The sequence below is a fragment of the Chrysemys picta genome, chromosome 22 (assembly GCF_011386835.1).
Source record: "Chrysemys picta bellii isolate R12L10 chromosome 22, ASM1138683v2, whole genome shotgun sequence".
NCBI classification, from domain to species: Eukaryota; Metazoa; Chordata; order Testudines; family Emydidae; genus Chrysemys; species Chrysemys picta.
In genome coordinates, this window is record NC_088812.1 from 18,840,276 (window position 1) to 18,980,844 (window position 140,569).

Sequence of the window (140,569 nt, forward strand, 5' to 3'; positions counted from 1 at the left end):
AACGGGCCCAGCGCTGGCGATCCCTGGTAGAGGCCTGCGGCACGGCCATGGGGAACGGGCCCAGCAGTGGTGATCCCTGGACGGGCCTGCGGCACAGCCATGGGGAACGGGCCCAGCGCTGGCAATCCCTGGCAGGGGCCCACGGCATGGCCATGGGGAACAGGCCCAGCGCTGGTGATCCCTGGCAAGGGCCCGTGGCACGGCCATGGGGAATGGGCCGAGCGCTGGTGATCCCTGGCAGGGGCCCGTGGCACGGCCATGGGGAATGGGCCGAGCGCTGGTGATCCCCATCTATGGCAGCTGGGCTGGGATCGCGGCCTCTGTGCGCCTGCGGCGATCTACAGCAGCAGAGAGAGCTGATGGCAGCCAGTTAAGTCCGGGGGCTTTGCACATCTTTCCCCGCAGCAAAGGGCCACTGGGCACGTGCATGTGAGAATAGGGCAGGTCACACGCATGAGGCGGTTTAATTACACACACAGAACAGGTCCTGTGCCACCTGCAGGGGAACACATGCCCAGGCACACACAAACCCCTCTCACCCCTAGGCCACCCGTCTGGGGAAGCGTCTCATCCAACGGCCCAGGTACGAGGGCTCCAGACCGTTCATCGGACTCTCAGGGACGGTGATGAGGGGACACCCATGGCTGGCCCAGCCAACATGGAGCCAGACCCCCAAGGAGCAATGACAAAGGGCCCAGGGGAGTCAGTGTGTGATTCTGGCTTGGGGGTGGGCAGCTCAGACTCAGACCCATCCTGCCAGAGACCCCAGGGCTGGGCTTGTCTTTACACCGCAGCTCGTCCTGCCAACAGGGGCTCTTGGCACAGCCAGGCGCAGCAGCAGGCAGCGCTTTGCACAGGGCAGGTCCAAGTGCAATGAGACACCAGCTGGCCTAGGGATCAAGGCACTGGCCTAGCATGCAGGACACCTGGGGTCCGTTCCCAGTTCTGCCACAGACATCGTGTGTGCCCTTGGGCAAGTCCCCTGGGCTCGCTGCACCTTGGTTCTCACCCACACAGCGAGGCGAGAGGCCCAGGCCCACAAATGGATGTTGGTGCCTCAGTTCTGACTGTGAACGCCCCTGGGTGCCTATGTTCTTGGCTCTGGGCCCATGCTCTCCGCCTCCCTCGAGCTGTCTGGGTGCCTAGCTCCTGCCCAAGCCCCAGCGTGATCCACAAACGGGCACAGCCAGCATTGCCGGCCTGAGCCAGCGTGCGTACTCTGAGCTCGCCCAACTCCACGCACAGCGGCTGGCCAAGGTGGCTGGAGCCCCCCCCTACGCATGAGCTGGAACTGGCATCGTTCTGGGCTTTAGATCAGCTTTTGACCCAGTCCCTTGTGCTGCTCTCCGAAGCAAACTCGGGCAGTGGCCCGGCTGGCCTCACTGCAGGGACACTGCAGGACAGTCCTTGCACCTGCTGCAGGGAGCTTTGGGGCCCGCATTGTAGTGCTGTGGCCAGGACTTGTATGAAACAGGGTATGTGTGTGTGTGTGTGTGTGGGGGGGGGGGATGGGACACAGAGGAGAATCAATCAGGTTGTAGACACCGCCAGAGAGGTGCCATCCTGTGGAGGCCTGGTTCGAACTGGGCTTTTCAGAGCCCAACCAACAAAAGGGCTTTTGCTATAACAAGGCTTGGTTCAAACTGATGCAGGCTTTCTGTCTGGCCCAGCGACCGGCGGGACCTTCTGCCCAAGGAGGCCCAACCCGTGCATAAGGTTGGAAAGACTCCGGCCTACGAGGGCCCCATAAGTCTGATGGGGGACCTCTGGGAGCGCTCAGCGTGGGTGTGGGCACTTTGATTGTTTGCATAGGGTTTCTCTGGAGTGCTTTTATGTAAGAATTAATGTGCTTGCTTAGAAGCACTGAATGGTCATTTGTAACTGCTGGCAGTTCGCTGCTCGTAGCTCCTGGAGAGAACACAACACACAGCTGCTGGCCCTTGGCTGGGGATATCACAGAGTAAGGTTGGGAGCTGCACATCTGTAAAACCACGGTCAGGAGGAAGAGAACTGCAAACGACATCTTGAGAGGGTTCCCTCGAGGGGGAATGCAGATGCAGTTATCCTGAAACTATGAGAGTGGGCACACAACTGGTTAAAAGCCTAATACCTAGGGGGGTCCTGTGGGGTCTGTCCTGGGTCCAGAACTAATCAATATTTTCATTAATGACTTGGCTAAAGGAAGGGAGAAGATGCATATGAAATCTGCAGATGCCACCAAGCTGGGAGGAGTTGCAAGCACTTGGAGGGCAGGATTAGAATTCAAAATGACCTCAATAAATTGGAGACAGTCTGAAATGAACAAGATGAAATTCAATAGACGAGTGCAGAGTATACTCCTGGGGGAATTCTGGGCCAAAACATTAAAAATTCTGCACGCAATATTTTAAAATTCTGCATATTTGATTTGTCAAAATAACAATATAATCATGCCAGTTTCAATTATTTTGGTCATTTATTTCAAAATACCTGTCAGCAAGTATGTCCGTAACAATACAGACCAAAAAGAAAAAGATTCTGGTAAAAGCCTTTACCATTCAGTCAGGCACATCTGCCCCTGTCCCCATGTGTCCCTGCAGCCCGTCTCCCCTGTCCCTAGGCTCAACGCTTTCACCCCACTAGCTTCTGAGCCTGCACTCCAGTCTATCCCCCCCACTAGCCATTCTGAACCCAGCTGTGATTCCCCAGCAGCCCCGTGTACCCTACTCTGTCCAAACCTGGCTCCGCGGGCAGGGTGCTGTGAAGAACTTCTACTCCTGGCCTGGGGGAATTCTGCAGCACTGGGCATGCACAGAATTTTTTTCCCTCCACAGAAAATACAGTCTGCCCGCGAAGTACTGCAGTTCCACATTTTTCTCACCGGAGGCCACTATAGTTCCTGCTGCTGGCTGTTCTGGCACCAGTGACCTCTAGTGGGCGAAAGGTGGAACTGCAGCACTTCTAAGGCAGAAATGTCTTTTCGTGAATGATGCACGTCTGCAGTGGTGCAGAATTTCCCCAGGAGCAAAAGTACTTCACTTAGGAAGGAAGACTCTTGGTGGTGATACCGCTGCAATGGGCCTGCAGGTTAGCGTGGATCACACGTTGAATAGGAGTCAGCACCACGATGCTGTTGTGAAAGAGCCAATGTCGTTCTGGGGCGTATTAACAGAAGTGTTGTACGTAAGACACGGGAGGGGACTGTCCCGCTCTGCTCGGATGGGTGAGGCTTCGGTTGGAGTCGTGTGTCCAGTTCTGGGTGCTGCACTTCAGAAAATATGCAAACAGGATAGTCCAGAGCACAGTAAGAAAAAGGATGGAAGGTTTCGAAAGGAAAGATCTAGATTCCCTTCAGGGCCGGCTCCAGGCACCAGTTTACCAAGCAGGTGCTTGGGGCGGCCACTTCGGAGAGGGGAGGCACGTCCAGTTGTTTGGCGGCAATTCGGCAGACGGTCCCTCACTCCTGCTCAGAGCGAAGGACCTCCCGCCGAATTTTTTTGTTTTGTTTGGCTGCTTGGGGTGGCCAAAACCCTGGAGCCGGCCCGGATTCCCTTGGTCCTGCCTCAGCTGGGCGCTGCTCTAGCTGGCAGCTCAAGGCCCTTCCAGCCCTACATTTGTAGGAGATCTAAGCTTTAGCCTAGTGCACACACCGGTGCTGTAGGAGACCCCCTCAGCCTGATGGGAAGGGATTTGAACAGGGATGTCCCACTGCCCAGGTGACTGCACTGAGTGACTGGGCTGTAGAGTGGGGAGGAGATTGAGAGCACCCTGAATACCCCATAGCCCAGGGGCTAGGACCCTCACCTGGGTGATGGGGAGAAGGAATGGGATTGGCGTCCCTGTCAGAGCGGGGAATTGAACCAGGGTCTCCCACACCCAGGGTGAATGTGCAAAGCCCTGGGGCTGAGGGTTAAAAGCTGGAGTGATGCATGTGCTGCTGCTGTTCATGCAAGACCCGGCTTGGGGCTGGACTCCAGGAGAGGGGCTCTGGGCAGTGGCCAGCAGAGAGAGGTGCCCCCTGCAGGCTGGATCTGGGCACCTGAGAGGACCCCCCTGCCCTCGCTGGTCTCTGCTATTGGCTGGCTTAGCTGACTGGCGGGCTGACGTTTGGGGAGCTTGTTCTTAGGTTCCTCTTCCCCCACGTGGATTGTTCAGGGAGCCGGGGCTGCTGAGTGGCTGGTGCACATGGCGTCACAGGTCCCACACTCTCCAGCCTGGGGAGTAGCACATGCAGCCGCACACATAAGTCCCATCCTGTTCAGCAGGGGGCAGGAGCACACACCAGTCCCATGTGCTCCAGCAGGGGGCACTGGTGCATATGCACACACAGGTCCCATCCTGACCAGCAGGGGGCAGGAGCACACAGGCACACACACACAGGTCCCATCCTTTCTCCCTCTCTCCAGTGCACGCCATGCTGCTCGCACCCACTAATCGCGACCGAGGGTGACCAAGGCGCAGCCATCAATGACCAGGCGAGGAAGGGTCTTTAGAACACATTTAATAATAAAATAACAATAGAGAGTGAGCGCCTCCCTGAGGCAGGAAGCTGGATACCCCCCAACCAATTAGTGACATCAGCTCCCCCACCCCCTGCTCACTTTCCCTTGAGCGGAGGGGGGGGGGGGAATTACCTGTTTTTCACCAAAAATTTCCAACCCTTCACCCCCCTTCTCTCAAACCAACAGCAAATCAACACAGAACAAAGAGGGGAAAGTGTCCGCCGTGGGGAGAGCCCCAGTCCCAAGGACTGTCCCCCCAGTACACAGCGCCAAGGGGCACCAGGGCTCTGGCCTCCTGAGCTGGGATCTGACCCCATGGGGGGCTGTTTGGAACAGCCAATATAAAGTGGAAGGATAAATACCAAGAAGAGGACACCCTCCCCCGCCCCAGCTGGGCAGGGGCTGCTGGCTGTAGTGCAATTTCGACTCTCGGCTGCTGCACGTGCCCTGGGAGTGGCCGTGGGCCACGCTCCAGTGAGAAGCCAGCAGCTGCAAGAGCCCCACCCCCAGCACCCTCCGCCCTCAGTCCCCTGCCCATGGTCTGCAGGAGAGAGGAATGAAGACTCGGCCCCCACTTAGTCAGCTCTCGGGCCCTGGGGCACCAAGGGCCCGGCTTGGACCCCCGAACGGCCGCGGGAGCACGAGTCACAGCTCAAGCTTCAGTCTCATCTGAGCCCCTCCGGCCCTGGGGGAGGTAGGGTCAGGAGCCAGGGCTCTGGCTCAGCCTGGCAGAGCGAGGGGTTCCCAGCCCTGAGAAGGGTGCGCTGCCCGGGATCCCAATGACGGGGTGGGGGCTCCGGGCGAGGGTCTAGCTGCACGGTAGCTCCCGGCCCGGTCTTTTCAGCAGCCTGGCTGTCCTATTTGCTGGCATCTGGGCTGGTCCACTAGGGCAACAGCTGCCCTGTCCACACAGTGCCCCCTCAGACATCCCTCCCCCGAGAACGGCGAGGGCCAGTTCAATAGCAAGTGCCGTCTGGGAGCGAGACCAGGTACCCAGCTAGGCACCAGCGCGTGGGGCAGCCTGCCCAGGGGGCAATGGGGCAGAGCCCGCAGAGAAGGCTGCTCTAGCACCCCCTCTCCATGGCGGAGTCTGCTCAGACTGCGGGTAGCTGCACAGGAACGCCAGGCAAAACCCAGCGCTCTCCATGGGGGTCCTGCCAGGCTGCGCCCAATGCAGCCTGGCCATCCCTGAGGGCCAGCGTTGGAGGGCAGCGCAGGGCCAGCTCGGGGCCACCCCCGGATTTCAGACAGGAGACATAACATAATAACTTAGAGACACTGCGAGCGGGGCTGGAGGGGAGGGGGTATGGGGCGGGGGAGGGGGCTGGCCCTACAGCGTGGGGTCAGTGCAAAGCGGGGAGCACCTGGGCCAGACCTCCAACCACACGAGAAAATTCCTGATCATAATTAAGAAGATTAATACTGACGTCGAAGGGTTTATTGCACTTGGAGAGACTTTAAATTAGAGCCCAGAATCCTGGCCGTAGCCCCGGGGCCGCCCTGCCCCACCTGCCGGGCTGCGAGCTCAGGGCTGGCGCAGGCGCAGTTGGCGGGCCATGGCTTCGGCTTCCTATGCTGCAATCTTTGGCATTGCTGAGTGTGGCCCCGAGAACCTCTGGCTGGAAGTGTCCATCATGTCCTCGGGGGAGCTGCCTCAGACAGGAAGTGGGCTGGGGAAGGCAGGAAGTCCCACCCAGCTCCATGGCAGTGGCTGCATGGGGCGATTGTGCTTGTCCGGCCTAGCTCCGGCATGTCTGAGAGGACGGGCAGCTTGTAAACTGTCCAGTTCAGACTTCACGACCCTGTGCCAACACCGGCCGGCCGGACAGCGGGACGGCACTTCACGCTGTGCCGCGGGAGGAGTCCACGGCTCCGCAGAGCCCAGCAGGGCCTCCTAGCAGCCTTCAAGTATTGCCCATGGTTGAAGAGCGCAGCCCTCAGCATCTGACCTGCTGAGGCGCCCGCAGAGGGCAGTGGGCGGCTGCCAGGGTCTGGTGCCGAGGGGAGGCAGAGATGCCACCCCCATGGGCACAGAGCAGGCAGGGCGTTCTCCAGTTGCTGCTGAAGTCCTGGGAGCTCAACTCATGGCCCCCCATGGTGGGGCTTCCTTGGGTCTGTCTCTGCCCCACTGGCAAGCTTGCTGGGAGCAGCCCGTCCTTGCTGTGCCAGGCTGCGCCGCCCCTCCCCGATGCCGCTCTGAGGCAGCCACGCCGGCAAAAGCAAACAAGACAGACAGACAGACAGAGCCCAGACGCGTAGAGCAGCCGGGCGGCCCTGGCCCCGCTATGCCTCTGAGGCCGCCTGTGGCTTGAGCTGAGCCTTCTCCATGGCCGTGCCGTAGGGCAGGGAGCGTTTGAAAAACCCCAGCTGCAGAGACAAGAGGCAGAGAGGCAGGGCAGTGAGCGCACAAGGCAGCACTGGTGTGACGGAGCAGGGAGCCGGGCAGATTTGACCTGGGACTGCTGCAGGGGGGTTGCATTGGGGATGGGGGACTTCCCTTGAAGGAAGCTACCTGAGCTGTAACCTGAGCCAGGAGGGGGGTTGGGAGAAATAACACCTTCTGCCCGGGAGACTGAACAAAGGAGAGGAGGAGCTGGGGGGAGGGGGAAGAGAGGAGCTGCTGGAGGAGTTTTGGTTTGGTTTCAGTTTGGGCTGGGTGGTGCAACGCAGGGAACCCCAAGCTGGGGGCTAAGCTCCCTAAACCCCCCAGAAGGACTTGATTGAGGAGTTCTGGTTGTACCTACACGCTCTGCTTGGGACTGTGTTCCTGTCATCTAATAAACCTTCTGTTTTACTGGCTGGCTGAGAGTCACGGTGAATCGCAGGAAGAGAGGGGTGCAGGGCCCTGACTCCCCCACATTCCGTGACAACTGGCATCAGCAGCGCTCCCCAATGGCCCGGAGAGCGCCTGCCCCGTCTCCCAGGCCCCCTGCTCCAGCCACTCGACCCCACTTCCCCCCCAGAGCTGGGCATAGAACCCAGGAGTCCTGACTCCCAGCCCTCCCCCCAACCACTGATCCCCAAGCTACAGAGCTGTAACTCCAGTCCTGAGTGGAGTTATTTCTGGGAGACCCTCGCCTGCCCTGTCCGTGCTGGCATCGCCCCACCCTGGCACTGCCCCTCTAGCCCAGCCTGTGGAGACCTCTCACCTCACAGAGGGCAGGCCCCACACCAGATGCTGGTGGATGTTCACAGGGGTTGAGACCCCAGCCGGCTGGCTCAGGACCTGCATGGTGCTGGTGCCTGCTCCCTGCCTTGGGAGGGACGGATGCCCATGGGCAGTGAGAAGTGCCTGCTCCCCAACTGCATGCCCGGGGAAGCTGGCACTGATGGCCCATGTTGCAGTGAGCCTTGCTGAGCGGAGGGACGCCTGCCGGCCCCGGTGCAGCGTGCCTGTGGGGGACAGCCAGGCCTGTGCTCCCAGGGCTGGTTCTGGAGGCTGCCGGGCACCCCCCCACCCCAGCCCAGGCGCTCTCCAGCTCCAGCCCCGCCGCTCCCGGCCCCGTGCACTCACCTTGTACAGCACGTAGATGAGCAGTGCCAGCAGCAGCAGCCCCAGCAGGATGGCCAGGATGATGATCCAGAGCGGGACCCCGTGGCTGCTCTCCGGTTTCACCCACTGAATCGCCGTGGACACCTGCCAACGCTGTGAGAGTGAGACAGCCGCCGGGGGCTGGGCTCCCCACCCCCTCCTGCTCCCCCCCTGCCTGCAGCAGCCTGCTCTCCTGACCCCCTGGGCTCCCAGAGCTGAGCAGTCAGGCCCAGAGAGCTGACCGGCCTAGAGCGGCAGGGTAAGGAGCTCTCTCACACACACTCAGCCGGTCACTGGGCCGGGGGGGGGGGGGGGGGGGCGGGGGAGGGGGTCCTGCCACAGGCTCCTCTCACCTGGGACTGGGCTGGGCTTTGACTCTGCCCCAGGCGCCCCCTGTGTGTCCCCCTCAGCCCCACCTGCTCTGCATGGCCCACGGGCAGCCACTGACCTTTAAGGCCTCGCTGGGGTAATCCTGGGGCTGGATCTTGTAGGGCATCCTGTGGACCTGGTACACGGCCTCGCACTGCAGGGCCTGGGGCTGGTTCTCTTTCTGCAGGGAAACCCAGAAGGGCAGGTTGGCAACATACAGCAACAGCATCTGGAGAGTAGCGGGCGCCACGGCGCGGCTGGGCGAGGGCCGCGGGGAGAGGGCGGGCGCCACGGCGCGGCTGGGCGAGGGCTGGCTCAGGACAGCGCTGGTCACTGCCAGCAATCAGCCCTTGGAGCTCACGCATGGCCCAGATGTTGGGACAATTTGCTTCTGTCGGCCTCAGGTCCAGTAAGCCCCGTGGGAGCTGGTAACACAGAGATCAGCTAACAGCCCTGGAGGGGCTTTGCAAGATGCAGCTACCTCTGGGGTGGGGAGATGACCCACCCCACAGGGCAGGGCACGGCATGGAGAAGAATCCTGCAGATAGCTGGAACCACAGGGCATTTGGAGCAGCCCCAGCGGCCAGGCCAGCAGGGCTGGTGCCCTGAGTCTCCACCAGAATGGCCCCGGTTTTACATCTTTCCCCCACTACCCTTTGAGCAGCACAGTCAGCCCCCAACCCCCTGGCACCCAACCTGCTCCCGCAGCACCCACCCTGGGGGCACGCACACTGCAGCATAGCCCCCCCTCATGCTGCATTGGGGTCAGCACTGAGTAAGGGGAGAGCAGACCCCAGTGCTTCCTGCACACCCTGGGTGCTCTTTGCCGGTCTCCCAGCTCAGCACTGACCAGGACTGACCCTGCTTGGCTGGAAAGGCCCGACAGGCACCAAGGGCAGCACGCAACAGCTCCAGCTCAGCTCTAAGCTCCCAGCCTTGGGGCTGCCACAACGGCAGGGCTGGCGCCGCACCGGAAAGAGCTGCGACGGGTGACTCCAGACGCAGTCACAGCGAAGGGATCCCGGCTCCAGTTAGGAGAAGGGAAAGGACGAGCTGACCAGGCTGCAGTCAGGGGACTGTGGGCTCTGTCCTGGGCAAACAGATGTGAATTTGTGGCTGCAACGGGCAATGGAGCTGGGAGAGTGCAGGGGTTGGGATGGTCACCAGGTGGTGATATCACCTCACATCTGGACACAGGCTGGCAGAAAGGAGCCCAGCTGGCGCTTGCTGTGGGGCTGGGCAGGCCAGGGCATTGCTGGGGATTGCTGGGCTGGGCAGGCAGGTGCATTGCTGGGAGCCTGGGAGAGGGCTGGGCAGACAGGTGCATTGCTGGGGGACTGGGCGGGTGCTGGGCAGACAGGTGCATTGCTGGGGGCCTGGGCGGGGGCTGAGCAGACAGGTGCATTGCTGGGGGACTGGGCGGGTGCTGGGCAGACAGGTGCATTGCTGGGGGCCTGGGCGGGGGCTGAGCAGACAGGTGCATTGCTGGGGGACTGGGCGGGTGCTGGGCAGACAGGTGCATTGCTGGGGGACTGGGGCGGGGCTGGGCAGGCAGGTGCATTGCTGGGGGCCTGGGCGGGGGCTGAGCAGACAGGTGCATTGCTGGGGGACTGGGCGGGTGCTGGGCAGACAGGTGCATTGCTGGGGGCCTGGGCGGGGGGCTGAGCAGACAGGTATATTGCTGGGGGGCTGGGCAGACTGGTGCATTGCTGGGGGCCTGGGCGGGGGCTGGGCAGGCAGGTGCATTGCTGGGGGCCTGGGCGGGGGCTGGGCAGGCAGGTGCATTGCTGGGGGCCTGGGCGGGGGCTGAGCAGGCAGGTGCATTGCTGGGGGACTGGGCGGGTGCTGGGCAGACAGGTGTATTGCTGGGGGCCTGGGCGAGGGGCTGAGCAGACAGGTATATTGCTGGGGGGCTGGGCAGACCGGTGCATTGCTGGGGGCCTGGGCGGGGGCTGGGCAGGCAGGTGCATTGCTGGGGGCCTGGGCGGGGGGCTGAGCAGACAGGTACATTGCTGGGGGGCTGGGCAGACCGGTGCTTTGCTGGGGGCCTGGGCGGGGGCTGAGCAGACAGGTGCATTGCTGGGGGACTGGGCGGGTGCTGGGCAGACAGGTGCATTGCTGGGGGGCTGGGCGGGGGCTGAGCAGACAGGTACATTGCTGGGGGGCTGGGCAGACCGGTGCATTGCTGGGGGCCTGGGCGGGGGCTGGGCAGGCAGGTGCATTGCTGGGGGCCTGGGCGGGGGGCTGAGCAGACAGGTACATTGCTGGGGGGCTGGGCAGACCGGTGCTTTGCTGGGGGCCTGGGCGGGGGCTGGGCAGGCAGGTACATTGCTGGGGGGCTGGGCAGACCGGTGCATTGCTGGGGGGCTGGGCGGGGGCTGAGCAGACAGGTACATTGCTGGGGGTCTGGGCAGACCGGTGCATTGCTGGGGGACTGGGCGGGTGCTGGGCAGACAGGTGCATTGCTGGGGGACTGGGCGGGGGCTGGGCAGACAGGTGCATTGCTGGGGGCCTGGGCGGGGGCTGAGCAGACAGGTGCATTGCTGGGGGACTGGGCGGGGGCTGGGCAGGCAGGTGCATTGCTGGGGGCCTGGGCGGGGGCTGAGCAGACAGGTGCATTGCTGGGGGCCTGGGCGGGGGGGCTGAGCAGACAGGTATATTGCTGGGGGGCTGGGCAGACTGGTGCATTGCTGGGGGCCTCGGCGGGGGCTGGGCAGGCAGGTGCATTGCTGGGGGCCTGGGCGGGGGCTGGGCAGGCAGGTGCATTGCTGGGGGCCTGGGCGGGGGCTGGGCAGGCAGGTGCATTGCTGGGGGCCTGGGCGGGGGCTGAGCAGGCAGGTGCATTGCTGGGGGGACTGGGCGGGTGCTGGGCAGACAGGTGTATTGCTGGGGGCCTGGGCGAGGGGCTGAGCAGACAGGTGCATTGCTGGGGGGCTGGGCGGGGTCTGGGCAGACCGGTACATTGCTGGGGGGCTGGGCAGACCGGTGCATTGCTGGGGGCCTGGGCGGGGGCTGGGCAGGCAGGTACATTGCTGGGGGGCTGGGCAGACCGGTGCTTTGCTGGGGGCCTGGGCGGGGGCTGGGCAGGCAGGTACATTGCTGGGGGGCTGGGCGGGGGGCTGAGCAGACAGGTACATTGCTGGGGGGCTGGGCAGACCGGTGCTTTGCTGGGGGCCTGGGCGGGGGCTGGGCAGGCAGGTACATTGCTGGGGGCTGGGCAGACCGGTGCATTGCTGGGGGGCTGGGCGGGGGCTGAGCAGACAGGTACATTGCTGGGGGTCTGGGCAGACCGGTGCATTGCTGGGGGACTGGGCGGGTGCTGGGCAGACAGGTGCATTGCTGGGGACTGGGCGGGGGCTGGGCAGACAGGTGCATTGCTGGGGGCCTGGGCGGGGGCTGAGCAGACAGGTGCATTGCTGGGGGACTGGGCGGGGGCTGGGCAGGCAGGTGCATTGCTGGGGGCCTGGGGCGGGGGCTGAGCAGACAGGTGCATTGCTGGGGGACTGGGCGGGTGCTGGGCAGACAGGTGCATTGCTGGGGGCCTGGGCGGGGGGCTGAGCAGACAGGTGCATTGCTGGGGGGCAGGGCGCAGACCGGTGCATTGCTGGGGGCCTGGGCGGGGGCTGGGCAGGCAGGTGCATTGCTGGGGGCCTGGGCGGGGGCTGGGCAGGCAGGTGCATTGCTGGGCCTGGGCGGGGGCTGGGCAGGCAGGTGCATTGCTGAGGGCCTGGGCGGGGGCTGGGCAGGCAGGTGCATTGCTGGGGGGCTGGGCGGGGGCTGGGCAGGCAGGTGCATTGCTGGGGGCCTGGGCGGGGGCTGAGTAGACAGGTACATTGCTGGGGGACTGGGCAGGCAGGTGCATTGCTGGGGGGCTGGGCGGGGGCTGAGCAGACAGGTACATTGCTGGGGGTCTGGGCAGACCGGTGCTTTGCTGGGGGCCTGGGTGGGGGCTGGGCAGGCAGTACATTGCTGGGGGGCTGGGCAGACCGGTGCTTTGCTGGGGGCCTGGGTGGGGGCTGAGCAGGCAGGTGCATTGCTGGGGGGCTGGGCGGGGGCCTGAGCAGACAGGTACATTCTGGGGGGCTGGGCAGACCGGTGCTTTGCTGGGGGCCTTGCGGGGGCTGGGCAGGCAGGTACATTGCTGGGGGGCTGGGCAGACCGGTGCTTTGCTGGGGGCCTGGGCGGGGGCTGGGCAGGCAGGTACATTGCTGGGGGGCTGGGCGGGGGCTGAGCAGACAGGTACATTGCTGGGGGGCTGGGCGGGGCTGGGCAGTCAGGTGCATTGCTGGGGGGCTGGGCGGGGGCTGGGCAGACAGGTACATTGCTGGGGGGCTGGGCAGACCGGTGCTTTGCTAGGGGCCTTGGTGGGGGCTGAGCAGGCAGGTGCATTGCTGGGGATTACTCGGGGGCTGGGCAGGCTGGTGCCATGTGCCCACCCGCACATTGCTGCAATCCGGGTCACGGCTCCCCTGGGGGGTGGGGGAGAATCCTAGAGAGACCCCAGGGCAGGGCTGAGCCAATGGGAGCTGCAACGTGGGGCCTCCGTGCAGACAGGCAGATGGCGGAGCCCACCTGCCCAGAGCAGGGAAAGGGGAGCCCCACCCCCTGCCTGCCAAACACTGGCAGACGGGGAGCCACGCAGACACCCAGAGCTGGAGAGGACTGACGTGCTAAAAAGGGCTGGCAGCCCTGGGGGACAGAGCGACGCAGGAGGCCCCTGCTGACAGGAAAGCTGAGGCCCCAGACCAGGCCCGCATGGGGAGCATGTGTGGGGCCTCCCAGACATGGCTGCCCTGGGGGCAGGGAGCTGGGGGATGGAGGTGGGAGGGGGCAGAGCAGCACTCACCTGCTGGAAAGTTTTGGCCCATATCCGGAAGTAAAGCCAAAGGCTGACCCGCTGCTGCCTCTGCAGCGTCCCCACCTGGCAGGTCAGCTGGAAGCACTCGGCCTCGGGGCACTTCTGTCGGGAGAGACCATTGGACAGAGGGTCAGTGACACAGCAGGGGTTGGGGCCCAGCAGAATAGAAGTGACCATCTCCAACATTAGACCTTGGGACACCGGCGGCCACTGGGAAGCAGCCCTAGGAATGGGGGCTGGGCAGAGACAGCCCAGCCCAATGACTGGGGTTGGCCTCGGCATTCTGAAAGGCAGAGCGACCATTGCTGGCGCCAGACTCTGCATGGAAAAGGAGGCTGGTAGCAGTGGCAGAACCAGAATGCAGCCAACCTCTGGGGTGGGACAGCACACAGCAGTGCTGCGTGGGAATGGGAGAAGTATCTGAATCCAGGTGCAATGGCAGGGGGCTGGGTGCACCAAACGCTCCTGAATTAGAACAGGTCAAGGACACGGGTAACACTCTGCCCATGCGTGCCAGGCCCGTAGGCCCTGGGGAGTGGGTGTTGATTGATGACTCTCAACTCCCAGGGCCGAGCAGAGACTAACTCTTGTGCACTGTGCCCTCAGCAGTCACAGGGCACCCTAGGCGCAGCTGCACGCGGAGATCAGCGACCCCTGGCCTGGGGTGTGCAGACTTCAGAGAGCACTGACCAGGGTGTGGGGGCTCCCGGAGGCCCCACTGCTCCGTGCCACGTCCCATCTCTGTAGGTAATGCTGCTCCGGGCTGGGAGAGGTGGTGGGATTCTTCTCCAGCTGCGAACACATTCCAAGGAGAGTCAGTCACCTTAGCATGGCCCCCCACGTGCCCTGTGTAAGGGAGGGGCAGGGCGGGGATGCCAGGCCTGCAAGGCCAGTGTTAAATCCCACCCCCACTAGTAAAGGCAAGCACTTCTGACCTGCCCCACAGCTGCCAACCCCTCTGACTGCAATCCAGCTGTGACCCTTGCAAGAGAGATGCCAGCCCTTGCCCAGGCTGCAGGCACTAACTGACGGCCTTGTAGCTGGAGACCAGACCAGGTCACCTGTACGTTAGTTTTGCTCAAAATAGTTATTAGTCTTATAAGAATGTTTTTAGTGTCTAGACTCTATGAAATGCTTGTATGTTGCTGCATGTATTACTTCTGGGGGAATTCTGCGCCATTGCACATGCGCAGAATTCATGTGCCGCGCAGATTTTTTTTCTCAGCATAAAATACATTTTGCTGAGAAGTGCTGCAGTTACACCTTTCGCCCATCAGGGCCCGCTGTGGCACGAGAACAGAGCAGCTGCTCCCGGGCAGGAGCAGCCCCAGCTGCAGATAGGGAAGAGAAGAGGCTGCATTCCTCCAGCGCCCTGTGCCTTATGGGGCCAGGCCAGGAGGCATGGGTTATGGGGGGATGGACAATGTGTGGCACATGGGGCTGCTGGGTGGGGCCCTCAGACTGGGATTTAGATGGGCTAGTGGGGGGGGGGGGAGACTGGAGCAGGGGCTGAATGGGAGTGGGGGTGGCTGAGTGAGGGCGCAGGGACACATGTGGACAAAGGGTGCAGGGACACATGGGGGACAAACGGTGCAGGGACACATGGGGGAAGGGGTCAGCCAGTGTCTGCATGGGAAGGCTCCCTAACAATCCCCCTTACCCCCAGAAAAAAACCCTATTCCATACTTTTCCTACCCACACCTAACAACCCTCCAAGTTCACACCCAGGCTCCTTCCCAGGAATTACTTCCATCCCCCTCAGCTCCTCTATTACCCCGACTCCCCCCAGCCTTTGCACTGCTTCTGAGTAGGGCAGGAAATACAGTTCTGTATTGTAGTTTAAATGAATTATTACTCAAAGTTCTGTATTAATATGCCTAGTAAGGCAACTATTTGTCAAAAAATATATTTGTTGTCTGTATTGTTACAGACAGACTTGCTGACAGGTATTTTGGAATAAATTACCAAAATATTGGAACTAATCTGATTATACTATGTTATTTTGACAAATAAAATTTGCAGAATTTTAAAATATTGTGTGCAGAACTTTAATTTTTTTGGCGCAGAATTGCCCCAGGAGTAATGTATTCATCTCACTGATAATGTCTGGGTCCCATGGTATAAGGTAAGATTTCAGTGTCTGCTCTGTAATGTAAAAGTGTTTGCTTTGAAACTGCCAATAGACACCAGACAAACCACTGGGGTACGTCAGAGACAAAAGACTTTGCACCTCCACCCAGGAAGAGGAGACATGCACCTGGACTCATCCCATCATCTTGAACTCTGGGGGAAGGGAATAAACATTCCTGACAAGAAGAAAAAGCATCTTTTTGGCCGTTTGAACTCTGAAGGGCCAGAGACTCTAAACTGGGGCCAGAGATCACCAGGGGATTCAAAGACACTTGGAAAAGACAGATCACTACAATTCTATCACTCTTAGGACTGAGATGGTAACTCATGGGGTGTGTACGTTTTGCTTGCTTTAACCTGTAAATAACTCTCATTGCTTTTTCCTAATTAATAAACCTTTAGACAGCTAAGTAAAGAACTGGCTACAGCTGTTGTCTTTGGAGGAGGAGCTAGAGCACCAGTTGATCTGGAGTAAGTGACTGGTCTCTGGGGCTGGATGCAACCTGAATGTGGTGTGATTTTGGGTGTGTGTGAGATCATTAAGTCCAGTGGCAAGACAGACTGGAGTGTTTCAGGGGACGGTCTGTGACTCCATGGTAAGGCTGGTACAGCGATCCAGGAATTCACAGTTGTTATTGGCTTGGTGAAATCGAATTACAGAACATACCACCCGCTTGGGGCGTCTGCCCTGCTGACAGTCTGCCCTGACTTGGCACTCACTGTCATGAGCCGCTCCAGGCGAAGCGACAACGGCAACAGGAGCCAGGAAGGGGCATGGGACTGCATCCCCCCTCACAGAAACACGACACAATTCAACTCCATCGGTCATTGCCAGGGCCGGATCTGACTTTTTTGCCTAGCCGCCCCCCCCCCTCACCCCCCCCCGGCACCGTGGCAGGGGAGGGCACTGAGCCCGGCCGGGGGCCCGCAATCCCCGACCAGCCGGAGCACCGGGGGGGAGGGCGGCGAGCCCGGCCGGGGCTCTCCGCTCTCCCTGGCGGCCAGAGCGCCAGGAGCAGGATGGAGAGCCCCCGGTGACCAGAGCGCTGGGAGGAGGGCGGTGAGCCCGGCTGGGGCTCTCCGCTCTCCCTGGCGGCCAGAGTGCTGGGAGCAGGGCGGCGAGCCCGGCTGGGGCTCTCCACTCTCCCGGCGGCCAGAGTGCTGGGAGCAGGGCGGCGAGCCCGGCTGGGGCTCTCCGCTCTCCCCGGCGGCCAGAGCGCCGGGAGCAGGACGGAGAGCCCCCGGCGACCAGAGCGCCGGGAGGAGGGCAGTGAGCCCAGCTGGGGCTCTCCGCTCTCCCCGGCGGCCAGAGCGCTGGGGGGAGGGCGGCGAGCCCGGCTGGGGCTCTCCGCAGTCCCTGGCGGCCAGAGCGCCGGGGGGAGAGTGGAGAGCCCCCGGTGGCCAGAGCGCCGGGAGGAGGGTGGCGAGCCCGGCCGGGGCTCTCCGCTGGCTGCCGGGGGGAGGGCGGTGAGCCCGCCGCGGCTCTCCGCTCTCCCCGACCGGCCGGAGCGCTGGGCGGAGGGCGGCGAGCCCGGCCGGGGCCCCGCCGCGCAGCCCCCTCCAGGCGCCGCTCTAAGCACATGCTTGGTGGGCTGGTGCCTGGAGCCGGCCCTGGTCATTGCTAGAGCAGGGGCTGCGGGTCGGGTCTAGGGCATTAGCAGGTTTCCCAGCAGTTCTCACCTCCTCTGTGCTTGCCCCTCCCAACTCACTAATTTTTGTGATTCCTGAAACAAACTCCAACCCCCACCCAACTGCCAGCCCCTGGAAACCCCGACTCAGCACGTGGCTGACCCAACCCTGTGAATGTCACCCTGGGCCCACGGGACCCTGTGCAGACAGGGTGGTGAGGGAACTGTGGAGAGCCCCAGCCCATCGCAGCACACAAAGGCTCGCCCTGCCCAGGGCCAGCCCTCTGTCCCAGTTACCTGCAGCTTCAATGGGTTGATGGGCTGGCTGGAGGTGCAGTTGGCCGGCACCGAGTAGCGGGTCACGTACATCACCGGTTTCCCCTGGAAGCTCATAGGGCAGCTCAGCTCCAGGACCCCGTGGCTGATGGTGCTGGGACCCTCATTCACCAGCTGCAAGGGGGGAGAGGGAGGGTCTGTGCCCCAGTCTGCAGCGTCCCACGGGGTGCCGGGCTCACCGGGAATGGGGCAGCCCATCTGGCTGTGCAGTGGCCTCGGTGCCCATGACCCCCCAGGCAAGAGGAGAGGAGAAAGCAGGGAGTGGGACATTCCAGCTGGCCTGGACGGAGTGCCCCGGTGGAGTGTGCATCCCCCCAAACATCCCCTCTCAGTATGGGCCCCCAGGGCCTCCCGATCAGGCAGCCCCTCTCCTCCCATCCTGGCCCCACAGAACCCCCCTCTCCAAGCTGTCCTGACCCCCTGGCCCCCCGGTATCCCCCAGTAGAGGGGCTGGAAGATTGGACTGCTCCTACCCAGCCTGCAGGGGGGATGGCGCTGCTCCCTGCCCCGATGCTGCCAGCCAGGGGAGCTGTGCTGTGCATGACACCCACCTCATACACATGCTGCACCTCGGGGCCCACGTCCTGCTCCTTCTCCGGACTCCTGCCAGGCTTCCAGCCCGAGACGGGGAAGGACACGGCCTCAGCTTGGAGACCCTGCAGGCAGGCGCAGATGGTCACTGGCTGCTGGCCCTGGGGATCAGTCCCCACAGCCTCTGCAGCCAGCCTCTGCAGCGAGGGGCCACTGGCGATCTGCGCTGAGAGCTGCTGAGCTCGTGTCATGCAGGGGCCACAGAACAGCCACAGCTGGGCCATGGCTTCCCTGCCGGCCTGGGCGGGATGTGAATTAGTGACTGGGGGGAGGGGGCCGTTTTCTGGAGGGGCACTGGGGGACTACAAAGGAGCAGCTAGCAGGACCAGCTGAGTGCTGGGCCCCCCCCGCCCAAGGCCAGGCCCCCTTGGCTCAGGGCTGTGGCACTGCAGGGCCTTCAGGGAGGCTGGGGCTTGGGCGCACTCACCCGTGGGAGGAGACCCTGGCAGAGGCCTCGACGCGCAGCGGGAACGCCACCACCTCGCTGCGGGAGTTGTTTCGTTCTTGCTGTGGAGAGAGCAGAGTGCGTCACAGAGCAGCCCGGCTCCCTAATGCCTCCCGCATGGCTCCCTGCATGGGATGGCCTGCTCCCATGCACGGCCCACTCCCTGCTCCCCTCCATGGTCAGAGCCCCGGCACCTCTGGCCTGGCGGTCAGAGCCCCGGCACCTCTGGACTTGCCACATCAGTTAAGAATGTAAAAAAATTGCTTGAGCCTCAGCACCTCTTTCATTGCAAATTAAGCACTGGGTGCATCTGGGCTCCTGCGTGGGAGTGGCCCAGCCTGGGATCCTCCCTGAGGGAGCAATGGGGCTATGGGAGTGGGGAGCCCTGACCCCACCCCATAGCTGGGGGGGGGGGGGGGGGCAGGTCCCAGAGTGCGTGTGGGGGAAGGGAGGGTATGGGGATGCCTGGCATTACCTCCGGATCTGGAACTCGAACTGGATGGTCTTCTTGTCACAAAGATGGGGGACGGTGAAGCGCAGGCCCCCCCCAGAGCTGAGGGACAGAGGAGGGTTAATGGCTCTATTCTCCCAGCTCCCTGGAAGGACCTAGCTCCCCATCCGTCCCCAATGTGCCCCCTGCCCCGTCACAGCCCAGCTCCCTGCCCTCCCCTCTCCCCCAATGTGCTCCCTGCCCCCTGCCAGCCCAGCTCCCTGCCCTCCTCTCTCCCCCGATGTGCCCCCTGCCCCGTGACAGCCCAGCTCCCTGCCCTCCTCTCTCCTCCCATGTGCCCCCTGCCCCATGACAGCCCAGCTCCCTGCCCTCCCCTCTCCCCCGATGTGCCCCCTGCCCCGTGACAGCCCAGCTCCCTGCCCGCCCCCTCTCCCCTGATGTGCCCCCTGCCAGCCCAGCTCCCTGCCCTCCCCTCTCCCCCGATGTGCCCCCTGCCCTGTGACAGCCCAGCTCCCTGCCCGCCCCTCTCCCCCTGATGTACCCCCTGCCAGCCCAGCTCCCTGCCCTCCTCTCTCCCCCGATGTGCCCGCTGCCCCGTGACAGCCCAGCTCTCTGCCCTCCTCCCTCCCCCGATGTGCCCCCTGCCCCGTGACAGCCCAGCTCCCTGCCCTCCCCTCTCCCCCGATGTGCCCCCTGCCCCGTGACAGCCCAGCTCCCTGCCCTCCTCTCTCCTCCGATGTGCCCCCTGCCCCATGACAGCCCAGCTCCCTGCCCACCCCTGATGTGCCCCCAGCCCCTGCGCACATCATATGGGGGAGCTGGGCTCTCAGCAACTCCAACACATGCAGGGAAAACCCGGGGAAATGACACCCCTGCTGGCCTTGGCTAGGACTGTGATGAGTCGCCCTCCTGGGGTGGTTGGCAACTCCCAGCAGCAGATTTACTGGGGACAAAGGGAAATCCCAGTCCCATTCCCTACCTGCCCCAGCCCCCTGCTGCCCTGGCACCCCACCGTCCCAGCCCCACTCCCCAGCTCCCCCAGTCACCCACCCACCCTCACACCCAACCACACCCAGGGGCCTCCCCAGGCCTGGCACCCCAACACCTACCCCTCCCCAATGCCCCCGGGAAATGGCCAGACGCCTCAGTGCCATGGCACCCAGCAGTCCTGCCCGGCCTCTCAGCAGAGCAGGTCTCGGTTAGGTGGCCACTCCCGGGGCAGAGGGCACTGCCCAGTGAGGGCCGCACTGGCCAGCTCTCCAGGGTGCTCCAGGTATGGGACAGCTACTCACACTGGTGCCCGACTTCATGGGGTTGCCGAGGTCACAGATCACCATGCGGGTCCAGTTCACCGACTCGTAAGCACAGTTCAGGTTGGTAAAGTTCTGTCGGGGAGAGGAAGGAAGCTGGGATCAGAGCAGGGCTGCAGGGGGAGGGGGTCTGCACGGGAGGGGGACTGGAGGGGAAAGGAGATACTGGGCCCTCTGCCCGTACCACCCTGCTGTGGGGAGCGGGGGCACCCCTGAGCTCCCCTGCAGGAGTCCCATCCCCAGGGGTCCCCTTACAGCAGGCAGCACACGCCTGGCCACCCTGTTCCGGGGACTCAGACCAGCACCACGGGGCCCATGCCAAGGAGCCGCAGCCCCGAGCCAGGGACTTGGGCCCCACGGCACTGCGAGGGAGCAGCCAGGAGCAATGTCCCTGGAGCCTGCATCACTCCCAGAGCAGAGGGCCTTGCCCAGCTGTGAGCCAGGTGGTTCGCGGGGTGCTCCGATCCCCAGGCGTCTCTGCCACCTACCCCATGGTTGCGGATCACCCCGGAGTAGTCGGCCTCAGTGGGCAGGATGACGTAGAGCTCGGCTTCGTAGGCGCCACCCTCCCCACGGTTGCGGGCATTGAAGGTCAGGTTCAGGGCGTTCTTGTCCCCCAGGTACACCACGCTGTGCTCCCTGCAGGGCACAACGGGCATGAGAACCAGCGGGCACATCCCGGCCTTGGCGCTGCCCACAACCGGAGACACGGCCCCCTCCCGCCCCGGCATGGCATGGCCAGGACTCGCCTGCTGGTCACAGCCAGACGAGGGGCTCCGGTCAGTCTACCTGCTGCCTGCACAGCGCCGCCCAGCCAGAGCCCCCATTCACTAGCTAGTGGGGGGGTGGCCCTGCTGGTCTCACGGCTGTGCCAGCGCTGCTTGTGCTCCGCCCAGCTCTGCTTACACTCAGTGCCAGGCTAAGGGCTTCCATATGCGGGTGCAGCTGCTTTGCGTTAGGCCATGTGTGTGGGGGAGGGGGAGTCACGTCGCCCACAGCAGCTGGGGTACTGCAACGGGCTTACTCCAGGCCGGGCTCAGAGCTCTGCGAGGGAGGGGCTGGCATCAGCTCCTGCCCTCCTCTCACCACATCTGGGCCTTGCCAGGAGGAGGGGGGAGCACCACACCAGACCCAGCCGCCTCAGGCCCATGGGGCCGGGAGAAACTGGAGCAGGTCCAGAGCAAAGGGGGACTCTCTGGGCAGCATCCCCGGGTTCCCATCCCACACCAAACAGAGGGGATCCCCAACCCACCCCACTGACCTGGGGCCTCCGGGGACTGCCCAGCCCCACCCCCAGGGGGCAGCTCTCCTCTCACACCCCATGATCCAGAGAGCAGGGCACCATCAGCCGCTGGGTGCCCTGGGCAGCAGAGAGGGGAGAGGAAGGGAGGTGAAAGGAAAGGAAGCTGGTGGGGAGGGCTGGCACCCTGCTGTAGGGTACCTGAGCCATGCCCCCCAGACACCGCTCCTGCGCTGTCCCAGCCAGATCTGGGCAGGCCTGCCCCAAAGCCCAAGGGAGCGGGTGCCCTGAGGAACAGTCCCACCTTGTGGTGGGGAAAGAGACTCCCCAGGGCCTCTGCCACATGCAAGCACCCAGAAAAGATGGAGCTGCAGCCCGGAAACCCAGCTCGGGGGAGCATCATCTCTCATGGCCCCCCTCCCTGCACTGCCCCCAGCGCTAGCTGACCCTCCCTCGCCCTAACTGTGCTCCCGCCCTGCCCCGCCCCACTCACGCACAGTGCCCCGCTCTCATCCACCTGGGCGGCTGGCCTTGATCCTCGCTCCCAGCCCTCTGCACCCTCAGACTGAGGGGGGTTGTAGGCCCGGGCTTCCCAGCGCATCCTCAGCGCTGGTCCCAGCATGGACCCTTCGCTGAGCCTTGGGCAGGGTGCTGGAGGCTAGGGATGTAACCCAGGAGTCCTAGCTCCCAGCCTGCAGGCTGGGGGAGGGTGTGTGTGACTCAAGTTGTTTGGGGGGGGGACCTTTAACTTGTGCTCCGCCGCTATCAGCAGGCACCAGTCGTCTCTGCTAGCCAGCACCGCTAAACCACACCCCCCCAGTGCAGGGCTGCTCCCCGTGGCCAGGCTGCTGCTCACAGCTCACCCCACGCTCTGAGCTGGTCACTGCAGATGCCCCCCCGGCATCGCCCCTGCCCGAGGCGCCTCCCGCCAGCCTTACCCAAAGACGTTGAGCTGCAGGTCGGGGACGCAGATATTGTCCTCGCCACAGTCCAGCTGGATCTGGGCCTGGGGGTCAGAGAGAAGGGGTGAGGGTCTGTGTGAGCAGCCCTCCAACCTGTGCCCCTTGGTCATGGGGTACGCCCCCTCCATGCCCCAGGCCTGCCCCCCCCCCCCCGGGCGGCACAGGGTGAACCCCAGAGCCTGGTGCAGACCACGGAGCTGCCCAGCTTAGCACTCAAAGCCCTGCCCCCGCGCTCTGCCCCTCAGTCCCTGGGGCACGAAGGGAGAGGGGTGGGCACAGCACAGCCAGCCAGGGCCCCCACAGAGAGCTGGGGGACCACAAAGCCAAGACCCCTGGTGCACACACATGTTGCCCTCCTGGGCCCCATCACTTCCACTGATGCATCGGCCCCTGATTGGGGGTGGGGATGGCAGCGCTGGGGGCAGGGGGGGTTGTCCATTTCTGCCTGCCCTACCCCCAAGGCCAGTCGGAGACAGAACAGGGCAGGGAGCAGCTGGGTGCTGGTTTGCGGGCTCCAAAGAGGAGTGCTAAGGAGCCTGCGGCCTGGGGAGAGGCACCTTCTCACGGTGAGATTGGCTCCAGGGGACCTCCCAGGGGCACAGCAGGCAGAAAAGCCCCTGGGAAATGGCCCTGGGGGCCCTGATTTGATCCCTCCCTCCCAGGGCCTGGCCCTGCTGACAAAGCCGGGCTGGCAACCCCCCTGCCTTTGAGATCCAAGCTGGGGCTCCCCTACCCCTGGCCAGGCCCTGCCACCAGAGCAGAGCCAGGAGCCTGCCAGCCTCCCGCAGGGAGCCCTCAGCGCCCGCCACAGAGGAGCCCGGGCAGTGCGGCGCCAGCCCCCTGGGAGGCAGCAGCAGCCCCCCCGCACCTTGCGCTCGATGTAGTTCTTGGTGAGGTAGTTGAGGATGGGCTGCAGCCCGTGGGCGTCTGCCGGGGCCTGCGGGTCCAGGCCGAAGCTCAGCGCCACGTGGATGGAGGACAGCTTGTCACGGAACTCTGACTCGTTCTGGGGAGAGAAGAGAGTGCTCAGGGGCAGCACGGACGCGGCTCTCGGCCCAGGACTGGTGCTGGCCGGGACCCCCGGGGCACCCCACTGCCATGGCAGCCTGGCCAGCGCAGACCTTCCGTGGCCGCAAGAGCCTGGGGCACTGGGCAGCGTGGGCTGGGGAGCCAGAGAGAACCACAGGTCTGGCAGCCTCCCCAACGAGCCCCCTGTACCCTCCTCGCAGGCGAGGGCTGGCTCTGCGCCCCCTGGGGATCAGGTGGGTCACCCCAGTGCAGGGCTGCGGCTCTCGGCTGGGCTGGCCCCACTTACCCGGAGGTAGATTTTCATCTCCTTGCACTCCTCTAGGGCTCCGTTGTGCACCTGGATGGTCTGCGCCAGGTGGGGCTGGCGGGATTGCAGGAACAGCGCCCTCTTGATGGCCCCCTTCTGCTTCAGGTGGTCCAGGTGCAGCTCAACAGTGAACCCTGTCGGGGGGAGGAGAGGCCAGGGTGAGTGGAAAGCCCAGGGGCCAGGGCAGTGCTGCAGTCACGGCTCCAGGCCTCGGCAGCACCCCACTAACTCCCCCCTCGCTTCACAGAGGCACCAGCTGGCCTCAGAAGGGAGCCCTTCATCCACCACTGACATGCAGCCAGCTCTGGGGCGGGGCTCAGCAGCTGTTTAACAGCGCACAGCAACCTTACAAAGCAGTTTAGGAAGTAAAGCTGAATCCTGTGTCCCACTGGAATTAAGGGGAATTTAGAGACAGAAAGAAATTACCCAAGTTTTGAACTGAACGAGGACACAGGTCACCAAACAGGCCACCCCGACCCGGGAAAACGGGTCAGAGCATCTTTAATACCCACGAATAGCCAGGACCTGTGTTACATCTCATCTGAAATACAGCAGTGTCCCCAAGTGCCACACTGGGGTACTGGGGTCAGCATCAACTGTGTAGGGAGAGCGCCCCCTGCTGAGCCCCCACCCCACTCCCTGCAGCACAGCGCCCCATCACCGTGCTGGGGTACGGGTTCAGAAATCAATCAGATAATAAATGACTGACAGTGAGTTACCAGCACTTCATGAACAGCGACAAACTGAGCTCCAACCCCCCAGGGAAAGTGGGTTCATGACTTGCCCCAAGGGAGCAGAATAGCTGAGTGTAGGATCAGTGCCTCAACCATGAAGCCACCTTCCCTTAGGGGGACAAGCGCCCCCTACTGACTCACCCACAGCAGTATGTGCTTCCCCCTGGGTTCCCACCCAAGACCTGACCTTGCTTCGCTCACCTACCCCACAGTAGGATGGATACGCCCCCATTGGCTCCCCAGTGCCCCAGGACAGTGAGACTCCCCAGACCAGGGGATTCTGGGAAGATCGGGGACAGCACCGGGCTCCTGGCTGCTCTGACCGGCGCTCGAGCTCGCTACTCACCGATGGAGTCGGGCACGTGCTTCCCCGAGGCATTGAGGCAGAAGCTCAGGTTTATGCTGCCGAGATGGGAGAGAGAGAGACATGCAATGGGCCTGGGGCAGGCCAACACCTGGCAGAGCCTGCCAGAGCTCTGCCAGACCCAGCGCAGGGGCAGGGCTGACCCACCGTGGGGGCAATGGCGTGGGAGCCCTGCACGGACCCGGCAACCCGTTGTCAGTGCAGATGGTCAGTGGCGTAGGAGTCCTGACCCCAAGTCCCACACTCTGCCCTCCCCTTAGTTACCCACCCCTCTGGGAAGGTGGGGGGAGAGAGATGCCCTCCCCACGGTGCAACAGGGAAACTGAGGCACAGAGCAGGGAACTGATCCGGCCAGAGTCACTGGCAGGGCTGGGAAGGGGGGGGGGGGGGGAGAGGGAGGGGGCCTGGACTACGCTATGACCACAGACCTAGGCTGCCCCGGCGCCCTGAACCCAGACCCCAGGATCTTCAGTTACCCCAGAGCCAGTGACAGCTCCAGGGCTGCGGCCTCCCAGTGGGCCCCACCTGCTTCCAAATAGCTCTTAGATTCCAGCCCCCCATGGAGTTACCGACCTATCCCTATCTCGCACCCTACCCTGTGCAGCTGTGAGCCGGCTACTACCAGCAAGCCCCGCGGGGGTTAATAGTTAACACAGAAGGCAAGCAAACCCCGGGAGGTGGGAGCAAGATCATAATCAGAGTGAGCGGATTCTTCAGGTCAAATCCTTCCCAGGGTGCGGGGGTGGGGGGCTGCTACAACCCAGAAGGGTATCAGGAGCAGCACCTGACCGGCCCCTTGAGGCATTCCTGCCGCCCTACCCCTTGTAATGCCGATCCCCCCTGAACCCTCCCCACCCACAGTGCCGATCCCCCTCCCCACCTTCTTCCCCCATCTGCCCCCAACCCAGAGCCTGAAGCTGCCGCCCCCAAGCCGGGACAGCCAGCCACCCAGCTCCCTCCAGCCGGCTGCAAGTGCCTCACAATCGCTCATTCATGGAAGGGGAGGGCAGGCGGCCAGCAGCCCCTGTTGCTGAGCAACGGATAAATAGCTTGCTATAAACAAACCCCCAGCAGGCCCCAGGGGACATTAACCCCCCATGCCCCCCACAGCCCCCTGGAGTGAGATCCACGAGCCGCAGGGGGCAATTCACACACACCACATCCAGCTACATGGGGTTACACCCAGCTGTCTATTGGGGGGGGTCCCCCAGAGCTGAGTTCCTTGGCAGTGTTTCAGTAAGCCCAGCTCCAGCAGTTGAGTTCATAAAAAAGGCTAAAAGCAGACGCTATTCGCCCACCACCCGCATAGCCCCTCTGACGGGGCTGGGGCCGTCTGCCTTGCCGGAGTCTCGTGCACGGTACGCACAGGGAATGCGCCCCCCGCCCCCCCCAAGCTGCAGTGCAGCCACCTCTGGGCTGGGAGGCAGCAGACATGGCTGTGCAGGATAAGAAGAGAAGGAGAACTTAACAGCCGGTCACCTCAGCCAGGACTCACAGCCAGGCAAGCCTATGGAAGCGGTGCCTGTCTGGAGGGAGGCCCTGAGTCCCGCCTGGGGCTCTCAGGCCCTGAGTCCCGCCCGGCGCTCTCCGCCCCCCGCCGGCAGGGCAGACTCGAAGGGGGCGCGTTACCTACCAGGCCACGTGGGTGTCGGTGCCCTCCAGTGTGCAGGATCGCTCTTCAGGGTTGAACATGGTGGGGAAGATGTTGAGGGAGGCACTGGCGTAGACGATGGGGCGGCCTCTGTGTAGGGCAGCAGGCGCCAGGAACGACAGGGAAGATGGTCACATGCTACATTCACAGCCTGGAGGGACCGAAGCAGGGTCGGGACCTGGGCTGACCCTGAAGGGGTGGCGGGAAATGGGGCCAGAGAGCATGGACGCTGCCTTTTCTGCCTGCAGAGGGGCTGGCTCCCTGGCTGGCTTCAATCAGCCCTGTGCTTCTCCGGGGCTGGGCCATTCACACCAGAGAGGATCTGGCTCCAGATTGCTCCAGTTGGGCCAGGAATCCCCCGGAGCAGCCGCTTCCCCTCCCCACCATGCCCAAAGCTGGGGATGCCCATGGCTCAGGCTGCCTCCCATGCCATCCCCCAATGTTACTGACACTCTAGCAAAGGGGTTCCAAACTGGCTGGAGAGGACCGCCGCTTGGGTAACCTCCAGCCGGGGGCAGGGGCAGAAGTTCAGGTGGGCACAGGGCCCTGGTGTGCAGAAACACCATGGTGGGCTGGGGCAGCGGTGCCTTTAGATTCCCACAGCCCGTGGCTGAGGGCAGGCCTGGCATTGCTGACCCACACGGTGTGGGCTCCCGGAACCAGCCCCCAAATCCCCAGGAAAGCCCACAGAGAGGAACAGCACCTACCGGTACACCACGGCCGTGTCCACTCCGAATGCGCCCACAATCAGGTCTGCAGGGCAAACACACACACAGATCAGCTGGAGCTCGCGGCAGGACAGCACCCCCAGGAGCCAGAACCCACAGAGAAGGGGAAGCAGCATACGGGCAGGGGCTCCATCAGCGCTGTGCGTCCCCTGTGCCGGGGGAGCAAGGAGGAGCTCACTGCTAGGGGGACGGTAGATGTGCGCCAGAGGGGAGCTAACAGGGAGCTCGCTGCCAAGGGGATGGGGGTCTGCTCCAGGGGGAGTGAGCAGGGAGCTCGCTGCCAAGGGGATGGGGCGGGGTCTGCTCCAGGGGGAGTGAGCAGGGAGCTCGCTGCCAAGGGGACGGGGCGGGGTCTGCTCCAGGGGGGGTGAGCAGGGAGCTCGCTGCCAGGGGGACGGGGTGGGGCCTGCTCCAGGGGGAGTGAGCAGGGAGTTCGCTGCTAGGGGGACGGGGCGGGGTCTGCTCCAGGGGGAGCGAGCAGGGAGCTCGCTGCCAGGGGGACGGGGTGGGGTCTGCTCCAGGGGGAGTGAGCAGGGAGCTCACGGCCAGGGGGGCGGGGTCTGCTCCAGGGGGAACGAGCAGGGAGTTCGCTGCTAGGGGGACGGGGCGGGGTCTGCTCCAGGGGGAGCGAGCAGGGAGCTTGCTGCCAGGGGGACGGGGTGGGGTCTGCTCCAGGGGGAGTGAGCAGGGAGCTCACGGCCAGGGGGGCGGGGTCTGCTCCAGGGGGAACGAGCAGGGAGCTCGCTGCCAGGGGGACGGGGTGGGGTCTGCTCCAGGGGGAGTGAGCAGGGAGCTCACGGCCAGGGGGGTGGGGTCTGCTCCAGGGGAAGTGAGCAGGGAGCTCACGGCCAGGGGGGTGGGGTCTGCTCCAGGGGAAGTGAGCAGGGAGCTCGCTGCCGGGGGGACGGGGTGGGGTCTGCTCCAGGGGGAGTGAGCAGGGAGCTCGCTGCCGGGGGGACGGGGTGGGGTCTGCTCCAGGGGGAGTGAGCAGGGAGCTCGCGGCCAGGGGGGCGGGGTCTGCTCCAGGGGGAACGAGCAGGGAGCTCGCTGCCGGGGGGACGGGGTGGGGTCTGCTCCAGGGGGAGTGAGCAGGGAGCTCACGGCCAGGGGGGTGGGGTCTGCTCCAGGGGAAGTGAGCAGGGAGCTCGCGGGCAGGGGGGGCGGGGTCTGCTCCAGGGGGAGCGAGCAGGGAGCTCGCTGCCGGGGGGGACAGGGTGGGGTCTGCTCCAGGGGGAGTGAGCAGGGAGCTCACGGCCAGGGGGGCGGGGTCTGCTCCAGGGGGAACGAGCAGGGAGTTCGCTGCTAGGGGGACGGGGCGGGGTCTGCTCCAGGGGGAGCGAGCAGGGAGCTTGCTGCCAGGGGGACGACGGGGTGGGGTCTGCTCCAGGGGGAAGTGAGCAGGGAGCTCACGGCCAGGGGGGCGGGGTCTGCTCCAGGGGGAACGAGCAGGGAGCTCGCTGCCAGGGGGACGGGGTGGGGTCTGCTCCAGGGGGAGTGAGCAGGGAGCTCACGGCCAGGGGGGTGGGGTCTGCTCCAGGGGAAGTGAGCAGGGAGCTCACGGCCAGGGGGGGTGGGGTCTGCTCCAGGGGAAGTGAGCAGGGAGCTCGCTGCCGGGGGGGACGGGGTGGGGTCTGCTCCAGGGGGAGTGAGCAGGGAGCTCGCTGCCGGGGGGGACGGGGTGGGGTCTGCTCCAGGGGGAGTGAGCAGGGAGCTCGCGGCCAGGGGGGCGGGGTCTGCTCCAGGGGGAACGAGCAGGGAGCTCGCTGCCCGGGGGGACGGGGTGGGGTCTGCTCCAGGGGGAGTGAGCAGGGAGCTCACGGCCAGGGGGGTGGGGTCTGCTCCAGGGGAAGTGAGCAGGGAGCTCGCGGGCAGGGGGGGCGGGGTCTGCTCCAGGGGGAGCGAGCAGGGAGCTCACGGCCAGGGGGGTGGGGTCTGCTCCAGGGGGAACGAGCAGGGAGCTCGCTGCCGGGGGGACGGGGTGGGGTCTGCTCCAGGGGGAGTGAGCAGGGAGCTCACGGCCAGGGGGGTGGGGTCTGCTCCAGGGGAAGTGAGCAGGGAGCTCGTCCAGGGGGAGCGAGCAGGGAGCTCACGGCCAGGGGGGTGGGGTCTGCTCCAGGGGGAACGAGCAGGGAGCTCGCTGCCGGGGGGACGGGGTGGGGTCTGCTCCAGGGGGAGTGAGCAGGGAGCTCACGGCCAGGGGGGTGGGGTCTGCTCCAGGGGAAGTGAGCAGGGAGCTCGCGGGCAGGGGGGCGGGGGTCTGCTCCAGGGGGAGCGAGCAGGGAGCTCGCTGCCGGGGGGACAGGGTGGGGTCTGCTCCAGGGGGAGTGAGCAGGGAGCTCGCGGCCAGGGGGGCGGGGTCTGCTCCAGGGGGAACGAGCAGGGAGCTCGCTGCCGGGGGGATGGGAGTAAGGGGGCAGGCGAGTGGCAGGTTATCCCACAGCACTCAGCACCATTCCAACTGGCATTAAGTTATCCCGCAGCACCTCAGCATGGCCCAGGGACCCACCCAGGCTGCGATAGCCCAGTGGATGTCGAGTGGATTCTCTCCCCTGGGGAGAGTCGGCCATCGCATCCCAGCAGGAGGCGCTAGAAGCAGCACTCGTCCCAGATGCTCACTGAGTGCTAGAACTGGGGGAGGGGAGGGTGCAGGAGGTAAGAATGGGGAGCCCAGAGGCACCCAGGGATGGAGAGACAGACGAACAGCGCCTCCTCTTGGAGACAGGGAGCAGTGCAGCCTCCAAGCAGCCAGCTCAGGTACTGGGCACGATCTGTGCTCAGAGCCATGATGCTGGCCGCGTCTCCCGGGGACCAGGTGGCTGACACCCCACCCCCCGTGGGGACTTGGAGGGCCAGGCAGTCACAGGGGGCGGTGCCAAGTCTCCCCTGCACCAGCCCTCACCTGGGTAGCCGTTTCCGTCCAGGTCCTTGGCTCCGCGGAGGGCGAACCCAAAGAAGTCGGGCGAGCTGCTGGGTGGCCAGTGCCCCTTCAGGACCTGGGAGGGCTGGGCGTTCACCCCACCTGCCTGGCCATTGTACACGTACACCATGCCCTGCTGCTCGTCCCCGCCGAAGGGCGCCCCAATGCCAACATCTGGGGGGAGGCAAACAACAAGGTCAACAGAGGAGCGTGAGGCACCCTGGAAGAGCCGGACCCCGCTCCCATCCGTCGCCCCCAGCACAGGCAGCAGGGAAACGGGCCTGGGGGTTCATGGCTGGGGAAGACAGCCTGCAACCAGGAGCCAAGCTCATCCGTGGAGCCGTCCCTTTCAATGCTGGGCAGCGAGGGCTGCAGGGACTCACCCTTCCCCTGGTTTCTATCTCACACTCCTGCCCTCCCTGCCCAGCCCTAGGTGGGCGAGGGCCGCTGGGTCTCCACAGGGCGCTGAGGCTGCCATGGAAGAGAACAAGGCTGAGACCCGTCAAACTCTTTTCACCCGGGGGACCCCAAATGGCTGGCTGGGGAGGGACTTCCGGTCACCACAGACCAGATCTAGCTCCCAGGCTGGCCCACAGGTGGGGGGCAGCTCAGGGGCCCGGCGGGGGCAGTGGAACAGCTCAGTGTGTGATAAGCAGCTTTTCAACCCTGGAAGTACAGGGCTGGAAGGGACCTCACTAGGTCTCCTAGTCCAGTGCCCGGCACTCACGGAAGGTCTGCGTAAGAACTAGACCACCCCTGACAACTGCTTGTCTAAGGCAGCCCAGGAATCCCCTGTACTCAGAGCAACAGCACCTGGAGGCCAGCCCCTGCCACGCCCCGGCTCAGGCCAGCAGCGTCTCCTTTCCAGGCTAGTGGGCATCAGGCACCCGGATTCCTGTACATTCGTAGCCTAGCAGAGCAGGCCAGCCACGCCAAGCAGGACCAGCTGCTGCCCAGCCAGGTGCCCACTCCCATCCCATCCCTCACACGGGGCGAGCAGCCCCTTTAGGGCCTAATGAAATGAACCCCCAGCATCAGCTGCAACGTGTGGCTGATGCTCCAACACCAGCGGAGACCTGCAAAGGATTCTGAGGTTAGCAGGACTGTGACCCCCCAAGCAGCTGCTGACCCCTACCCCAAGAGGCTTAGCATTCAGGCCCCTGTGTCTGCAATTTTCCCTGAGCTATTTTTGCCTCTGGTAGCTACTGACGGGGTTGAAATAACAGGAGAGTTGGTAATTCCACCCTGCAGGGGGGACGTCATCCCAGAACCCAGACCCTGCACGCTCTGGCTCCAGCACCAGGCCCCTGACATGTGGCAGGGAGGGGTCAAACTAAACCGGCGTACACGCCTAGCTTAAATCCTACATCGGCTGCAGCCAGCAGGGGGCGACAATCATACACACGCGTGCGCTAACCGTTATAGCCATCCTGATCCAGGTCTCCCAGCGGGGCGATGGTGCTCCCAAATCGGCCGAACTCCTGGTGCCCGGTCAGCACCATGGAGGCATTGGGCTCCATGCCGTGGGGCTGCTGCAGGTAGATGTAGACTCTGCCCACCTCCTGAACCCGCCCGTCCTCTGTCTTCTCCATGAACAGCGGGGCGCCCACCAGCAGGTCGTCCAGGCTGAGTGGAGGGGAGAGAGAGAGACCGACCAGGGCTTAGAATCTGGGCTCATGCTAGAACAGTCGACAGGGCTCCCAAGCCGGTGGGTAACTCGCCCTTCCACCACATGTTCAGCAGGGGGCGACATTCACAGCACATGGATGCTTGGTGGCGGTGCTCCAGCAGCCAGCAGCCTGCTCATCCACAGCCCTGTTCCTGGCCCTGGGCAGAAAGGAGCCTGGGGTGTCCATGGGTGTTTGGAGAGTGAGCTCGCCTCGCACTCACCCCACAGTGGGGGCTCCTGCCCCAAAGACTGAGCCTGGCTCCCAGGGCTGGCTTTAGGCTGATTCCCCTGATTCCCTGGAATCGGGCCCCATGCCTAAGAGGGCCCCGCGCTTAAGGCACCTTTTACATTTTTTTACTCATCTGGCGGCGGTCCGGGTCTTCGGCGGCACTTCGGCAGTGGGGGGTCCTTCAGCGCCATGGAAGACCCGGAGCGAGTGAAGGACCCCTGCCGCCGAAGCGCCACCGAAGCCCCAGAATGCTGCCGGGTATTTGAATCGGGACCCAGTTCCTAAATCCGGCCCTGCTGGCTCCCCCTCTGGGCCTTGCAACCTGCTGGAGGGGCAGCCAGGCCAGACCCAAATGATGCGGCGACCCCGCATGCTGGAGCAGGGAGCCAGGCCCAACCCCATGCCACTGTGGGGTGCACTCACTCGCCAATAATCCCTCCCCGACACCGGGCCCACGAGCCACCTACAACCACCCTCCCTCCCGCCCCAACGCACTACGTGTTCAGGAGCGACGGGGCCATGACTAGAACCCAGGAGTCCTGACGCTCCATGAGACTCCTGCTCCAAGCCACTGTACCCCACTCCCTCCCAGAGCTGGGACCAGAACCCTGGAGCCCTGATTTCCCAGTGCCCACTTGGGCAAAGTGTCATTTGCCCCGGGCTTGCCACCTACATGCTGGAGAACCCGAACAGCTGTTTGCTATAAAGCCTCTCACCCTGAAAGCTGGGAAGAAAGCTTTTTTTAAAAAAACATCTGTGTCATGTTAACTCTGAAACCTAAGGATGGCCACTTAATGTGAGTTTTTAAAGCTTTTCCACAGCCAGTTAATACCCGCAGAAGAGGACAGAGAGGGCAGCTGCATGGCAACAGCTGCACGTGCGTTTCATGCTGGCATGTGTGGGCAGAGCGTGTTGTGGTGGGAGCTCAGACATTGTCTCTGCCAGCCCAGCCCCTGCTGGAGGTACCATGAGGTTGCCCTGCCTGAGCCCTGAGAAGGTAGCTGGATTGGGGCCACAGGCACCTGCCCGTGGCAGATGAAACACCTCCAGCCATGGGAACCAGGCCCCTTTATGGGGCTGGGGCACAGAGCAGGGTCACCTGGCCCCACAGGGTATGTCTACACCACAATTAAACACCCATGGCTGGCCTGTGCCAGCTGGCTCAGGCTAAGGGGCTGTTTCATTGCGGGTTAGACCCTGGGGTTCGGGCTGGAGCCTGGGCTCTAGGGCCCTGCGAGGTGGGAGGGTCACAGAGCTAGTGAAACAGCCCCTTAGCCTGAGACAGCGGCAGGGGCGGTTATCGGACTGCAGTGCAGACACACCAACAGTCATTGCCAGGGGTGAACCGAGGGTGCAGCCCAGCGGGAAGATGTCTGCATCCAACCCCCCGTCACACGCGGTGCTAACCAGGTCCCTGCTGGCAGGTTAGAACCTAGGCAGAATTGGCCACACAGCCCCGGCTGAGCTCCCTGCTCCCCCCCGGGGCTGGGGAGAAGCCGACCCCCTGGCTCCAATGCTGCCATCCGGCTCTATCCCCTTCACCTAGTGAGACCCAGGGGCGAGGATCCTCTGGGGCTCAAATAGCCTTTAAGTGTGTACACTCAGAGGGTGTGTGCATAGGTATGTGCGGGAGGGCAGGGTGGGGTGTGTGTGTACACATGCAGGAGGATGAGTTGTGTGTGTGGGGGGGTGCACACACAGGGGGATGAATGGGGGGGGTGTGCGCACGAGCGGGGTGTGTGTGTTTGAATCAGATCTGGGCCTGCTGGGGGAGGCGCCAGGAGCCAAGGGCTGCGGTCAGCCACTTCCTCAGTGGGGAGAGGAGTTCCCACTCCCACCCACCCACACCCCAGGCCCCACTTCCGCCCCCACCCCCACACCCCCGGAGCCCAGCTCCCACCCACCCACACCCTAGCTCCTGCTCCTGCCCACACACCCCCGGCCCCCGCTCCCGCCCACACACACCCCGGCCTCCGCTCCCACACAGCTCCCAGGCCCTGCTCCCGCCCACACACACCCCGGCCTCCGCTCCCACACAGCTCCCAGGCCCTGCTCCCGCCCACACACACCCAGGCCCCCGCTCCCACACAGCTCCCGGGCCCCGCTCCCGCTCACACACACCCTGGCCCCCGCTCCCACACAGCCCCCAGGCCCCCACTCCCACACAGCCCCCGGGCCCCCACTCCCGCCCACACCCCCCAGACCCTGCTCCCACACAGCCCCCCGGGCCCCCACCCACACACCCCTCCAGGCCCCGCTCTCGCCCAGGCCCCGCTCCATTAGACCCGCAGCAGCCACGGCAGTGACTGTATGGCCATGGTGGGGGCGGGGGAGAGGATGTCTCTCACCTGGCCATATCTTGCAATGAAGCGAAAGGGTTTTGGACGTGGAGGGGTTTCTCCCAGTGTGTGACCCAGAACGTGGGGGCAGGGGAGAACTGGGCTCAGGGATGCTGTTCTGTCCCATCCCCTACTATAGGGGATGCTGCTGGGTCAGCGGGCTCCGAGCCCTGCCCACCCCCAACCCCTCCACGCACTACACAGGCCCCCATGTGCCTCCCCTCCCCCACACACTGCTATGCCTTCGATGCCAGACCCCCACCCCCTCAACACAGCCTAGACCTTCCCTGCTTGACCCAACTGCCCCCCTTCCGTCGAACCCCCAATAACGGCACCGACACACCCGGCTAGCAGGACCCTGCACTCACCCATCACTGTTCACGTCAGCAGCAGCCACCGCGTAGCCGAAGTAGGCTGCCATCTGGGGGGGAGAAAGGGAGCGCCGGGTTCAGCAATTAGGCTGCAGATTCCTGATGGATTCTCCCCCCACCCCCGCCACAAGTGGGGAAACCTCCCAGGGCGGGGCCCACATGAGAGGCTGGGGGCCAGGAACTCCCTCCAGTTGGGCCTAGCCATGGGCTGGTCCCGGCTCTGCAGCAGGCCGGGTGAAACAGGGGCTCCGGGCTGACTCCCCGTGGTGAGCAGGGGGCTGGGGCAGGGAGCTGGTGCGTCCGATCCTTGACCTGAGACAGGGACGCTGCCAGGAGGACAAAGGGATTTTCAAAACTTCCCTTTCTAATCCCCCACTCCCCTCAAGGGGACAAAGCCCCCCCCCAATGTTGGCACAGACACCCCGAGCCTGCGGGGACCCAACGCCGCACGGCGCCAGCTCCCCATCTCATCCCCAGCTGCTAAGGGCCATGCGAAGGGCCAGTATCGCTGCCCTGGGCTCTGCCCCTTTGCAGCCAGGGATGCAGCCAAAGACACCCCTCTACGAGGCAGCCACTGCTGCTGGGGCCGTGGGGCCACCAGCCCGGGGAGAGTGCTCGCGAGACGATCTTTCTATTAACACGCCACCCACGTGCCAAGACAGCGACAGGCCCCTCGCCTACTGGCTCAGGTGGCATGTCTGCTGTTTCTCGGGCACTGGCACAAATGCTGGGGAAGGGGCTTTTTCCCCATGCTGCAGGAGATTATTCACCCTCCTCCCCTTGCTGACAGGGTTATTTCCAACACGGGAAGCACTTCTAGCACCCCCATGGTGCTATCCAGGGGCCCTCTGGGTCAGTGACACCCAGTCTGGGTAAGGGCCGTGCCCCTCCCCCTGAAAAGAGCTAGCAGTTCCCACCCAGCGAGGGACCTAGTGGGCATCACCCACTGCCCATGGGGCTCGTTCGATCCCTCGGGGTGGCCTTGTTCCAAAGCTCTGCTCAGACATCAGAAGAGCCCCTGCCAAGCACACGGACCTGGCCTATGTGGCTGGCGCATCCTGCTCACCTGCTCTCCAGAGAAGTTATACAGGGACTTCATGTCTGATCCATTCAGGACAGTGACCTGGCAAGAGAAAACCCAGGTCACAGCTCGGCTGCCGAGACCCCATCCCAAGCCCTCAGTGCAGAACTGCTCTGACCGGGACTCACTCCCGTCCCAGCCCCCAGGTGGTTTCTATTCGCCTCCTCTGGACAGTTCTGGCCCAGACAGCCCCTGCTCACTCCACTGCTCTGCTGACCCAGAGCCCAGCCGGGGGATCTCACCTGGTGTTTGCAACTTCGTCAGGTAGAAAATCCAACTCCCACTTCTCTGGCGCCTCCCCTCTGAGGGGCTCTACGGGCGATGCCCACAGCAGCTAAGCGCCCTCCCCACGTTATAGATGGGAAACCACATCAGAGAGAAGTCCTGAGCCCTCATCCCCACCCCCCCAACCACTAGACCCCACTCCCCCCAGAGCAGAGAGCAGAATCCAGGGGTCCTGAGTCCTAGCGCGCACCCCCCCACACACACACACTCTAACCACTAGACCCCACTCCCCCCAGAGCAGAGAGCAGAATCCAGGGTGCTAAGTCCCATTTCTCCTCTAAAACCTCCAGTCATCTTTAAGCGGTGGGAGTTTGGGATCCTTGGCAGGACTCGGGCAGTCACTCTGCCGCACAGCAGGATTCCTGGGCAGGTCACAGGAAGGGCCTGTGATGTTGACAGAGCGGGCGATGAGGTCACATGCATGGGGGTGACCACAAAGCCCTGGGTGGGCTGGGCCGCTACTTCCTCCACGCCATCTCCACCCTCCGTTTCTTCACGCCCGGTCTCGGCTCAGGCTTCGCTCCATCACAGTATGGGGCAGATGTTAGGGCTTGGGCTGGCACCCAGGCTCTAGGACCCAGTGAGGTAGGAAGGCTCAGCATCTACCCCACAATTAAAGAGCCCCTTAGTCTGAGTCAGCTGGCCCGGCCGCCGCGGGTGTTTAATCGCAGTGTAGACGTGCCCTCAGCCCTGCCCGGGGCAGTGTGTTAGTTACTATGGAAACGACCAAATCAGCAGGATTGTGGGGCTTAGCAAGGTCCATGCTTGGGGGTAGGGGAGCTTGTACTGTGGACCCCGCCCCGCCATCCTGCAAGCAACTGCTGATGACATGAGCACCGCACCCCCCGCCCTGCAGACACCCCTGGGGTGTGAGCTCCCAGGGCAGGTGGAGGGAGGGCCCAGTCTAGCAGAGATGTCGTTGGAAAAGAAGAGACCCAGAGCATTTGGGTGCAGCCAGGCACAGAGACGGGGGACTCCCCTGGCCCCCAGGGGAGGAACCCCCCACCCTACTGCCCCAGCTCGGGATCTTACGTAGCCGTAGGTCAGGTTTCCCTTGGGAACGCCAGCCACAAAGTCTGCAAAGGAGCAAAGAGATACGGGTCCGTTAGCTCCAGGCGGGTCCCTGGGGGCAGCTCAGCCTGTGGGATGCTGGGGTGGGATGGACGACACAGACAAAGCCAGGCCAGCACCCCAGGCAGGTGTGACCCTGGGCTGTCCAACGCCACATCCCACGGTAAAGCAGTTCACCCACATGGGGAGTGAGGTGGGGGGGAGAATTCTAGAGCCCAAACTCCAGGGGGCTGAAGCCCCAGCCCAGCCAGGGTTCAGATCTGCAGAGTCCATCGATCCATCCACCACCTTGCACCCACTGATGGCTCACTCACTGTCTCAGTGCGGGAGGACTGGCAGATCGAACCAGAGCCCTGGACCCCAACCCCCCAAGTACCCCCAGCTCAGCTGTCCGGCTATTGCTCACGTAACCTGGGGCGAGCACGTCATAGCGGCTGGCCCACCAGGGTAACAGCCTATCCGGCTGCTCTGAGGGCAGGGCGCTGGAGGTGCTGGGTTCGAACCCCACCCAGGGCGGCATGTCACGCTCATTTCTGCCTTTTACGCTGGGCCCAGCCAGGCCCCACGGTGGGAGCCAGCCTGCCCTGTGCAGCTTCCTAGCCCGGCTGGCCAGACCCAGGAGCGTCAGCTCAGCCTCCTCCATAGCAACTGCGTCTTCAGAGCACCTGGGCTCCAACCAACACTTGTTCTGCCCCAGGACTGACCCTGCCATGTCTACGGGGGCAGAACTTGGGGGGGCCTTCAGCATTTACTCTCCCTTCCCCCCCTCCAGAGAGCCCAGAACGGCAGTACCTTCGGTAGAATCCCCGCTGAACTCACCGACGGCCACAGAATACCCTGCATGGGGAGAGGAGCAGAGGGGTTTGGCTCCCGCACCACTCAGCCCCTGGCCCTTCTGTCCCCATTGTTTTGCTTAGGCCCTATATCAACACTGGGCAAGAGGAGCTGGCTTCTCAGTGACAGGCTGATGGATTAAAAGGGAACCACACAGAAACACTCCTCAGCTGCTTTGCTCTGCACCGGAGAGGGGTTAGTTCCTTGACGGGGCCCTGGGTGACGGGGTTGGGGGCTCCGTGACCTTGGCAAGCCTCAGTCCCTCTCCATGCCTCACTCACCCATCTGCGCCAAGGCACAGGCCAAGTCTGCACTAGAGGAGCTCCCTGGAGCCGTTCTCTTAGTTACTGTCTATAAAGCACCAGGGAGCAGCAGGGGGCTGGGAGGCAGGGACTGGTAGCTAGTGGTTGGATCAGGGCAGGGCTGGGAGTCAGGACTCCTGGGTTCAATTGCCAGTTCTGGGCGGGGAGTAGGATCTAGTGGTTGGAGCTGTGGGAAGTGCTGGGAGGCAGGACTCCTGGGTTCTATTCCTGACTTTGTTGCGTGTCCTTGGGAGTAGTACAGCTTCCATTTCCCCAGCTATAAACAGGAACGCCCCCAGCCCCCCCATGAGGAATACCCCTGCCCCATCTCCCCCAGCCCACGGCAGGTGTCACCATGCACCCCTGCAGGGGGGGGGCACTCGGCGAGCGAGACCGGCTTTGGGCACGTCTCTCCGTTTGGTCCTGGGGAGCAGCACAGCCAGGTGCAATGCCTATGCCCAAGCCTGGGGAGCAGGGACCGCCCTGGGCAAGGCCCAGTTCCCCCTGTCTTCCCTGGGCGAGACTGCCCATGAACCTGCAGTGAGGAGCCTCGGTCTGCTGGGAGCTGGGCCAAGACCCCCGGCTCGCTTCCCACAGGCACCTAGAAGGGGTAACCCGCCAAATACTGGGGGCCCTCTCTCTACATTCAGCTATCCCCCTCCCCCACCCAGAGGGTACCTTCCCCCATCAGCCGGGGCACTCACCCAGATAGCTGTCGTCATAGTTGGGGGCGGCCTGGCGTGTCTGCAGCTGCCCCTGGGTGTCCAGGATTAAATACCCGGGGTAATAGGCCTCCTTGATCTGCTCCTGCGTGGCTGAGATCACCTGGCCTGGGGGGAGATGGGGCGGGCGGCTGAGAGTCCAGCACTGGGGGAACAGGGGAAGGAGTGGTACCCCAGGGAGGGGTAGAACAGGGAGAAGATGGGAAGGGCAGTAGCGGGGAGGGGAGGGGGGTAGAGGAAAGATGGTGGGGGAGGGGAAAGACTGTAGGGAGGGCAGTAGCCGCTGGTGGGGGAAGGGGAAAGGCGGTGGGGGAGGGCAGTAGCAAGGGGAGGGAGGAAGGGAAAGACGGTGGGGTAGGGCAGTGACTGGGGGTGGGGGGAAGATGGTGTGGGAGGGCAGTAGCTGGGGGTGGGGGCACTCACCTTGCCAGAAATAGCTTCCAGGGCCTCCCAGCAACACTCGCCCCGTCTGCAGAGCAAAGAGCCAGTCAGAGCCACAAGGCAAGATCCTGCCTGGGAGTTGGGGGCGGGGGACAGATTATCCCCAGTGGGGTGTCGCCGGGTTCACCCCTCCCCCACCAAACCCCTACTGCTCCCCCCTTGGCCACAAGGGAGGCAGCTGGGATGAGCAGGTTCAGTGTCCCCCAACCCCAGAGCTGGGGAGGGAGGGCTCCCACAGAGGGGTAGCAGAGTGGGGCAGGGCTGGTGTCTGCAGGCCCAGCTGCGACGGGCAGAGAGGGGCCCTGTGCTGCCCCCTAAGGAGTCGGGGAGACACGGGAAGGGCTGCTGCTCTCTGTGTCCCCTTGGGCATGAGTGACAGCACCGTAGACCTGCCCTGGCACCGGGGGGTGGGGGGAGAAGCAGGCAGAGACCCGCCCAGCTGGCCCAACAGGGCGATGCCCCGCTTGTGGGGCACGGGGGATGCGACCGGGATGGGCCGGAGGTATTGGGGGGGGCTCCTCACAAGGCCCCACTCCCAGCATCCAGCAGCTCCCAACACGCAAGGTGTTGCACATAAGAACATGCTCCCTCTAGGGGGCACCCACAGATAGGATAAGGGACCTGCAACTGCTACCAGCTAGGGGAGTGCTCCCGTAGGAGGTGCCTGTTTGTGGGTCTGGGCTCGAGGCGCAGCTCTGTGGGGCGGGAGGTATGAGAGCCTACAGTCCGGGACCCAGCCCCGCTCAGGGGGGTCTGACTGCGGGAGGCCCCGGTGAGGAACCCAGCTCTCCCCCATACACATGCTGGGGACAGCAGGCAGGGGGCACTCTGCTGCTACCAGAGCTCAGGGGCGCAGCTGCATGGCATCAGGGCCTCTCACCTTGGTGAACTCAGCGCTAAAGCCACCCTGGCAGTAACCCTGACCCGCCACCGAGTTCAGATCTGCAGAGAGAAACACCAGTGAGGGGGGAGCAGTGGGACGGAGGCCAGGGACTCTGGGGGGAGGGGAGTGGGACTGGGAGGGGGTAGGGGGCTCTGATCCTGGACACCAGCACCCTGGGGTGGGACTCTGGGCTCCCAGCCCCCTGCACCAGCCACTAGGCTCTTCTCCCTGCCTTCCCAGGTAACGCTGTCCCCACCCACTCTAACCCCATCCTCTGGGAACATGTGCCCAGCCCAGCGCTGGGGCTGTGAGGGAGGCCTGGAGCCTGGGATGGAAAGATTTCCTGGTTACCCCTCAAAGCAGGGGTTATCTGCTGCTGGGGGAGCCAAGGAGTTTGGGGTCTCCTGCCCACTGCCCCCCAGCCCAGCCCCAGGAGGGGGCATTAAGGGACTCTCCCCCCGTTCCCTGAGCCGGTACCTGAGCGGCAGGGCGAATATTCCACGAACTTGGTGAAGTTGCTGACAGACAGGTAGCAGGTGCCAACGGGGTCTCGGCCAGATTCTTCCTTGAGGGTGCGCCAGCTGTACAGGGGGGCGCAGGCCTGGGCAGGGACAAAGCAAGCAGCAGTTGGGGACAGGGGAGACCGAGCGACCGAGGCATAGAAGGCCCCGTTACCTGATGGTGTCCACCCACCTACTAACTACCCCAGCACAGCGTGGGGCCAGGCGGGAACCCCCCTGCCCAATAGCCAGGCAGAAAATCAGCCCCAGCCCACCCCTGGGGGGCACTACCCAGCCGGGGTCCCTCCGGGCCATTCTCACCAGGATGGAGCTGCCATGGGACCGCACTGTCGCTCCGAACCATTGCAGAGATTTGAACTCCACCGGCGTCTGCCCGTCCGTGCCATTCCCGCTGAAGTCGTGTTGGCGGGACCCTGTGGGGAGGAGCGTGGTCACTGCCGGGCCCCATGACTGGCACCAGCTGCTGCCCCCGCCGGGGGCCTAGGACACAAGGCTGAGCTGCCAGCTCGGCCCCGCAGAGGGCAGCGCTGACCGAACACGCCAGCCAGCTCATGGGTGCAAACTCTGTGTGGGACAGCACGGCCCCGAGGCCCCAGGGGCCCTGTCACCCAGGAGGGAGCTGCTGGCACGGGGGAGGGGGCAGCGTGTTCCGAGCTGTCTCGAAAGAGGGCATTTGGCCAAAGTGTCCCAGGAAGGGACAGTCTCTCCCCTCCCCGCATCCCTTGCCAGCCCCAGGCAGGTCCCGCCTGCCACCCACAGCCCCCCTCCCCCCGAGGTGAGTCCCGCCTGTCACCCGCAGCCTCCCCTTCCCCCCTGGCAGGTCCCACCTGCCACCCGCAGCCCCCATTTCCCCCCTGGGTGGGTCCCACATGCTGGGGGCTTCGCTCAGCTTTGCTTTAAGGAAAAACACAAGCAGAGATGAATTCTTGGAAGAGCAAGAACCCCATCTCCCACCACATGTACCCTCCACTACCTGCACTGTACCGCTGCCCCCAGCCACAGTCCACACTGCAATCCCCATCCCCACACTGCACCCCTGCCCCCAGCCACAGTCCACACTGCAATCCTCACCCCCACACTGCACTCCTGCCCCCACCCACAGTCCACACTGCAACCCCACCCCCGCACTGCACCCCTGCTCCCACCCACAGCCCACTGCAACCCCACCCCGCACTGCACCCCTGCTCCCATCCACAGCCCACACTGCAACCGCACCTCCGTACTGCGTCCCTGCTCCCACCCACAGCTCACACTGCAACCCCCCCACTGCACCTTTGCTCCCACCCACAGCAACCACCTGCCCCCTCCCCTGCACCCCTACCTCCACCCACTGCCCCCACAAACTGTGCTGCAACTCACTCTGCCCCCTCAGCCCCACACTGCCCCCCACCTCCTGTACTGTAACCCCCAGGACTTCTTCCCCCATCTGCCCCGTTCCCCCTCCCATAGCCCTCCTCCCCTGCAGCGCATCCCCTGCCTTTGCCCACTGCCCCCCACATTGCCACACTTCCTGGGGGGGGGGGGCATCCCCAATCCCACCCCACATGTCTCCTGCATCCCCCCTTCTTTCCCCTGGGCCCTGCCCCATCTTGGCTCCAGGAGTGAATGAGCCCAGAGCCACCTGGTTCATCATTAACTACTTATCTCAGGGTGAGGGATCACGGCCCCAGAGCAAGAGGCCATGTGGCTCCAGCTGCTGGCAGGGTGCCGAGGGGGAGCGGAGCCAGGAGAGCCTCTGGAGACGGATCCGCCAGCGGGGCCGGGAGCCAGACGGGCCATGTCTGGCTGGAGCGAGAACAACGTTTGGTGCGAGCCGCGCGGGGCGACAGCTCCCGTTGGGCCGCGTCCTGCTCTCCGGCCGTAACGCGATCGGCCTGACCAACGAGCCAAGGAAAATCCCCTGGCTGCGAGCCAGCCAGGGCCCCATCCAAGCCGGCCCCTCCAGGGCACCGGCATTCCTGCAGCCGGGAAACCCCGCTCCAGGTCACCCCAGCCAGGCGCCAGCTCTGCAATCCAGCCGCAAAGCCCTCGCTTCCCTTTGCAAAGCTGGGTAAATATTTGTCCTGGGCCAGAGTGAGAGGCAGCCACGTGGGTGGGAGCAGGGGGTCCCTCACCCCTGCACAGCCTTTAGCCCGGGATCCTAGCTCCCCCTGATGGCACTGACTGTGCCACAAGCTCCCCTCCTGCCCCCCGGCCCATGGCTCGGTCCCCCGGTCTTGCACTGATCACTGCCATAGGACCCAGCACGTCACCCCTGGGGGAGCGACAGCAGGATGGATGTGCCCATCACAATGGCAAGACCAGGACTTTGCACCCCACCTGTCCCCACGCAAAGTGATGCCAGGGCCTGAGCTGGGATCACCCAGTTAAAACCAGGAGGATGCTGGGAACAGGCTGGCTGCCATGGGAACGCAGCCACCTCTGGCGGGGCGCGGTGACAGCAGATGGTTGTTTAGGAAAGGAAGTGGCGAGGAAACACATAGCGGGAGACGTGGGGGGGCACAGGAAACATCTGAGCTGGGAGGGGCCAGCACCACTCCAGCACAGCCCCATCCTGGCAGCGCTGGGGGGCTGGGCTGGCCAGAGGAGCCACCCCCTGTGGCTGGGATTACAGCTTATCTGGGCTCTCCCCTACCAGGAGCACTGACTGCCAGGCCGCTCAGCCTCCCACCCCAGGTTGGGATAGCCTGGGGCTGACACCCTCCCCAAACCTGCCTCCCACCCCAACCTGATCCCACCCCCAGCTCCACCTGTAGCAGGGGCTCAGGGGGCTGGGAGCTTGGCCGGGAGGGCAACGCTCCCTCCAGGGCAGGGGGGGGGGACTAGGGCAATGCCCCATGTTCCCTCCCAAGGAGATGGAGTGCTCTGGGTGGAGGCAGGCGCAGTGCATTCTGGGAGCAAGAGACCCCAGAGGGGAACAGCCTTGTACAACTACAGCAGCAGAAAAATCCACTTTGGGGCCTACCGGAGGTGGGCACAGCAAGGAACAACCTGCTGGCTGTGGGGAGAGCCACCTCGTTCCTCCAGCAGGGAGCGCTGTGGGGAGCAGAGCAGGAGCATTGGCTGTGGGGGGAGCTCCCAGCTACTCCAGCCCAGCCTCTCCAGCAGGGGGCACTATGAGACTGGATGGGAATGCGTGGCAGACGGCATTGGGATGAGGGTCGGGTGCCATGGCCCCAGGGTGGGGCTGCACTACCAGGTCCCTGGGCCCAGCCAGCAGAGGGGGCGGGGAGACGGTAGCAGGTTCCCCCCAGCTCAGGTTTCTCCAAGGCAGAAAGTCTCTGACAGGCTGGTGGGGGTCGCAGGGGCTCAGTCCCAGGTCAGCTCCGGCTGCAATAGCAGCTTGCAGGCCGGCTCCTGGCCCCACATGGAGCTGACCAAGAGCAAAAACCATCCCTCAGCTCTCAGCTCCCGTTGCGCAGGCAGGCCAGGGCACCCAGCAGAACGGGGCCCGATCCCCCTCGGCACCGCCGCTGGGCTGGGTAACGACAGAAACCACCTGGCTGGGGCGGGAGGAGACGGGCCTGGGCTGGGGAGTCTCATGTGGCAGCTTTCAAACCCAGAGAGGGCTGACCTAGGGGACAGACCACCTTCAGAAGGGCACAAACCCTGGGGGGGGAGCGGAATTCTCCATGCCCCAGCCCCATGGGATCCCCCGATCCTGCCTAGGGCCTCAGGGCATCACCCCTACATAGGTCATCTCATGGACAATAGAGAATCTCAATCCTGACCCACAGCCCCCACTATCCCAGCCCTCGGCTCCACACCCCAGCTCTGCCGGTGCCCCTCAATCCCGACCCACAGCCCCTTGCTATCCCAGCCCTGTGCTCCACCCCCCCAGCTCTGCTGGTGCCCCTCAATCCCGACCCTCAGCTCCAACTACCCCAGCCCTGGGCTCCACCCCCCAGCTCTGCTGGTGCCCCTCAATCCCAACCCGCAGCCCCCTGCTATCCCAGCCCTGGGCTCCATCCCCCAGCTCTGCCGGTGCCCCTCAATCCTGACCCTCAGCCCCCTGCTATCCCAGCCCTGGGCTCTCCCACACCCAGCTCTGCTGATGTCCATCAGTTCTGTTTGACAGGAGACTGCCCAAGGGGAGGAGCACAGCTGACAGCCCCCCCCCCCCCAGCTGCTGGATTGAACACACTGGCCCCTCCCCCATGAGGCAGATGCGCCCCTTACCTGTCTGGTCAAATTCAATAGGGGTGCAGCTGCTGTTGCCCCGGTGCCAGGGGCAGTAGTAGACGGCCCCGCCCTGCGTGACATTGGGCTGGCTTGTGTTGGCCTTGGGAGCTCCGACGAGGATGCTGATACTGCTGGGAAAGGGAGGAGGAAAGGGCCGTGAGTCGGAGACGGCAGCTGAGCTGGGCCCCTCTCCCCCAGCCACCCCAGGGTCCCTTCCCAGTTCCCAGGCTCCCTGCAGATGGGCCATGAGCCACTGCTCCAGCGCCCGCCATGCCCCCCGCATGCTCCATGGGCATGGCTGGTACAAGGGATTGTGGGAGCTGTCTGCAGAGCGCTGGTGATTGTTCTGCAGGTGAGGTCGCTGTCTGCATGCCTGAGACCCCCTGCCCCCGGTATCCCCACTGTGAGCCCCCTGCTGGAATTAGCATAACCAAGCTGACAGCACAGGGGCTGGGGGATGCCCCATCTCTTCCCCTGCTCCCCCAAGGACTGGGGCTGCCTCACTGGGTACCGGCTGCAGACTCACCGCATGTCAATGTGCCATCCAGGAGGCTTGTCCCTCCCCTGGGATGCACCACCCATCTTCCCCCCAGGAGATTGATACCGCCCCTCAGCACAGCTATGGCACCAGCTCCCTGGCCCCAGTGCTGTGGGGGGCGTCGGAGCTGCGCCGCAGTGACTGAGCAGCACTGTGGGGGGCGTCGGAGCTACACCGCAGCGATCAAGCAGGGCTGTGGGGGGCGTCAGAGCTGCGCCGCAGTGACTGAGTAGCGCTGTGGGGGGCATCAGAGCTGCGCCGCAGTGACCAAGCAGCGCTGTGTGTGTGTGTGTGGGGGGGGGGTCGGAGCTGTGCCGCAGTCACCGAGCAGCGCTGTGGGGGGCTGGTCCTTGGGACGATCCCATGGGAAAGTGATGGGGTTCGTTCATTAAGGAAAAGCCAGCAGGAAGGAAACAACCAGCCACGGTCTCCGCAAACACTGGCTGCCTGTTCCTGATAAGGCCAGGAGGGCACAGGGCCAGAAAGCAGAAGGACCAGAGCTATTTAAAAAGGGACTTGCTTTTAAGAGAGGGGAGAGAATTGTTGTGGGGGTGGGATGAGACTCCAGAGCAGCACAGGTACCCGCTGGCGTCTGGAGAAGCAGGACCACTGGGGGACGGCAGCATCGACAGGGGCCCGGACCCCTGCTTTGAAACCGGGCTGAACCGCTGCAATGACCAGGTGGCTGGAGGGGTAGGACGGAAGTGCTCTTGTGAGAAGACGCAGGGATTTCCCAGGCCTGACCTCTCCTTCAACAAGGGGCAAATCAACAGCACGGGACCCCTAGCCACTGCACTGCGGCCAGCGCTGACCGCAAGGGGAGAGCACCCCCCACTGAACACCCCAGCCTGCTTCCTGCAGCACAGCGCCCCCTAGCCACTGCGCTGGGGCCAGCACCGACTGTGAGGGGCGCATCACTTATAGAATGGCCCAGCCTACTCCCTGCAGCAGAGCTCCCCCTCAAACCCACTCCTCATGCCCCTCCCCTTTCCCCAGCTCTATCGCCCTCTGCACACCCCCTCCTCGTGGGGCCCCCGCGCTGAGCTGCAGGGTCTGTAGCCGACCCTTGTCAGTGCCTGGAACAATGGGCCCTTGTTGTGGGCATCCAGGTGTGCACAGAGCAGTTGCGTGGCTGCGATTCACCCGCCAGGGTCCAGCCAGGCCTGGGACAGAGCTGAAACCAACCCCAGCCCGCAGGCCCCTGTGAGGAAGAGGGGCGGGCCACTACCGCCAGAACTGGTCCCAACCACTGCCTCCGTTGGGACAGCGACTGGCTGCCGGTCCCCACCACTTAGCCCCCCGGCTGCAGCTGGGACCAAGGCGCCAGAATCCCTGCCCCAGGAACCCCAAAAGAGCCCAGTTCCCTGGATTCCAAGTCCAAGGCCCCCACATTCAACAGGAGACTTCCGTCCTCCGGTGCGGCCACGATTCCCGACTCGCAGGGACATGCCGGCCTTTCCCACCTCACTTCCACATCTGGATCGGGCACCTCCAACTCCTCGGGATGGGTCTCTGCACCAATGCCATGAGCTCAGCTTCCCCCCCCCGCCCCCTCCCCCAAAAACCCCACACTCTCAGCAAGGCCACCTCTAAGCCAAGTGCTCCCTAAACTCCACTGGCTGGGCAGCGCTGCCTGCAGGTACCGGGGCGCAGCCTGACCCCACTCCCCATGGCTGGACCCTCTATCTTCTGTAGGGGGTGGCATGAGAGGGCTGTGGGGCCAGTATCCTCCCCACTCAGACCCAGGTTATCCCCCGGTCCCATCAGTCTGAAGGGTCAGCTCAGGCCCTGCCCAACACAATGCAGAATCAGCCTCTGTGATACTCTGTACCTCAAAGCAGCACCCTGGACCCCCATATTCCCCACGGTGATATGACTGTGAGGTTTCTGGTACAAAGTCTGCCTTAGGAGGTACCGTTTACAAAGTTTTGATCCATTGAATATTAATAGCCTGTTGGACCCAGAAAAGGAAAATGGGGAAAGAATACGGGAGCACATGACTGTCTCCTCACTGGTCACTTCGGCAGAGTAGCTGATTCAGATCTGTGCACCCAGACACACAGCCTGTAACTCAGGTCCAGAGAGGGAACTGTGTAACTGGCTTTACGGAGGGGAGCAGTCACACAGCTAACTTCTCGGGGACAGAGAAGGGGGTGACAGAGGGTTCCCCAATCCATGCCCCAGTCTTCCAGGACACTGGTCTTAACATGCTTGTGGAAAGGAATTGTGTCTCTTTAAGTCAAGATGCAGCTCCCATGCCTGGAACAGCCAAGAAGTTGAGTCCAGGAAGCGTTGTCTGTGAGCATGCAAAGGACCCGGCTGGCAGAGGGGAGGGGTTTTCCTCCAGGCTCGTAAGACACAAAAAGTAGCTGAGGGAAAGCTGCTAGGACAAGATGCGTCTGACCAAACAGTAAACACTTGTACCCCAGAAAGCATAGGTCCCAGCCCTGTAGGAAAAGGAGTGGGGGAGGTCTCAGTGCTGGGAGTGGCAAACACAGGGCAAGCCCGAGAGGGAAGATGGATTCCTTGCATATGTACAGTCCTGGGGTTGGGAGACATCTCCACAGAGGGCCAGCCAGTAGGCAGAATGCCCTACCTACATCCTCACCTCACCAGACCCTGCAGTACCAAATCCCCAAGGTACGAGAGGCTCGAGAACCCATAGTGAAGGGAACACTGAAGGGAAAGAAAAACCAGTAACTGAACACATGCTAAGGTTCCGGAAGGATCTGGAAGACACAAGGGATATTGAACAACCAGCCACTCTAAAGATCTTTGTGAACACCCAACTGCGTACCCCCACCACCTGCGATGAGGTGATGTACCTCAGTTTCCCCTTCCATGCAGCAGACCAGGTTTATTATGGTTTCTCTGTTGTGATAAACTTCAAGCCTTCTTACAGGTACTAGCTGAGAAGCAGCATTACATATGGCCTCTTAACACAGGGTGAGCTTTTATTTACCACTCCTAGCACGTGCAAGATCTTTCCCCCAAAATCATGCATACCGCACTCTTTTTCTAGGGTTTGACAGTGCCGATTTTTTTGTCATCAGGTTCAACATTAACAACACATTTTTTTATTATGAGGTTTAACAGTAGCACCAAAGATACTTATAAACATCCTCTTTCTGTGGTTTAGTCTCAATAGATGCCTGGGTCGGCTCAAAGGCATCAGCTAGAGACGCCGTCTCATCCACAGTTTTCATATTGTTGTCCCATAGACACTGTTTCACATCATCTTTTTACGTATGCTTAGGAAACGCTCCTGAGCAGCAGGGCCAAACACTGGTTCAAAACTTTCAATACCTTTTCCCCTCACCCATTTTCCCATCAGATCTTTCATCCTGTTTACATATTCCCCATTACTCAGACCAGCACCCCTCTGAAGGTTTCTAAATTTCACCCTCTGCGTTTCAGAGGTGATCTGAAATCGTTTCACAACTATTTCTTTGAACCTGCAGTAATGTAAAGCATCCTGAATTGGCATTTCATTGAATACATCCAGAGCTTTACCAGTTAACTTTGCAATCAGGGTGGGGACTCTCTTGTCATCGGGAATCTCATGAATTGTGCACAGCCTCTCAAAAGCAGTAAAATATTCTGTGACATCGTCTGTCTCTTTGTATGCAGGACACAATTGGTCCCGTTTGTGGACTTTTGGAGAGATGGGAATAGTTGGGCTTGGTAGTTTCTTGATGAGGGGACCTCAGAGCTGTGGGCGGCAGGGGTACCCTGCAGCCCCCAGCTGCTGCAGGCAGCAGGGGCCCTGGCAGTTCCCAGTCATGGCTGGGGGGGCCCCAAAGCTCCTAGCCCCCACGCAACTGCCTCGCTGCAGGCGGTGTGGGCACCCACAGGTCCCCATTTTGTCACAGATATTTTTAGTGAGTCAGGGATAGGTCATGGCTTCGGTTCATTTTTCTTTATTGCCTGTGACCTGTCTGTGACTTTTACAAAAAATATACATGATAAAATCTTAGCCTTAAGTGTGATGTGTCTGGTACAAAGTCTGACTTGGGAGGTGTGATTGAAACGTGATCGATTGAACATTACTACCCTGTTGGATTGTAATGTGCTAGCATTGTATGGGAAGTTATGAGGTTTTGCTATGTGTGTGTTACTGAAATATGTTGTGAGGATGGGAACGCCCACAGCCGGCCTTTCAGTGGCAACAAAGGAGCACCTAGTGAGACAGATTTACATCAGCACCAGCCTGACATGTGTCTCTGGCCGGATAAGGGGAAACCACTCTCCCAGTGGCCAGCCCAGAGACTCCTCAGAGAGGGCATTTACACCCACGCCATAGCAAGGATCTTCCTAGCAGCTGGAGGAAAGTTTAAAAGAGGGACAGTGACATCATCACTTTCCTCTCTCCTCCCCCATCTCAGCATCTGGAAGACAAAGACTTTGAACTGGGGAGATTGGTCCCAGGCTGGGAAGGAAATCCAGCCTGTGTACTGGGAACTGTGAGCTGCTGTAACATCTCTTAGGATGAGAGACTGCTTGATTCAAATCTTGCTTAGTCCAGGTCTACACTACGCCCCTAATTCGAACTAAGGTACGCAACTTCAGCTACGTGAATAACGTAGCTGAAGTTCGAAGTACCTTAGTTCGAACTTACCTCGGTCCACACTCGGCAGGCAGGCTCCCCCGTCGACTCCGCGGTACTCCTCTCGCCGAGCTGGAGTACCGCAGTCGACGGCGAGCACTTCCGGGTTCGACTTATCGCGTCCAGACTAGACGCGATAAGTCGAACCCAGAAGTTCGATCGCTCGCCGCCGAACTACCGGGTAAGTGTAGCCAAGGCCTTAGTCTGTTAAAATTAGAATTTAGAGCAGGGGTGAGGAACCTTTATTCTATTGGGGGCCTCTGACCCACAAAAAAAAATCAGTCACGGGCCACACACAGCCCGTGGAGGCTTGGGGCTTCCCCTAGGCTCCGGGGTGGGGCCAGAAATGAGAGGTTCAGGGTGCGGGAGAGGACTCCGGGCTGAGGCCGAGGGGTTTGGAATGCGGGAGTGGGCTCAGGACTGGGGAAGGGGGTTGGGGTTTGGGCTCCGGCCGGGCTCGCGGTCAGTGGCAGGGCTAAGGCAGGCTCCCCCCCATGCCCTGGCCCCATGCCACTCCCGGAAGCAGCCATGATGTGGCCATGTGGCTCTGTGCTGTGCGCACTGACCACGCCCGCCTGCAGCTCCCATTGGCTACGGTTCCCGGCCAATGGGAGCTGCAGGGGCGGTGCCTGCGAGCTGGGATAGGCAGACACAGACTCGGAGCTTTCTTGATCGCCCCTGCACTTAGTGGCTGCAGGGGCACCCTCGCTTCCCCCGCAGCAGGGTGAGCCGGTGCTCGCAGCTCCAGCCCCATGTGGGGCACCGAGGCTCAGGGCTTCCAGCCCACAGTGCAGAGACTTGCCGGATGAAATTAAGCAGGGGGCAGATCCGGCCCACGGGCCAGAGGTTCCCCACCCCTGATTTAAACTGTGTTTCTAGTTTCATTTCTTAGGTAACCAACTTTGATCTCAATGCCTGCTACTTATAATCACTTCAAATCTGTCTTTCTGTAGTTAATAAATCTGTTTTATATTTTACCTAACGGTGTAGTTTCGGTTGAAGTGCTCAGGGAATCTCAGCTCAGGTTAACAAGGGCTGTTGCAGATCCATACCCTTAGTCACAGTGGCAAATGAATTAATGAGCTTGCACTGTCACTGGCATAGCAGTGTGAGAGACAGCTCAGACAGGAGAGTTAAGGGGGTACAGCAGTCCCACAGTTCCGGGTTGTACCCCGGGGATCCCATCATAGCCTCCCCATGGGAACTCGTACCGAGAAGCTGCGGGACCCCTTGGGGCAATACCTGCCCCCTGGCACTCATGCCAACAGGTCAGATAGAGAACACAGTGCCCGGAACAGCAGGAGATGCCAGGCAACCCTCAACATCAACCAGCAGCACATCCCACCCTGCACCAGCCTCAGCCCAACACGCACCCCCACCTCCCCAAGGGCTCAGGTGTGGGTGGGAGGATGAGGAGACGGGGGTTCAATTCCTGGCTCTGCCTGGCCTCCCTTTGTGACCTTGGGCACGTCACAACCTGGGCCTCGGCTTCCATCAGTAACGCGGGAGAACCATCCTTCTTGTCTCCACCCTACTTGTTGTCTCTGTAGACTGTGAACTGTCTGGGGCAGGGACTGTGTCTGTCCATGCAGCGTCTGGCACGAAGGGGCTCCGAGCTCAGCTGGGGCTGCTGGGCGCTCCCCTTAGACAAGCACCTTCTAACCGGAGCCAGGGAAAGCAGGTCCAGCTTGGCTGGGTCCATGCTGGCCACGAGAGCCCCAGCGCTGGGGGCTCTGGGCCTATCACCACACAAACGGGGCTGGCGCTGCAGTGGGCTGGCAGCACCTCAGTGGAGCAGGGGCTGGGGGTCCAGGCACAGAGCAGCTGCTCCATCTAATCCCAGGGGGAAGCTACCAGCCTGGAAGGGCCAGCTCCAACTCCCGGGGTGAATGGTTTGGTCTGTAAAAGGCAACTGACTTGCTGTTGGCGAGGGCGCCCCCCTAATTATTGCCCCCTCCCCCACGTAGGGCACAGAAAAGGGGGTTAAAAGCAACAAGCTTCTGTCTGCAGCTGTGAGTGTCGGGCCAATCCCTGCAGAGCGAGAGGGCGCCCCACAGGGCACAGGGGCAGGGCAGAGAGGTGCCATCCAGCCCTTGCAGGGCACCAGGCTCCTCCCTCACTAATGGCCATGGCCCTGCAGTAAGGGAGGGCACTTCACAAGGGAGAATCTGACTGGGCAAGACCTGAGACATGGTGAGAGTGGGGCCTACTGGTTAGAGACGAAGTCAGGACTCCTGGGTTCTAGCCCTGGCTCTGGAGGGTGGGTCTAGTAGGTTGGAGCAGGGGGAAGTAGGAGCCAGGACTCCTGGGTTCTAGCCCTGATTGACACAGACTCTCCATAGCCTTGGGCACCTCACTACTCCTCAGTTTCTCCCCCATGAGCTGGCCCCACCTCTACTAGCCTCTAGCAAGCGGCCGTGTGGCTTAGTTCACAGCTGGTTTGTGCTTTGGGACCCTTGGGTGCCATGTAATAATTATACTGAAAGGAAACGGACATGCAGCTCCTGGGCTTTCCGCACGCAATAGGCAGCTAGAGACTCTCGGGCCAAACGAAGCAGTGTGGGCCTCCCCTGGAAAGCTCTGCAAGAACTGGCTGCTCCCTGGAGCACGAAGCAGGCTCCCGGCCGCCCTGCAGTGCTGAGGGCGCAATCAGTGCTCCCAGGAAAGCCACGCCCCATGTGGATCTGCCTGGCAGGCCAGGGAGTCACACAGGCACTCAGAAGACGCAGACACAGCTCTCTTCCTCCCTCTTCCTCATAGCTGGGCACCAGGGGAAGCTCCCTGCCTTTGCCAGCCAGGCCCCAGGAGCAGCAGACCCCTCCAAGATCTGGTGGGTAGGGGGTCCCCCAACGCAGAGTTCAGGGGGCCATGGCACAGTGGCAATGCCCCATGTAAAATCCCAGCTGCTGGGGGCACAGTCCCAGGGCACAGCCTGTCCCCCCTTCTCTGGACCAGACCAGGGCTCCCCTGCTGGCTGCGGAGGGGGCATCACTCTGGGTCTCCCCTCCAACCCCACATCAGGCTCTCTCCAGAGCCGGGGTGCAGGGAATGGCTGGGCACCTTCCTGGGAAGCCAGGGAGTCTGGGGGCAGCCGACTCCAGCTGCATCCCTGGACGGGCCGGGGCTGGGAGTCCAGCCACGCAGGGTGCTCCTTGGCGTGGGCTGAGCCGGGAGTTCCTGGCTGGTGGGGAGCTGGGACCTGGCTGAGCCGGGTGCTGGCAGGAGGGAGAGACGACGTTAGCTGGAGCCGGCCCAGGGCCCCGCAGCCGAGGATACCAGTGGACGGTTCTTCCGGCTGGTGCTCTCGGGCCTCTGCTGGCCTCAGGGTTCCTGTACGGAGCGAGCCAGGCAGCTACCTGAACCCGTCAGAACCAGGCCCTGCCCCCGCCCCGCGGCGATGGCACCAGCACCCACACTCTGCTCAGGGTGGCGCAGGGCCAGGCAGTGCTGCTGGCCCCCATAGGCAGAGATCTCGACCCATGTGCCCCAGGCTGGATCTCGACCCATGTGCCCTTGGAGCCACATTGCCCCTCCCCGTCAGGCTGGGGACCAGGCCGTGGCAGCCTCGTGGGCTTTGAAGCAGACAAAGGTTCGAATCCCAATGGGTGCAACTCAGCCCTGCCGTCCCCCCGAGGCACATAGGGAGGGATAAGCTGGAGGCCTCAAGGAGCCCCAGAGCTTGGCCTGTTCACACCCGGTGTAGATGGGGAGTGCTCTGGCACATAGGCGCCGACTCGGGGGGTGCTACAGGGCTGCAGCACCCACGAGGAAAAATTGATGGGTGCTCTACACCCACCGGCAGCCAAGCTCCCTGCCCCAGCTCACCTCACCTCCGCCTCCTCCCCTGGGCACGCCGCGTCCCTGCTTCTCCTCCCAGCGCTTGCCGCTGCAAAACAGCTGTATCGCTGTGGGAGGGAGCGGGGAGGAGTGGGAATGCAGCATGCTCAGGGGAGGAGGCGGGGCCGGGGCAGGGATTTGGGGAAGGAGTCCAATAGGGGCAGGGAGGAGGCAGAGTTGGGGCGGAGACTTTGGGGAAGGGGTTGGAATGGGGTGGGGCAGGGGTGGAGTCGGGGCAGGGGCGGGGTTGAGCACCAGGAGAAGTTGGTGCCTATGCTCTGGCATCACCCTGGGCAGGCAGCTCCTCCACTGCTCCCACTAGGGGTCAGGGGCTGGCAGGGAGACCAGGCCACAGCGGACTGAGCCTTCCTGGGCATGCTGCAAACAGGACTCTCGGCCCCGGAGAACAGCTCGAACAGCTCCCGTCCGCAGCAGCTAACCAGGCCCAGCCCACCCCAGCCGCTCTCCCCTGTGTCCCTGCCACATGCTGCCCCCTCAGCTAGTCCCTCCGAGACAGGGCAGGGCCCAGCAGAGCTCCTGACAGCACTCAGACCACAGGCCCTGCCACGCCCTCCTGTGCTTTACATGGGTCCCTCCTGCACAGAGCCAAGACAGGTAACGCAAGAGCTGGTCACTCTGCCAATGTGGATCCTGCCCTATGACAGAGTCCCTGCGCTGGCCACGAACACACAGCCCTGCCAATGCCCTTCAGTCCTGCCCCCCAGCCTCCAGATCGGGGCCTTGCGCAGTAACCAGGAAGCAGCGAATTGAGGTGTTGCACGTTGAGAATGTTTGTCACCCAAGGAGCTAAAGGGACATGCCCGAGTCTGCGCCCGTGCTGCCTGGCATTGCTATCAGCACTGGGGTTACGGTGCCAAAGGCTCCAGTCAGGAGCAGGGTCCTGCGTGCCAGGGGCTGCACAGACAGGGTTTGCAATACACAGGGCAGACAGGGTACAGCAGGGTTGAGACAGATGGGGGTTGGGGAGACAACAGGTGACAAAATGAACAAAGCTGAGAAGGGAAGGGGAGGGGTCTCTGCTGCCCATGGGCCCTTCCTGGCCCAGCAGGGATCCTCACAGTGGGGATCACATTTACAGGGTAGTGTGGACGGGCCGGGGCTGGCGCAAAGGGGCTGGGATCCAGGCCCGCAGGGCCGAGGGCTCGGAGAGCCAGCAGATCCCACAGATGGGGCAGGCTGAGATGGGGAGGGCCCTAAAGGCAACGGCAATTCAGCTGGTATCTGATGCAGCCAAACTAGTCCAGGATGCCACAAGTCCAGGCCAGGCACAAGCCCCACCCAGCTCTGCAGGTCCCGGGGGAATTGGACCTGGAGGGAGACCCGCTCCCCTCAGAGCAAAACCCCCTCAAAGAGCAGCCAGGGGCCCCCAGCGGTGGCTTTGGGGAAGTTATAGAGGGTGACCCAAGGGTGCCAGGACCTTTGTGGAACTGTGTTGGGGGATGCAGCCCCTCCTGCCCGCAGCCTGTGGGGGCTCAGCCCAGCTATCCCAGGGTAGCTGCAGGCAGCACAGCGGCCCTGGAACCCGGCCCGGGACAGGCAGGGGTTTGGGGAGCCTGTCCCCTCACTCTCCCCTGGCCAGGGGAGCTGGGCTGAGCCTGCCTGGCTGGCGAAGGAGGGGAAGACCCTGGAGGCCTGGCCAAGGCAGGAGCTCCAGCAGAGCAGAGGCTGGGCACAGCAAGGGGCCGGGGGTGGGTGGGTAGGCCATCAAAGGCCCAGACTGAGCCCTCCGCATGTCTCTGAAGGGGGAGGGGGCACCTGTTTCTTTCCCTGGAGCCCCCTCCCCCGCCCCCTGGGAATGAGCTAGCCTGGAGAACAAAGGCAGCCCAAACTCCTGCTGGCCCCCACACCCTCGCTCCAGGAGCTGGTGGGAGAAGGGCAGGCCAAGGGGCTGGGGGGAATCTGCCCCAAGAGACAGGGGATGTGGGAAGGGGCAAGAGGCAGGATCCCTGGACTGGGGGGCACAGGCACCATGGGGGCGAGAGACAGAGCTGCCCCCCAGCACCCACAGATGGGGGGCTCAGGCCCAGATTGTGCAGCACCTTTGGGTTTGGGGGGCAGAGTTCCAGGGCCTGGACCCTACAGCCGGCCCATGGGCACCAGGCTGGGCTCCGGTGCTGCAGCTTGCGGGATGGGGATGTTACACCCCCCATCTGGCCTCTTACCCAGGCCCGATTGTCTCTGCCCGCCAGCTCATGCCCTCTGCTAACATGTCCTCGCCGTGGGGCTCTAGAGGGGCCCAGGACTGCCCCACAGCCCAAACCAAGCCCAGGATCCAGGTTTCAGCCGCCTGGAATGGGACCCACCAGAACCCGTCTCTGCCCATGCTGACACACGGGGATCCCCAGCCCAACCAGACCCAGCACCCTGGGAGGTGCCTGTCATGGAGACGCGATCCCAGCTTAAAGGTGATCCAGGACCAGAACCGTGGCTCTGCTTTGGGCCTGATCTCCCATTAGTGGAGAGGAGAGAGAGGGAAGTGAGGTCTGGTGGGTTAGCGCAGGATGGTGGGGGTGGGTGTTAGGACTCCTGGGTTCTGATCCTGACTCTTGACACTGAATCACTCACAGCACGGGCAAGTCCCCGCCACTCTCTGCCTCAGTTTCCCCTCCGAAGTAGGGCTGATAACCCTCCCCCTCCCCTTCCCTGATGGGCTGGAGGATTCATGAGAGCTGGAAGATCACTGTGAACACAAGACACACCGGACACCCTCAGAGCATCACACACAGCTAGCCTCTCTGCCTCTTTCACTGCTCCAAGTCCTACCGCCTATTAACCCATTCACACCCAGGCACAGATCCCGTCCCCAGCAGCACAGGGGAAGTATCTACACAAAGCTGGGAGAAAGGGGCCAGAGAATGCTTCATGGGTTGGCAACAGTGCTCAGGGGTGCCAGCAGCTCAGTAGAGAGTGGAAAGCCCCAGAGGGCAAATGACCAGCCAAGCCCCGGGCAGAGGGTCTGGATCCCATGTGGGGCAGCTTAGGCTAGCTGGGCCATGGGAGCAGCATGTTGGGTAGTGGGACCCCAGAGCAGACCCTACACACACACCCGCCCCCTGTAACACAGGGAGGGTTGAGACCCCAGAGAGCTCCTGTGTGACGTCCCCCTGACACCCCGCACCCGCGACCTTCCAGGGAGCTGAGCTTCCCAGGGACTGAGGCAGCATCAGGAGCTGGTGTTGGCTCATTCAGCCTCAGGGTTGTGGCTGTCCGCCCCCCCCCCTCCGCCCCGCCCCCAGTCCTTGGCTGTGCCCAGTGGGGTGGGCTCCTGACCCATGGCCGCTGGGCTTTGCTGTGCGGAGCAGGCTGTGACGTCTAGGGATGGGCCTGCTGATTCCCACGGCGCAGCAGCATGCGGGGGTGGAAAGAGCTGACCAGGATGCAGCCATCAGGGCCTTGCCTGGGTTTAGGAAAAGTCTGGCTTGTAGCGCTCGGGTGTGCCCGTGTGTGCCACTGCCCCTCGCTGCCTGGCGCGGCACTGCTCACCCTGACTCCGTCCTAGGGTGGGATTCTCCCTTAGTCAGGACTGGGGCTTTCGGAACAGGGGGATCTCCTGGTTCTCTCCCTGCTGCTCACAGGAATTGCCGAGCAGCCAGGGCTGCCCATGGCACGGCTCCCCGGTGCAATCCCTTTCCTGTCTGTCTCTCCCTTTTCCCGTCTCTGCGCACTCTGGCTGGCAGCAGAAGCCGCGCAGTGAGTCAGGCTGTTCCCAGAGCCCTGGCTCCCAGCCGGCCCAAACCACGGAGCAGGAGCAATGTGTGAGCAAATGCTGCTTTCCCAGGAGAATCCCAGCCCGGATGCCGCCCAGCCTCTGCCCTGAATCAGCTGACCCAGTCCCCAGCCGGGACCTTGTGGGTTAGCAGCTGATCGTAACCCCAACCCTTCTTCCACGGGGGCTGGCAGGCCGACCTGCTCTCCCCATCTGCAGGGGCCAGCAGGTAAACCCACTCTGTCCAGAGGCACACTGTGCTGGGGAGGAGCAGACTGCCATCAGCTGGGCACCATGCAGGGCAGCAAGGCATGCTGGGGATGATGCCAGAGTATATGGAGCTGCTGGGAGAGAGCAGAGAGGCTATGGGGGCTCTATGGTCCATGGAGAGAGACAGGGGCTCTCCAGCCAGGAGCTGGGGGGCTGGGAGTGATTCAGTGCCCAGAGTCAGTATCAGAATAGGCTCTGCTGGGGTGCTATGTTCAGTCAGGAAGTGCCCCCCTCTTCCCTGCACGGGAAGGGGTGTGAACACCAGAGCAGAGATGGGCTGAGCTCTGGGCTGGGCTGCTCTGGTTGGAAGATCAAGGAGAGCCCCCCCCCCCCCCGCCTGCAGCTGGGTCCTGCACCCGCCTTGCCTGCCTGGTGGGTTCCCAGACCCTGCCTCCCCCTCCCCCCGGGATCCTGGACAAGAGCCCCTCTCTGGTGTGCCTCTGGGGCCCGAGAGCGAGAGGCTCTGGGAGCTCAGTGTAGTGAGTTTAGCAAAGAGACATTTCAGGGCTGACGGCCCGGCCTCTGCAGTCTAGCAGAGAAAGTCTAACGCACTGAAGCCAGATCAGCTCAGACCGGCAATAAGATGTGAATGGGGCATTAGCCATCGGAGCAGTTTAATGAGGGTGTGGTGGATTTTCCATCACTGGCCATTTTAAATCGTTTGGACCAGCTCACGCAGGAGTGAGCCCAGCGCAGTCTGCGGCTCGTGCTGTGCAGGTCAGGCTGGATGGTCACATGGGTTATGAAATCTGACTGGCATGGACTGGCCCATGGCCAGGCAGAGCTCTTGGGCAATAAGCTAATGGCTCCAGTTGTGTATTTAACCCTGTGCTAAGTGGGCCGCCCCTTTCTGTATCAGGGAGCTCTGGGCTAGCCCCCCGGCATAGCCAGCTGATGCCCCCCATTCCAAGGGGGCAGGGTGTGTAGCTTGCTGCCACCCTCTCCCCCAGGGAACACAGGAAGGACAGCAAGGCTGGGAGGCCACAGAGTCACTGCACTGGGCAGTACCATTATCCCCCTGAAATAGATGAGGAAACTGAGGCACAGAGTGGGGTCACACAGGAGGTCATTGGCAGAGCAGGGGACAGAACCCAGGAGTTCTGCCTCCCAGCCCCACACTCAATCCAGCAGACCAACCTTGTGAAATCTGTTCCTTGCTATCAGGAGCACTAATGTCTGCTGCAGCCAAGCCCGACAAGGCCTCTTCCTGGGATCCCCATGCAGAGACCCTCCCCCGGCAAAGCTGCTGGGGACTCCCAGAGCTGGCTGCTGCTTTCTGCAGCGAGCTCTACAGTTAGAGCAGGGCGGGACTGGGAATCAGGACTCATGGGTTCTGTTCCCAGCTCTGGCACTGCCTTGCTGTGTAACTCTGAGCGAGTCCCTTCCCAGCTCTGATATTCACTTTCCTCTTCTATTAAGTGGGATAATTACCCAGGGCTGTGAAGCAGAAATGCTACCAGAGACATCCCCCTCTCTGGAAACCAGTGCCCGGGACAGAGCATCCCAGTGCCAGTCGCTTCCAGCCCCACACCCTCCCCCAGACCCAGTGCCACGGGCAGCCTCTGCCAGCCTCTTCAATAGGAGGAGGGGAAAATAGTGAGCCAGGTGGAAGTTTTGCCTCCCCTGTATCAGGCGGTGCCCAGATCAGCGCTGTGTGAGGGACCAGGACATCCGGGCCAGGAAAGAGATGACGTGTTGAGCGAGAAAAGGAAATCAGTGACATTTGTGAGGTTTCATTGCAGGATGCACCGATTTGGCTGCAAGGGGGTTGGGAAACAGTGGCACTGCGCGTGAAGGGGGTGGAGAATTGGCGGCACCGGACATGGGACCCACCCAAAAAAAAAAAATCACAGAACCCTGGAATCCACAAACTAGACCTCAGGATGACAACACGCTTGCCACCCAAAGCGCATCACCTGGAGGGGGAATTGAGCCTCACAATCAGCCACCCCCCACCTCGGTCAGTACCAATAGCCCCACGGCACGGAGGAGGAAAACAGATGCCCAGAAGAATGATTTACACAGTGAATTAGGAGCTGAGCTGGGGACAGAACCCTGGCATCCTGACTCCCAGGCCCCCTGCTCTAACCTACCCACTAGATCCCACTCCCCAGCTCCCCAGAGCCAGAACCCCCTGCTCTAACCCACTAGATACCCCCCCCCCCCCGAGCCAGAAACAAACCCAGGAGTCCTGAGTCCCACCCCCTGCTCTAACCCACTAGACCCCACTCCCGGCCCCCCTGCTCTAACCTACCCGCTAGACCCAACGCCACCCAGACCCAGAAACAAACCCAGAAGTCCTGACTTCCAGTCCACTGTACTTTTAGCTACCAGACCATGTGCTCCTAAGGAGCCAAGCACACGTATCTGGGAATGATCAGAGATGGGTGTGATTTTAGCCCCTGAGTGTTGGCTGTTTCAGAGCTAGGGTGTTGGGTTGGGCCCTCTCTCTCTGATCCCATGAGCAGACAGGGAGTTAGGTGCACAGCAGCCTGCAGATTCAGGTCACACTGGGGGCTGCTCTCTCATTGCAGAATGCTTGGACATGGCCCAAAAGGAACCCACCCAGCACCATTCTAATGCAGCCACCTCTGGGGTAGAGCACAATAGCCAGGACACCTGCCAGCCACTGGGCAGGGATTTCGGCTGAAGATAATGGGGGCTAGACTGCTACTCGCCCTGACAGCGCCCCGAGGTCTGCGCCTGGTGTCCCAACATGCCACATCCCAGTAATCGCACTGTGGGTTCTAAGCAGTTTGCTTGGCAGCTGAAAAGGTTAACACCCCGCTAGAGGGGAAGTGGCTCTTACACCTCCAGCCCCTGCTGCAGGGGATGAGCCACCAGGGCAGGGCTGGACATGGCAGACCCTCAGGCCAATCAGCCCAGTGATACCAGGGGCTGGAAGCACTTTCCTGGCCAATAGATGGGGGGGGGGGGGGGCTAGGGGGGAGAACAGGGTGGTTAGGCCAATAGGATCAAATGGCAACAGCTGCTCTTTGGGCTTTACCCTCTCAGCTGCCCCTTGGCTGATCCATGCTGGGGCTTTAACAAGCTCAGTCTGACTAGTGCTGGGAGCTCCTGGAGTCAGAGCAAGTAGGGACCATGAATGGAACAGAGCACACTCATGAGGGGCATCTCCAGGGGAAAGCTCCCTGGGCTGGCTGCCTGCCACAGGCCACGAGACACAGCTCTCCCCAACTCCACCCTCCCCACTGGATCAGAGCCACCAGGCTCCACACCCACTCAGCACCGCCAGGGCAGGGAAGAGAGGGGCTTTGATAAGTGGAAAGTTTCAGAGTAGCAGCCGTGTTAGTCTGTATCCGCAAAAAGAAGAACAGGAGGACTTGTGGCACCTTAGAGACTAACAAATTTATTAGAGCATAAGCTTTCGTGGACTACAGCCCACTTCTTCGGATGCATCCGAAGAAGTTTGATAAGTGGGATTCCCAGGAGCAGCATCTGGGAATTCTGTGTCCCTGGGGGACCTAGTGGGGTTTGGAATCAGGACTCCTGGGTTCTATCCCCAGTTCTGGGAGGGGAGTGTGGTCTGGAGATTAGAGCAGGGGCGTGAAACTCCCGGGTTCTCTCCCCAGGTCTGGAGATTAGAGCAGGGGGCTTGGGAGCCAGGACTCCTGGGTTCTCTCCCCAGGTCTCGAGGTTAGAGCAGGGGGGTTGAGAGCCAGGACTCCTGGGTTCTCTCCCCAGCTCTAGGAGGGGAGTAGAGTCTAGGGGTTCAAGCAGCAGAGCTGTGAGGCAGGACTCCTGGGTTCTATTCTTGTCTCTGGAGGAGGACAGGTCTAGTGGTTTGAGTGGCGGGGTTGGGAGCCAGGACTCCTGGGTTCTAGTCAGAGCTGACTGGCATTGAGAAGAACAGACTAAGGGCTTGTCTACACTGGCAACGTTAAAGTGCTGCTGCACCAGCGCTTTAACGTGACTTGCGTAGTCTCCCAGCGCTCTAAAAAAACACCTCTACGAGGGGCGTAGCTCCCAGCGCTGATGCACTGTCTACACGGGCACGTTCCAGCACTGAAACTTGCAGGGAGGTGTTTTTTCACACCCCTGAGCGAGAAAGTTGAAGCGCCGTAAAGTGCCAGTGTAGACAAACCCTAACACCCTTAGCCTGGGAACACGGCTGTGGCTCACCCCACAGGGCTAGGTATCAAGACACCCAGTGTCACCCACTTCCCCCCGCCCCTGATGACACAGCACCATGAACCAGAGCCGGCTGAGCTCTGGAGGGGTCCTGCCCTCAACCCTGCCACGTTCACTGGCCCGAGGGCCCCGATCCCTGGCACATTCAGCCCTTGGTTGCTTCCTCCGCACGCAACCCAGCAGGACCTCGGGGGAGGCAGATTCGCCCCCACCCTGATGGGCGTGGACCACGGGCCAGCTCAGGAGGGGGATGGGGAAATGCAGGGGCGGTTCAGCCCTGGTCCGGGAGACGCCACCTCCAGCCCCCCCATCGCTCCGTGTTAGCAGCTCGCCAGGGACTCCAGCCCCCCCCAGTGTTCGCAGTTCCTATGCCCCCCTCGGGGCTGCCACGGGGGAGCACGAATAACATCCCCAGCCCAGCGGTGTTCCGCCCAGCTGCCCTCTCCCAGGGAGCCCCACACACACCGGTCCCTGCGCCGCCAGGAGAAAGCGCCGCCAGCGCTGGAATTCCGCCTGCTCCGAGTTACAAGGGAAGGAGCCGATCCCCAGCTCCGATTACAGGAAACGCTCCGTTCCCAGCCTGTTCTGTGCGGGGCCGAGGGGCGGGGGGATCCCACCGGAGCGCGGGGCTCGGGCTGCATCGTCGCCCACCCGGCCCCGGGTCCCCACGCGCGCCCTCCCCGTGGGGGGATCCCGCGAACAGGATCGGGCCCGGGAGCGCGAGGAATGCAGGCGGGGGGCTCGGGGGAACCTGAGCGCCGCGGCCGGGGCTCCAAGGAGCGAGCCAGGACCGGACAGGACGGGTAACGGTGCAAACAGCGCCGGAGCCGCGTGCCGAGACCGGCGGAAAGAGGCGGGGTCCCGCCAGGGGGACTAGGAGCAGAGCCCGGAAAGTCAGAGCTGGGCTAGAAGCAAACGCCCCCCCCCCCGGCACACACGGGGGCAACAGGGAGCCGTGACCCGCTCCATATCCCCGCCCACGGGGGGCCGTGAACCCCCCACACACCCCGCCCCGGTGCTAACAGGGGGCCGCGATCCCCCCCATATCCCCCGCCCACAAGGGGCCGCGAACCCTCCACTCCCAGCCGCCCCGGCGCTAACAGGGGGCCGCGATCCCCCCCCTATCCCCCGCCCACAGGGGACCGCGAACCCCCCCACTTCCTCCGCCCCAGCGCTAACAGGGGGCCGCGAACGCCCCCCCCCCCGCCCCCAACGACCCTTTGATACAATTTGTTCTTCAACAAGGTGCCAAGACTCCGAAGCCCGGGGGGGGAGCGCGGCCCCCGCCCCGGCCCCGCCGCTAGCTCACCTCTGGGGCTCCGGGAGGTAGAAATCCACGGCGAAGCCGAAGAGGCTGCCCGGGGCACCGCGGAACAGCGCCGGCTCGGCCACGTCCAGGTTGAAGGCGCGGGCGGGCGGCAGGGCCAGCAGTAGCAGCAGCAGCGGCGGCGGCGGCAGCAGGGTCCCGGGGGGCGGCATGGCGGAGCCCGGCGCGCTGGCTGCCCCGCTCCCGACGCGCAGGCAGGACCTTGCGGGAGCAGGGCTCCGAGACCCCTCCTGGAAGCGCCCGCAGGGTGTTTCCACCCCCCCAAAGGGAGGAGTCACCAGCCGCGGCTGCGCCCACCCCCTGCCTGCGGGGTGGATCTCGCGGAGCAAAGATGGGGCGGTTCTGGAGAACACGACACCGCTGGCATGGGACGGGCCGGGGGCAAGCCCGGGACCCCAGCGATGGGCCAGGAAGGGTCAGAGCTGCGGGCCCGGCTTTGGGCTCTTGAGTTCAACAATAGGGGGCTTCTATGCGAGTGCAAGTAACAAAAGGGGGAACTCACTCTTGTGGGGAGCAGCAGCCCCTCCCAAGTGAGCAAAAACCCGATCCCCGCGCCCCTAGGAAGTATGTCTGGGGGTGGTTCTGCAGCTAGCTGGGCCCCTCACAGGGCTGCTCCCTGGAAAGGTCCTTTGCAGAAGGCAGGAAAAGGCTGGCAGGAGGCAGAGAGGAGGAAAAGCCCTTTGACTCTATCCCTGATGGCTCCCCTGGGGTCATTATCCTATGGTACGAACAGGGAAACTGAGGCCCTGAGCGGGGCTCGATTCTCGGCTTTGCTGCAGCCTCCCTGGGACCTGAGGCAGAGCTCTGGGTAGCTCAAAGGCTGGCCTCTGTCCTCAGCAGAAGTGGGTCCAACAAAAGCTGTTACATGCCCCACCCTGTCTCTCATCCTGGGACCAGCCTGCTACAGCAACACTGCAAACAACAGCCTCCTGTGTGCGTTGGGCGGGCCACTGCATTTCTCTGGGCCTCAGTTCCAGGCTGTAGCCTGGGGCTAAGGATCTGCCCCAGCCGGGTTTGGGGCAATGCCCAGAGACAGCTGCAGTGTGGGGGCCACATATACACCCACCACTGCACGTATCAGAAGCAGGGTAGAGGCCAGGTCTCTTGGCTCCCAGCCCAGTGGCCTCTCCACTTGCCAGACCCCCTGGAATGGCCACTGGGGGCACGTCCTAGCGGCTCCGGCCCGGCTGAGCTCATGGAAAGAGGTGACCCTGCAATGTGCAAAACATTTGCTTAGGCAAAAGCCTTGGAAATCTCACACAATATCCCAGTACAGGAGGCCAGGGTGAGAAACGCCCTGAGGCTAGCGCTCCCCAGGCCTCCACCACCCACTAGCTTTCCACTGACATCCCACTCCAGCCGGCCTGAGTCAGTGTGGGGCAGGGAGCCCAGCCCTCCAGCCCCTGTCCCCCCGGGCTCCACCGCTGACACAAGCAACAAGTAGCTCTCACAGCCAGTGAAGGAGGGTGTGAACCAGGGAGGAGAACAAAGGGGAGGACATGCAAACGTTAATGTCAGTGATTGCTTAATTTCTCAGCAATAGGAGCTGGGAACAGAACCCAGGAGTCTTGGTGTTCTGCCTGCCCTGCTGGACCCCACACCTCTCCCATAACTGGGACAGGAACCCAAGAGTCAGTTCCTGCTGTGTTATTGTTGGGCCACTTGCACAGGCACAGGTGTGTTACTGCAGGATTGTTTTTGTACAGATGGGTGTGTTATTACAGGGTCACTTGTACACACACTGGTGTGTTATTGTAGGGTTGTTCGTGCCAGCTCAGTCCAGATGAATTCAGCAGCTGCAGCCTGTCCTGGCCTCACTTGGTTGCCATGAACAGGGAGCAAAGGCAGGCACCTGGAGAGCTCTCCTGGGGCTGAAGGGAAGGGAGTTCTTTTCTCAAGGACCCATGATGGCCAGTGTGAGCCCCTACTGCAGGGCAGCCTGTCCCAGGGGGTACGAAGGGAAAGGACCCTGGGAGGGATCAGGGGAGGTGGCTGGGTGAAAAATGAGCCCAAACTCTGGGGCTACTGGAAGCTGCCCTGACTTGCACCCAGAGCAGGCGCCCCAGGCTTTCCAGGCACTCCCCAAAGTCCCACCGAGCTGGGGAGGCAGAGGCAGCAGGGCTGAGCCGTGCCCGCAGCAGAGCTGCTTTTGTGCTATTTTCTGGCCCCTCGGAAACAGGAAGTGCCAGAAATCTTGTGCTAGAAGTCATTTCCCCATGACTTCCTGGCTGGCGGGTGAGCCCCACCTCTAGACTCCCCCAGAACAGCCAGTGGGCTGGAATGTCTCCACTCACAGCACAGAGGTGATGTCGGTTGCAGGGAAATTCCAAGGGAATCCAGTCGGTTCTGAGTTAGAAGAAGGGAAATGGCACAGGCACCCAGCCTGACACCTCCAATCCCCACAGGCAACCCTACAATAACAATCCAGCACGCAGGGCCCCGTGCACACAGGCAACCCTACAATAACAACCCAGCACGCAGGATCCCGTGCACACAAGCGACCCTACACTAACAAACCAGCACGCAGGATCCCGTGCACACAAGCGACCCTACACTAACAAACCAGCACGCAGGACCCCGTGCCCACAGGCGAGCCTACACTAACAAACCAGCACGCAGGATCCCGTGCACACAAGCGACCCTACACTAACAAACCAGCACGCAGGATCCCGTGCACACAAGCGACCCTACACTAACAAACCAGCACGCAGGACCCCGTGCCCACAGGCGAGCCTACACTAACAAACCAGCACGCAGGATCCCGTGCACACAAGCGACCCTACACTAACAAACCAGCACGCAGGATCCCGTGCACACAAGCGACCCTACACTAACAAACCAGCACGCAGGACCCCGTGCCCACAGGCGAGCCTACACTAACAAACCAGCACGCAGGATCCCGTGCACACAAGCGACCCTACAATAACAACCCAGCACGCAGGACCCCGTGCCCACAGGCGAGCCTACACTAACAAACCAGCACGCAGGATCCCGTGCACACAAGCGACCCTACAATAACAACCCAGCACGCAGGACCCCGTGCCCACAGGCGAGCCTACACTAACAAACCAGCACGCAGGACCCCATGCACACAAGCGACCCTACACTAACAAACCAGCACGCAGGACCCCGTGCACACAAGCGACCCTACACTAACAAACCAGCACGCAGGATCCCGTGCACACAAGCGACCCTACACTAACAAACCAGCACGCAGGACCCCGTGCCCACAGGCGAGCCTACACTAACAAACCAGCACGCAGGATCCCGTGCACACAAGCGACCCTACACTAACAAACCAGCACGCAGGATCCCGTGCACACAAGCGACCCTACACTAACAAACCAGCACGCAGGACCCCGTGCCCACAGGCGAGCCTACACTAACAAACCAGCACGCAGGATCCCGTGCACACAAGCGACCCTACAATAACAACCCAGCACGCAGGACCCCGTGCCCACAGGCGAGCCTACACTAACAAACCAGCACGCAGGATCCCGTGCACACAAGCGACCCTACAATAACAACCCAGCACGCAGGACCCCGTGCCCACAGGCGAGCCTACACTAACAAACCAGCACGCAGGACCCCATGCACACAAGCGACCCTACACTAACAAACCAGCACGCAGGACCCCGTGCACACAAGCGACCCTACACTAACAAACCAGCACGCAGGACCCCGTGCACACAAGCGACCCTACACTAACAAACCAGCACGCAGGACCCCGTGCACACAAGCGACCCTACACTAACAAACCAGCACGCAGGACCCCGTGCACACAAGTGACCCTACACTAACAAACCAGCACGCAGGGCCCCAGTGCACACAGGCAACCCTACAATAACAACCCAGCACGCAGGGCCCAGTATACACAGGCGACCCTACACTAACAAACCAGCACGCAGGGCCCCAGTGCACACAGGCGACCCTGCACTAACAAATCAGGGTGCCAGCCCCTTTGGCAAGCTGCACCAAGGGAGGTGCCATGAAAACAGTCTGGCAGTGACAGGCAGGGTGTGCTCACTGCACTATGGGCTAGGAAGGTGGGGCTGGTCAGTGCCATGCCCCAGGTGGGAACGTGGCTGGGGCAGAGGCCAAGTCCCAGACCCGCTGGGGAGTGGTCTGGTGGGCATGGGGAGGGAAGGCCGTGCAATGAGTGTCTCCAGGTCAAGAGAGGGGTGGAACTGTAGTGCCCCCTCCCCGCCTCATGCCCATCTGTTTCTCCTCTGTTAGCGCTGAGCCATCCTCCCCCAGCCAGGCACACGCCCAGGCATGCACTCAGACGACACAGGGGCATGACCCATTCCCATATCCCCACTGCATCATAAATAGCCATGGGGTGGCCAGGGGGATATAATGGATGGGGGGACGGGGGGACTGGAACAATTTGTACAGTGTGGGGGCTGAGAGCTATTGAACCAAACTGTATATCCTGTATAGGATGGAAACCATTTCAAGCCCCAGCACCCCTAGTTCCAGCACCTATGTGGGGGGACATGTTGGGGGCCCCGCCTGGGCCTGGCACAGGGATCCCTGCAGAATCTGGGCCCTCGCCACAAGCAGGGGACAGCTGATGAGGTTTTGAACCCCCTGGCAGCAGAATCAGCCTTTTGGCCCAGTTTCTCGGGGCACATCCAACCTTAGCACAGCAGCAGGGCAAACGGTGAGGGGTGTGCTGGGAGGGGGCAGCGGCAGGAAGGGGGAGGGGCACAGGGCTTTCAGGTAGGGGAGGGGCAGGGAGCAGGGGTCTCTCAGGTGGGGGAGGGGGCTCAAAAGGGGGGATGGGCATAGGACTCTCAGGTGGCAGAGGGGAGGGGCAACAGGGGGCTCTCAGGTGGAGCAGGGGCAGGGGACGCTCAGTTGCAGGGCAAGCTGCCAGCTGCAGGGCTTTTCCTGTCACAGCTGGATCCCCTCTGGGATGGCCCCTGTTTGGGGGAGGGAGGATTGAACTAGAAAAGCGATTCAATTGGGAGGGGGCTGTACCCCTTCCCCCATTGACTCCCCATGCAGCAGCTGCCCCAGCGGGAGGGACGGGAACGAGCTCACCCAGAATTGGGGGCAAAACCACCTCAAAAAGCCACTGCCCCCATCCCTGCCCCAGGGGCTCCCCTCACTTCAGTCATCCCTCACCCCTCTGGCGTTGCCTCCACCCTTCTCCTCCCCCAGTTCATTCTTCCATCATGTCTGCGTCCCACCCATCCTGCCTTCCCCTCCCCCCCAGACTGACCAGGGCTGACACAGACACCCGGGTCTCCCCCCACCCCCACATGGGAAGTTGCTCAGCATTACTCTGCCTGGGAGATGAGTGTTCATCTGTCTGTCTGAGCAGAGACTGGTCTCAGGGGATACGCAGCCCAGCAGGGAGCAGGGGGGCTGGGAGTCCCTTGGAGGGGCTGTGCTGTGCCAAGGGGCCCAAAAAGTTCCCCCTGCAGCGGCTGCCAGTGAAAATCAACCCGGCATCAGCATCAGGGCGGCACGGAGTCCGCCGGGCAGCAGTGCCAACTTGGGGGGCGAGCACTGGAGCAGAGAGAAACCTCCAGGCCAGGGTCCCCGTCAGGGGGGACAGACCCCACCCAGCCCATCCGTCACTCTGTCTGTCTGTGTTTTGCCGTTGGGTGAAGAAGATGCTGATTCCCTATCTGCCTTGCCCCCCCCCCAGCCTATTTCGACTGGACGCCCAATCAGCTTGCGCCATGCAGGAGGCGGACAGGCTGTGGCGCCCATGGGTTATGGGAGGGCAGTGCCATGGGCACAGCAGGAAACGTCTCTGTTTCACATGTATCCCTCAGCAACCAGCAATAGTGGGCAAGAGGATGTGAAAGTGTGTGTCGGGAGTGGCCTATGTGTGTCTGTGTATCTGCCTGTGTGTGTGTGTGTTGGTGCCATCACTATTTCACAGCTAGAAATGACTCCGACTGCCAAGTCTTAGGAGTCCCCCCACCCACCTTTGCCAACACCCCAGGGAGCTCAGCTCTACAGGATGCCACAGAGCCAGTCATGGCACCTGGCACACAGAGCAATGGTGTCAAAGCAGGGCCACGGAGCTGGTGCACCAGGGGTTAAAAGGGCTGTGGGGGCTCACGGCCTGGGCTCCCCTCTGCTGGGGTGTTACTGGGGGTTGCTATGGCAGCAGGCGCCCGCTCAGGGACACATGGCTGGTCTCAGCCCAGTTCTGTGGGTAACGAGGACTCAGCCCCAGGGCAAAGCCCAGAAGTGGGCAGGGCTCAGCTCCCTGGAGGGTGAGGGGGAAAGACCCTATAGTAAATAAAACTGCCCCTGTCCTGCCCCAGATGGCCCAGTCAGGGAGACTCACCCGCCTGAGTTTTCTTCCTGAGGAAACAGTGGGGTGAAAGGGGCAGACCACAGCCAACCCCTGCCCCCCCCCTCGCATGGGATTGCCCCATGCACCTCCCTCCCCATTGGGCTTGGCTGTGGGAGGATGTCTGGGCCAGCGACCCCTGGCGACCTCGGGGCACTGACACACAGCTGCGGAGGGTGAGGGGTACTGGGGGAATTACTCACCGCTGGCTGCATTCCTGGGATACTGATGCAATGGGCTCTGTGCACACATCTGGGGGCGGGAAGGGGGAGCCCGGGCTGCAGAGCAGGGAACGCTCTGTGCCAGAGAGCAGCAGCAGCCGCGCGGCCCCATGACTTCATGGAACCAAAATAGCCCAGGTGAACCTCACGCTGTCCTCCAGGCGCTGCAGATAGAGCCAGCCCCCGTGCAGTGCTAGGGGCGCTGTGCTGCAGGGAGTGGCGAGGAAGCTCAGTAGGGGGCGCTGTGCTGCAGGGAGTGGGGAGGGGTCTCAGTAGGGGGCTCTGTGCTGCAGGGAGAAGGACGGGGCTCAGTAGGGGGCGCTGTGCTGCAGGAAGTGGGGAGGGGTCTCAGTAGGGGGCTCTGTGCTGCAGGGAGTGGGGAGGGGTCTCAGTAGAGGGTGCTGTGCTGCAGAGCGAGGAGGGGCTCAGTAGGGGGAGCTGTTCTGGAGGGAGCTGGTGGGGGCGCAGCAGGGGGCGCTCTCTCCTCTCTCAGTCAGTCATAGCTGACCCCAATTCCCCAGCACAGTGCTAAGGGGCTCTGTGCTGGAGGCAGTGGGGTAAGACTCAGTAGGGGGCGCTGTACTGCAGGGAGGGTGGAGAGGGAGCATGTTGGGGCTGTACTCTGCATCCAGGGCACTAGATAGGGCCTTGCTCTCTGCCCTTGGGGCCAAAGCCTCTCCCCACGCTGCAGGGCTGCGCTGAGGGTGCCAGGCAGCCTCGGCGGGTGGGAGCGGCACCCAGGCAGTGGTGGGGGGTGCAGGGCTTGGGAAAGCGGCGGGTTGATCAATACTGCTCTGTGCTCAGGGTGACGGGGGGGCCCTGAACAAAGCCCCATTGAGGGAGCAAGGAGCCGGCTCGGCCTCCCGCAGCCACACGGCTCAGGGGGCCAGGAGGGGAGATCAAAGGGGGCTGGGCACCTGGCACTTAGTTCACTGGGACCGTCTCCAGCACCACCCCCACAAGCTGCACCACAGCTCAGCAGAGCTGGGGGGGGAGGGAAGGCTAGGAGCCAGGACAACACGGGGAGGGGGGGGATGTGAGCTCAGACCGTGGGAAGCTCGGGGGGGGGGGGGCACCCCTGCCCCTCTGCAAGAGGGACGCATTCTTTGGGCTTAATCATTAGCAACGGGCAGTGGCTCTTCCATGCCCTGGTCCCAGGCCCTTGGGCAGCAGGAACCAGGGGCCTTATATGGACCTTGATTTATTGACCGGGCTCAGTCTAGAAGCCTCCCTTGGACCCAACACTGGAGCTTCCCTCCCCCCCTAGCTCTGCCAGTGCCCCTCAATCCTGACCTGCAGCCCCAGCTGTCCCTGTGTGGTGCCCCAGTCCCCACTCCCTGAGGGAGCCCAGGACTGGGTAGCAAGGGGCTGCAGGTCGGGACTGAGGGGAACTGGCAGACTTGTGGGATGGGGGCAGCCCAGGACTGGGTAGCAGGGGGGAGGGATAGCTCAATGGTTTGAGGAGTGGCCTGCTAAACCCAGGGTTGTGAGTTCAATCCTTGAGGGGGCCACTCAGGGAGCTGGGGCAAAATCAGTATTTGGTCCTGCTAGTGAAGGCAGGGGGCTGAACTCAATGACCTTGCAAGGTCCCTTCCAGTTCTAGGAGATAGGATATCTCTGTTTATTTAAATGCCCCAGTCGTCCCCGCCCCCAAGCCCCCATCTCTATGTCCCCTGCCACATCCCCACCCCTCCCCCTGATCCCCCCAACCTTCCTGGTAGGAACAGCCTCACTGCTAAGGGGGAGTCCAGGCCTCCCCAGGGTCCGTTCCCACAGGGGCTGGCCGTGTCTCCCATCCCGAAAGGGCCAGATGAGTCTCTGATCAGCAGGCGCCTGCTGGGTTCAAAGGCTTTTGCCCAGAGTCTGGCCCGGAGCTCAGCCCCATGGTTCGTCTGGCCTGGGTCAGGGACAGAGCGAGAGCGCCCCCAGTCCAGGGCCCCAGGGTCCCTGCCCCACACTGCCTCCAGCCCCACACTCAGGGCCACTGGGGGGGGGGGCAAGTGGGGCAATTTGCCCCAGGCCCTGCAGGGACCCCCACGAGAATATAGTATTCTATAGTATTGCAACTTTTTTTTTATGGAAGGAGCCCCTGAAATTGCTTTGCCCCAGGCCCCCTGAATCCTCTGGGCAGCCCTGCCCACACTGCCTCCAGCTCCCCCCCGCCCCCGGCCCTGCACTGCCCACAGCCCCCCAGCACAGGGCTCCCATCCTGCACTGTCCCTCACCGGGCTCTGGAGAAGCTTCCAGGTGCCTTGCTGACCCCCTGGCCTCGGGGCCTCCCCTCATCACTCCCAGCACAGGGCCCCCAGGCCGGGCCCATACACAGTGCCCAGGACTCACTGCCGTCCCCAGAGCAGGCCACCCCACTCCGGGCTGTGGGGGTTCCTGGGCCGGGCAGCCCCAGAGCCGCCCAGGCTGTGTTTTGAGGGGGAGTCTGTGTTGCCCAGCTGAGCTACAGAGTCCTGGGACTCCCACTCTCCTCGGCCCTGCCTGCTGGGGGGACAAGGCCTTCCCCATAGCTCCCCCAGGAGTGGGGGTCTGAGCCCAGCCCCCATCACAGTCACATGTCAGCAACTGCATCCTGCCCCTTCATGTTCCCCCTGCAGCCCAGCAGGAGATGCTGTGTGTGTCACCGTGCAGCCCCCTGCTGGGCAGAATTACTATGGCCCTGCCATGTGCCATAGACCCCATACTGCCACCACCAATGGGGATTCTTCAACAGCTCACAGGCCAGGGCTGCAGCAACGGGAGGGGCCCAGCTCTGCTCACAATGCTTGGAGCTATTACCAGACAGGAAAGGCTGACTGTGAACAGAACCGGACGGTGGGGGAGGGGAGGATTTGGCCCACACCTCTGGGCTGCAGGGAGAGCCCCAAGTGCTCGTCTGACTTGCAGATGTTTCCGTCCCACCGTGCCTGGAGCAGGGTCAATGGCAGGAGGGCATCTCTGGTGGGAATTCTGGGGATAAGGGAGAAAGATCCCAACTTGATCAAATAATGTTGGGGTGTGTGTGAGGGAGGTGTAGGAAATGTGTGGGATGTTGAGATGGGGGTGTAGGAGATGGGGGTGGGGCAGAGGGGTAGGAGATTTGGGGGCTGTTAGGATGGGGGTGTAGGAGGTGGGGTGGGGCGGAGGGGTAGGAGATTTGAGGGGTGTTGGGATGGAGGTGTAGCAGATGTGTGGGGTAGGGGAGATGTAGATGTGGGGGTGTTGGGGTGGGGGTAGGAGAGATGTGGGGGGGTAGGAGATGGGATGTAGGGGATGGGGAGGTACAGGGGGTAGGAGATGTGGGGGTAGGGGAGATGCGGGGGGGTAGGAGATGGGATGTAGGGGATGGGGAGGTGCAGGGGGTAGGGGAGATGCGGGGGGGTAGGAGATGGGGTGTAGGGGATGGGGAGGTGCAGGGGGTAGGAGATGTGGGGGTAGGGGAGATGCGGGGGGGTAGGAGATGGGATGTAGGGGATGGGGAGGTGCAGGGGGTAGGAGATGTGGGGGTAGGGGAGATGCGGGGGGGTAGGAGATGGGGTGTAGGGGATGGGAGGTGCAGGGGGTAGGAGATGTGGGGGTGTTGGGGTGGGGGTGGGCAGGGCTGTACAGATGCTCAGCTGGTTCAGGTGCGGGGCTGGGGGTCAGGAGACCTGGGTTCAGGTCTCAGCCCTGCCCCTGCCCCAGACCCTGCTGCTGGGGCTCAGGAAGCGTCAATGCATCAAAGGGAGGGGGAAACACAGGTTAGAGATAGCCAAGCTTCAGTCACAGCTCAGCGGTGCCCCTCAATCCCGACCCGCAGGCCCCTGCCAGCCAGTGAGGCAGTCGTAAAAAAGAAGTGGGTCTCCTAACCTGAACTAAAGGCCCGACTCCCCCACGAGAAGTGGGTAAACGCGACTGCCCCAGTGCTGCTCTGGGCTCCCTCCACCTCAGTGATTGAACTTCTCCAGGGCTGCCCTGGGGGCTGCCTGCTGGCACCGGGTCCAATGGGCCCGTGCATCTGGGATGAGAGTGAATCTGGCCTCAGCCAGGTCAGCCCCTCTGGGGGGCTCCTAATGAGCCTTGTGGTTGGAAAGAATCTGGACAGCAGGAGATGCATGGCTGGAGTGTGATGTAATGGGAGGGTGTAATGGAGGAAGAGCGAGGGGAGCTGGGAGAGGGGGAGGAGGGAAGGGAGATGGAGCTGGGGGAGGGCGGGCAGGGGGACCTGAAGGGGAGGAGGAGGAGGGAGGGAAGGGGGAGCTGGGGGATGGGGAGGCAGGGCAGGAGGAGGGATAGTGCAGTGGTTTGAACATTGGCCTGCTAAACCCAGTGTTGTGAGTTCAATCCTTGAGGGGGCCACTTAGGGATCTGAGGCAAAAACAGTACTTGGTCCTGCTAGTGAAGGCAGGGGGCTGGACTCGATGACCTTTTCAAGGTCCCTTCCAGTTCTAGGAGATGGGATATCTCCATTAATTTATTTAGGGGGAGCCAGGGGAAGAGCACACCTGCGGGGGAGGAGGCAGGGGGAGCCTCAGAGAGGTGGGCAGGGGTGATTTCTCTGCAAGACATTTCCCCTCCCTGTCTCTCTGGCCCAGCGCCCTGCGTCCCTCCTTGCCCTAGGCACAATGGGCCCTTCCTTTGCTCTGGAGTCTGGGCTGTTCACACCCTGAAGCTGCTGCCATCCCCTGCGTGAATTCTTCTGGGGATGCACCTTGCAGTCCCCAGTGTGGTGCTAGGGGGCGCTGTGCTTCAGGGAACAGGCTGGGGGCTCAGCAGGGGGCGCTGTGCTGCAGAGAGCAGGGAGGGGGCTCAGTAGGGGGCACTGTGCTGGAGGAAGCAGGGTGGGGCTCAGCAAGGGGAGCAGTCGCTGCTGACCTCAGTTTGGCACTAGGGATATCAGATTTTCCCCTTGGCTGTAGATGCCTGGCCTGGGCCTCCCACAACACCTGGGTGTGGCAGCCTCACATATGGAGCCACGCGTGGCTGGGGCGGCGACATTCCTCCCACGTGTGCAATGCGGCAGTGCGGGGGAGGGGGTTCCCTGCCGAGCTGCATGGGGAGCTGTATTTATCAGGCCTCCCTGTCTGCTTCCCAGCGCCCTGGTCCCTTGGCCACATCCACCTGTGAGCCCACTGCTGGGTGAAACAGCTGGGCCTAGAAACATCTTTCCTTTCCCCCAGCTGTGGAATTGCCCCCCCTGAACTCACAGCCCCGGGACACAGTGGGGCTACAAATGAAGGTGTTGGCCCAGCTCCCATGGGCCATGGCCCTGGCATATGGTGCCATGTCTGTTTGCAGAAGGGCTTCAGGAACATAAACAAAACCCTACAAAACAAAGCACTCCGCCTCACCCAACGCCCCTCGGGGAGGAGAGAGAGACTGAGGCACACGGGGGCATTGGGCCCATGGCTACCCGGGGACCCCTACACACTTGCAGCGGCTGCACTGGAACGCTCCCCCAGCCTGCCCAGCACTCAGGTGGGGTGCAGCATTCCCAGGAGCTCTCCTCTCTGTGCCAATGCCACAGGTGGCTGCCACCCCCGCAGCTGGGCAGACTTGGCCCCTGGCCTGGCTGGGGGACAGACGGCTCCAAGCAGCGTTAGACAGGGCTCCGGCAGCCGGATTCCCCCTGCCCAGCAGACAATGGGAGCGTTTCCTGCAGGGCCTGGCAAGGGAAGGGATGGGGACGGGTGGGAACAATGCGCTTGCTCCGGGTATTTCCTGGCTGTTAATAACAGGCTGCAGGGGACACGGGGGCTCACAGACGGGCGGCTCCTGATGTCCCTGGCAGTGGCGGTGGCTCTCACCAGGGCTGCTGATCCAGGGGCTGGTTGTGTTGTGATCAAATTGCCCAGTCAGGCTGTGCCCTCAGACATGACCAGGGCCCTGTCTGTAGCTCACTCAGCCGTCCCGCATGTCGGACGCAGCTTGTATGTGTTTCCTTGAGTGTCTGAGCCCAGGCTGCTGGGCTCTGGACCCAGGGCTGCCACTGCCCTGCAAGGTGAGCTGTGGGAGCCGTGTGACTCAATTTCCCCACTGGTAAATGGGGGACAGTTGCTGCCAAAGGGCTTTGAGAGACTCAGCTGAACCGTGTTGCAAAGCACTAGAGCTGTGAGAGGAGCCAGGAAACTGCCTGGGGCTCCTACAGACCAGCTCGTCTGTCTGTCCATCTATCTCGCTGTGTCTCTCCCAGGCTCTGTCTCCCTCTAACTGTGACACAAGCCAAGTCCCGCGGGGGCAGCCCTGTCGCCAGGATCAAAGCCCAGGCGCCGGCGACACAACAGAGGGGTCATGTCTGCGCAGGGAGGGTAGCGGATCTGAGCTGGCCGGGTTCCATGGGGCAGGGGCATTTCACAGCATCTTTCGAGGAAGCTCTCCTATGGGGCACAGCCCTCCCTTGGCTGCCCCCAGCCAGAGGCTCTTTAACCTTTGTTTGATCCACCCAGACAAACAGCAGGAAGCAGCCCCTACCCCCACTGCTCCACTCCCCCCATCCCTGACCTTATCAGCCTGCCCAGCCCTGCACTAGCCATGCAGAAAGAGGTGTGGTGGGGTCCTTGACCGCACTAGGAGTCGGCTCCTGGACCAGGGGGGGTCAGATCAAGTTGCTGGGGGAGGGGGGCCTTAGGGTGCAGGGTGTTGGATGAGGATGCTGGGGGGCCATGGGGTGCAGGCAGGTTGGATGAGGGTGCTGGGGGCCATGGGGTGCAGGGGGTTGGATGAGGGTGCCGGGGGGCCATGGGTGCAGGGGTGTTGGATGAGGATGCTGGGGGGCCATGGGGTGCAGGCGGGTTGGATGAGGGTGCCGGGGGGCCATGGGGTGCAGGGGGTTGGATGAGGGTGCCAGGGGACCATGGGTGCAGGTGGGTTGAATGAGGGTGCCAGGGGGCCATGGGGTGCAGGGGGTTGGATGAGGGTGCTGGGGACCATGGGGTGCAGGGGGGTTGGATGAGGGTGCCGGGGGGGCTTAGGGTGCAAGGTGTTGGATTAGGGTGCCGGGGGGCCATGGGGTGCAGGGGGTTGAATGAGGGTGCCGGGGTGCCATGGGGTGCAGGGGGGTTGGATGAGGGTGCCAGGAAGCCTTAGGGTGCAAGGTGTTGGATGAGGGTGCCGGGGGGGCATGGGGTGCAGGGGGGTTGGATGAGGGTGCCAGGAGGCCTTAGGGTGCAAGGTGTTGGATGAGGGTGCTGGGGGGCCATGGGGTGCAGGGGGGTTGGATGAGGGTGCCGGGGGCTCATGGGGTACAGGGGGTTGAATGAGGGTGCCGGGGAGCCGTGTGGTGCAGGGGGGCTGGATGAGCGTGCTGGGGGGCCATGGGGTGCAGGGAGGTTGAATGAGGGTGCCAGGGGGCCTTAGGGTACAAGGTGTTGGATGAGGGTGCCGGGGGGCCTTAGGGTGCAAGGTGTTGGATGAGGGTGCTGGGGGGTCATGGGGTGCAGGGGGGTTTGATGAGGGTGCTGGGGGGCCATGGGTGCAGGGGGGTTTGATGAGGGTGCTGGGGGGCCATGGGTGCAGGGGGTTGGATGAGGGTGCTGGGGGGCCATGGGGTGCAGGGGTGTTGGATGAGGGTGCTGGGGGGCCATGGGGTGCAGGGGGGTTCGATGAGGGTGCTGGAGGGCCATGGGGTGCAAGGGGTTGAATGAGGGTGCCGGGGCACCATGTGGTGCAGGGGGGCTGGATGAGCGTGCCGGGAGGCCATGGGGTGCTTGGAGCTGGGGACATCCTGCTGTCCTAGGAGTGGCCCCGATGGTTACCCAACATGTGGGGTGGGTGGAGTAGGGCGCTTAGAGCAATCTCGGGAAGCCAGGCCGTTGGCCATATCGCCCGGTGGGCAAGGCCCACTGGGAGCCAGCTCTGTCATTATCACTTGGGCAAGGCCCTTCCCCAGCGTTGCCCACCCTGCTGGCTGGGGCTGGGAGGGGGCTGGGCTGTGTCCGAGCCAGGGCCTGCTGCACTGAGCTCTCTGACCAGCCAGGCGCTGCTCTCAGTGCCCAGAGGGATCCATGCCCCCGGCCGGTCATGCCCATTAGGACATGTGTCAGTTGGATGCAGGGCTCAGTGCTGGGGGCGACCCCCAGGGGCCAGGTCCCGTCCCCAGGGGTCACACTATGCTGGGCACAGTGGGATGCCAGGGAGCAGTCCTGCAGGCCATGTGGGGGCAGGGGAGCGGTGGGAGGGGGGGATTGGTGTCTGCTGCTATGCTCAGCTCTCCTATAACAGCTCTTCACAGGAACTTCAGAGCTGGGACTGGAGCTGACCTGGTCCCGCTGCTCAGTATGACGTGGGCCGGCGGGGCGGGAGGTGAAGCTGCAGCCAAAGGAAACAAGCACAGGAGAACCCCCGCCACCAGGAGCTCCTGCAGGCCCGGCTAATTATGGCCATATCCCCGGCTTGTGTTTACAAAGAGTTTCCTTTGAGTCATTGCAGCCGGAGCAGAGCCCGGTGGTGGGATCCAGGCCCCGGCCCTGCCAATCACAGCGGCTGACTCACTGCTCCTGGCTCAGGCCCTATATAGCCATGGCGGGAAGCTGGCAGGGGGCAGCGCGGCCCCCAGATAAGGACCTCATGTCGTCAGCAGCTACGACTGGAGGCGACATGCCCTCCGGCAGCCACACGCCGCCCGGACGGCAGGATGTCGCTCAGTGTGCGCGGGGTGGGGGTGGCGAGGGAGATCTGTCTGTATGTGGCGGCCCACAGCACTGGGAATGCCCTGAGGGCCGGGGGGCCGAGCCCCATGCTCCACAGGGGTGCAGAGCTCCCAGAAGCCAGGCTGTCTGCTCGTGTCAGGGGCTCACGCCGCTCTGCGGGGCAGAGGGTTGCACATGTAGGAGCGTGCACACACTGAGCACACACGTGTACCGGCCCACCCCAGGGAACCTCTTGCAAAAATGACCCATCCCAGGAAGATCTCATCCCCATTGCACAGAGGGGGGCTGGGGCCCAGGAGGTGAAAGGACTCACCCCAGGGGACATAGGGAATTGGTAGCAGAATGGGAACAGACCCCAGGCGTCCGGGCTCCCATCCTGGCGTATGAGGCTTCTTGGCTCACCCATGAAGGGGAGCACAGGGACATACGAGCCAGCAGCTGATGCCAGGCCCTTGCTGGCAGTCTGGAAATGCCAGGTTTGCTGTTCTGGCCAGGCTCTTCCACTTCCAGCTCCCCCTCCCCCTGGCTCTGGGAGGCACCATCGCCCCAGGGGGGAGCCTGGCTTTACCCAATTCCCAGCCCAGGCACCGGGACCAGAGGCGCAGAGAAGACTCCAGGCGTTTGGAGACACATCTCAAGGCCGGGAGCCTGATCAGTCGCTAGCATCTCTGTCACGCCCCCGCGCTTTGCCCCTCTTCCGGAAAGGCCCTTTGGGGCTGCAGGTCCCCAGCCTGGGGCAAAATGCTGCTTTGTCACATCAAGCCCCGGCCAGGAGCTCCAAGGCTGCACCGTGCTGGTGCTCGGCCGCCGGCTCACGGGCCTGGAACAGATTCTGCTCTTGCTTTTCTTTGCCGTCTGTACAATCACTGGCTTTTCCTGCTGGCTGGCACTGCCTTGGGGGCCCTGACTGCCGACTCCTCCATTCCCGGAGTGCCGCATCTTTGCCCTGTGCCTCAGGCCTTCCCCCACTTGCTGACCCCATCCCCGCCCTGCTCCTCAGGGCAAAGTCAAGTCAGTCTCTCTCAGGGGCGCCTCCCCGGGGCCTGGTTAGGTGGCTGAGAATTCAGCTGCTAATTAGCCGATCATTAACTGATCAAATCCACCTGCCTGCCCCCTGGCCTGCTCTGGGGCATTGCTGTTCATTAGCTGAGCCACTAGCCAAGAGCTCAGCAAGATTCCAGGGGCCTCAGTGGGTAGGTCTGGAGCATACCCACCACTGGAGCCTTTGAGAGGGGCAAGTAGCCATGCTGCTGCAGCTGGTTACTAATGTGAGGGGTCAGGAGGAGCCCTCCGTGGGGAGCAGATCGCTGCACACCTGGTGCTGTGGGGCTCTTACACTGCCGATCTGCAGCAGCTGGTGAGGGGCAGTGGTGAGTCTGTGGCCTAGTGGAGCGGAAGCTAACCTAGGGATGTGGGTTCAAATCCTAGTTCTGCTATTAGCTTGCTGGATAATCCTGGGCAAGTCACTTCTTTGCCCCATGCCTCAGTTTCCCCATCTATAAAGCAGTGGTGACCATAGTGACCTCCTGGCTAAAGTGCTGTGAGATTTATTATTGAAGGGCAGAGCCCCATGGCTGTGCAACAGGAAGTACCAGGCAGGGGGGTCCAGGACCCCTGAGCTTGCAGCCCTGCTTCTGGGGGAGGCCAAGGTTTGCCCCGGGGATGCTCTGCCTTGGGGTTCAGTCTGGAGGGAGTTAGAATCTGTCGAGCCCCTTCTGGTCTGTCAGAGCCTCATGGGGACCCTGTCTCCAGCTGCTCCCCATGCCCTAGAGTCTGTTTGTAGCTCTCCCACATGGAGGCACACAGGGTCTGGGTCTGCAGGCTTTGGCGTTTGCACAGATTGTCCCTGAGATGCTAAACACCTGTCTCAGTGGGCAGAGAGGGCTGGGCTAGGCGTGGGGGTGACTGTGCCCCCCACTTCATTAGCAAACAGCTCAGAAGAGACCTTCCTAGCTATGGGTAACCGTCACCTCAGTTACGCTGCTGGTTGAGAGGGGCAGGGAATAGGGCAGGGGCAGGGCCTTTTCCCTCCGTCCAATCTGGCCCCAGGGTGGGGGGACTTGCTGTCCCTGGGGGGTGGGGAATGGGACACAGGACCTTCCTCTCTGGGGCACTGGTTCACACATAGCCCAAGCTGAGAGTGACTGAAAGTTGTTTCCATCTGGTCGCAGGAATTAGCGTCTCCATCTAGGGCACAGCTGGCCAGTACCCACCTGCCAGGTGTGCCCCATTGGTATCTGTGACCCTGGGGAGAGGGGTCAGATCGGACTCCCCTGGCACATACGCACGTGGCAAACCCTGCTGTCCCCAAAGTACCCAGGCACCAGAACCCCTGTGCTGGGAGCAGGGGAAGGGTCTCTGGCCACTTGGCTTTGCTGTTGGTTGCTCAGAGTCCCCAGAAGTCAGATCCCTCCATATGCCCCCCCATACCCACTGCCTTTTACCATACAAGTCCAGGAATGTGTGATTCCCTTTCCCTCCTTAGTCAGTGGAACATCCAGAGCGCAGGACAGGAGCAGCCTGACCGGCTCCAGGGAGGGAGTCTTACTCAGCGCCTTGTGGGGCCGGGAGAGGCAAGATTTATCTCACTTGCTGGCACTTCTCTTCCCCCGTCATCCACTCCCCCCCACTAAGGAGCCCAGACATACATGCCACAGCACTGCTGAAGGGGCAATTCTGGGCAGCCTCCAACCACTTCACAGAGAGCACAGGGGCAGACACCAGGGTGAGGGACACAGGATGGGTAGATAGATAGATGGGTGTGTATGGGGATAGATAGAGAGAGAGATGATGTGTGTTCATGGGGACAGACAGATGCCTCCTCACAACCCCTTCTGAATTGGTCACTATCATTATCCCCATTTTACAGATGGGGAAACTGAGGCCCCGAGCAGGGCCGTGACTTGCCCAAGGTCACCCCGCAAGCCGGTGGCAGAGCCGGGATCAGTCTGGCTTCCAGTCGTGTGCTCAAACCATTTCCCCGTTTCTAGGTCAGGGGACCGGTCTCACTGTGATAATCCTCTCATTGTTTTCTACAGCCCGTTGCCCCCCTCCCACCAAGGCTCCCAAAAAAACAGACAGGTTGTGTTTACCAAGGAATCTCCTACCTCCTCCCACCCCTCACTGAAATGCTTCCACCTCTGGGGTGGGACACAGCAGCTGTTTGACAGCACACAGCAACAGCACAGTTTAGGACAGGAAGTGAAGGAGCCCTGTACCCCAGGGGAGATCTGGAGATGGAATGTGATGACCCAAGCTGGCCTGAGGTCATGCCCCTGGTGCTAGCACCCAACATTCTCCAAAAGCACCAGGATATTTGAATAATGCCAAGGCCAGGACCTCAGGTGGCAGCTCATACCAGCAGCACAGCACAGCGTCCCCGGCACTGGGCTGGAGAGGTGGCTGGTTACCAATGCAGAGGGAATACCCTGCCATGAAGGGACTCCCCAGGGTTTCTCTGCCCAATGCTCTTCGGAGGCCTGCACTCCATGGCCTCTGCCTGCCCCCACTCCCTGCAGGGCGATGTCTGGGCACAGCTGCCCCCAGGAACCGGGTCACTGCGGGCAGTTAATGACCCCGGCGTCTCAGCGTTGCTCAGAGCTGGTGCCCAGCTCGTGATCAGCGCTGGGTGCATGGCTGTTATCCCCAGCGCTGGCAGAGACACTGCCGGCTGCTCTGTGGCTTGTGGGGAGCCCACAGCCTCCTGCAGAGCTGCAATTAGGGTGCAGAGTGGCTTGTTTCCTAGCACCCAGCAGCCACCGGTCAGGGCTGGGGACGTCCTCCCAGAGCCGGGCAGGATCCTATTTATACTGAGGGTCCCAGGAAGCCCGACCTGGAGCGACCCAAGGAAGTTCCATGTCTCCCCAGCCCTCACAACACTTGGGCTGGGGGGCTCCAGGCCAGGACAGACCTTGGCTGCTGAGTGAGACCTGCTGGGCTGCTCGGGGGCCTGCGGCTCAAGGTGAGATCCTGGGGGTCCTGCTTCATCAAACAGCCCAGTGGTTGGGACAAGACACCCCCTCCCTGTACATTCCTTCCATCCCCAAACTCACCTCGTCCAGAGACCCCCAGCCACCTATCCCACCCATCCCCCGATAGGCCCCAGTGCCTTTGTAGCCGTGGTGGGACCGCTCAGCTAGCACAGCACCCATGTGGCAGGTGATGGCTGGATGTGCAGAGGAGGGACTCTGGGGGACCCAGTCCAACAGGGTGGGCACCCCAGCACTGGGATGGGGTTACAGCCCATCGTTTCCCCATCCACATCCAGCACACCGACCCTCGTCCCCAGCTGGGCTCAGCCCCGGGCAGGGATGGGTGTTCAGGGCAGCTGTGGGCTGAGGAGGGGACTGGGAACAGCCCTGGGATGGGGAGGAGGCTGAGGGCACCCTGGGCCGGGGAGGAGGTTGAAGGTGTCCTGAGCTGTGACCAGGATCCTAGTGGGGAGCCAGCTGTGGTCACTCAATTAGGGTGAACTGCAAAGAATGGGGCAGCCAAACCCCAGAAAGCTGGTGGATATTCCAGTATTTAGATTTACCCAGCCAGCACAAAACAGCTTCTTTATTACCTTACTGGTTACTCCGAAGTCCAAACAACACAGTTCCTTTAAAGTGATCCAGCCTCAGGCCTCCATCCAGGTACCCACATCAAATATGATGAACATTTCTGTAAATCTTATTTCATCATATACAAGAAAAGGTTCTACCAATCCCAAAGGATTGGACACATTACCTCCCAGGTTAATGAATGTTTCAGATCTTACCCAAATACACGCTACAGCAATTCTTATTAACTAAACTAAAATTTATTAAAAAACAAAAGAGAGAGAGTCTGGTTAAAAGTTCAATATACACACAGACATGAGATCAATTTGTTGAGGTTCAGATTCACAGCAGAGATGGTGAGCTTTGTAGTTGCAAAGAGTTCCTTTAGAGTTCAGATCATAGGTCATAGTCCAATGTCCAAATCTCATAGTCAGGGCGTCCCAGCAGAACTGGGACCTCAGTCTTGCGACTCAAACTTCCCCTGATGAAGCCTAAGCAGATCTGAGATGACGGAATCAGGACCCAACGATCTTTTATACAATTTCATGTCCTCTTTGACAAGTTGGGATTTCCTGGGGAACAAAAGGGAATTAGGATGACTTTGAAGGACGTCCATCACTGGTACTTAGCTATAAGATTAACATAAGGCCATTTGCTTTTTCCTCCACCATTGACAGTACATTTCAAAGAGAGATGAATACCGAGATATCCCGAGTTTACAATTCATTTAAATGCTAGGATCTTTTCTTGACCTCTGAATTATCAGAATACAGCATAGACAGGGACTGTTGATTACATTGTCCTGACCCTACTCATACATATGTAAATATACAAAAAACACAAACATTATTTTCCCACATCTTTTGAGGGTTATTTAACCCTTTCTAGCCATGCATCACACCCCCAACGTGAGACTGGTGTGGAAAGGCGAAATTAGAGCTCCTGGATACACCTTAAGGATCTTCCAACATTGATATGAGCTGTGTTTACATTGAATTCTTTGTAAGGCCAATTTATTGATGCCTGCTTTGGCCCCAGCCAAAATCTTAGTCCATACTTTGTGAAACACTTTAGTGATTCCAGGGTTTGGTCTATGTGTTAACTTAACATAGCCATTAATGTTCTTTAGAGAGCACTTACTCTGGCATTCAGCCATGAAGGCTGTGAAGTGTTGTACCTCAGTTTCCCTTTGTGCACAGCAGTTCAAGCTTGTAGTGGTTTTTCTGCTGTGGAAAGTTTTAGAAATGTGTCTATGCATTAGCGGTGAAACCTTAACATTATTAGGCTTTTTCATACAAAGTGTGTTCTTGTTGATCCAAACAGCATAATCATAAGGGTTTCTAGTACACACCCCTCTTAACACGTTGAAGGGTTTTTTCAAGAGACCCTGCACATTGTACATTTTTACAGTTCTTGGTATCAGCACCACAGTCACAAAGTTAACATTAGCATTAACATCAAATGTATTGCAGGTGTACATTTACAATCATTTGTGTCATGCCACACCTTTGGCTCAATACCATTGTGGTTTGGGCATTTTAGGGTTAACTTGTGGCTTTCATTATCATGATAAACTTTTTCCCTTTCTTCCTGTTCTGGAGGGTCAAAATCGGAGCTTTTTTGCTTAACAGAATCCATTGGCTGGCTGGGTGTGTCCTTTTTGCTAACAGCTACAGGCAAGTCTTTCTGCCCCTGTCTTTTTCCTAGAAGGTTGAAAACTGAAACTTCCTGCTCACAGGAATTCCTTTGCTGGCTAGGTGTGTTCACCAACTGCAGACCCGCTGTGCTATGAACATCTACACCAGGCCAACCTGAGCTTGAGAAGGACCCAGAATTTACCAATGTACATTGCCAAAGAGCCACAGTAATCCGTCAGCAGCCCCCCATCAGCTCCCCCCTGCTCCCAGCGCCTCTCATCCACCGGCAGCCCCGCTGATCAGGGCCTCCCTCTCCTTCCTCGCACCTCCGGATCAGCTGTTTCATGGTGTGCAGGAGGCTCTGAGGGGGAGGAGCGAGGGCACGGCAGGCTCAGGGGAGGGGGTGGGAAGGGGTGGAGTGGGGGCAGGGCCTGTGGCAGAGCCAGGGGTTGAGTAGTGATCACCCCCTGGCACATTGGAAAGCTGGCGGCCTGTAGCTCCAGCCCTGGAGTCGGTGCCCATAGGCGCCGACTTCCCCTCTGCCTGGAGGGTGCTCAACTCCCCGCCCTTGACTCCCCTCCGTCCCGCCTCTTCCTGCACCTGCACCGCCCTTGCCCCACCCCCATTCAACCCCTTCCCCCAAGTCCCCACCCCTGCCCCTTCTCCTCCTCCCCCCCTGAGCGCGCTGTATCCCCATTTCTCCCCCTCTCTCCCAGAAAGTCTTAAGCACCGCCAAACCAGCTGTTAGGTGGCGGGGGAGTGGGAAGCACTGGGAGGGGGAGGAGCGGGGACACGGAGCGGGGACACGGCACACTGGGGGGAGGAGGTGAGAAGGAGGGAGCTTGGCTGCCGGTGGGTGCAGAGCACCTGCTAATTTTTCCCCGTGGGGGCTGGAGCACCCACTGAGTCAGTGCCTATGTTGGTGTCTATACAAGGAGCCGCATATCAACTTCTGAAGAGCTGCATGTGGCTCCAGAGCCACAGGTTGGTCACCCCTGATCTACACAGATGCTCTCCTGCATGCTTGCTTGTGAATTTAGCACCAGCAGCAACTTAGAGACTGGACTCTGTTTTAAAGAGATACCAAACAAATTCAAAGTGTCTAAGGGTGAGAGTTTTCCTGCTCTCCCCTGCATCCTTGTGAGTTCAGTCATGAGGCTGTTCTGCTCTGAAAAGCCAGTAACCCAATCTTTCCTCAGTACCTGAGTCACACACTGCTTACTCAAAGAATCAATATGGAGACATTCCTGTCCAAACAACATTGTCTTCCCAACCAGCTGGTCAAGCACAGCCACTTGGTCATAGGGCCATTCAAATTCCCTGACAATTTTCATTCCATCTAAAACCTTCTCAAAGCTACCCACAAAGGGCCTTTCCAAAGTGAAGTCAGTGGATCTATATACCTCAGAAAGACTCTGGCAGTTAGGAACTGAAACAAGTCTCCCAAACAAACTGTTGCTTTCTCTATACAGTGATTCACCCTGAGTTAACTCAATCAAATCACGTCCACACCCATCAGTTGCAGTAAACTGCTTGCAAAAACTACCCTGAAGATTTTTCTCTTCAGGAATCTTTCTAAGCAACAACCCATTTTTCACAGAAATTCTGCCCTTATCCTTTTCACATATGTCTTGCTCTAAAGGAACATTTTCCTGAGCAACAACAGTCTCTTTCTGAGTTTCCCTTAAATCCAGAATCATCTCTGTCCCATCAGGAGGATTTTCACAAAACTCCCTTTCAGGTAAACTGCTAGACTTCAAAATCAAAAGATTAGAAGCATTCTCTTCCTTGTTACAAGTTTCCACACTGTCAGTGGGTAACATAGTCCAATCACCTTCATGCTTTCCTTGTGCCCTGGCTATGATATCACCCTGATCAGACAAGGTTGTCATATCTTTACCCAGCAACACACTAGCAACAGGCAAAATAGAAGCAGAATCACTTGGTTTCTGGGAGCTATTTATGACATTAACTGGATGCAACCTAGCATGTTGCATCATCCCTAGCAGACACAAATTTAGGACCACTTCCTTCCTGGGTTTTAGTTGTATCCAGAATCAACTGTGGGTCAATTGATACATTTTCAACCATCATAGGCTGACAGGCTTCCTCTGTCTGCTGTACAGACAGAAAAGAGCTGGAGAAACATTCCCCTTTAACAGACACACAGCTTGGGATATCCTTTCCTTTGTACCAGCACACATGGCTGTTCATGGACAATTGCTTGGAGATTGGGGTAGCTCCCTTCATAGGCAAGTCATTACCCCCAACAGACACAGGCACATTTCCTTCACTGTCACAATTCTCCACACTGGTAACAGGTAAGGTGTAGGGATACTCATGTTCCACTAACCTGGCCTCCCAAACTGCTGATTAGACAAAGCCATCGGCTCAGAAGTCTGCCTCTGCTCATCTAAACTCTCTTTGCCTTTCCCTCCCTTAACAGATAAACTGCTGTTTTCCCACAAATAGTGTCTTATTACACTGCGCTACTTTAAACACATCACTTTTACCTGGGCCAGGCTTACTTTTCCAAGCTTTTCTAGCCAACAATGTATCACTCCCGAACAATGTACCCCTTCCTTCCTCAGTTAGGGCTTTAACCTGATCACCAATTTTAATTTGCTCTAGAGAAACATCTTCCTGAGCCTTATTTAATGCCAGATTCACTTCTGAGATACCAGAGCGACACTCGGAAATTTCTTCCACATATGCACTGCTTCTTTGCACAGACAAACAGCCATCTTCCTCAGACAAACATTTGGAGAAACCCTCCATAGGCAAATCCTTGCCCCTAGTAGACACAGGTTCAGGATTATTTCTTTCCTGTGAATGGTTTATATCATCAACTTGACTGAACAAAGCTTTAATATCATCCCCAATCAAAAGATCCTTAGGCAATAACTTTCTTACACCAGCTATAACACTGCATGTTTAACACCATTCCATTCAAGATGGATTCTGGCTAAAGGCACACACAGAGTAAACTCATAAAAGATTACAATATTCACACTCTTATTTGGTAAATAATATTACTCTTTGACAAGATCTGCTTTAACAAGAGTGATGTTAGAAGCTGTATGTGATATTCTATACCTTGGGGGAGCGTCCTGTAACCCCCATATTCCTCATTTTCATATAATTGTGATCTCACATATAAAGCATGCCTTGTAAGGTATCAGGGGAAAGGTTATGATCTGCTGAAAGTCATTTCTCTATCCATATATGTGTATCATTAATACATATAAAGTTATGATCATTGTGTTGTATGGTGGTTACACAGATGTAAGTTGGGGAATCAGCCAGATATTAGTTCCCCAGAGGCAACAGCAAGGAAAGTAACCAACACCCAGGCGGGGTGTCAAACAACCCATCAACAGTCATTGTCTAGCAAGGGAGCTACAATTCAATGATTCGCCTGCATGAGAACACACCAGGGGAATCGCTTAACCTTGCTGGGAGAGACTCAGCAATGCCCCCAGACATGCCTGGACTTGTGCTCCCCAAGCACATGGACTGAGGGTATAAAACAGGCAGAGTGGACACATACTGGGCCCTTCTCCTGCCCCCACCTTCGCTGCAAGCAACTAAGACACTGAGAAGAAGACAAGACTCCAACAGAGGAGATTGGCCCAGGTTTAAGGAACAAACCTGTATATGAAGGACTGCAATATCCAGTGGGGTGAGAAAAACTTCTTCATCTAGTTGCTGCCCAGTCTAATAGGGTTGAGAGTTTAGACTGCATGCTTATACTTTATTTCTTTTGGTAACCACTCTGACTTTTTGCCTATCACTTAAAATCTATCTTTGTAGTGAATAAATTTGTTGGTTTATTCCAGCTGAAGCAGTGCGCTTGGTTTGAAGCCTGGTGCATATCAGTTTCTTTGTTAAATTAACGAACTCATATAAGCTTGCAGCGTCCAGCGGGCATAACCGGACACTGCAAGACGGAGGTTCCTAGGGTTGTGTCTGGGACCAGAGGCTAGTGTCATTCGGTTGCACAATCCAAGGAGCAGTTTACATGCCAGAGGCTGTGCGTGAACAGCCCCGGAGTGGGGGTTGTCACAGCAGAGCCGGATAAGGCTGGCTCCTGGAGTCAAGGATTGGAGTGACCTAGAAGATCACTGGTCTGGATACCACCCAGAGGGGAACGTCACACTGTAATTTGCCCTAAACAGCTTTTACCATTGACTTTTACATTCTCTGCACAAGTTATGGGGTTACCATCACCTGAGCTCACAGTAAAAGAATTTACATAAAAGGTGGCAGTGTTGGGGTAAATTTGGTTACACACAGACAACTGCTTAGAGTCAAACAACACAGCAACATTGTTACAAACTGGATAGATTCTATCCCCATCTCTGTTGTTGAGAGGAGCTGGCTTTCCAGGATGATACAGTTCCTGTTGTTCCTTTATTCTCCTGAGTAGGAGTTTAAGTCTGTCTACTTCTACCTTAACAACAAGGAGTCTGGTGGCACCTTAAAGACTAACAGATTTATTTGGGCATAAGCTTTCGTGGGTAAAAACCTCACTTCTTCGGATGCATAGAGTGAAAGTTACAGATGCAGGCATTATATACTGACACATGGAGAGCAGGGAGTTACTTCGCAAGTGGAGAACCAGTGTTGGCAGGGCCAATTCAATCAGGGTGGATGTAGTCCACTCCCAATAATAGATGAGGAGGTGTCTGTGACGTTATTGACATAAACTGGGACCGTATAGATCATTGTTGCAACCAAGGTCCTGTAGTGGCACCCAAATCTTGTATAAAGGGGGTCAAATGGGGTGTCTAGGACAAGGTTATGGTTTACTGGTTATGATTATGCTGCCTAGATGTGTGTATCAGTTTTGTAGTTGAAGTTATGAATATTGGCTCTATACTGTCTGTATGGCAAACTTATGCTATGCTTCTGGGTGACATCCCAGACAAGCTGAGATTAGCTCTGCCTAGCCTGCTTGATGGCCCATTAAGGACCATCAGCTATACAATGGACCCATTGAGAGAAGGCAGATACGCCTTGTACCTCAGCAAAGTATGCAGGGACTGGCCCATGTGACTCCAGACTCCATGTTGCTGTAATCTTCCACAGTAAGAACAAAGAGGTGATCTTACACCTGGAAAAGACTATATAAGGCTGATGCCTGATCTCCATCTGGTCTTCAATCCTGCTTCTTACCTCTGGAGGAACTTTGCTACAAGCTGAAGCTTTGAACAAAGGACTGAGGACCCATCCCAGCGGGGGATGTATTCCAGAGACTTGATTTGAACCTGCAGTTTATTCCATCGCTGCTGCAAGCCTGAACCAAGAACTTTGCCATTACTGTATGTAATTGATTCCATTTAACCAATTCTAACTCTCATCTCTATCTTTTTCCTTTTATGAATAAACCTTTAGATTTTAGATTCTAAAGGATCGGCAACAGCGTGATTTGTGGGTAAGATCTGATTTGTATATTGACCTGGGTCTGGGGCTTGGTCCTTTGGGATCAGGAGAACCTTTTTCTTTTACTGGGGTATTGGTTTTCATAACCATTTGTCCCCATAACGAGTGGTACTGGTGGTAATACTGGGAAACTGGAGTATCTAAGGAGATTGCTTGTGAGACTTGCAGTTAGCCAGTGGGGTGAGACTGGAGTCCTCTTAGTCTGGCTGGTGGTTTGCCTTAGAGGTGGAAAAAACCCCAGCCTTGGGCTGTAACTGCCCTATTTGAGCAATTTGTCCTGAGTTGGCACTCTCAGTTGGGTTCCGCCAGAACCGCATTGTCACAGTGTCAATTCCAGGAGAGGCAAAGCTGCTTCTGTAATGACCCAGCCACTCCAAGTCCCTATTCAAGCCCAGATTAATGGTGTTGAATTTGCAAATGAATTTTAGTTCTGCTGTTTCTCTTTGAAGTCTGTTTCTGGAGTTTTTTTGTTCAATTATAGTGACTTTTAAATCTGTAATAGAATGACCAGGGAGATTGAAGTGTTCATTTACTGGCTTATGTATGTTACCGTTCCTGATGTCCGATTTGTGTCCATTTATTCTTTTGCGGAGGGAAAAGGTACTTCTACCTTAACTTCTAGTTCCTGCAATCGAATACACTGCTCTACAGCCAAAATGCTTCTGAAATAAATGTAGTCAAACTTTACTAATTCTGGGTCACTGAGAACGAAAATGATGCTTAAAATTGTTGATTGGCTCTAGTTTTCAAGATATGCTATTGGGTCAGTATATACGACCCTTGACTTGGGAATGGCGGAGGATAAGTGAGTTATAAAGGGAAGGGATCTCAATTTAAACCAGAAATGACTAAAATACATCTTTGACTGGATCTATGAATAAATCTATGACTGGGTTTGGACAGTACTTGCTTTTTAGGCAAAACAATGAATGATGCAATCTGAAGCTGGTATTGCGTCATACATGATATGAATTGCATCATGTTATTCCTAGAAGTCATGGATGATGCAATCATAATGAAGCTTACATCACTCTGCTGAACAAATTGCCCTATATCACCTCTAGAAATCATACAGTGTCATGCTCTCTTATTTGTCAGTGTTTGATTTTGCAAAGGGACACATTTCTGTTTAGCCAAAGTGAGCAGAGATGCCTCGTACTTGTGTGAACAGTGCAGATAACTTCTGCTATGTTTGTGGTGAAGTGACTTTTGCATCACAAAAGCGCACTATAACCACTATGGTTAAGAAAGCCTATCACCTTTATTTTGGCTGCAAAATTGGAGATCAGGACAAGAGGTGGCCCCACACATATGCTGCAACAAATCTTCACCGGTGGTTGAACAGGAAAAGGAAATCTATGCCTTTTGCAGTGCCAATGATTTGGAGAGAGCCAACAGATCATACCAGCAATTGTTACTTCTGCATGGTGCCTTCAGTTGGGAAAGGTGTGTCAAAGAAGAAAAAGTGGACTGTGCATTATCCAAACATTCCATCAGCTATACGCCCAGTACCCCACGGAGGAGGACTGCCGGTTCCTGATGCACCAGAATCATTCTCACTTGAGTCAGACAAGGAAGAGGAAGAGGATGAAACTTCTGGTCCTGAACCATCAATGTCACAGGACCCACATTTTCTCCCATCCTCCTCCTCTGAACCACACCTCATAACACAAGGTGAACTGAATGACCTTGTCAGGGATTTGGAACTACCCAAGAGTAAGGCAGAGCTGTTGGGCTCCAGACTACAGCAGTGGAATCTCCTGGCAGGTGATGTTAGGGTTTCCATGTTCCGTGACCATCAAAAGGATCTTGTCCCATTCTTCTTCATGGAAGGTGATCTTGTAGCCTGCAACATCGATGGTGTGATGGCAGCCCTCAACATCGTTCACGATCCAGATGAGTGGAGACTGTTCATTGATTCATCGAAGACGAGTCTTAAAGCTGTTTTACTGCATAATGGCAATGTTTTGCCATCAATTCCAGTTGGTCATGTAGTCCATATGAAGGAAACCTATGACAACATGAAACAACTTTTGAGGTGCATAAACTATGACCAACATCGCAGCTTTGTGGCAATTTGAAGGTTGTTGCTCTCTTGCTTGGTCTGCAGACTGGATACACAAAGTACTGCTGTTTTCTCTGCGAATGGGATAGTCGTGCAAGAGATTCCCACTACATCAAGAAAGATTGGCCACTCCGACAGTCATTGGAGCCTGGGAGGAAAAGTCTTCAGCATCCACCACTTGTTGAATCAAGGAAGATTTTGTTACCACCCTTACACATCAAGCTGGGTCTGATGAAGAACTTTGGCGAGGCCATTGACAAAACACAAGCAGCTTTCAAGTACCTCCGTGGAAAATTTCCAAGGTTAAGTGAAGCTAAGATAAAGGAAGGTGTCTTTGTTGGTCCTCAGATTCGTGAACTTCTTCGAGATGATGCATTTGACCATGCACTGCGTGGCAAGGAAAAGACGGCATGGAAAGCCTTCCAGTTAGTGGCAATAAATTTTCTCGGAAACAACAAGGCAGACAACTACAGGTTGTTGGTGGAAAACCTCCTCAAGGCATACAAAAGCCTTGGCTGCAATATGTCACTAAAGATACATTTTTTGCACTCTCATCTAGATTTTTTTTCCACCGAACTGCGGAGCAGTGAGCGACGAGCATGGCAAGCCTTTTCACCAGGACATTGCAACAATGGAGAAACGCTATCAGGGCAAATGGAGTCCATCAATGCTTGCAGACTATTGCTGGACAGTGACAAGAGATGCTCCATGTAATGAATACAAGAGACAAGCCAAGAAGCGCCGAGTAGACACTGAATAGGACTAAACTATGTACATAATAGTTTTTTGCCTTTTGTTTCATAATAAATTTTATTTATATAACCCTTTTGCTGATTTTTAAAGTGTTACATAAACAGGACAGGTGAAATATTATCATGTAAAGCAACCATAAACACATGAAAAGACCTAGGTTTACAATTTATGATTAAAACTCTACTATCTACACAATATACATAGACATAAAATGTAAAAACTTAAATATCTTAGAAACAGTAGCCAATCAGTTGTTTTAATTGTCATATTTGAATTCAGCACATCACAATACATAATAAATAGCACATTTTATCTCTGAAGCAGACGACTTCTCAAAAATTGTAGACCAGTGATATATGCCATTTTTTGTTCATGTTCAAAACACAGGCGTTCTCTTTCAGCAGCTTCTCCTTCCATATCAGCTATCTTTTGCTTTTGTTCAAGTTCTAGGTGCTGGTTTCTCACCACAAGCATTCACTGGCTCTGCTTCCTTATCACTGGCAATTCATAGATTTTTCAGTTGCTGCTCTGGGGCCTTTTGCTTAAAACACAACCCCCTCTGTAAGCACAGTTCTTCCCGGCTTTTTCTGTCAGGATCTTAATCATGGGTCACTCACTGTAACTGATTTTTAACCCTTAAACTCTCCAATATAAAAATTAAATTTTGACAAGTGTGTGGTTCTGATCCAAAAACCCAATTAATGTGGTAATGTGTATCCAAGCACGACTACGCCACTGTGTCCAGGGTCCTAGTGGGGAGCCAGCTGTGGTCACTCAATTAGGGTGAACTGCACAGAATGGGGCAGCCAAACCCCAGAAAGCTGGTGGATATTCCAATATTTAGATTTACCCAGCCAGCACAAAACAGCTTCTTTATTACCTTACTGGTTACTCAGGAGGGCCGGCTCCAGGCACCAGCTTGGCAAGCAGGTGCTTGGGGCGGCTGCTCCAGAGAGGGGCGGCACGTCCAGCTATTTGGCGGACGGTCCCTCACTCCCACTCAGAGCAAAGGAACTCCCGCAGAATTGCCGCCGCAGATCGCGATCGCGGCTTTTTTTTCTTTCTTTCTTTTTTTTTTTGGCTGCTTGGGGCGGCCAAAACCCTGGAGCCGGCCCTGTTACTCAGAAGTCCAAACAGCACAGTTCCCTTAAAGTAGGGTTACCATATTTTAAGTGTCCAAATAGAGGACACTCCACGGGCCCCGCCCCCGCCCCAACTCCACCCCTTCCCCGCCCCTTCCCGGCCCCGCCCCAACTCTGCCCCCTCCCCAGGACGCTTCGCCCCCCCCGCCCCTCCCTCTCCCCTGCTTCCCGCGAACATTTGATTCGCAGGAAACCTGAAGCAGCAGGCAAGCTGGGGCGGGGGGGCACGGCCCAGTCCGGCCCCCCCTGGCCGAGTGGCTCCCTTTGGCGGCCAGCCGGCCCAGTAGTCTCCCGCCCGACTTGGCTCGGGCCCTGGGGCGCCGGCCCCCGGCCAAGCACCGCCGGCCCCTGACCCCGGCCCCGCACCGCCGGCTCCAGCCCCCGGGCAAAGCACCGCCCAGCCCCGGCCCCCAGCTCCGCACCGCCGGCCCCCGGCTCCGCACCGCCGGCCTCAGCGGCTCCAGTCCCCGGCCGAGCACCGCCGGTCCCTCCCTCCCTATTTTCCCGGACATGTCCGGCTTTTGGGGATTTCCCCCCGGACGGGGATTTGAGGCCGAAAAAGCCGGACATGTCCGGGAAAAGCCGGACGTATGGTAACCCTACTTAAAGTGATCCAGCCTCAGGCCTCCATCCAGGTACCCACATCACATATGATGAACATTTCTGTAAATCTTATTTAATCATATACAAGAAAAGGTTCTACCAATCCCAAAGGATCGGACACATTACCTCCCAGGTTAATGAATGTTTCAAATCTTACCCAAATACACGCTACAGCCAATTCTTATTAACTAAACTAAAATTTATTAAAAAATAAAAGAGTCTGGTTAAAAGTTCAATATACATACAGACATGAGTTCAATTCGTTGAGGTTCAGATTCACAGCAGAGATGGTGAGCTTTGTAGTTGCAAAGAGTTTCTTTAGAGTTCAGATCATAGGTCATAGTCCAATGTCCAAATCTCATAGTCAGGGCATCCCAGCAGAACTGGGACCTCAGTCTTGCGACGCAAACTTCCCCTGATGAAGTCTAGGCAGATCTGAGATGACAGAATCAGGACCCAACGATCTTTTATACAATTTCATGTCCTCTTTGACAAGTTGGGATTTCCTGGGGAACAAAAGGGAATTAGGATGACTTTGAAGGAGGTCCGTACTTAGTTATACGAATTAACATAAGGCCATTTGCTTTTTCCTCCACCATTGACAGTACATTTCAAAGACAGATGAATATCGAGTGTGAAGTGGGACTGTTCTTAATGTTTTCCTCAGTTTCCCCTATGCAGTTCTTAAGTATTTAGGCGGTGGGATAAGGGTGTATGGTTGCTGCAGAGCAAAGGGCCAGTGTACATAAATGCCCAACACTCTGTCTCCTAGCAACTGATGGCCTGGGCCCCTCCTCTGCAAAGGTGCCAACTGAAGGTGTTGGAGACAAAGGGATCAGGTGACCTCCTGGCCTGGGAAAGAGACAAAGACCAGAGAAGGAGGGGCTGAACGGGAGTTTGGAGCTAGCTGGGGACTGGAAGGGAGGGCAGACAGGTGTCTGCCTCGCTGGGCCCCGGAATGGACTCGGTGGAGGGGTCCCGTTCGCTGGACCTACAAGCTCTGTTTTAGACCGTGTTCCTGTCATCTAATAAACCTTTGTTTTACTGGCTGGCTGAGAGGCACATCTGACTGTGAAGTGGGGGGTGCAGAACCTTTTGGCTTCCCCAGGACCCCGCCGGGGTGGACTCGCTGTGGGAAGCGCACGGAGGGGCATATGCTGAATGCTCCCAGGAGAGACCCAGGAGGTGAAGCCGTGTGAGCTTCTTGCCCTGAAGATGGTCTGCTCCGAGGGAGAGGAGGCTCCCCAAAGTCCTGACTGGCTTTGTGGGAAGCAGTTCCAGAGCATCGCCCGGGGATTCCGAGACACCGAGATAGCTGAGTTTACAATTCATTTACATGCTAGGATCTTCTGAATGATCAGAACACAGCATAGACAGGAAAAACAATGAGGAGTCCTTGTGGCACCTTAGAGACTAACAAATTTGGGCATAAGCTTTCGTGGACTAAAACCCACTTCATCAGATGAATGGAGTGGAAAATACAGGGACTGTTGATTACATTGTTGACCCTACCCATACATATGTAAATACACAAAAACACAAACATTATCTCCCCCCCCTTCTGTGGGTTATTTATTTTGCAGGATGTTTAACTCTTTCTAGCCCTGGGCTGAGGAAGAGACTGGGAACAGCCCTGGGCCGGGGAGCTGGGGAGGGGGATTAAGGGAGCCCCTGGGCCAAGGAGGGGGATGTCCCTGGGTCAAGGTAGGAAGCTGAGGGTGCCCTGGTACCAGGGCTCCCTGTGCTTGGTAGTGGGGCCATTGGCTTTGCAAGGCTCAGGGACAGGCCCTGCACAGAAGCTGGCTCATAGGGGATGCTGCAGCCTGAGCTCCCTGGGGCGGTTACAGCTTTGGGGTGCCCAGCGCTGCCTGTGGCTGTGCGGGTACCGGGGGGTGGCTGCAGGGGGCCACACAGGAATACCATCGTGGGCTCCGGGCGGTCCAGGCCCCCCTGCCGAGGGGGCAGGCTGGGCTCTCGGTTCAACTTCTCGAGAAGTTTGGGGTGCGGGGGATGTCCTGGCTCAGCCAATTGGGGCAGGTTGGGGACAGTTGCCCAGTTGGGGTCCAGGCCTAGATCGGGGCGGGAGGTGGATGGATCTGCATTGGGCCAATCTCTCTATGCAGCTGGACCCAGCAGGAACCTGCTCTGCCCCTCGGGGAGGCTGGGCACAGTCCGGCAACATTTTTCCTGGGGGCAGATGATTATGTGACCAGGCAGATGATGAAGCGGTGGATAATGGGACCCCCCAGTATGTCCAGTCCCTTTTAATGCTCTCCTGTTTGGGGGGCCCTATGGCTGTGCCTGGAGAATGCCCATGGTATTGCCCTGGCTAGGAGCAGGGAGCTTGTGGGAAAGGCCAGCTCACGAGAATCCCCCATGTGGATTTTGGGACCCTCGGGGCAGCTGCGGAAGGTGTAGGTTGAGCGCAATGGGGAACCAGGCAGGCCAGGATCTGACACTGACCCCTGGGTGGCCCTGCCTCAGTTTCCCCCAGTAAAAGCTGCTCTGGGTGAGCTGCACTATTCACACCAGGGTCTGAGCTCTGGGGCACCCGAGTGTTGCCCAGGGCTGGGGAAACATGCTGGAGCACACAGCTGACCGGGGTGCCAGGGATTCTCTGCTGAGAGGCCTGCTTGGCAGGCTCCATGCTGCGCTCCCCCCGGGGGTGCTGGCTGGACGCCCTGCTCTTGTCTGCCAGAGAACAGGGAGCACCGTTTCCAGGGGCTGCATCCCAAAAAGGACCTGTGGCACTGGAGCCGTTAGAGAGAGCTGGCCCCTTGCCAGGCAGCACAATGTCTAGCACCTCACTGCCCAAAAAGGGAAGGCAGGGCTCTCCTTGGGGGAGGGGGGAGGTACAGCCACAGCAGCCAGCACTGGGGATTGGAACGGCCTATTTGTATCCCTGCGGACCTGGCCACTAGGGGGCGACACCCCACCCAAGATACACACACACACACAGTCACACCATGGGGCCTCTCACCTCCTGTTGGCTCCCTTGTGTTGGAGGCAGAGCAGCAGGAGAGGCTGCTGGCCCCCCAGGGCCTTCCCCAGCTGCGTAACAGGGACTGTGCCACTCACTCGGCAGGTGGAGGGAGTTCATCCCAGCAAAGCTATAGGGGAAATGGTGCCAAGAGGGGTCGCGGTGGGCAGGAATATCCTTTGCATCATCATCCAACGCCCATAGTCTGCTCCAAGGACTGTTGCGCCAGCGTGACTCCCCGTGGTCGCTGACCTTGCACCAGGCATTGTGCAGCACTTGGGAGGGAAATCAGGGCCCCTCAGAGGGATGTCAAAGGGCCCCTGACACTTGGATTATGTGCTGCCTGCTTGGATTCACCCTGACAGCTCTGGGTGGCGTGTAGGCAGCTCATCCTGGGGTGGAGTGGGGGGAGCAGAGCACGGCTGGGATTAGTTACAGGCCGGGCTACAGGCGAGGTCCCCCGAGAGCACACCTGCCCCGTTGCAGGGACCACCAATGCTCCCTGTAAACGCACGGGCATCAGCTACAGCCCACACGTGTTCTAGCCCCGAACGCTGTCCATGGGCGCGGCCCTTGGGGCGCCCCGACGGCCTCTGCTGCTTTGCCCAAGGAGAGCCCCGTTCAGCCGGGCAGTGGCGGGGGGGGAGGTGTTGAGGCGGCCCCGGCAGCTGCATTCACCAAAGGGCTCAGTAGCTCTCAACTGATACTAAAATGGGCATGAATTGAAACCGCAGAGCCAGACACTGGGGAACGCTGGGGGCAGGCACACCCAAGCCCTGGCCCAGGGCCAGTTCCAGAGAAGGAAGGCCCGTGTCTGACCGCACCCAACTCTGGGATGTTCCACTCAGGTTCATAGCGTCACAGATTCCAAGGCCCGACACATGCACACACCCACACAGGCTGTCCTCTCTCGCCTGTGGGGGGCAGTGTGCACCCTTCACACACACACACACACACACACACACACACGCATGCGTGCACACACACACTAAGCATGTTGGAGGGAGCTGATGGTTTTGGCATGGCTGGAGCAGGGCCCAGCCCAGACACCCCCGGCCTGAGCAAGCGACTCCTCACCTGGCTGAGCATATTGTAACCCTGGCTCCCACCTCACACTCGCGCCCTTCCTCCTCCTCCTGCCTGTTGGGCCAGCCCCCACTAACCCCCTCCCCCCGGCTGGGCAGACTTGCGCCCCACCACGCCCTTGCTGAGCAGGCTCATGTGAGCGGCTGATTTCTTTGCTCCCTCCGTGCAGCCGCTAACAGGGGGCTATATATAGGCTGGAGGTTTGTGGTCTGGGCTCCATCTGCTAACATCCATTACCCAATTAATCTGCGCTCCCACCGGGCTAGTTAAGGAGTGTAGCGCATTTAATGGCTTGCCGTTTGCATTCGCAGCCCCAGGCCCTAGCTCGGACCCGGGGTGGTGCTGCAGGGGCCGGGGAGGGGAGCGAAGGCCCAGCCCCCTGGGGACGCTGGGTGACAGATCCGGCATCTCTTGCCCCACCAAGCTACGGACACAGTCAGCCCCCAAGCGTCACGCCCAGCTGCCTCTCTCCACATTCCATTAGTCGGCCCAGTTTTCCACATGGCTGTGCACGCTCACTGCTGATTTGCACGTGCAGGCCCAATAGTGCAAAGCAGGCCCCATATGGTTGGGACAGAAGCCCGCTGCCATGGGGCAGCATCTGCATCTGAGAGGTGACTGTAGCCATTGCAGAGCCACCTTGTCCCCATGCAGGATTGATGGCCCCATTATAGAGAGGGGGAAACTGAGGCACAGAGGTGCCATGATGTGCCTGAAGCTGCACAGGAGTCAGCTCAGGCTGTGCAGCTCTCCCCATGCAGGCTGGGCCTGAGCACAGGCCTGGATTAGGGCTTGGCAGGATGGCCCCTTCTCACCGGGTGAGAGGCAGAAAGGCAGAGCAGCGGAGAAGGTGCAGCATGATCTCTCCCCCCGGTATGTACACACGCTCATACTGTATTTGGGATACGGGGACGTAGCTAGCAATCCGCCCCTTGGGAATGGTCCTGGGGACAGCTGGGGGGGGACTTAGGAGGGGGCAGTTAGGGGACAAGGAACAGGGAGGCTTAGGTAGGGGGTGGGGTTCTGGAGGGCAGTTAGGAGCAGGGGTCCCAGGAGGGGGCAGTCAGGGGACAAGGGGGGGGGTTGGGAGTTCTGGGGGCGGGGCTGTCAGGGGGCAGGGGTGGGGAGAGGGATAGGAGCAGTCAGGGGACAGGGAGCAGAGGGGTTTAGATAGGTCGGGAGTTCTGGGGGGGAGCTGTCAGGGGGTGGGGAGTGGTTGGATGGGGCGTGAGAGTCCCAGGGGTCTGTCTGAGGGTGGGGGTGTGGATAAGGGTTGGGGCAGTCAGGGTACAGGTAGGGGGTAGGGTCCTAGGGGGCCAGTTAGGATGGGGGGAGGGTCTCAGGAGGGGGCAGTCAGGGGACAAGGAGCGGGGGCAGGGTTGGGAGTTCTGAGGGGGGCGGGAAGTGGGAGGGAGTGGAAGGTGCAGGGGCGGGGCTAGGGCAGGACGGGGGCGGGGCTAGGGCGGGGCTCCTCCCATCCTCTTTTTTGTTTGCTGAAATATGGTAACCCTAGGCACTACTGCACAAACAGGAGGGTGGTTTCCAGCACTGAGGCTTCCAAGGCAGGCTCAGGGTCATGTGCTGAATTCCAAACACAAGGGTGGGTCGCCGGATTTCACCCACTCTGATTCAATCCTGTGTACCCCAGCGACCCTGCTGTGGTGACCTGCCCCAGGGGTCAGGGAGCTGCCCCAGTGCCTGGGTGGGAGCTGGGGAAGGGACCCAGGGCCTGCACCCTGCTGCTCTGTGTGGCCAGGCAGGAATGATGGCAGGAGTCCCTGGCTCTGGGGCTAATTGGGACTCCCCCTCCCAGCCCTTCAGCACCAGCTCCCCTGGCCCCCACATGACTCACACCAGGAGCCCTTGCTCCACCGTCCTGCTCCCCTCTCCGGGTGCGGGGACGGGCAGGGAAGGGGAGGCCTTGCATCCGCCCTAAGAGAGGAGGGTAAACAAACACACTGGTAACCAAGATGACTTCAGGCCGGGGCAGTGGGAATTGGGGGTGGGGTCACGGCCAGTTCAGTGTTCCACAGGAGCTCCAGGGAGCCACAGTGTGGGGAGCAGGGGCAGAGGAAGGGTGTTCCCCCAATCCCTCCCCTCACAGTGCCCCCACACTCTCCCCACATGCTCCCCCAAATCCCTCCCCACATAGTACCCCCACACCCTCCATGTGCCTCCTAATGCTCGCCCAAATCCCTCCCCACATGGTGCCCCACACCCTCCCTATGCTCCCCAATACTCTTCCCAATCACTCCCTACATGGTAATCCCCAACCCTCCCTGTGCCTCCCAATGCTCCTCCAAATCCTTCCCTACATGGTACCCCCCACACCCTCCCCACAGGCCCCCCACTCTTCCAACATGATCCCCCAAATCCCTCCCACATGGTGCCCACACACCTACCCCATGTGCCCCCCAAACCCTCCCCACATGTTCCCCCAACTCTGCCACACTCGCTCACCCCAAACCCTCCCCAAGCACTGATGCCAACCCTCCAACCAAACCCCTCCACGTGTCACCCCAACCCCCTCCTCACATGCTGCCCCAAACCTTCCAGACGTTACTCCAATGCTTCTCCTTGTGCACTCCCCCCAAACTGTCCCCATGTCACCCCCAAATCCCTGCCCCCACACTCCATCCAAACCCTCCCCATGTCACTCCAAGCCCTTTCCCATGTGTGTGACCAGGCAGGGGCTGAGGTCGCCTGCTTGAGGAGAACAGACAGAAGAACTGACCCCAGCAGGACTGAAAGGCTCAGAGGCCGGACCCTGAGGGGATTCTGGGCCGAGACCTTTAAACCAGTCCCAGGGTTGCTTGGGCCCTGCCTCCCGAGTTTAGAAGTCCCCAGATCCCACGGACCCATGGGGGGCTGACCTGCCTGTGGATTTGGGGAGGGGAAAGACAACATTGGAAACAGCTGTGACTGGGGGGTCAGGAGCTGAGGCAGGAAGGCTGCAGAGGGTCCCCGCAGGCAGCAGAGCCCCCTTCCTCGTGGCCCTCTCTGTATCCCAGGGCAGGAAGAGGCCTTGGGGAGATGCAAATCACCTCCTCCCTTTTCCCATTGGCAAAGGTGCTCAGGGCTACACGTGGGAAAGCAGGGGGCTTCCGCTGCCCCTCCCCCATGCCCTCCTGGGTTCTCGCCCAGCTCAGGGGACAGTTCCCATTCACACACTCCAGCTGTGAGTCACACCCGGCCTGGAGAAAATCAGGAATCTTCTCTTCCCACCATGGGCCCAAGCCCGTGGGCTGCTGGACTCAAGGCCAGAGGGGACAGGGAGAGAGCTCACATAACAGAACATCTGGGGAGGAGACAGCTTCCAGGGGCAGGGCTCCTCACAAGTAGCTGCCAGCTGTTTGCTCTGTCACAGTGGAAGCTGGTTCAGTAGAGGGCCTTGTTGCAACAAGATTCTCGTAATGAGCAGAGCTGGGCAGGAAAGGGTTTGGTTTTTTTTCCCCCATTGAAAATTGTGATGAAAATGATCGTTTTTATCTCGCCCCTGTTCCCCGCATCCCCATCAGCTCCATGAGGAGGGGAGGGAAGGGGAAGCACTTCCCTGGCTAAAGAAGAACTGAGGCTCAGGGTGGATGAAGGGACTCACCCAAGGCCGCACGGGAAGTCTGTGGCAGAGCCAGATGCTGAGCCCAGCTCCCTGGAGTCCCATTCCTGTGCTCTGCCCACTAGGCCACCTTCCCCACCTGTCCGCTTGTGAGAGGCATTGGGGTTGGGTTAATTAGTGCATCTGCAGCTATGCAACTACTGGGAATATGTTTTCCATGTGCTCTGCCATTTTGTGAAGCCAAGTTGATGGAGTGTTTCAGAGGAAGTGCGTACAGCACACACGCATGCACACTCACACATGCTGAGACACAACATGTTACAGAACACGTGCACAAACATACAACACACCCCCATAAACACTGTTACACAGGAGACACGCCTGCCCTGCTCGCTCTCAAGGATACTTTGACTAATGTTGATTTTTTCCCCCAATCTAAAAAAACCTTGTTTATACTGTGAGTCTCTTGCATGTGTAGCAGGTCTGGGCTGTGTATGTATGTGTGTGTGTGTATGTGTATGTGTGTGTGCACACATGTGTAGCAGGTCTGGGCTGTGTGTGTGTGTGTATGTGTGTGCATGTGCATGTGTAGCAGATCTGGGCTGTGTGTGTGTGTAACAGGTCTGGGCTGTGTGTGTGCGCGCATGTGTAGCAGGTCTGGGCTGTGTGTGTGTGTGTGTATGTGTGTGCGCACGCATGTGTAGCAGATCTGGGCTGTGTGTGTGTGTAACAGGTCTGGGCTGTGTGTGTGTGTGTGTATGTGTGTGCACGTGCATGTGTAGCAGATCTGGGCTGTGTGTGTGTGTGTGTGTGTGTGTGTGTAACAGGTCTGGGCTGTGTGTGTGCGCGTGCATGTGTAGCAGATCTGGGCTGTGTGTGTGTGTAACAGGTCTGGGCTGTGTGTGTGTGTGTATGTGTGTGCACGTGCATGTGTAGCAGATCTGGGCTATGTGTGTGTGTGTGTGTGTGTGTGTGTAACAGGTCTGGGCTGTGTGTGTGCGCGCGCATGTGTAGCAGGTCTGGGCTGTGTGTGTGTGTGTGTAACAGGTCTGGACTCTGTGTGTGTGTGTGTGTGTGTGTGTGTGTGTAGCAGGTCTGGACTGTGTGTGTGTGTAGCAGGTCTGGGCTCAGTGTGTGTGTGTGAGAGAGAGAGAGTGTGTAACAGGTCTGGGCTCTGTATGTGTATGTGTGTGTAGCAGGTCTGGGCTGTGTGTGTGTGTGTATGCATGTGTAGCAAGTCTGGGCTCTGTGTGTGTTTGTATGCTTGTGTATCAGGTCTGGTGTGTGTGTAGCAGGTCTGGACTCTGTGGGTGTGTGAGTGAGTGTGGGTGTGTAACAGGTCTGGGCTGTGTGTGTGTGTATGCGTGTGTAGTCTGGGCTCTGTGTGTGTGTGTGTATGCTTGTGTAGCAGGTCTGGGCTATGTGTGTGTGTTTGTGCGCGCATGTGTAGCAGGTCTGGCTCTGTGTGTGTGTGAGTGTGTGTAGCAGGTCTGGCTCTATGTGTGTGTGCACATGTGTAGCAGGTCTGGCTCTATGTGTGTGTGTGCGTGTGTAGCAGGTCTCTGTGTGTGTGCGCGCGTGTGTGTAGCAGGTCTCTGTTTTGTGTGTGTGTGCGCGCGTATGGAGCAGGTCTGTGTGTGTGTGCGCGCGCGTGTGTAGCAGGTCTGTGTATGTGTGTGCGCGCGTGCATAGCAGGTCTGTGTACGTGTGTGCGCGCGTGCATGTGTAGCAGGTCTCTTCTGGTCCTGGTGGGGTTTCTAAGACATTTTCCCACTTCACCCCCCCGCAGAAGTTCAGACTCGAGACACTACAGCACAGCTGCGCCTGCAGCTGTCACACTTCGTGAAGAAGCTGCCTACGCTGATGCGAGAGCTCCCCCTGTTGGTGCAGTGAACTCATTGCCCCGAGAGGCGGTAGCTACGTTGGCAGGACAGGCCCTGTTGGCATAGCACTGTCTACCCGGGAGTTAGGGGCGATATAACTGGATTTTCCACACCCCTGAGTGACGGAGTGACACCCATGCAGGTTTGCAGTGCAGACCAGGGCTCAATCCATGCGCTCTTGCCCAGCCCCAGAGGTCCACATACCCTTAAATAACAGACTGACAGTTCTGCTCATTTGACAGTGCAATTGAAAACCAGATGAATGCCTTTGTGGTCTGCCCACAATTTGGTGCAGAACAGAATATAGCCATTAAACCGTTTCAAGCAGAGTTGCAGCCCACTTACGCCACCAGCCGGGAAAAGCCGAACATGTCACTAACAGGCTGCTGGGAGATGGGTGCCGGGTATGGAGAGCAGATACAAAGCTCAGTGAGCAACCGCATGCTTAGGTTGAGATAGTCAGATCCCATTTTGTTTCCCTCTGGGACTGGTCTCTGCTTTAGCCATGAATAATCTGTTGTGTGGCGCGAATACCCAGAGTGCACCGGGTGAGCTGTGAATGCTGGGAGATTATCAGACAATGTATTTCTGCAGTGTCTGGCACAGCGGGGCCTTGGTCCATGGCTGGAGCGGCTGGGCCCTACTATAATACACCTAATAATGTACCGCACCCAGCACAATGGGATCCTAGTCCAGGATTGGGGCTCCAGGCCACTACCATAGTACACCAGTAATGTACAGAGAGAAATGGATAGAAATTCCTTGCTTGAATAATAACAATATAGCTATAGGAATATACTACTGACCACCCAGGATGGTGACAGTGGCTGTGAAATGCTCAAGAAGATTAGAGAGGCTACAAAAACAGAAAACCCAATAATAATGGGGGATTTCAACTATCCCCATATTGACTAGGAACATGCCATTTCAGGACTAGATGCAGAAATACAATTTCTAGACACCATTAGTGACTGCTTCTTGGAGCAGCTAGTCCTGGAACCCACAAAGGAACAGGCGATTCTTGATTTAGTCCTAAGTGGTGCACAGGATCTGGGCCAAGAGGTGAATATAGCTGAACTGCTTAGTAATAGAGGCCATAATGTAATTAAATATAACATCCTTGTAGGGGGGGAAATACCAAAGAGACCCACCCCAGGAGCATTTCACTTCATAAAGGGGAACGACACAAAAAAGAGGAGGCTAGTTAAATGGAAATTAAAAAGAACAGTCCCAAGAGTGAAATGCCTGCAAGCTGCATGGGAACTTTAAAAAAACACCATAATAGAGGCTCAAACTATATGTATACCCCAAATAAAATACCGTATATACATGTTCATCAGCCCGTTCGTTTATAAGCCGACCCCCCAAGATGGTTAGGTAAAAATAGCAAAAATTGTATGACTCTTTCATAAGCTGACCCTCTATTTCAGGGGTTGGCAAACTTTGGCTCCTGGCCGTCAGGGTAAGCCGCTGGCGGGTAGGGACGTTTTGTTTACTTGGAGCGTCTGCAGGCATGGAGCCCCTCAGCTCCCTGTGGCTGCGGTTCGTCATTCCCAGCCAATGGGAGCTGCGGGAAGTGGCGCTGGGAATGGCGAACCGTGGCCACAGGGAGCTGAGGTGCTCCATGCTTGCAGATGCTCCAGGTAAACAAAACGACAAGGTATTAGATATTCAATTCAATGATTCCATAGAGTTTAAAATCATCAAATTTTGGTGTAGACCCATTTATAAGCCGACCCCTGCTCTTTAATGCGTCACTTTTTTGCCAAAAATATTCGGCTTCTGAACGAGTATATACGGTAATAATAAAAAAATAGTAAAAGGAACCAAAAAATGTCACCATGGCTAAACAATAGAGTAAAAGAGGTGGTGAGAGACAAAAATACATCCTTTAAAATTTGGAAATCAAATCCTACTGAGGAGAAAAGAAAGGCATATAAACTCTGGCAAGCCAAGTGTAAAAGTATAATTAGGGAGGCCAAAAAAGAGGCTGAAGAACAACTAGCAAAAGACATGAAAAATAACAAACACACCAAAGGCTCTTAAGTAAGCAGTCATGAGATAAGAGGGAAGGTCCTCTCATGGATCAGTAACTGGTTAAAAGATAGCATACAAAGGGTAGAAATAAACGGTCACTCCACAGTGGAGAGAGGTAAATAGCAGGGGTCCCTCTAGGTTCTTTACTGGGACTGGTGCTGTTCAATGTATTCAAAATGATTGGAAAATGGGATAAACAGAGAGTTGGCAAAGTTTGCAGATGATACAAAATTACTCAAGATAATTATCTCCAAAGCTGACTGCAAAGAGATACAAAGGGATCTGTGACCGGTTCGATCACAGAAACCCCCTTGGGACTGTCACCTGATGTGCTGAGACTACCTCTGAGCCTGTTTTCTCTGCCAGTTTGGGCCTCCAGAACTCTGCCTTGTTGAGCCAGACATGCCAGTCTGCTCCAACACAGACCTAGAGTCTGAACCCACGCACCCCAAAGCTGCTTAAGAAATGCTCCTGTCTACCCTTTGTATGCTATCTTTTAACCAGTTACTGATCCATGAGAGGCTTAAGAAAACAGCTTAAGAAATGCTCCTGTCTCCAGCACCCAGGCACCCAACTCCCAATGGGGTCCAAACCCCAAATTAATCCATTTTACTCTGTATAAAGCGTATACAGGGTAAACTCATAAATTGTCCATCCTCTATAACACTGATAGAGAGATCTGCACAGCTGTTTGCTCCCCCGGGTATTTATCACTTACTCTGGGTTAATTAATAAGCAAAAGTGATTTTATTAAGTATAAAAAGTAGGATTTAAGTGGTTCCAAGTAATAATAGACAGAACAAAGTAAATTACCAAGCAAAATAAAATAAAACACGCAAGTCTAAGCCGAATACATTTAAGGAACTGAATACAGGTAAATCCCACCCTCAGAGATGTTCCAATAAGCTTCTTTCACAGACTAGACTCCTTTCTAGTCTGGGCCCAACCCTTGCCCTAGTACAGTCCTTGTTCCAGCTCAGGTGGTAGCTAGGGGATTTCTCATGACTGCAGCCTCCTTTATTCTGTTCCACCTCCTTATATAGCTTTGGCACAAGGCGGGAATCTTTTGTCTTTCTGGGTCCCCACCCCTCCTTCTAAATGGAAAAGCACCAGGTTTAAGATGGATTCCATGACATGGTCACATGTCCTGTGGGACCCCAAGCCTTCATTCTTCCTGGCCTGACTCACAGGAAGGCTAGCAAGTAAACAGAGCCATTTACAACCAGTTGTCCTAGTTGATGGGAGCCATCAGCTTTGGCACAAGGCGGGAATCTTTTGTCTTTCTGGGTCCCCACCCCTCCTTCTAAATGGAAAAGCACCAGGTTTAAGATGGATTCCATGACATGGTCACATGTCCTGTGGGACCCCAAGCCTTCATTCTTCCTGGCCTGACTCACAGGAAGGCTAGCAAGTAAACAGAGCCATTTACAACCAGTTGTCCTAGTTGATGGGAGCCATCAAGATTCCAAACCACCATTAATGGCCCACACTTTGCATAATTACAATAGGAGCTCAGAGTTATACTTCATATTTCTAGCTTTAGATACAAGAATGATACAGTTATATAAATAGGATGACCACATTTAGTAGATTATAATCTTTGTAATGATACCTTACAAGAGACCTTTTGCATGAAGCATATTCCAGTTACATTATAGTCACACTCATTAGCATATTTTCATAAAATCATATGGAGTGCAACGTCACAGGATCCCACAAAACTGGGTGACTGGGCAACAAAATGGCAGATGAAATCCAGAGTTGATAAATGCAAAGTAATGCACATTGGAGAACATAATCCCAACTATATATATAAAATAGTGGTCTCTAATTTAGCGGTTACTATTCAAAAAAGAGATCTTGGAGTCATTGTGGATAGTTCTCTAAAAACATACCATAATATATCTAATTGTGGCACTCTGTACCTCAAAACTGCACCCTGGAACCCCCATATTCACTCCTGTCATATGATTATGATATATTTCATACAAAGCATCCATGTAAGATATCATATGAAAGGTCACGATCTGCTGAAACCCATTGTTCTGTCAAAATGTGTATATCATTAATGTGTGTGAAGTTATGAGATTTTGCAGTATGGTTGTTACTGAAATATGTTGTAAGTTTGGGAGTTTTCCACTGCTAGTTCTCCAGTCACAACAAAAGAGGTGATCCACTCCCAGGAAGGTTTTAAGTGACCATTACATTTACAATGCTGTAAGAGAAGTACCACACAACAGGGATTGCTCAACTCTGTGACGCCGCAAGGCTCACTGGGACATGTCTAGGTTAGTGTCTTCCAGGGACATGGACCGAGAATATAAAATAGGGGACAGTGGCATCATGTTTTTACCTTTCTCCTCCATCACCTATGCTGGAAGCAACAAGAACGCTGGGAAAACAAAGACTTGTACTGAGGAGACTGGTCCGAGGCTTAAAGGGGAAACCTGTGTACAGGGCCGGCTCCAGGCACCAGCTGAGCAAGCAAGTGCTTGGGGCAGCCAAGGGGAAGGAGCCGCACATCGGGCTCTTCAGCGGCAATTCGACGGCAGGTACCTTGGTCCCTCTCGGAGAGAAGGACCTGCCCCCGAATTGCCGCCGAAGAAGAAAGTGGTGCGGCGTGGTAGAGCTGCTGCTAATCGCGGCACTGCCACTTGGGGCAGCAAAAACCCTGGAGCTGGCCCTGCCTGTGTATTAAGAACTATAACCTGCCTGCAACATCCAGTGGGGTGAGAAAAACTGCTTGATCCAAATACTGTCTAGTGTAATAAGGTTTAAGATTTAAACCATGCACTTACCTTTTATTTTCTTTGATAATTATCTCTGACCTTTTGTGCCTACCACTTAAAATCTATCTGTTTGTAGTTAATAAATCTGTTTTATATTTTACCTAAAACAGTGTGTTTTGCTTTAAGTGCTTGGGAAATCTCCGCTCAGTTTACAAAGGCTAGTGTGTGTCTTCTCCACATCGAGGTAGGGGCAGATTAGGTGATAAACTTACACTGGTCAGGCTTCTGACCAGGGCAAGACAATATATTCCAGGGGTGCATGGCTTGGGAGATTTGCTGGTTTGTGTGATTTGTGAGTGACTCAAGAAGGATTCATGCCATCTAGCTGGGTGTGGGGCTCCACCTGCTGTTGTACTGAGTGGTAACAGCCCCTGGAGAGGTTTACTGCTTGTCTCTAGCGAAGCATTGTGAGAGACAGCCAGGTTGCAGAGTTAAGGGGTACCCCAGTTCCAGGTTGTACCCTGGGGATCCCATCACACTAATAATGTGCCGCACCCAACACAATGGGGGCCTGGTCCATGAGTGGGGCTGCAGGGCACTACCGTGATACAGAAAATGAATAGCACTAGAAATCACAGGCTCACAGAGCCAGCATCTCCCAGGTTTGGAATCACAGACAAGCAAGTGCATCATCTCTCCACTGTCTTTCAAGGGCCTCCAGAGCACTATGTAGAATGCTCACATGAACCTCTTACCTGCGGCTGAAATACAGCCACTGTAGGGAGCAGCACAGCAGGGCAGAACAGAGAGGCAAGAGGAATCCTGTATCCAGCTGGCACTGCAAGGGGAATTTGAAGGCGGAGGAACATGATGAGCAGTGTGGGCATCAGGCCAGGGCTCTGAGTTAACACCCTGGATTCTGGGAACGGTGCCATGACATTGTTAATGGTTGTGAGTTGCCAGGACTGGAGTTTTCATCCCTCCCAATAGGGGCAGACCACAGCCACTGCACCGACCCGCCCCCTCCCACCCCAAATGGGGATAGCCTGCAACTCCTCCATCGCCTTTGTCTCCTGCACCCTCCAGTGGGGACACCCCCTGGCTTCCCCACTGGGGACAGCCCCTGTTCCCTGCTGCATCCTCCACTGAGGACAGCCCCAGGCCCCTGGCCCCTTCTACTGGGGATAGACCCTGCCCCCTGCACCCCCCAGGGTGGACAGCCCCTGGTTCCTGCATCCCCCAATGGGGACAGCCCCTGGTCCCCATGGCCCCTCCTTTTGCCTGAAACACTATTTCCAGGCTCACATAGAAATCCCTTTTTGTGAACCCAGGAGGAAATATCTTCCTGCTTCCGCTCAGTGTCTAGACAAGTTACAGATGTAACCCTCCTGGCTGGTGGAGCCGGCAGCAACCAGGGGCCAGGTTCAATATCTAGGGGTTCCTTTTCAACAACACAACACAGAACCAGTTCAAGCCCCCACCCAGTAACCTGGGAAAATTACACGTTGATCTGAGTGTAGAAAAGAAACTTTAAATGAAAGGAGGGAAGTCACCCAACATTAATTAGGGAAAATGCCACAAGCAGGATTCATAATCGTAAAACTACGAGCAGAACACCCACCCCAGAGTGTGTGGGGCAGAGTCTTCTACCTCATGTTCTTAAGTTCTACAGCCAAAAGTTCCTTTTCTGTGCCCGCCTCTGCTCCCTCACCACATCCCACTCACAGTGGTTGTCCTTGGTCAGTGAGGATCCAGGGTTCAGAGGTGCATCTGTGTGAGTTCACCTCCCACCCAGGGAAGAAGGCACCATCTGAGCACTTGCTCTGGCTGCCTGGCCTCCCTGACAGCCACACCCACCAGCCAACTGCTTGCAGCTACCCATCAGTTACCTGCAGCTGCCACCTGCCTCTCTGCTGTGAGTTCTGCACGTCAGTCTCTCAGTGATTTTTAAAACTCAGCAGGCTGGGCAGAAACACTGCTTCATTACAAGTGTTTTCAGCTCTTACTGAGTACTCAAAAGGTTCCTAATAAAACCTCTTTAGCTCTGTCTTTGAACAGTAGGAAGGAAGAAGTTAAACCAAACCAGGGACCCTTAGGGAACAGTCAACACCTCCTAACTCACACACCTGTCCCTACCCCCTTTTACAGGGCTCTGGCATTCAAGCCCCTGGCTTAATGAGGTCCTTTCAGCTGAGGGTGAACCCTTCATTTGGGACAGGTTAAGCACAGTTCTGCTCCCCTTTATTCATACAATGAAGACAACCACATTGGTAATAGCATTTCACTACCCCTGCATTCAGTACTAAAGTGATTTGTAACCCAACACTAGCCAAAGTTGATCACTTTTGAGTAACTCAGCTCCTGTCTGCCAGACACCTACGCAGAGTAGGTGTGTTCATGTTAATACAGTTTGCTCCTGAAGTGTCTCCACCTCCCAGCTCGCTGTCAAGGGAGAGTTCATTCAGACCCTGCAGGGATGTGTCTGTGTTTGGCCTCTCGCTGTCGCTGAGAGGCGCTGCAAGTCTGCACTGCAGGATTCTGGGCATTCCCCTCCCACAGCCCACTCCCCCCACTTACCAGGGGATAAACAGGGAATAGAGAGCGAGAGCTGCATGAACACGTCATGAACACGCACCCACAGACCCATCCCAGTCAGCTACACACAGACACCCAGCAATACAGGTACACACACGCAGAGGTGCACACACATAGACACGTATACACAAAGAGGCAGGTAAACACATACAAAGACGTGTTCACAAACATGCCCCGCTAGGGCTGGGAGGCAGCAAACCTGCTTTCCTCCATGTGGCGTTTCCTACAGACCTGGTTTTGTTTGTTTCAGTCCAGCTTGGGGGAGGGGCGGGCTGGGAAGGGGAGTGGAGCGAGGGGTGGCTGCTGAGGCAAATTTACCATTCTCAAGAACGAGCTGCCTAATCTTTGCCTGACACAAGTGGGGAAAATCAAAGCACAGAAACACTGGGAACTGGCCTATTGGATAATACAAATCTGGCTGAGCGGCATGAAGGCTTCGGTTTGAGGGAGCACGGACAAGTGCCCCCAGAGGGGGGAGCACAGGGCAAACCAGAGCCCCAAATGCATCCGCAGCCCCTTTCTTACTGACTCAGGAGAAGGAAATTCCTCCCTGCAGGGTTTTCTCATGGAAACCTCCAGCAGAGCAAGTGTCTGCATTTGCATAGCACAAAGCCAAGCCCTGGGAAAGGGCGGCAGGTAGAAGCAGAACCATCCGGCAGGAGGATGTAATTAGTGACGTGGGTGTGGGAAATGTAGGTTGTCTGGGGCAGGCTGTTCTGGAAACGTGTGAAGTGAGATTGGCCATGTTTACAGGTCAGATAAAGGCACTTCAAGGCCAATAGGATTTTTCTATAAATGACCTTGATCGGTCAGTGTTCTGCTTTTGTAATGTTTTCTAAAATTCACTGAACATGAAAGTTCAATTATTTGCTGTCACAATCATCACTTCCATTTAACAGAGTTTTTAGTCTGGGAATTTCCTGTTTTCTTTCCTGAGAAGCATTGCACGGTCTGTAAGGGCCAGATTCCCAGGTGGTGTAACCAGCATAGCTTCACTGAGCAGGAAGACCCAGATGGACTAGGTATTTCGGGGGGGGCAGGGAAGCTTATGCTCTGAAAACAGATGGTGCAAAAGGTGCACTGGGCACAAGTATCTGTACACTGACTGGAGTTTATATGGCAAATGCAAACACCACATTGTTACGGCTCTACCAAATTCACGTCCATGAAAAATGCCTCACAGACCGTGAAATCTGGTCTTTTTTGTGCTTTTACCCTATACTATACAGATTTCATGGGGCAGACTAGCATTTCTCAAATTGGGGGTCTTGACCCAAAAGCAATTGCAGGGGGGTCACAAGGTTATTTTATGGGGGTTGCAATATTGCCACCCTCACTTCTGCGGTGCCTTCGGAGCTGGATGGCCGGAGAGTGGCAACTGTTGCCGGGCACCCAGCTCTGAAGGCAGCGCCCTCCCCCCCCTCCACAGCAGCAGCACAGAAGTAAGGGTGGCAATACCATATCATGCCATCCTTACAGGAGCGGCGCCATGGTTTTTGCCGCCCTAGGCGGCAGCGCTCCTCCTCTGAGCATTCGGCGGCCGGGGTCCTTCCGCTCTGCGTCTTCGGGGCACTCCCCCTACAAGAGCCTTGCGACCCCCCCCACCTCCTTTTTGGGTCAGGACCCCTACAATTACAACAATGTGAAATTTCAGATTCAAATTGCTGAAATAATGAAATTTACGATTTTTAAAATCCGATGACTGTGAAATTGACCAGAATGAATCCTGAATTTGGTAGGGTCCTACACATTGTGTTCCCAATGGCACCAGACTCCTAGGGGTTCCCCTGGGACATGTGATATTCCTGTCCCCAAGGACTTGGGGTGCCTGAGCCCCATGCATTTTAGAGGGATTAGAGAGGAAGGCCAGGCTTGGGGCTAAGGCTGGAACTTTGCCTGGGTCTGCCAGGCTCCCTGCGTGATTCTGGCAAAGGCATATGATGCTTCAGTCCCTCATCTGTAAAATTGGGATAATCATTCTCTGTGTGGCTGTCTTGTCTAGTCAGACTGTAGCACTTTGGGGCAGGGACTCTCTCTCACTCTGTGTCTGTGCAGCACTTGGCACAAGGGCGCCACAATTCTGCTCAGGGCCTGCAGGTGCTGCTGTGTTGTAAAGTGTGTGGGGTGGGGGTGGGGGTGGGGGGCTGGAGGAAGCCCCTGCAGCTGCTGGTGCCCTGTGGAGCCGGCACCTTTCGCCAGCAAGAAACTGACTGTAAAAAGAGAGAGTGAGCGTTAATTGATTGTATCCCTTTAAGGAAGCAAAAAATGGGCAAAAGCTGCAGCACCTGGAGCCCAGCTGGAAGCCAAGGGCTCTGCATGTCCTTCTGGGAAGGGAAGGCGGCTGCTGGCGGAGAGGAACTCAGTGGTATGGCCGGTGCAGTGTGTTGGCCCCAACCACCCGGCTGGGAAAGCACGCTGCTGAGTGGCTCCATTCTGGGGAGTCACGAGACGGGAGGAGAGGAGCCAAACGGCTCAGGGCGAAATTCCTGAGCACTGAGCGCGGCCTGCGTGCTGAGCAGAGGGAGCCGCGCACTTTTCATTGGATGCTTCCACATGCACATCTGCACCTTGGGCTGGGGCCATAAAACTAAAACTCAGGGAGGGGAGGAGGAGGAAGCCCCTTCGAACAGCTCCAGCTGGCCAGGCTCAGACACACCAGCTTAGCTTGGGCTGCACTTCACCTCTTTGGCCTGGCCCTGCACGCCACGCTGAGCATTCTGGGTAGCAGCATGCAGCTATGCCACATCTAGTGTCCAGTGGAACGGAGGGTGAGGTGGGGGGAAGGTGAGAGTAGGCCTACTAGTTGGCACAGGCCTCAGGCTCTGATTTTCTGATCAATCAGGAGCACGTCCCCTTACAACCACTTCACTGAGGTGGAGTTCAGGCAGCTGCTGCACAACAGCGCCCCCTGCTCTCTGGTCCCAACACAACGCCTCTGCACAGCCTCCCCTCTGCCCCGTGAGGGATGCCAGCACCTGACTGGGTTGCTGTTTTAGGGCTGGGGAGCATGGCCAGATCTTTAAGGGTAGTTAGGCACCTAAAGATGCAGAAAATAGGTGCTTTTGAAAATCCCACAGGTGCCCAGCGGCATCGTTCAGTGCCTGAATACCTGAAAAGCCAGCTCCATTTGCCTAAACTTCCGCACAGGCCAGAGAGAACCAAAGAAGCAGCCCAGGGAGCAGACCTGTGCTGGGAGCAGAGCTGCAGCAACCAGAGCCAGAGGGGAGATGCCCCCAGCCAAGGGGCCTTGCAGGCAAGACTTGGAGGGGGATCGTAACCCCAATGGGGCGGGACGACGCTGGGAAGAAGGGTCCGGCCACCTACAGCCAGAGGGTGTGTGGCCACCGTCAGAGCAAGTGTCCGACCCGCAGCATCCCTGCAGCACAATCTGGGCCTGGGCAGGAGGCCTGGGACATGTGAGGGACGGACTGCGAACTGCCCTTACATTCCAGAGACGCTGGTTGTGATGTCCCCGTGCCATGGAGTGGGGTGACGGGTTTTCCTTTTACCTTTCCCGATTTTTCCTTATTTTTTAAAAATTGGTTGCTGTTTAATAAATTGTATTTGCTTTGAACTGTATGTGATGATCAGTGGGTCAGGGAAGCATCCAGAGCAGAGAAAGCATCCCGGAGCAGGGACACCCTCGCCCCTGCCCTACGTGACCACCACAAGGTTGGGGGTGGAGCCCCCCAGGAATCCTGGCCCAGCCTTGTCGGGGTTATGAGGACTCTGCCACAGGAGAGTGCAAGGGGAGTCCTCGAGGTCAGACAGGCCTCTGGGTAAAGGCAGTGGGAGCGAGGACTCGGATCCTTTCACCAGCCCATTCCACAGGGGTCATGCATAAGCCGGAAAGTTCCCCACAATAGCGGGTACCAATCGCCTGCTTACATAAAGGGAGGCCCAGGTTCAAGTCCCTTCTCCAAGGCGGCAGAGCAGGGATTTGAAAACAGGGGGTCTGCCCCTCACTCTGGTGTTTATGGGAAAGGTTCAGAGCTGTGCATCCTGCGGCATCTCCCTCCCCTTGAGGGATGGGGCGTAGGCCACCCCCCTGTCCTAGGCACTTCCTATGGGCTGGCTTCTGTGAGTCGCTTTCTTAGGCACCTCCCTCTCCTCCCTCCATCTGCCTCGCGTTGGGTGAGCATTCCACAGGGCACCAGGCTCCTCGGCATCAGGCTCTGCCCCACTGGAGTCCCTTTGTGGCTCTCGCCCTCAGTTCAACCCCAGAGACGATGCCGCCAGTCTCTGAGTCACAGCTCCTTCTTGTGGCTCATCCACATCGAGGACACCAGTCTACTAGTGCCGCAACTCCATGGAGTCACTTGCTTCACTGAAGTGGCCATGGTCTGTGCACTGGTGCTGAAGGTCCCAGGTCCCGCACTTGCTGCGGCTGGGGTGGCTACCCCAGGCTGGCGTCCCCAGAGAAGCTTAGGCAGGGTGATGGTCAGCATAGAATCATAGAATCATAGAATATCAGAGTTGGAAGGGACCTCAAGAGGTCATCTAGTCCAACCCCCTGCTCAAAGCAGGACCAATTCCCAGCTAAATCATCCCAGCCAGGGCTTTGTCAAGCCGGGCCTTAAAAACCTCCAAGGAAGGAGACTCCACCACCTCCCTAGGTAACGCATTCCAGTGTTTCACCACCCTCCTAGTGAAATAGTTTTTCCTGATATCCAACCTGGACCTCCCCCACTGCAACTTGAGACCATTGCTCCTTGTTCTGTCATCTGCCACCACTGAGAACAGGCGAGCTCCATCCTCTTTGGAACCCCCCTTCAGGTAGTTGAAGGCTGCTATCAAATCCCCCCTCATTCTTCTCTTCTGGAGACTAAACAATCCCAGTTCCCTCAGCCTCTCCTCATAAGTCATGTGCTCCAGACCCCTAATCATTTTTGTTGCCCTCCGCTGGACTCTTTCCAAGTTTTCCACATCCTTCTTGTAGTGTGGGGCCCAAAACTGGACACAGTATTCCAGATGAGGCCTCACCAATGTCGAATAAAGGGGAACGATCACGTTCCTCGATCTGCTGGCAATGCCCCTACTTATACAGCCCAAGATGCCGTTAGCCTTCTTGGCAACAAGAGCACACTGTTGACTCATATCCAGCTTCTCGTCCACTGTGACCCCTAAGTCCTTCTCTGCAGAACTGCTACCTAGCCATTCGGTCCCTAGTCTGTAGCAGTGCATGGGATTCTTCCGTCCTAAGTGCAGGACTCTGCACTTGTCCTTGTTGAACCTCATCAGGTTTTTTTCAGCCCAATCCTCTAATTTGTCTAGGTCCCTCTGTATCCGATCCCTACCCTCTAGTGTATCTACCACGCCTCCTAGTTTAGTGTCATCTGCAAACTTGCTGAGAGTGCAGTCCACACCATCCTCCAGATCATTAATAAAGATATTAAACAAAACCGGCCCCAGGACCGACCCTTGGGGCACTCCGCTTGAAACCGGCTGCCAACTAGACATGGAGCCATTGATCACTACCCGTTGAGCCCGACGATCTAGCCAGCTTTCTATCCACCTTACAGTCCATTCATCCAGCCCATACTTCTTTAACTTGGCGGCAAGAATACTGTGGGAGACCGTATCAAAAGCTTTGCTAAAGTCAAGGAATAACACATCCACTGCTTTCCCCTCATCCACAGAGCCAGTTATCTCATCATAGAAGGCAATTAGGTTAGTCAGGCACGACTTCCCCTTCGTGAATCCATGCTGACTGTTCCTGATCACTTTCCTCTCCTCTAAATGTTTCATAATTGATTCCTTGAGGACCTGCTCCATGATTTTTCCAGGGACTGAGGTGAGCCTGACTGGCCTGTAGTTCCCCGGATCCTCCTTCTTCCCTTTTTTAAAGATGGGCACTACATTAGCCTTTTTCCAGTCATCCGGGACCTCCCCCGATCGCCATGAGTTTTCAAAAATAATGGCTAATGGCTCTGCAATCTCACCCGCCAACTCCTTTAGCACCCTCGGATGCAGCGCATCCGGCCCCATGGACTTGTGCACGTCCAGTTTTTCTAAATAGTCCCGAACCACTTCTTTCTCCACAGAGGGCTGGTCACCTTCTCCCCATGCTGTACTGCCCAGTGCAGCAATCTGGGAGCTGACCTTGTGTGTGAAGACAGAGGCAAAAAAATCATTGAGTACATTAGCTTTTTCCACATCCTCGGTCACTAGGTTGCCTCCCTCATTCAGTAAGGGGCCCACACTTTCCTTGATTTTCTTCTTGTTGCTAACATACCTGAAGAAACCCTTCTTGTTACTCTTAACATCTCTTGCTAACTGCAACTCCAAGTGTGATTTGGCCTTCCTGATTTCACTCCTGCATGCCTGAGCAATATTTTTATACTCCTCCCCGGTCATTTGTCCAATCTTCCACTTCTTGTAAGCTTCTTTTTTGCGTTTAAGATGCGTCTAAGCATCACAGCGCCTAGAAAATCACTGGAATTCACAAAGCTGGAATTGGGCGTTCTAGGCTCCCTGTGCAGTGACGGGCGCCTCTGAATGGGAATCCCAAAAGCCAGCAGGCCGGGCAGCTCCTCACTAAGGTCCCTCATGCGGGATGCTGATCCAAGGGACTTAGGCACCTCCCAGGCCAGGTGCCTAAGTCCTGGCTGCAGGGAGGTGCCTCCCTCTGCTTGGCATTCTCAGCTGTGAGCCCTCTCCTGGCGTTAGACACTGAGGCTCTCTGCAGGGGCCCGATCCAGTAGGTGAGCACTGAGCCCACTTGCCAGAGGGGCCCTGCAGGGCAGATCCATTTTCCCCTGGGACATGCATGGCTCTGGGCTTAAGCGTCCGCACACCAGGCATGTGGCTGGAGGGCATGTGCCCAGCGGCAGCACAATGGCACTTTGGGAACTGCCAGAAAGGTAGGTGCTGAGTGGGTTCAGCCCTCAGTGGCAGCTGACCGGGGCCTTTGTGAATCCCAGTGGGGCCTGATTCTGGCTTTTAGGTGCTTAAATCATAGAATCATAGAAGATCAGGGTTGGAAGGGACCTCAGGAGGTATCTAGTCCAACCCCCTGCTCAAAGCAGGACCAACACCAACTAAATCATCCCAGCCAAGACTTTGTCAAGCCGGGCCTTAAAAACCTCTAAGGAAGGAGACTCCACCACCTCCCTAGGTAACCCATTCCAGTGCTTCACCCCCCTCCTAGTGAAAAAGTTTTTCCTAATATCCAACCTAAACCTCCCCCACTGCAACTTGAGACCATTACTCCTTGTTCTGTCATCTGCCACCACTGAGAACAGCCGAGCTCCATCCTCTTTGAAGTAAAGTGGCAGTTGGGCACCTAAATCCCTTTGTGACTCTAGCCTGCAGGGTCTGTCACTGGAATAACAGACCTGGCCACCGCTGCAGTTGGCCGGCTCGGCTGACTTGGGCTAGAGCTGCAAAGCTAAAAGTTGCCGTGCAGACATTCGGGCTCATGCTGGAGCCCAGGATCTGGGTCCCTCCCTCCTCTCAGGGTCCCAGATCTCGGGCTCCAGACTCAGCCTGAATGTCTGCAGCACAAGCCCGAGTCAGCAGAGCCGGGCCCGCCGCAGGTGTTGAATTGCTGTGTAGATTTATCGTGGGTTTTCCCCTTTGCTCTGGAAGCTGGGCTCCATGCCTCACCAGATCCGGCTCTCGTCAGACTGCTGCTGCGTCCTCGAAGGAGCCAAGGAAGAAGCGCCTGGAATTCTATGTGCAAGCCGGGGTCCACACGGTAAGAAGGAGGTTGGAAAATTGGAGAAGGTTCAGAAAAGAGCTACAAGAACGATCTGAGGTCTGGAAAACCAGCCCGACGGCGGAGACTGAAGCACATTGCCCAAGAGGATGCGAAGAGGTGACTGGTCTAAAAGCACCTGCATGGGGGGAGATTTCTGGGAGCAGAGTGCTCTCTAATCGAGCAGTCAAAGGCACAGCAAGATCTGATGTCTGGAAGCTGAACCTTAACAGGTCCAAACTGGGAATAAAGCCCATGTGTTTCACATCCAGGGGAACCAACCAGGGGAACAACTTCCCCAGACTCTCCACTTTGAGTCTTGGCACCAAGACTGGATCTTCCTCCAACATCTGCTCTAATGTCCCACATGTCCCTGGGCTGGATGCAGGAATCCCTGGGGGAGGGTCTTTGACCCATGCAGTGCAGGAGGTCAGACTAGATGATCCGAGTGGCCCATCTAGTGTTGGCGTCTCTGAGAAGAGCATCCCTCAGCCCCTGCAGTGTTTGGTCCTGGAAGGAAGCCCAGAAAGGAGAAGCGGACTCAAAAACTCTTACCAGAGGCTCTCCAGAACAGCCCTGGGGTCTGGCCGCAGGTTCATATTGGTTTTGATTTGATCCAAGCCAGATTCCCCATCCCCAGCTGTCCCACCTGGACCACCCTGAGTGGGAAGCCTGTGGTGTGGCGGATGCTAAGCAAGCCCAGCTGCTGCGTGGAGGGAGTCCAAGGAACCAGCAGCTCCTGTTGGTGATGCAGAACCAGAGCAAGGAGCAGCAGGGAGCCTTCTGGCCTCGCTCTACCTGCTTCCGCCTGACGCAGAGCCCAGGAAAAGGTTTCGTGGGACCCATTGACACCATTCCTGGACCAGCTGCAGCAGGACCGTGAAGGCAGGGCCAGGCTGCTGGGCAAGGCTGTGGAGGAGCAGGGGTCTGTGCCCCCCACCAGTGCTGGCGATGTGCCTCTAGTAGGAGAAGGGGATGGGGGCTTGGGAAAGACGTCCAGATGTTTCCCATTTAACCACGGCAGGGGACGATGTCCTGGGGCTAATGGAGCATCACAGGAACAAAGAAAGGCAGGCAGGCAGCAGGCCCAGTGGAGACTCCATGCTGGTTCACGGCTGTGGCTCCAGCACAGATCGGACCAAGGTCAGCACCCAGGGCACTAGTAAAATGCCCATGAAAACTGGGCACTCCCTCCATCGGCCGATGCCTTCAGAACAGTGTTGTACTTAAAGTACTGCACAGGATCTTTTCAGGGGGAATAAGACAAAACGCCACATTTATTAGTAATACATGTATTTATTAACACTGTATTATATGCATATACACTTACACTCACACACACACACAAACACACTCCGTCTTGTTGTTACCAATTAGTTGCTCCCCTTAACTTCACTGGCCAGGTGAGTTAGATGGGGGAGGGGGTGGAGCCGGGCTTCTGCCGATCCGGATCGATGCTCCCATGTTGACAAGACAAGACCCGGGGTCCTCTGCAAGACACCTCACTTTTATAGCAGCTTTTCTCTTATGCAAATCTATACCAGATTCAAACTCTGTGTCTGTGTCCATTGGTCCTTTGTGCTGCTTTCTTTTGAGTGTTGTCCCAATGCTGCAAAGAGGGTGTTTCCAAAAGAAGGTGCTTGCTTCTAACCCCCGAGGCCGTCATGTCTGCTTGTCTTTAATGAGCCCACTTGACACGTTTTATTGTTCTTGGGTCTGGCTCCCAGCCCCTCTCCAACAGTTGAGGCTGTCTGGAGGTGCTGCCTTCCATGCCTTGCTCATCCACACCTCATTCATTCAACAGGGCAATTGATTAAGAGTGGGGGGGAGAGCTCTTGTTCTACTGCTAGCAAAAAGAAATTTTTCTTCTATCTTATTCTATTCTTAGGGGCTATAATATTATACCAAGGGCAATGCAAAGTTTCTAAATGAGGCTTTGATACAAAGTTCCATGAAAACAGAGGACACACGTGGGTAGACCCACCACATCTAAAATTCCTGCTAAATGACCAGTGACCAGGGCTGGGACGGAAGGAGGGTGCAGTTGGCAGGGGAGAGCCCAGGGCTGGGGAGGCACTGGTTGGGGGGAAAGGGGGAGCCCAGGGCTGGGGCAGCAGGGGGGGTGCGGGTGGGGAGAGGCCCAGAGCTGGGGCAGCAGGAGGGTGCGGGGGGTAGCCCAGGGCTAGGGTGGGGGGCAGCCAAACATGTTTTTGCTTGGGGCGGCAAAAAACCTAGAGCTGGCCCTGTGAGCCAGGCAGCACCATGAGTGTCTGGCAGTGAGTTGTGGATTCCTGGCCAGAGGGCCCATTCTGACCAGAGGTCCCAATCCATTGCTCTAGTGCGCCAGTTCAGACGGAGATGCCCAGCATCGAGGCGAATCCCCCATGTCCCCACTGAGAGGTTCTCCGGGTTTTGCACCTGGCTCTGGCTCCCATCAGTCCCAGCTGTCACTCCCTGTTGGAACGATGCTCTGCGCTTCAGCAGCACGTTCCCCAGAAGAGCTGAAATTGCTGTAAAAAGGGGGCGCATTTTGCTATCCCCCCAGTGCAGGGGGGAAGCTGAGGCAGGGCGAGGGGCAGGGCCTTGCCCATGGGCACAGAGTGGGGCTTTGACAGAGCCCTGGTGCAGAACCCAAGAGCCCTGGCTTCCCTGTTGTAAGCATTATCCATCCTGCCTCTCAAACACGTGAGAGCTGTGCTGAGCCCCTCCCCGCCACTGACTGAGGGGTGCAGAGCATTCAGGGGGCTGAGCACCATGGCAACTCCCTGCTCAGCCGTGTGGGGATGTCAGCTCCCGACCCCCAGGACTCCTTTCCCCAGCTGGGACACTAGGGCCAAGCAAAGCCCCAGGGCACCCGGCACCACGGTCCGAGGTACAGACAGGCCGAGACTGGGGCCCAACCCCGACCCCATTCCTACAAGCGAAGGGTGGACAGGCCAGAGCAGCGACCCAGTGGGAAGTGTTCCCGCAGTCCCATTGGCTCTGGGCTCAGCTGGTGTCTGGCCTCCGGTACAAACCGAGACCAGTAGGAACCAAGAATGGATCTCCTAGGTTCTCCAGGCAGGTTACTATTCTCCGCCCCTTGGGGGCCAGCCCCCTGGTGGGATCTGCCAGTAAGATTTCCCCTCCTGGCCCTGTGTGGAGAGAACCCCCATAGAAGGCAACAGGGGACTCAGGTGGCTGCCAGGCATTATGCCAACACTCCCAGCTTGGCTAGGGGACTGCTCAGGAGATGCAGCTCAGCCTATTCACATTAACCTCTTGGGAGCCAGTGGGGGTGGATTTGGGGGTGCCATGGGGATCATGCTCCTCCTCCTTTCCCTGATGGCTACCAGGGCTGCACAGGGGTCTCTGCATTTCAGACAGCACCAGAGAAAATCCGATCAACCCCTGACGCCAGGGCTGGATGCAGAGATCGGGGTTTTGCAAGGGGCTCCCACCCTGACTCTGCACCTCCTGGCCCCGGTGTTGGGGGCACCGCACCCTCATGGGGCCCCCCACATCTCCATCACCACCTCCTGCTGCTCCCTGCACTGGGAGGTGCGTGGCAGGCATAGGAGTTGGCCTGGCTGGCTCCACCCCAATGGGGAGATCCTCTCTGCAAAGGGGATTCTCTGAATCTGGTCCCTTCACACCAGCTCAGTGGAATGAGGGTGATATCAAGACCGGTCATTACAGGGCAGACACAGGGACCCAGTGTGACAGAATGTACCTCTGTGTCCACACCCTACACACTATTGTAATAATCTGTGTACAAAGTATGCCTTGTGAGGTATCATCTCAAAACTCGTAACTTGCTGGTCAGTATGGTCCTGGTAAAATATGTGTGGCAACATTGCATGTGAAGTTATAAATTCCCCTGTATGGTGTTATTAACACATGCCTGAGGTTGGCAAACCTATCTGCCCCAAACAAAGGACTGCATGCTCTGCTTGATTTACATTTAAGCACTAAACAGAGTAATCAAGCAGGAAGGGAAACAAAGGAAGCTCAAACAGATGAGGAAAAAGCAGCAGGGAACATCCTTCTACATAGACTCTTTGTCTCCTGAATCTCAGCTGGAAATGTTTTTCAAGGGGAGACAAACAGACCAAGACACTTTCTCTCTCTCCCTGCCCATCACTTCCATGGTACTTAGGCTCACCAGATAGCAAGTGTGAGAAATCGGGACAGGGAGTGGGGGGTAATAGGAGTCTGTATAAGAAAAAGCCCCAAATATCGGGACTGTCCCTATAAAATCGGGACCTCTGGTCACCCTAATGGTACCTGAAGCAACAAGACAAAGATTCTGGGAGAAGGGCTCCTGACCTAAGAAGTTTGGTCAGGGAGAGTGCTGAGAGCACCTTGTGAGAAAACTTTGTTTTGAGCTTAACATAGTTTAAGTTCGGCACCAGTTGCATTTTATCGTTATTTTTCTTGCAACCGTTTCTGGCTTTTATGCCTCATTACTTGTACTCACTTTAAAACCTCACTTTGTAGTTAATGGACTTGTTTTATCTGACCCAGTGTGCTTAAACTGAAGTGTTTGGGAACCTGCATTTGGGATGGCAAGTTATGTGCATATTGTTTCTATTAGGGAAATAACGGCCTTTATATAAACTTGTGTTGTCAGGAGAGGGCTGGGCAGTACAGGATGTACATTTCTGGGGGGAAATCTGGGTCTGGGAGGGTGTTGGGGTCACTCTGCAGTGTAACCCAGGCTGGTAAGAGCCAAGGTGTGGCTAGCTGGCTGCAGCCCCCACGCAGGCGTAGCTGGGAGTGATTTACAAGCTGGAGACTGTTTGTGAACAGTCCAAGCTGGAGGCTACAGCAGCAAAGCAATGTAAAGGGCATCCCGGGTAAGAGGACAGGCGTGGCACAGCTCCTCATTAGTCTGGATTGTACCCTGGTTGTCACACCCAGGTAGGGGTCAGGGAGGGACTCCTACAGGGCCCCTCCTCCAACACACACGCCCTGGCCACAGCTCCCTGTCTCTGCTGCCTGTCTCAGCCCTATGGCATCTCCCAGGGTCCAGCTACACTGCAATAAAAACCTGTGGCACCGAAACTCAGAACCCAGGTCAGCTGACTTGGGCTTGCAGGGCTTGGGCTGTGGGGCTAAAAACTGCAGTACAGATGTTTCCATGTGGGCTGGAGCCTGGGCTCTGAAACCCCCCCCCCTCGTGGGCGCCAGCCTGAACTCAATGACTGCACTGCAATTTGAATGGCCCGCAGCCTGAGCCCGAGTCGGCTGAGCTGGGCCAGCAGAGGGTTTTGTTTTGCAGTGTAGACGGACCCACAAGGCTCTGGCTTAGGACTGAAAGGGAACAGAGACAGAGCGAGGCAGCAGAGATGGCTCCTGCTGCAGCCTGGCTGAAGGGAGCAATGGCACTGGCCAGCCCCAATGCCGTGTAACCGTTTGCTTCTCTGTGCTAACGCAGGCCCGGCAGCTTCTGCAGCCCGGTGACAAACTGTGATCGTGTTTTCAGAGGCTGCCTGTGCTGCTGCAGATACTCCAGAGAGCAGAACAAGCCTCCCACAGGGAATCCCGCTGCACTGAGTCAGGGATTGCTAGCACCTGAGGGCCGTCTCCGCTGGGGTAGACCATGGACCTGCTCCTGTTGGACTGTGTGCAGTGAACCCCGTTGGCCCCTTCCCAACCTCCCCCCAGGACCTGCCCCCCCTTCCCAGCCTCTCCCTGGGAACGGGCGCTCAGGCGCGGGCTGCGGGGAAGGGACGGGCGCTCAGGCGCGGGCTGCGGGGAAGGGACGGGCGCTCAGGCGCGGGCTGCGGGGAAGGGACGGGCGCTCAGGCGTGGGCTGCGGGGAAGGGAGGGCGCTCAGACGCGGGCTGCGGGGAAGGGACAGGCGCTCAGACGTGGGCTGCGGGGAAGGGACGGGCGCTCAGGCGCGGGCTGCGGGGAAGGGACGGGCGCTCGGACGCGGGCTGCGGGGAAGGGACGGGCGCTCAGGCGCGTGCTGCGGGGAAGGGACGGGCGCTCAGGTGCGTGCTGCGGGGAAGGGACGGGCGCTCAGGTGCGGGCTGCGGGGAAGGGACGGGGACTCAGACGCGGGCTGCGGGGAAGGGACGGGCGCCCAGACGCGGGCTGCGGGGAAGGGACGGGTGCACAGACGCGGGCTGTGGGGAAGGGACGGGCTCTCAGACGCGGGCTGCGGGGAAGGGACGGGCGCTCAGGTGCGGGCTGCGGGGAAGGGACGGGCGCTCGGACGCGGGCTGCGGGGAAGGGACGGGCGCTCGGACGCGGGCTGCGGGGAAGGGACGGGGACTCGGACGCGGGCTGCGGGGAAGGGACGGGTGCCCAGACGCGGGCTGCGGGGAAGGGACGGGCACTCAGACGCGGGCTGCGAGGAAGGGACGGGCACTCAGGCGCGGGCTGCGGGGAAGGGACGGGCGCTCAGGTGCGGGTTGCGGGGAAGGGACGGGCGCTCAGGCGCGGGCTGCGGGGAAGGGACGGGCGCTCAGACGCGGGCTGCGGGGAAGGGACGGGCACTCAGGCGCGGGTTGCGGGGAAGGGACGGGCACTCAGGCGCGGGCTGCGGGGAAGGGACGGGCGCTCAGACGCGGGCTGCGGGGAAGGGACGGGTGCTCGGACGCGGGCTGCAGGGAAGGGACGGGCGCTCGGACGCAGGCTGTGGGGAAGGGACGGGCGCTCGGACGCAGGCTGCAGGGAAGGGACGGGCGCTCGGACGCGGGCTGCGGGGAAGGGACGGGCACTCAGGCGCGGGCTGCAGGGAAGGAACGGGCTCTCAGGCACGTGCTGCAGGGAAGGGACGGGCGCTCGGACGCGGGCTGCGGGGAAGGGACGGGCACTCAGGCGCGGGCTGCGGGGAAGGAACGGGCTCTCAGGCACGTGCTGCAGGGAAGGGATGGGCGCTCAGACGCGGACTGCGGGGAAGGGATGGGCTCTCAGATGCGGACTGCGGGGAAGGGACGGGCGCTCAGCAGGGCCGCCCAGAGGATTCAGGGGGCCTGGGGCACAGCGGGGGAGCGGACATAAAAAAAGGCGCCACCCGCTGCGGCGCTTGTATTCACCGTGCGGCGCTCTGAGTCTGCGGCGGCGGATCCTTTACTCACTCCGTGCCTTCGGCAGCACTGAAGGGCCCACCACCGAAGTGCCGCTGAAGACCCGGACAACCACCGGGTGAGTAGCCAGGGAAGGGGTTCTCAGCCAGGGCTCACGGGGCCCCTGCGGGGCCCGGGGCCTGGGGCAAATTGCCCCACTTGCCCCACCCTCTGGGCGGCCCTGGCGCTCAGATACGGGCTGCGGGGAAGGGACGGGCGCTCAGACGCAGGCTGCGGGGAAGGGACGGGCGCTCAGACGCGGGCTGCGGGGAAGGGACGGGCGCTCAGACGCAGGCTGCGGGGAAGGGACGGGCACTCAGACGCAGGCTGCGGGGAAGGGACGGGCACTCAGACGCGGGCTGCGGGGAAGGGACGGGCGCTCAGAGGCAGGTTGCGGGGAAGGGACGGGCACTCAGACGCAGGCTGCGGGGAAGGGACGGGCACTCAGACGCGGGCTGCGGGGAAGGGAGGGCGCTCAGACGCGGGCTGCGGGGAAGGGACGGGCGCTCAGACGCGGGCTGCGGGGAAGGGAGGGTGCTCAGACGCGGGCTGTGGGGAAGGGACAGGCGCTCAGACGCGGGCTGCGGGGAAGGGACGGGCGCTCAGACGCGGCCTGCGGGGAAGGGAGGGCGCTCAGACGCGGGCTGCGGGGAAGGGACAGGCGCTCAGACGCGGGCTGCGGGGAAGGGACGGGTGCTCAGACGCGGCCTGCGGGGAAGGGACGGGCGCTCAGACGCGGGCTGCGGGGAAGGGAGGGCGCTCAGACGCGGGCTGAGGGGAAGGGAGGGCGCTCAGACGCAGGCTGCGGGGAAGGGACGGGCACTCAGACGCAGGCTGCGGGGAAGGGACGGGCACTCAGACGCGGCCTGCGGGGAAGGGACGGGCGCTCAGACGCGGGCTGCGGGGAAGGGAGGGCGCTCAGATGCGGGCTGCGGGGAAGGGACAGGCGCTCTGGCTGTGGTGGAGCTGGGCTCTGCAGTCCTGGCATTGGCACTGTAAGAAGCAGTATTCTCACCTGCTCTGACTCCGGTCATTGTGCGGTTTTCTGTCGCTCTCTGGCACAGGAAGGCAGCACTCCGACAATGACTGTTGAGGCCCGGCTCTTGCTTTGCTGCCATTTCAACCTCTGTTGCCCGAGCAATGAGGGTGCTTTTGTTCCAGCCTGGGGGAGGGTTCTAGAGCGAGGTACCCCCCTTGTCAGTCCCCCTCTCTGGGCACAGGAGTCACTGTGACTCTGTCCCTCAAAATAGCTCCCTGTAACCCTCAGAGCCATCCTAGTTGGGATATTTCATACCAAGCCTGCCATGTAAGGTATGATAGGAAACGTCATGAGCTGCTGGAACCCGTTGTTCTGCCCAGATTTGTATATCGTTAGTGTGTAGGAAATTTTGCTGTTTGGGCAGGGAGCTGGGAGCCCCAGGGCAGCCCTGTTTAGCCCTGGGGCTTGGTGCCTCGCCAAGAGGTCCTGCAATGGGCGTTGGGCTGAAACCCAGCCAGCTTGTTTAACATCAGGCCCAGAACAGCGTCAGATGGAGGGAACGGCCCAAAGTGAAAGCAGAGCCGCGCCCCGAGCCCCTGGGAAAGACTGACCTGCCTGGGGGGCGGATGTGCAATTCCTAGCTTCTCCCTCACCTCCCCACCTCCCCCCACCTGCTGTTAACGGGAGGGAAAAAGAGACTGCAATAAACCCCTCTGGTAGGAACGCGCCTGCGTCGCCGGGGAACGGAGCCACCCAGAGAGGATTAAAAGACCTAGTCCAGGGAGCCAGGGCAGGCAGGCGCTCGCCTCTGGACAGCAGTTGGGGACGCCATAAGGGGCTGCTTTAGAGCCCAGGGTTCTCATCCCAGCGCTTCAGCTGCTAGTTACCTAGGACCTCCTTTTCTTCGGCGCTGAGTCCCCCAGCTGCACTGACGTCAATGGGGCAGATCCACTGCTCATGTACGTGACCGTGGCTCCGTGAATGGGGCTGGAGAACGTGCTGTGCCCCTGAACAGGGCGGGGCAAACTGCCCCAGCTGAGGTCTGCCCCATGGGAGCTGTGGGGAGCCCGGTGTTCCGGAAGCTGCTGCAGCCCCGGGTTTTGTGATGGAGAATGTGGGGTGACAGGGGTGGCAATTCAGCCCAAACAGCTCCCAGCCACCCCAGCACGCCTGGCGACTCCCCTCCCTAATCGATCAAAGCCCAAGATGGGGATCTGAAGCTAGACATGAAGTTAATCCTCTGCAAGCTGATGTAACCCACACACCTCCTGGGTGTGGTGTTGTGTCCCATCTAGTGGCACCGAAACCACTTAGAGATTAATGAGTCTGCTCTACAGCCTTAGCTAACAGCCGGTTGGATTTTAGCTCATGCTGTAGAGGCTCATTGTCACCGGGCGATGCTCTGGAACTACTCCATACGAAGCCAATCAGGACTCTGGGGGAGCCTCCTCTCTCTGAGCAGACTGTCTCCAGGCAAGAAGCTTATGCAGCTGCGACCTTCCTGGGTCTGACCTCGGAGCATTCAGCATCCCCTCCTCACACCATGTGCTTCCTGTCACGGAGTCCCCAGGCGATGCTCTGGAACTGCTCCCCACAAAGCCAGTCAGGACTTTGGGGAGCCTCCTCTCCCTCGGAGCAGACCGTCTTCAGGGCAAGAAGCTCACACGGCTTCACCGCCTGGGTCTCTCCTGGGAGCATTCAGCATATGCCCCTCCGTGCGCTTCCCACAGCGAGTCCGCCCAGGCGGGGTCTTGGGGAAGCCAAAAGGTTCTACACCCCCCCACTTCGCAGTCAGACGTGCCTCTCAGCCAGCCAGTAAAACAGAGGTTTATTAGATGACAGGAACATGGTCTAAAACAGAGCTTGTAGGTACAGAGAACAGGACCCCTCAGCCGGGTCCATTTTGGGGGGCAGTGAGCCAGACAACCCCGTCTGCACTCACTCCACATTCCCAGCCAGCCCCCAACTGAAACTCTCCAGCCCCTCCTCCTCTGGCCTTTGTCTCTTTCCCGGGCCAGGAGGTCACTTGATCTCTTTGTTCTCCAACACCTTCAGTGGCATCTTTGCAGGGGAGGGGCCCAGGCCATCAGTTGTCCGGAGACAGGGTTTCGGCCATTCTCTGTGCAGACAGCATCACACTGGCCCCCTAGGGCTCTCCAACAATCACACACCCTTATCCCACCACCTAGATACTTAAGAACTGCATAGGGGAAACTGAGGCACCCACACAGTATTCAGAGAAAATATTAAGAACATTCCCACTTCGCCACACTCATGCACTAAGCTCTAGAGGCCCCAGGTTCGATCCCGCCCACCGACGACCAGGGTCTGTCACTGTTACACTGGCATGGCTGGCAATTGGCAGCAGGAAGGGTTTCCACTGAGGGTTAAGGGAAAGGAACTTGCTGGCCGTGGCACGGTGCAGGGCCCCGCCAGCTCGCCATCTGTTTTGCACGCCAGGAAAGGAACATGGAGCAGAGCTCCAGCCCTGGCTGCGTCCCCAGCTCTTGTCTTGGCCTTGTAAAAAGCTAACAGATGTAGCGCGAGGTTTTAAAGCAAACACGCCATGTTGTGGGCCTGGAGCAGAGGCCGGGAAGTGTTCCCAATAAAAAACAGTGCCGGGATCCCTGTAATCAGCACCAGAGTGCAGGGGGAGGGGAGGGAGCTGGAAGGCCTTTGAAAACACAGACAGCTTGATGCCAGCCTTCCCCTGCTGCATGAAGCTATTCCTCCAGAACCGTGCCACAAAGGGTCCAGGCCTGCAACGGGACAGCAGGAGGGCTGGTATCGCTATCCTCCTGGTCTACAGAGGGGGAAACTGAGGCACAGAGCTGGGCAGCATCAGGGCGCAGCTGGGGATGGAGCCTGTCGGATCCTCACTAGCTTCAGCGGCGTTCGCGCTTGTGTCTGCTCCAGGTATAAACACAGGCACCCATGTGCAGTTATAGCATTCCATCCCTAGAGGGCAGCAGTGCCCATGTGGGAGCACACACGCACCCCCCCCCCACCACCCTCGGCTGCAAAGCAGCCCCAGCCCCACTCCAGGGTTACGTTCTCCTCCCCGGCCCTGTGTTCTGACTCCCTCGAGGACCCTTCACGAGGCTGGCAGGGGAGCGCCAAGCTCGGAGCCTGGCCAGGCTGGAGCAGGCCCAAAGGAAACACCTCCACATTCTTTCCAGGTGCCAGACGAACACCCACACAGGCCTACTGTGCCCATGGTGGGATCTCTCCCCTCCTCCCCCCTGTACAGCGGCTGCGGGGCTGCAGCGATGGCGTCCTGGACATATTCAAGAGGAGCCCGATGGGATTGTCCAGGCAAGGAGGGCATGGGCCCTGCCCAGCTAGGATGGGGCACCATCCCCAGGCTGCTGCATCAAAGCCAGCCGTGGCTAGGAGCGATCAGTGACGGTGCGCTGGCTCATAGATGCCATGAGCTGGGTGGTTCTCATCATCCTTTTTGGGGTGGCGCTGCCCAGGTGAGCTCCTAGACCAAGGGGGAGGGAAACAGGCACGGGGAAGGGGAGTGACTGTACCCCCCCCTCCTGCACCCCAACCTCCTGCCCCAGCCCTGAGCCCGGTCCCGCATCCCAAACCCCTCATCCCCAGCCCCACCCCAGAGCCTTCACCCCTAGCCGGAGCCCTCACCCTCTCCCACACTCCAACCCCTGCCCCAGCCCTGAGCTCCATCCCACACTTTGAACCCTTTGGCCCCAGCCCAGAGCCCCCTCCCGCACCCCACACACCTTATCCCCAGCCCCAACCCAGAGCCTACACCCCCAGCCGGAGCCCTCACCCCCTCCCACACCCCAACCCCTGCCCTGTCCTGCCCTTCGAACCCTTTGGCCCCAGCCCTGAGCCCTGTCCCCCAAACCCCTCATCCCCAGCCCCACCCCAGAGCCTGCCACCGCCAGCTGGAGCCCTCACCCCTCCCACACCCCAACCCCTGCCCCAGCTTGGAGACCCCTCCCACACTCCAAACTCCTTGGCCCTAACCCCCACAGCAGGTCAGAGCCAGGCATAGAACCCAGGTGTCCTGACTCCCAGGCTTCTGCCTGCTATGTAGCTGGGCCACCCAGATGATGCCTAGCACGGGGCTCCCCCATGTGACGGGTTCATCACCCCCATTTCACAGAGGGGGAAATTGAGGCACAGAGCAGGTGAGGGGCTGGCCCAGTGTGTGCCTGAGCCGGTGTTCAGTGCTCCTGGCTCCCAGACCTGTGCTTAGACAAACACCCACCCCCTTGGCACTCGCTGGGCGGGCTGGCAAAGGGGATGCAGCAGGACAGCTGTAGCCCCTAGTACGAACAGGCTGCATCCCTAGCACCTGTCACCAGCCTCAATCCCCAAAACAAAGGCCCCTCCCAGCACCAGCAGCTCCCTCCTGGAGTGCCCAGCCTGGAGCACCCCCCAGAGGCTCCTGGGAACTGCTCAGCAAGGAGTCCCCTGTTTGCCTTCTCTGTCTGTCCCCTGAATCAGCCCCCCACCCCCTACCCCAGGCCTGTCCCCCCATCCCAGGCCTGTCCCCCCAGCTCCACACATCAGCTACCTCACTTTTTCCATCATGTGCTTTTCATTTTAGCCTGACTTGAGAAGCTGGAAGAAGTGGGGGGCAGGATGAGGGATTGGGATGGGGGAGCAGGGGGTGAGGAGGTGGAGTGGGGGGCATGAAGGGTGAGGCGGGAGTGGGGCTGTGGTTGGGGCAAGGAGGCATGTGGGTCAGTGGGGTGGGGCAGGGAGGAGGCGTGTGGATCAGGGAGGAGGAGGCATGTGGGTCAGTGGGGTGGATCAGTGGGGTGGGGTGGGTGCAGGGAGGAGGAGGCGTGTGAGTCAGTGGGGTGGGTGCAGGGAGGAGGCGTGTGGGTCAGTTGTTCCATGTCAGTCAGTGAATCATTCCCCCGCCCCCGTGTACTACATCCCTATCGAGGACCCCCTGTCCCCCAGGTGACCAGGCCATTGAACAAGCCGCAAGAGGAGCCAGTGAGTGCCCCAGCCGGCAGAGGGGCGCCAGGTGCCAGGGCGAGGGAGAAGCTCGGGGTGTGTGTGTGTGCACTAGACTGCTCGGGCTGCATTTTTGTGCCCTCTGGCTCTGCGGGGGGGTGGGGGTGTCTGTGCTGTCAGCCCTGTGATGTGGGGAACTGGGCTGACCAGGCCGCTAAAAGTCCGGTCGGCGGCACAGCAGGGCTAAGGCAGCTGCCTGACCACGCGTCCGTCTAGGAGACGCAGGAACATGCCGGCCACTTCCGGGAGCTGCCTCAGGTAAGTGCTGCCTGCACACCTCCCCCACACACCCCAACCCCCTGCCCCAGCCCTGAGCCCCATCCAGCCCTCCGAACTCCTTGGCCCCAGCCCGGAGCCCCATCCTGCACCCTGAACCCCTCATCCCCAGTCCCACCCCAGAGCCCACACCCCCAACCAGAGCCCTCACCCGCCCACACACCCCAACCCCCTGCCTGGTGAAAGTGAATAAGGGTGGGGGAGAGCGAGCGATAGTGTGAATCAATGAAGGTGCTGGGGTATGATTGGCTAAAGAATTGTGTTACAATGTGCTGGGATGAGTTAGAAAATTGTTTAATAATTTAGTAAAATGATGGTTAAGGTAGAGCTAAGCAAGACTCAAGTTTCACTATCTAAAGGTGGGTCCAAAAGGAAATTCTTTGGCACCAACTCCAGGCCACAGCCCCAAGATCAGAGCTGCCAGACCTCAACACCTGCCAATCACACCGGGCAAAAGCTGGAATTCCCCGGATGGACCTGATCCTGATTGGCCATCAAGAAAAGTTCAGCTGCCTTATTGGGAGTGGGGAGTGGGGAGCATTGTACGTGCCGCATGTGCATTCTGTTGTGGTGATTGTCAATAAATAGAGGTGAGGGGTATTACTGTGTAAAAGACCCCACAAACCTGCAGCGTGTAAGGTTACTCCCTGAGCCCATGGAAGGGTAAAGGTGGGTGCCCTAGAGCGTGAGGTTACGCCTGAGCCCTAGGAACTGGGTACGGGTAGGTGCCCCTAGAGTGAGTGAGTAACAGAGAATTTTGTGTGTAACAGTTCTCACACAGGACTGGAGTCAGGATTGTCACCCCCATTTAACAACAGGGGAAACTGAGGCACGGGCTGGTGAAAGCGCTTAGAGCCAGCCCCGGCGGCTGAATGGCACCAGACCTGAGCTATGCCCCTCCACAGGGTTAGCTCTGGTTGCAGGCCAAAGAGCACCATGCCCCTGCACCCTGCCTGTCCGGGCTGGCTGGTGCTGGGGGGGGACAGACCTGGTGGGAGGGTTGACCCCTTGCACCAGCATGGGCAGTGTGGCCATGGGGCGCGTGGCCCAGGGCAGTGGGGAGCTGATGGGCCGGAAGCTGGAGGCGGCAGTTCTGTTTTCTCAGAGTCACTTCCACCCGCTGCAGGCTCAGGGTGTGATTCATCCTGTGACAGCCGCCACACGCTGGCCGGGATGGGGGGGGCAGCAGGCTCCATGCTGGGGCCCTGAGAGGCAGGCGCTGGAGACCACTGACGCCGTGTCACCCTCCAGGAGAGATCGGCCCCTCTGCACCAGCCAGCCCCATCTGCAGGCAGGGGGGAGGGCACAGGGTGCAGCTATGTGGGGGGGTTAGCCTGGGGAACCCTCAAGTTCATCGCCTTACTGAGGCATTGTTTGGGCCAAACATGGCTCCAGATCCCCCCCTTCCCCGGGTTACCCCCACCCTTACAGCTCCCCCTCTGCCCGCAGGGGTGCAGAATCCCCCCTGCCCAGGCCGCTGTCTGCCCTGGCTGGTCGCAGAGGGGACTGTTCCCCCGCGCAGCGCATGGACCCTGCTGCTGCCTCCTGCTGGCCGCAAGGGGGTGCTGCCCGTTCAGAGAGCCATGGGGCTCGCCTGGCCAGTGCGGATACAAGAACCTGCCCCAAAGCTTCGCTGGTGAGTGCACGGGGCAGGGAGAAGCCTGTGCCCGCTGAGCTCTGTGCAGGCCCTGGGGAGCCGCGCCCTGGCACCGCCCTTCGGGCCAGGCTTCCACAGGGATGTAGGTGTCTAACTCCTAGGGGTTCAGTGGGCCTTTGGTGCCTAAATCCAGCCCTTAGTCTCCTGTGCCTCAGTTTCCCTCACACGATGAGGGTAGTGACCCTGCAGTTGGGGGAGGGTTGTGAGGATAAAAGCATTGAAGCCCCTGAGGGGCCCAGGCACTGGAGGTATGGGGGCCACCTTACCCAGAGCTGGCAGGATGGGAGTGGTGCTGGGTTTGGGTGCGCCCCACCCAGGGCTCAAAGAGCCACCTCTACCTTCCTCCCCAGAGCCCACAGGCCGACTGTTGTCGCTGTGGGTTTTACCCACTTCAATGCACCATCCTGGCATCACCGTGCAGCAAAACATCCCGCTCACTGCCTAGTGCACAGCTGAGCTAGGTGTGCTGTGGGGACCTGCCCTTTGCAGCCAGTGGGGCGCGGCCCAGTGCAGACGGGCCAGGCGGCTCCAACTGCAACTTAGGGCAGCTCTGCCTGTCTGTGCTGGGGCAGCAGCACCACTGGGCTCTGGGCTACTGAGGCCTGAAACTGCCAGTGCAGAAAGGCCTGTGTGCCCCTTTCCTACGACGGGCTCCCCAGTACCCTGCCCTAGCAGGAGCCCCTGGGTCACAGCGAGAAGGGCAGAGCCACAGCCAGGGGGAGGAGCCACAGCCTGTGTGACCGTGATAGCGGACAGTGGGAAACGGGGTCACTCTCCACTGGGGCAGGGTCGCCCCTCTGCCCTTCCCCCTGGGGCTAGGCCAAGCAGTTTGGGTCAGGGGGTCACAATCTGAATCTGGGCTGTGGGGCTATGGGCTGCACTGAACACGCGAGCGCAGCAGCTGGGCCTGGCGCTTTGTTCAGCTTTGAGCAACCGCTCGGCCACAGGGGCACTGGGCTGCGGGGGGCAGGCCCTGCGGGGCTCAGCACCTGCGCTGGTGGGGAGGCACTTCCTGCACTCAGAGGTCCTGTGCGTGGGGCTTCTAGGCAGGCAATGGAGGGGTCAGCCTGGGAGGGATATTGGGGGAGGGGTGAGGAGGCTGGACTGGGCTGAGCTGGGAGGATGCTGTGGGGTGATGGAGGGTCAGGCTGGGCTGAGCTGGGAGGATGCTGGGGGGTGATGGAGGGGTTGGGCTGGGCTGAGCTGGGAGGATGCTGGGGGGTGATGGAGGGTCAGGCTGGGGTGAGCTGGGAGGATGCTGGGGATGACGGAGGGGTCGGGCTGGGCTGAGCTGAGAGGGATGTTGGGTGGGGGTGATGGAGGGGTTGGGCTGGGGTGAGCTGGGAGGATGCTGTGGGGTGATGGAGGGGTCGGCCTGGGAGGGATGTTGGGGGGGGGTGACGGAGGGGTCGGGCTGGGCTGGGAGGATGCTGGGGGGTGATGGAGGGGTTGGGCTGGGCTGAGCTGGGAGGATGCTGTGGGGTGATGGAGGGGTCGGCCTGGGAGGGATGTTGGGGGGGGTGACGGAGGGGTCGGGCTGGGCTGAGCTGGGAGGGATGTTGGGTGGGGGTGATGGAGGGGTTGGGCTGGGGTGAGCTGGGAGGATGCTGTGGGGTGATGGAGGGGTCAGCCTGGGAGGGATGTTGGGGGGGGTGACGGAGGGGTCGGGCTGGGCTGAGCTGGGAGGATGCTGGGGGGTGATGGAGGGGTTGGGCTGGGCTGAGCTGGGAGGATGCTGGGGAGTGATGGAGGGGTCAGGCTGGGCTGAGCTGGGAGGATGCTGGGGGATGACGGAGGGGTCGGGCTGGGCTGAGCTGAGAGGGATGTTGGGTGGGGGTGATGGAGGGGTTGGGCTGGGGTGAGCTGGGAGGATGCTGTGGGGTGATGGAGGGGTCAGCCTGGGAGGGATGTTGGGGGGGGGTGACGGAGGGGTCGGGCTGGGCTGAGCTGGGAGGATGCTGGGGGGTGATGGAGGGGTTGGGCTGGGCTGAGCTGGGAGGATGCTGGGGAGTGATGGAGGGGTCAGGCTGGGCTGAGCTGGGAGGATGCTGGGGGATGACGGAGGGGTCGGGCTGGGCTGAGCTGAGAGGGATGTTGGGTGGGGGTGATGGAGGGGTTGGGCTGGGGTGAGCTGGGAGGATGCTGTGGGGTGATGGAGGGGTCGGCCTGGGAGGGATGTTGGGGGGGGGTGACGGAGGGGTCGGGCTGGGCTGAGCTGGGAGGATGCTGGGGGGTGATGGAGGGTCAGGCTGGGGTGAGCTGGGAGGATGCTGGGGGATGACGGAGGGGTCGGGCTGGGCTGAGCTGGGAGGATGCTGTGGGGTGATGGAGGGGTCGGCCTGGGAGGGATGTTGGGGGGGGTGACGGAGGGGTCGGGCTGGGCTGAGCTGGGAGGATGCTGGGGGGTGATGGAGGGGTTGGGCTGGGCTGAGCTGGGAGGATGCTGGGGAGAGATGGAGGGGTCAGGCTGGGCTGAGCTGGGTGGGTGATGGAGGGTTGCCAGGTCTTGGCTGGGCTGAGCTGGGAGGGATGCTGTCGGGAAGACAGAGAGTGGGGCTGGGCTGAGCTGGGAGAGATGCTTGGTGGGTACCAAAGCTGGGAGTTGTAGTGGAGGAGAGAGGTTGTCTTCGCAGTGTTGCTCAAGGATTGTCTTGTAGCAGGTTGGTGTGATGGGCTTATGTGGAAGAATCAAGGGTGCGGGCAGTAGAGGTGACTGGGTTGGCAGTACCAAGCTACCTGCCTCCATGGAGCTGCAGCCAGCTTGGCCAGGGAAGCACAGGGCTGAACTTACAGCTGATGTCCCCGATCCAGGCCAGGTAGGTGCATGGTGCAGTGGAACCCGATGGGTGGGAGGAGACTACCTCTCCCCCCATGGCACCCTCACAGACAGCCATTCGGCAAGGAGCAGCTGCCTATGCCGGGGGGGCTTGGTGTTTGCAGTGTAGCTGTAGCCGAGTGGGTCCCAGGATATAGACTGGGTGGGGAGTGGGGGAGATCTCTTGCATTGGACCAACTTCTGCTGGAGAGAGAGAAGCTTCGGAGCCACGCCAAGCCCTTCTTCAGGTCCGAAGTTCTCCCAGCGTCATGGCAATGGGCGAGTGCACAGATTGTTCAGCGTAAGGAATTAGCGCGTGTTGTAAGTGACCATGTGAGGTGAGGTGGTGCGTTAACACTGCTGCAGGTGCAGGAGAACAAGGGGGCTGGTGGGTTACAGGTGGTTGTAATAAGCCAGAGCCAGTGTCTGTTTAGCCCATGATTTTCAGTGTCTAGCACAGCGGTGGGCAAACTTTTTGGCTCGAGGGCCACATCTGGGTGTGGAAATTGCATGCAGAGCCATGAATGTAGGGCTGGGGCAGGGGGTTGGAGTGCGGGAGGGAGTGAGTGCGGGGTGTGGGAGGGGGTGCGTACTCCGGACCGGCGCCGCTTACACAGAGCGGCTCTGGGGTGGCAGTGGTGCACAATGGGGCTCAGGCAGGCTGGCACCATGCCCCTGCGGCCCGGGGGGGAGGGCAGAGGGCTGCTGCGGGTACTTTCCCCGAAGCTCCCATTGGCCGCGGCTCCTAGCTGTGAAGGCGGCAAGGGAGACTTGACAAAGGGATTCCCTATCCCAGCTCTCCAGCGCCATCTGCTGCCCCAGCAGCCTGGTTTGTTTGACAGAGGCCCTGGCTTAAGTATTTATTCTCAAGATGAAAGTGTTTTGATTAAACACAAGAACAAAATCAAAACAAGTATTTATATTGAAACAGATTCAGCAAAACAACCGGAATTAAAACTTATTGCAGCCTTTCTTGGAGGCAAAATGTTTGAGTCTCTGATTTTGATGAACATCCTTTCTTTGATGAAAAAGGAAGGGGGCATTTCACCTTTAGCCTTGCTGGGTGCCAGGTATTTCGTTGTTCCCGGTTTTAAGCCAGACAGAGCCACGGTGGGGGAGAGAGAGAACAGAAATGTGGGGGAAATACAGCATTTGTTGCTGTTCTTGGACCACAGGACAGCAGGCTGCTGTAGGCTGGCAGGTCGGCCACAACACCTGGGCTGGTCTCAGGCTCACATCCTGTCAGGGACACCATCTGGCTGGGTCTGTTCTCCTCAGACAGGACTGGGTGGTCTCGTCTCGCTGTGGTGATGCGTGCAGTGCAGCTGATTTCAGGAGTCGCGGAAAAGCCGAGGGAGCGCGAGAGAGGATGGGTGGGAAGAAATAGTGGGGCAGACAGTAACCCAAAGGGGATGCAAGGTTCTTACACGCCCCTGCAGTGCTGCCCATCGGCTGGCCCCTCTGGCAGGCTGGGGATTGGGTGCCAGGAGGGTTTTCAGGAATCTCACAAATGAAAAACAAAGTTCCTGGAACAAGAGCAAGGCCTGCTGGCCTGCTTGTGGGGAAGAAAGTCCTCTGGTCTGGTCGGCTCCCTCTGCCTTGCGGGTGGGCAGGATGAGACGACGCGAGCTAGACAAGATGAGCTGGGATACTGTGATCCAGGTGTGGGTCCAGGTGAGAGCTGGGCTGGGATTTTTTTTTTTTTTGCCTTCTCTTTTTAAGAACCCCACAAGGAAGGACATGGGGGGCACAGTTCCTCCACTCAGTATTTTGTCCGCCCCTTAACCCTAATACCTGCCAGACCCATTTTGGCCCATTACTTTCTGGCCCCATCGCTTGTTTGTTAAGTCCAACTTCAGCCCAGTTCTTGAGTCACCCCAGCCGGCCGTGCTTTGCTTGCACTGACAGCCTCTCGGGTCTGTTTGCCCTGGTTCATCACATTGATTGACCCCACTTGCTTTCTGTTCCCATGGTTCATCTCCAAACAGGCAACAAGCTACAGGTTCTTGTGCCATCAGAGCAGCAGCCCTCGGAGACAGGACAGAGCCTTGAACCCTTCCCCTCCTCCCGGCCAGCCAGGCCCCCTCCCCTTGAGCAATATGGGAAGGGCAGGGAGGTCATGACCCCTCGGCTAAGAGTCCTGCCCTAGCTGGAGCAGAGCAGCAGGCAGACCCCAGCGCTTCTGGTCTCCCCTTCGCTGCTTTCACTGCAGGCTTCCCGCCCGCAGGGCCCTGGGAGGGTGTTGGGATCATGAGCCCCCACATCTCTCAGAAGGAAACTGAGGTGCACGTCCTTGGAGCTGGTCAGCTGAGGGTCTTGTGTCTGCAGTGGGGCCGAGGAGTCCAACAGGCCCAGAGTCCAGAGCTGACCCTGCAGGAAGCCACCCTGTGCCCCATGGCGGAGGGGCCGGCTGGTGTGGCCTGTCTGTCTCCTCCTTTGTGTTCTGGTACCATCCTGAGCTCCCTCGGAAGCAGGAATCCCTCCCCTCCCCTCTCCCCCCCATAAGGGGTGCACGGGGCTGCATAGAAATTCATGCCCCCCTCTGGCCCAGTCCTTCCCTGCCCCGTTCCCCCCCTCTGGTCCTGCCCATCCTTCACCGCCCCTGTTCCCCCCTCACTCCCCTCTGGTCCCATCTGGTCCTTCCCTGCCCTGTTTCCCCCTCTGGTCCCATACCGTCCTACCGTGCCCCCATTCCCCCCTCACCCCTCTGGTCCCATCCCATCCTTCACTGCCCCCATTCCTGCCTCCTCGTTCTGCGTCCTGTCCCACCCTGCCATCCTCCCCGCCTACCTCTCTGGCCCCATCCCATTCTTCCCCGCCCCCCTCTTTCCCTCTGCACCCCGTCCCATCCCTCCCCACCTCCGTCTCCCCCCTCTGCACCCCATCCCATCCTTCCCTGTCCCCATCTCCTCACCATGCCCCGTCCCGTCCTGCCCTGCTACCCTCCCCGCCTTCCCCCTCTGGCCCCATCCCATCCTATCCTTCCCCGTCCCCATTCCCCCCTCGCTCTTCTGGCCCCGTCCCGTCCTGTCCTTCACTGCCCCCGTTTGCCCCTCTGGCCCCATTCCGTCCTTCCCTGTCCTGCGCCGCCCCAATCCCCACCTCCCCCCCCAGCCCCATCCCATCCTTCCCTGCTCCCATCCCTGCCTCCCTCTTCTGTGCCCCATCCCATCTTTCCCTGCCCCCGTCCCCACCTCCCCCCTCTGTGCCCCATCCCATCCTTCCCTGCCCCGGTCCCCAGCTTCGCCTCTCCCCTCTGTGCTCTGTCCCATCCTTCCCTGCCCCCACCTGTCCCCTCTGTGCCCCATCCTGTCCTTCCCTGCCTCCTCCCCCATTTTCCTGACATCTCCATTGGCCCAGACACCAGGAGCAGAAGGGACAACTCTTCTGCCCCCCCAGCTGTGGGTTACAGGCACAGGGCCTG

General features: G+C 59.3%; 1 protein-coding gene and 1 long non-coding RNA gene across 2 annotated transcripts; both read right to left on the reverse strand.

Moving 5' to 3' along the window:
- Positions 1–4,463: 4,463 nt before the first annotated feature.
- On the reverse strand, positions 4,464–63,713 carry ITGA5 (integrin subunit alpha 5). The gene is given in 33 exon segments (XM_065576062.1): positions 4,464–6,848; positions 7,996–8,118; positions 8,462–8,563; positions 13,229–13,342; positions 13,931–14,032; positions 17,296–17,448; positions 17,886–17,980; positions 18,091–18,101; positions 18,353–18,425; positions 18,428–18,432; positions 18,846–18,916; positions 18,918–18,923; positions 20,114–20,206; positions 20,620–20,770; positions 22,310–22,377; positions 23,202–23,339; positions 23,649–23,803; positions 24,750–24,805; positions 26,401–26,508; positions 27,126–27,171; positions 30,046–30,237; positions 31,481–31,689; positions 34,669–34,721; positions 35,738–35,794; positions 37,070–37,113; positions 37,901–37,945; positions 38,949–39,074; positions 39,390–39,435; positions 40,288–40,349; positions 40,768–40,891; positions 41,112–41,224; positions 44,991–45,121; positions 63,433–63,713. Coding segments are annotated over 33 exon segments (3,126 nt in total). The 5' UTR covers positions 63,603–63,713; the 3' UTR covers positions 4,464–6,764.
- A 19,689-nt stretch (positions 63,714–83,402) lies between these two features.
- LOC135977143 (uncharacterized) lies at positions 83,403–95,729 on the reverse strand. Its single transcript, XR_010594499.1, has 3 exons — positions 95,403–95,729; positions 95,040–95,300; positions 83,403–83,721 (listed from the first exon to the last, which is right to left on the reverse strand). It is a non-coding gene; the product is annotated as an uncharacterized LOC135977143 (long non-coding RNA).
- Positions 95,730–140,569: the final 44,840 nt, after the last annotated feature.